Below are 121,320 nucleotides of genomic sequence, written 5' to 3'. Positions count from 1 at the left end.
CTGTGCGGGTGGATTTTCATTGTCACCGCCAAAACGGTGACATTTCTCCACCTTTTTATGGATTTCCCCCACTTTCTTTTCTCCCAGGTCTTTATCGTGAATGATGCAAGCCTTAAGGGAGGCCCGAGGGAAGGCCGTGGGTGAGGGCCCCTCGGTACCAGCCTGCTCTTTTCAGGAGAGTCCCGGGCTCCGTGCGGGGGCAGAAGACCCCCAGAAACCTCAGGGACATTTTTGTCTCAGAGCAGGGCCCGTTCTTCAAGGGGTTTTGAAGCCCTCGTTATCTTTAAAACCCAGGAGATGCCGCCGGCACCGCCTGTTTGCGGGGAGTTACCTGGTGTCACCATGGCTTCCAGCGGGTGGTCACAGCCCCCGGCAGCCCCAGGGCCGAGGCGCCCCAGCCCTGGGCCGGCACAAGCCCGCGGGCACTCGCCATCCATCGCTCCGTGGCGCGGGGAGGTGCCCGCAGGCAGGGGCCCGGCTTCTGGAAATGTGGAACACCTGCTGAGGCAGCCGCAGGGGATTCTCCGCAGGGGGCACCCTGCACCTGTAGAAATTTCACCTTCACCGGTGTAAAGCTTCAGAGATGCTTTTGTGTTGCTGGTATTTTAGAGATGAGCAAAATTAAAATACACGATGTGTGAAGATAGGGATATCTTTCGGGGGGCGATGAGAAGGATGGGATTTAGCATGGCCTGGATGTCTGGAGGCTTGGGCTGTTCTTTGGCAGGATGCAAAGGTGTGCGTTCTCTATGGAGGATGATGCATGGGTAGGATCAGCAGCACTTTTGTTAGACCAGAGATACCTGCTGCAATGTGTTTACTCCCTGCCTTTCCAGGTTAGTTCCTGTCCCCACATTCTTGTGGAATATGTCAATGCTGTTGCCTTCCAGCTTACCTAACCCCCCCTCCAGTGTCTCCAGGTCACCCCAGTGTACTTCATAGCTCCATTACTGTTTCTTGTTTGGGTTTTGCTTACCTATTTAACTAGAATCTCATGCCTCTGGATATCACATAGGACACTTATTAAAGTACTTTATTCTTCTGAAAGCACAGAGCATCACCTGTGCTGCAGGCTGGCATTCTTCAGATGGAAGCACTACAAGTCACTAGCTACAGTTTTTGATTTAATACAATGGGCAGGTCTCAGCAAGGATGCAAAAAGTATACAATTGGGAATTTTCATTCCAAGTTCTTGCCTTGGATCATCCACAAGCCATAAAATATATGGAGATTAACCCTACACTGCATCAGATGATGCATTTTGAGTGGATCGGGATTCTGCTGCTATTGTGAAAAGAATATCACCTTTATTCAAGAATATAAACTTTTGTTGGTGCAGGAAGGGAGAGGAAGATCATCAAGAGAAGAGAATACACATTCCAGGCTGCTGAACAACTGCACGCAAAGCTCACATACCAATTTAGGTGACCAACAGATAATGAGTTTCTTTTGATGGTTCAGCAAAACAGAGGCAGAATGGAAGTATGACAGTTTGTATCAACTTACCATCCAGGTATTTGGAGATCTTTCAGAAAAACACATTTCTAGGACTGTCTTTTACTCTACAGCTGTCTGTGCCAGTAGGCTGTGAACACACTTTTTTTGACATAAAAAGCTCCTTATGCTGGTACTACACTCTGAGCATCTGTACTGAACTCTAACAAATATTTTGGGGAAAAACCCCAAGAAAAGCATTTTCAGCAAAACTACTGGCACAGGAACAACAACAACAACAACAACAAAAAATCAAACTGTTATATATTAATTTAGATAATTCTACTAAATGCAACTTAAGGCTGAAGTTGTACTGAAGTTTTCCCATAGATTCCCAGGCAGCCTGCATTAGTTTTAGGAATGGATGGGAATTGCTCGTAAAAGGAATTACATAAGATGGCTCTTTGCAGTACCAGCGATCTGAGTTCAGTGACTCAGGGGATCCTTCTGGATTCAAAGTATCTCTGTGAAGACTGTAAGTTTGCTGGCAACAGCCAAACACAGTGACACTTCATTATTTTATCAGTGGCCTGCAGTGAGTGGTTCCATATTTTCTTGCCTGAGCCAGCAGCCTCCTCCTCTCAGTATGAGCCCATGCTTCTGTCAACCTTCCTTCCCAGCTCTGTTCCTGTTTCTGCTATCTTCATCTTCTGGGCAAATCCCATGGAAGAAACAGAGAAGGATCTTGTTTCTGTACTGGCTTCTCTTTCCCACTTCCTCATCTTTTTTACCAGAACAGGAAATGTTAACTTTATTTTACATATATTAACACCCCTGAGGAAGCTATACGTATAGGTGAAGGACAGGATATGGAGTAAGCTGACAGATGACTTCTGGAATCAACTCTGTGTCTGTGCTTGGGGAACATGATGCTGACAGATGCAGGAACTGGGAGTGGAACATCAAAAGGCTGCCTAGGTAAACAAGTGCACCAATTCCTTCAAAAGCCTTTAATTGACACAAGCACCATGAGAAAGTGGCTTGGGCAGACACATGTGCAGGTATCTGGGAGAAAACTAGCAGAAGAGCAGAGGTATGCAAATGATGGATTGCACATGCACAGGGCAGGGGGCACGTTCCTTTTGGTTGGAAAGAAAAGTAACATGAATTGCAGCTGGTATGCTGCAACTGTAGACATTTCTGAAGCCAAGTTTTGTTGAAGATGAGCACAGTCAGCCTTAGATGATCTTCTCTTATTAATGTCTGTGAAAGGAATTTTGCTCAGCCCAAGCTCTTTTCTTGTTTATAAAGTAGTGCAGTGACAGTGTTGCGAGAAGAGACCAGTGGAAATACTGGTTCACACTGGTCACGGGTCAGTCTGCATGGAGAAAGAGAATTCACTCTCCTGGATAGTATCAGCATGTGTAGTTGAGAAGAACCACTGCCCCCAGGACTGCTGACCAGAACGCTCAGCCTGGGAGACACTTGCTGACTTGAGTTTGAGAAAAGGGCAAGCAGTCATCGATTTCCGAGCTTACACCAGATTTAGCTGGCTTTTGTTGTGTGTGGCTGGTACTAGTTACCAGAGGATTTGTACTGTGTGTTGGAAGAAGAGCCAGCCCTAAAAGCTATTATAGACAACAGACACAGAAAAGATCCATTCCAGACTGCATCTCAGATGCCGAACAACTGGATGTGAAGCTGTCATATCCTTTTAGATGATCGACTGATAATGAGCTTCTTTTGATCTGCCTGGAGCACAGAGAATTACCTTCAGTGCCTGCCTCTGACTTGCAGGGGGAGGCTTGAATGCAGAGTTTAAGTTTCCAATTCACCAGGAGTTCAGGGGAAAACTGTTTCCATTATTAGAACATAATTTTAGCAAGAAATTAGAACTTTGCTGTTAAGCACGCCAATTTCTTTCTTAGTTCTTGAGCTATTTCTTAGTTTATAAAGTTTTATTGTCAAGTAGACAATGACAAGAGTGCACCATCTGCAATGGTAAAGCATATGCATAGGTCAAGCAGCTCCCCAAAACTCAGGCTAGTGAAAGACAAAGGCTCTGCTGCAGTTAGCAGCAGGGAATTGCTTTTGATTTGGATCTAACATGCTGTTTTTATACTGACTGGGAGGAGGGGATAAGGACATGCACAACAAAGTTATTGGAAAAAATATGTGGTCACCAGAACCACCTCAGAGTTACCTGCCTCAGGAAACACAAATAAACAGGTAACTGCAGTTAGGAGAAACAGACAGCTGTTTCTTTCCCCAGGAGCGAGATGAAAAGAGCAATGGGCAGCTCATGAGCTTGGAAGAATTTTTTGGAAGGTGGAACAAATGCCTAAGTCCATTTGCTGAGTAGACAACAAAAATTTTGCTGTTGATTTTGAGACAGAAAGAATAAAGCCATATAGACTGCTTTTTAAAAAAAGCCAACTTCAAAAATTCTCTTTATTAGCTCTGACCTAGGTTTGGAGAGTTTAACTGAGAGTTCTGGTGTTTTGGGATGTATGTTCATACGTAAGGAAGGCAGAGGGGCTGTATTTGCCTCCCATGTTCATATGGTGAGTTCTTAAATGATTGCAGAGAGGCAAAACTGATTCATGCAGTCTTCACTACCTGAAAGCACAGAGTCTGACTGGGGCCACATTTTGTTTATAAAGTAGTGCAGTGACAATGTTGCCAGAAGAGACCAGTGGAAATACCCAGGGCAGAGTAAGATTGACAAAAGTAGATGTTCTTATTCTTGCACCTTTCTACCCCCTCCCAAAGAAAGGAACCCCTTTCCTCCACTGAAACTGGTGGGCCCATGCTGAGATGGAAATATTTAATGAGAAAGATGGACTGAAGTCAGAACTCAGTTCAAACATATTCAAGTTCCTAGAAGCATTTAGGTCCAAAACATGGGTCCATTTCTGGGCTTCTGAGCCTTAGACACAGAAACTGGAATCCAGATCCTCATAGTGCCTTGCACACGTTAAGCCTCCCAGCACTGGTCCAGATAATAGTAAAGAGTCACCATCTGGCTGGATTTTACGGTTTGATGAAGTGCTCAGTTTTAAGGCAAGCACGTGTCTGGCACCTGGGGACTGTGGAGCCCTGATCCCAGTTCTGGCACAGTTTTTCTGTGGCCCTGGGCAAGTCACGTCCTCTTCAGAGGAGGGGATTCATCAAGTGCCCCATGGCCCTGCTGAAATGGCAAAGGGCTGTAAAACAATCCTCAGCTCCAATGGGAGGAGAGGCCAGCTGGAGGCACTCTCAGCAGTGCTAAGCCAGCTCCCTGCCACAGCTCCAGAGGTGCTTGTGCTGAGACAGGGCTGAGGAGGGCTCCTGTGGGAGGGCTGCAAGCCAGTGACTTTGTTTCAAGGCTTATGCTCCCACTCACTAGGGTCATCCTCATCCTCAAGAGCCTTGGGGCAAAGTACAGTAGAATTTTTATCCCTTCTAGTTTTGTTTTGCAGCTGTGTGACACCAGTTACTATCAGGCTTTACAGGTGGTCTGAGCAGGGCTTGCAAATTCATTGTCAGGTGCACAGCACTTTTCATTAGTTTGCCATTTGTTACCACAAACCAGTGAAATATTCTTCAGTCTTTATAGGATTTTAATTATGATGTACTCCCATTTTGCTATAAACCACAGATATTTTCTCTATTTACCATTAGAAAACATGAGAAGAGACATAGTAATTTCTCATCATCATGAGTCTATGTTTTTCATTGGTTTTCCTCCCAGTTTAAGCAAGAAATAAGGAGTCCAAAGAATTAAAAACCTCACTTTGCTGCACATTGAAGCTTCTTTGTAAGAAAAACTCTTAACGAGATATGGGCATTACAAACAAAACCAATTGTGCATAGTGGGAGCCCTTCCTTTACTTTCATCTTAAAATTATTACATCTCAGTATGCCTTTATTTCATAATATATCCTCTTTGAATGGTTTGAAAATAGGCCAGTCTGGTTTCATTTTCCTTTCAAGTTTGTTTTTCTTATTTCAATGTTTGGATATATTTACCTTAAGAAAAAAAAAATTAAATACCTGTAAGAGTTACATAAATGATTTGAAGTGAAGCTGTTTCTCTGAACTCTGAACTAGTGCCGTGTTGCTCTCAGCTCCAGAACTGGCCAGAAGCCCTGTGCTTTGCTCTCTACTCCATAGCATTCTGCAGCTCAGCCCTGGCTTCATTCTGTTTCTCACAACCAAATAGTGGGCCTGGACATGTACAGTATTCATTAGGATACATAGCATTTAACCCTTTATCTGCAAAGCAAGTGATAACTTATACTACATGGAGCTAGGTATCTTTTCCAACAGTAGCACACAGCTCTAGCTCATATCAGAGAATGTATTGCATCTGGTATGGGACTGATGCTCAAGACCTGGGCACTACATACAAGGAATAAAGAAGTTGCAATGGAATGGAAACCTTATGGTACTTTTCTAGCTACAGCTCTTAGAGCTAAAACCTTCAGATTTTGTCAGGTGCTGTTCAGAATAAGGTATCTAATTCAGTAGTTAGACAGTGATGGCAGGGTTGATCTGGGCAATACCAGCTCCAGCAGTGCAGCCATGAGCTGACATAAGACCTACTTTCTGAAGGCATCCACAGTATAAAAGGGGGGGAGGGGAGATTGTCTGGGAAGATAATTCAAACCGCTGCAAGGATGAGGCTCACCAGAGGAAAGTAATGTGACAGCTCTGGGGTTCTGTATTTTACCTCATCAGTCCATGCATTATAATTTTTTCCTGACTATAGTAGGATTCCTTCCATGAATTGCCACTTCGACCAACCATATTTCAGGAATCCATAGCCATTTGTTCTGTTTCTGCTGCTGGTTTTGTAATGCTTATTCCATTGCCAAGAGATTACTTGTAGGTGTCAATTATGATGGCTGCCTCCTACAGAGACATAAGAAGTAAACATCAGTTTCAACCCAGATCTGCACTCAAATAAGCCTCCAGTGTAGGCACAGGCTTAGGTCAGGCAGCAGTGATGTATAAACACAGCTGATGTAGGTATCACCAGAGTAGCTGATAGTGGGTGACACTCACTTACTGCGCGACATGTCCAATTTCTATACTTTACTGGATCTATCATTCTTATGGCTGGTCCTTTCTTCCTAAACCCCAGCTATTACAGGATATCCTTCACCCTCAAAAATCCATTCATCCCCATGCTTCCATCAGCTTGAGGTGAATGAGCTGCAAGGTTCCTCCTCAGGACTGCACACAGACCTTTTCTTTCAATGAGGTTACTCATGAGCACATTTTTTGTTCCTCCTCCATCTCTGCTCTAACTGCTTCAATTTCCACACGTGAAATATACACATTGCTTAGTCTTTCATGTCCTGCAACTCTGACCACCCAACCTAGGGAGAGGACTAGGGAGCAAGGACTCTTATCCTCAGCGTGTTTCTGTGGTGCCCCCCAGCAGCCGTAGCCTTAGAGGCTCACTCCCTCTGCTGGTGCTCCCGAGCCGCAGCTGGGCATCTCAGGCACCAAAGCAGAGGTTGTTCATTCAGTTGAGGCTTTTGGTTAACCTCTTCCTCCAGTGTGAAGGATGTCACTCTCTCATTCTCTTAAAACTCTTTTGTAAATAACCCTGAGGTGTTTGGATGCTGGAAGAGGTGCTTCAAGTGCTTTTCCAATCCAGCTTGTGCTGTGTTGACATCTGTGTTGTCACCAGTCCAATTGCAAGAAAAATAGGGGGGGGGGGAAAGAGAAGGAAAGTAGAATGTATTTCTTCAGGCTTGGTTTTTAAGCCCAAACACAAAAGTTTAAGTTTAGGCATTTAGTGGAAGGCTAAAAAGAAATCTGCTCAGGCTAAATACTCATCTAAGCTCAGAGCTAAGAGAACAGAAGCAACATTATTGCATGACCAGTGTCAGGATCAGCAGGATCATAAGGACCAGCACACAAAGTTCAGCCATATGAGGAGCCAAAGAGCATCTCAGGACTTCTACATCATAGGCAGTGTTCAGTATCCTTGCTGACCCAGAGTGCTGCTTTTCACTGAAGGAAGTCTGCATGTTGATGTCCTTTGCTTAAAAAGTTAACTGCATGCTTTTCTGAATAAGGGCTCGTCAGTTTAGAGTACTAAATGATTCTTAGTTCATCCGCTGTTTTAGTTTTAGGCCTTAGACCTCATGAAAACAATCCAGCTGTTCCCCTTCTAAATCCTTTCAGGTCATTCAAACCTGCTTCACTGTCAGAGAAGGATTTGTTCTTCATAGGTTCGGTTTTGTTTTGTTCTTAAAATGTTTTTGCTATGTTAATATTTTAAAAAGAGTTCTAGAGTCCTATGACAGCACACTAGGTAATGATCATTACCTAGTGTTTGCAGCCTGTCTTTTCAGGACTTTGAGCCAGTGTATTATCAGATCTGCTACCATCAGTAGGAATGGAATGGATATCTGTGTGCTGTATCATGCACTTGCTACATATGCAGTTACCTCCTCCCCTGAACTTCATGGAAACTGCATACATTTAGTTGACAACATACTACCTTGTACAAGCACACCACTGCTGGCACACAAATGCACCTGCATGTTGAAATCTCACTCAAAATGTCTGATCTCAAGCCCTTGAGAAAGTACTTCCATTTCTCTAACACTGACACTATTTTAGAAAATTTTAACACTTTAATGAACATGCTTTAGGAACAGAAAATGGTTTAGACATTTTAACACCTTACCATCCTTACACAACTGTCAACATATTCAGCCAGTATTATTTAAAACATTTATTACAATGGTTTGGAAAACATTTTTAACCTCTATGAATAAGATGTGTATTTAGCTCTGCTTATGACTAGCCCAGCAAAGACCTTTTCAAACACAAGCATGGGATTTTTTGAAGTGATCCAAGTGCTTTGCTGGACCATGGCCTTACTCCTCATTTCCCACATGTCCTGTTCATGACTAATCAAGGCTTCAGAACTGCTCCTGGTGTATTTCACCAACAGACTCATCCATGTCAGTTTAAACACAAGGAGGATATGTAAGAAAGATTTCCTACTGTCTTGCACCTCCCTTCATTCAGATTTTAGAGTTTATTCCTGTTGACCAAAAAAACTCCCAGTGAGATATGCTGGATTTTCATATAATTCCTTAAGGTACTTTTTTGGGGTCTTTTTCATCTTGTTCATTCATTGTACTTAGCAAGTTTTAGCCTAGGTATGATGTTCATGGACTGCAGCTCTTGGAATAAGAGTTTACAGGCATAAGGTATGCGCAGAGAAGACACATGACATGACGATTTGCAGTAGTGGCACCTAGGGAAACAAACAAAAATTAAGAGTTGGTCAATAACTTCTGCTGAAAAAACCCAATTGCCACTGTTGTTTTATCCATCTACATTTAAACACTCTCCACAGTCCTAGAAACACCAAGTGCTTGAGACACATTTTAGTGCTTAAGTCATAGCTTTAAAGTCCTTAAATAATCAATAGGAGCTTAATGTTAAACCTGCACTTTTCTAGGAGGGCAATCACTCAGTGCTCCGGACCTAACAGGACTGACTTCTGCTTCTTCAGCACTCACATAAATGTCAACAAATTCAGCACTGCACAGTGACAGAAAGGAGGTGAACAAAGCCAAGTGCTTCTGAAAAAATGGTTAACGGTCCAATTTCCATGCTACATGTATGTCACAAAAAGAAGAGTCAGGAAGAAAGGAGGTTTTTAATATGCAATTTCACCCTATAATGTCTCAAATCATTGCACTTTCCAGAAAAGAGACCCTTCTCATCTTAGATCTTTAAACTTTAGTCATCACAGAAACTCAGTAAAATTGCTTTAACACATACTCTTTGTGCTCTTTGCTCTAATGATCTTAAAATTCAGAGAGAAAGGGATTTTTTGCCAAATAGATATAACCGTGACTATATAAGGAATAAATAGGCTAGTCAGCCATCTTTACAGTATTTGGACTCAAATTCAGTGGTGGTAGAAAATATTTCCTATAAAAACCCATTTCCAACCTCCCTATTTCTTCATTCTCCTCTATATTAAATTTTCTGGTTTTGGACAGTTGAGAAAGCCACTCCTTTGGGAACAAAGAGTGACTCAGCACTTCCTAATGGTTTAACAAAGCTCCGTTTTTTTGTTCCTGTGTTTCAAATTTGTATTTCTGCCATAAAGTCATAACAGTCTGAAGATCCAATTAAGGAGGAATTAGCAAAACTTCTGCACGCTTCCATGGTACAGAATAAGGCTCACAGTCAATGCAGGTTTATAACTACTTCCCTAGTCCCTATTTATAGGGATAGGTACATTTTATGGTGGGAGGAAGTGACCTCAATGGGAGCTGTTCTCCAGCAATGGCAAGCAAGCAATTGCTTTCTATAGGAGAGATAGAATTCCTTGCAGGCCCTGGAAGCCTGATGAGACACAACTTCTCTGCTATAAGCACACGTCTGGCATCTGATTACACCTCCTAGAGACTGAGAAGCAGAGACTACTCACTGCACCCAGGCTCAAACCTACGCCATTCTGGGCCTGCTTTGTACTCGATGGGGACCACCCAGAAAGGCGCAGTAAGCACAAAACTCCGTCAAACAGAGATCACAGAAACAAGTACATTAAAGACCATTTAGTATTAGAATTGACACTAAACTGGTCAGAAAAAGGCAACTATACCATTCAAGGCTGGATCTGGACCAGAAATAAAATTTTTCTTCATGTCTGGTTTAAAATGCAAATACTTGAGAGATCAGAATAAATTATCATCAAAAAAGGACCAAATTTTGCTCATGGCATTCAGTGCAGTTCTGCTCCTAAGTACCTTTCCAACAGCTCAGTTGGAAAATCTGCATAAACCCATGTAAATCATAGTAAGTTTCAACCACATTTTTAACAAGGACAAATTCTATCACTGCCACAAGAGTCCTCCTCCCCTGTGAAAATACCAGTTCAGGCCCCAACACTGATCTGCTGTTACTATCTTGCAGAAAAACATACCCAGGGGCTAGTACTTATCTGAGAGGAAGGGCTCATCTTCCATAAGACAAGTGCCCTTAATGCCAGCCACAAACAATGTTTCTAAAAGGTTTCTTGCAGCAATGTCTTATTAATGCCTGAGTCACTGAAAAGGCCCATTTGGAAGTTTCTCATAATGACTTCGTCTCTACTGTGATGCTCATTATAGGGCCACTTACCTCAGATATTGGTAGACACAGCATAAAATTCAGCAGAAGCTCTCTTATTGATTACCCTCACACATCAGACAGCTTTTCACAGAATCAGATTGCAAGAATGTCTGGCTCTGTCTGAGACAGTAGCTTCTTTCACAATTATTTAAGGAGTTAGTTAACTTTGCTACGAACTTCAAAAAATTAATTGTATTAGCAACACCTTAAAAATAAAATGTATTACTTCTAAAGTTCAAATGCCTAATTTTCTTCAAGGTACTTCCACTTTCTGTGGACTGTGAAAATCTTCAAGGACTGCTCTAAAAGTCAAGGTCTTATTGAAAAAATAATTGAGCTACATCTGCATGTGAGATTTTTTTAAGGGCAATGCTTTACACAGTTAGAAGTGGTTGTTTCTTTGACTTATGGCATGTCCTTCCTTTTACATTACTTCGTACAATTATTTGCACTGCAGTAGTTTTGAGAGACCTGGGTCAGAAAAAAGGCCTCCCCTCTTACGTACACTGAACACACCCTCAAGAAAAATAGGACTTTCAAAAAGGGTTATGGCACAAGAGCCAGCAGGACCATGCCTAGCTGAAAATCACCAATTTTAGGATGCCCAGAGAAGGGCTCATCTCTCCTCTGGATTACATGTGTTTACCCACCTCTGTCTGAACATCTGCTTCCCCAGGAGCAGAGCAGCTGCTGCTGTGAGCAGACAAAGGTGGTGCTTGGTTTCTGGCCAGAAGCCACATGCTTCAGAAGAAAGGTCTGACCAAGGGCAGAAACAGTAGCTGTCACCTTTACACATCTACAAACTGAGAATACACCTTAATTTCCTACTTCATTACATCATAGAAAAATCACACTTGAGATACTGAAGTGAATTAAGTCCAATTTCCTTTTCCTCCCATTAAATTAATGCTGATAACCAAGACGTCTTAAGTTTCCAAGTGTGTTTTTTTGTTTTTTTTTTCTAAAAAATTATTAATTTCTTAGAAATTAATCTTTCTCCTCCTCCTTTTAGTTCTCTATCTTTTCCCAACATAAATATTAGAGTACCTTTTAACTTGAATGCGCACCATTTATTTTTTCTTCCCTTAGTCATGGGATTTCAGATCACCTGTTTTTGCAAACCTTGCAAGAACATTGTATCTCAAACTCCTATTGGTCTCACAAGTCTGTTTTCTGCTTGCCTAAAACAAAACCAGGTCAAAGCAAAACATCTCCCTCAGAGACCTCTAAGACTATAAAGAGAAGTTTGTCTATCTTCCAATAAGAGTGGGTATTTTCAGCATGCTACAAGACAACTTTAAATCTAACATCCCAAAATTGCTGGAGAGAAGAGACAGTTAAGCAAAACCCAGTTACACGTGGTGAGTTACACACAGCTTTTTCATTTAGTTTTATGCTTCCCCTACATTAAAAACCAGTTTGTTTTCAGGAGACCAGCTCAGTACTGTGTTAGGTCTCAGAGTAAACCAGCAAGACCATTAGCCAGTCTAGAGAGAAGTTTCCTAGAGACAAGGCATACAGGCAGAAGCTTACTGGATTTCCAAACAGGCTTTCCACAAGGCAGCTGCTTGTCTCTCAAGCTCCAACATGGGATCAGTGCACTTGCCTGATGCTTTGAGAAGGAACTCCTTGTTTCACAAGATTACAAAGCAAAAGGCATTTGGGAGGGGAACAGCCAAAGAAAACCAAATGCATGGGATTATGAACACTGTAGCTAGAGAACAAGAAAGCAGTAGATATTGCTTTCTTCTCCTATTCTTCTGTGCCCACTCTCACTTTTCAGCCTTGTGAGGTTCAACATGGCATTGCAGCAGGAAGATGTGTTAGTAGCCCAGCCAGTATCCTCATTTCTGCTGGCAGAACCATGAAGTACATTGACACTGCTCTCCTCCCTGTTTCAAAATACAGATGATATATGGGATTGGGTGCTTAGTAGTCCCTTGCAAGGGTGGGACAGAAGGTCAGCACTGGAATGGAAGGTCAGCAGACAGACTGAAGGGAACAGCCTAGCTGTGGAAGAGAACACCTGTGCCCCCACAACAGGAGAGATCCCTGGCCCATTGACCACACACTCAATTCAGTCCTAATTTCAATCAGACCACAATAAAGAACCATCCCCTGTCACCATTTTCCCAAATGCCAATTTTGAACTTTTTGATTAAAGTGCATGAGATTGTTAATTGGTGCCTGTGAGCTCTTGAAAACTGAGAAGCACTGCAATCAAGGGCAAGGTACTGTTACACAGAGGCACTTGACAACTTACCATCCAGAGTACCCTAGCAAGCCACACTGGCCACAAACATCCACTTCGAAGGCATCACTTGAAATCATCAGCCTCTCCAACAAAAGCATGCTGGCTCCATAACCTATCAAACAATCCCGTTCCATCTCTCCAAGACGTAAACCACCGTCACGGGATCGACCTTCAGTGGGTTGCCTTTGAAATAAATATTTGAGAAATGTAGTAAGTACTCCAAAACATACATTCTATGACTCTAGGCTGTCTTCAAACTGTTGGAACAACACAGGGTTGATGGACATTACAAACCAGAACTGCTGATCTCACAAATGTGTTGCTCCTGTACCTGCAATATGATGCAGTTCTCTAAGTGGCAACTGCAGCACCAGGCCACAGCTCTTTACCTCTCAGAATGCAGCTGAATAAGTGAAAACATAAAGATGTCTAAGAGTACCCAAGACAATCTGGACACAGATTCGGCATTTTTCTTGATGAGACATTATCGTTTGTAGCCAACAAAATGAAATGATTTTCAGCAGTTAATGAATCAATCATCAACCTAATGCTTCAGATGAACTACACCTAAAACTAATTTCTAAAATAAAGATGGTTCTGATCTGTGAGGGAACACCCAAATAAGTCAGCAAATGAGTAGTATATATATTGCTAACTCATTATTGAAATGCTATTTTTTTTTAAGTAACATTTATCCAGTTTATTTTTTTCATGTATGATGGTTAATAGACTGATTTTTGTGTTCTCTAGGTTGCTGTACACAAGTCAAACTTTTATTTATTGTCTGAGGAGACTTCCTGTCCTTATGGTGCTAGAGGAAAATTTTAATAAAGCAATCAAGTATACATTAAAGATTTTGAAGTAAAAAAATAAGGTACTGTATATAATCTAACATTAAGACTGCATAAGACAATCAAAACTTTTAACCTCTTGTTTGTCATTCTGCAGGTTCATAGTATGAGTTCTACTCTCATATACCAGTACAATGATGTAGTATGTAGGTTGCAAATATCAGAGCAAACTATGAAACAAAAACAATCCTGAATTCCTACAGCCCTAATATACTGTATGCACTTTAATGAGTATTTCCATCTTAGTATATTCCCTGAAACATGATGGCAAAGAGAAGGAATTTAAAAGAAGTTACTGAGCTTCACTGCTCCCTGAACCTCATGTTTATGTGCTGTTTCTGACACTTGTAGCAGTGTAATCCACATAAAATATACAATTACATATCTGGCCCATTACTTTTGGAGTATATTTTGTTTCTATTATTTCTAACAACTGAATTTTTTAAGCTTACTAAAGATAATAAAAATAAGATTTTGCCAACTTGCTGCAAATCACGGGAAAGATTTTATAAAAGCCTTCAACATCTAATAATCTTTTGTAACATGTAAAAACTAAGCCTAATTACCAGACCAAAATACCTTTTAAAGATGCAAGTTGTATTTGTTTTTAGGGGCAAGTAGTTTCTCTTACTCTGACCACAGTGGAACCTTAAAACGAATCTGCTTGTAATTCAAATTGTCCTTTTCATTCATATAACCTTCCATTTTTCCCACTGTTGGGAGAATGGATAGAAGTTGTTTACATCCTGATTAAACTCCCCCGGGGCCCCCTCCCCAGATGATGGCACCATCACTGTTCAGATGCTGTTTTAAAGGCTAACCCTGTGGTGAATGCATTTTCTCTTGTGAAGTGCCAAGAGGCAGACTTTAAAAGCAGTTTGGACCTCCAAAGAACCAGGTATTTGCTATGGTGTTAGAAGTGCCCGAGCTGTTTTTATGAACTGACTTCTGTAATATTATTTAATACACTAGTCTGCTTTCAGCAGTTTCACCTGGTGGTGTTGTTCAGGATAAAATAGTTTTAGAAATGTGAGCCCAAATAAAGTCTCACCCCAATTATGGCAAGATAAAACCTCTGGAAGTAGTATGGGGCCTCAACACCATGCCTAGATATGCCATAGGTCTTCCAACAGATCCAGGGTAAACATTTTCAAGGCAGATGAAATTCCATTAAAAAAATTACAAAAAGCTCCCTTAATAAAAAAACATCCAACTTGAACCTTTAGCTGTCAAATTTCACTCCCACTGTCTCTGACCTCATGGAAAGAAAACAAAACAAAATTCCACCTACCTAAAAAGTAGTCTTCTCTAAGGTACCAAAAATTTCAATATTGAGATTGAATATTGAACTTTGAAATGAGTCTATCTTCTGCTTCCTAAGATTATCAGATTATTCTTCCAGCTCACACAAGTTTTAAAATTCTTCACATAAAAAGTTGTTTAAAATGTTAAAACGGTACTTATAAAGCATCTGTGCTTCCCCTTTCCCACTATACACATGTACACTGCAGCTGTTGCCCTGGGTGACTAACTTCTTTCTTTATTCTAAATATAACATCAGAAAACAAAGCAGACTCTTGAAAACAAGATTGGGAATATCAAGAAGAAGAGATATTTTTAATATTAAGGAAATATGTAAGTTCCTAAAATCCTCAAATGCTAAATAAAATGCAGTGATGCTTTAAATAAAAAAAAGAAGTGATCTTCACTCAATACAACTGTTGCTTTTAGAACAAAAAAAGCATAAAACAATTAACTTCAGTGTTTTTAAGCACATTAAGAATTTATTGACATTAATTCTGCATTTTCTGCAAGAACAGTGGGTTCAGCTGAATGGTCTTCTACTTTGTTTCACTGGCCAGTGGGGGAAATAAGTCTGCCTTCATGGTCTCAGCAGATCTCCTTTGTGCCTGCTAGGGAGAACAAGTGACTAGTTTGAATGGAGTTGTTTGCTGAAACACTGATCTCCAAGAAGTGGAACATTACCTAAAAACCCTGCTTGAAGGAGGAGGGCATCCCATGCTTGCAGAGCCCCAGAGCACAGAGGGGAGCCCCGAGCGTTGTTTGTCCCACTGCTCCCCTGCAGCACAACAGGACCTGGCACATCTGACATGTCCAAAGACACAGAGGTGGCAGCTCTGACAATGTCCATCAAAACAACTCTGCATGCAGAAAGCTTACACTGCTCTCTTGTAAGAAAAATTAAAAGCAGGTTTTCTATTAAAAAGATTCAGCAGGACTGGGTATCTGAGCAACACCACATATAGAACTGTCTTATACATTGTCAACTACCCATGGCATTGAAATTAAGGATTGCATTTCACTTCCAGTACTAGTCCAGAGGGCAACATCCTGGTGGGTTTGACCATGGTTGACAAAGAGTGCTGCTTAGCAATTTTTCAAAGTCTTGTTTTAATCAGAACAATAGCTAGAATCAGTGATGATCAAGAAGCTCAAGTATTCTGCCTCATTCCAGATGGAAATACAGCTTTGCTCTGTCACTTAGGGTACATTTGATATATAAAAAAATGCATTTCAAGACAATGACAGCCAAACTCCACATTGGAAGCTGTTACAAGATTACTTTTAAAATCAAAAAAGAATGTTAGATGCAATCTACTCTCCAGGAAGTGCAATGGATGATAAAACAATAGCGAATACGAAAGCTGGCAATGCCGACTCTCTCAGCAGAGGCAATGGCAGTAACAAATGTGTAATTATTTCAGGAGAAAAAAGAAAATTCCTGAAAGACTAGTCAAGAGGCAGCATAGACTGAACATCCACTAGCTTTCCTGAAAGTCAAATAAGGAGCCCTAGTTAAATAGTATGATGCTACTGACTGAACAACGAATTTGCAGAAAGGAAATGATGGGGGAAATCACACAAACTTCATCTTTACATATAAACATTACATTGTCCTGGTACTAAGGTTTCACTTAAATTCAGTGTCTCTGAACAGCTGAGAAGTTGGGGAGGCAATACAAAGGCAGATCAAGGGATTTGGGTAAGCCAGGAGTTCCAGTAAATCCTGTGTACTGTTAGCTAAGACAGAGATTTCACTTTCATGTGAAGGACCAATATAATGCTTAACACACTGAAGAACAGAAAATAGGACAGACAGCCTATTATTTGGGAATATAATTTATGTTCATATAGGCAAGCAGCTGTGGTTGTGCTACACCTCCTTTTCTCAATGTGGTTGATGAAAAAGTTCAGACAAGAGTTACAAAATCTTTTCACTATTTCTTTCCCAGTTCAACCACTGGCATTTATTTCCATGGAAAGCACAAGTTTGTCCTATAGACAGTGTGAGGTTGGAAAGCAAAAAGGCATAGAAAATAAGCAATGAAAAGCCAAAGAGGAAGACACCTCTGTATCCAGTATAGCAGAGACCTGCCCCTCCTTTCTCTAACAGCACATCAATAGGTAGAAGCTGCACTTTACTAAGAGCTGTTGTGCAGCCAGGCAAAGCAAGAGTGGTGGATCCTCACATGATCAGGGACATAAAAATAAATGAAGAATTAAAGAATACAAATCATACTTGTTATAGGGAAGAGTAAGGCATAAACATGCCTGTGCTTACATCTTACAAACAATACAAAGATTGCTACAGTCAGAATCAGTACAAGTTTTGACTGGTCAAAAAAAAAAGGTGCCACCATGCAGGAGGTGAGGTATAAGGGTCGACATAATAGCCCAGAGAGACTGGCAAAAGACATTTGGAATAATCTTTTAAGATGAGCTGGAATTTAATTTTCTGGCAAGTTTCAGTAAATAATCGTATTGTGATGGAGAGAGGTGAACTAAATGATACCTTAGAAGCATCCCCAAAGCAAAGCCTGTGCCAGTAAACTCTTTCGTGAGCAAAGAATATCAGAAACTTTGAACATGAGTGCAAGGAGACACAGACCTTGGCTTTAAGGAGAAAAAGTAAGTAGCACCAGTAAAACCAGGAGGGTTCAATTTCCCCGAACGGTTTCTCAAAACTATGTTGAAATATTAGATCATACTTTAAAATGTCTTCCTTCTACTCATAACTGATTTTGTTAAAGAAAAATACCTACAATATGAGCTAAAATACCAAACAAACCTCTTAAAATACCTATGATATGAGCAATTTGACAGGAAGGGCCCACTGTGTGTACGGTCAATCAGAGATGATGTTTTTACCAGCTGCTAGCAGTAGTTTGAGAAGCAAACTCAAGTTCTGAACCACATAGAGCACACCTGAACCTTCAGAACAACCTCTTGCCACAGTCTACTGTCGAGAGTTTTTAGTCTGCAACAATGTAATAACAGTTCAGAGCATTTCATGCAAAGTACCACAAGGTAAAAAGGCTCAGTTTTATAGCAATCAGTCAGCTGGGCATACTTCTGCACATACACAAGAATTTTGTACTCAGCTTGTAATAATACCTGGTGAGCACTGCTCTGGGTCCTCGAGCTCTTGCATGCATTTTATCCAACACCATGTGCTTCAGTTTCTGGTAATACACGGGACCAAAATAGATATATGCTTCCAAAGGCTCCCTGAAAGAATAAAAAGCAAAGCAAAACTGACAACCACAGTTAGCACACATCTACCTTAAGAGAGGCAAGGGTGTCATGTACAGAAGAAATATGAAACAATTTGAAAATAATGAATCCTAGAAAAATGTGTTTGGGCTTTCTGGGCAACCAGTCTGAAACCTCTTTCAGGGAAATCTTCTGAACACAGAGGCAGTATACTGCCAACACCACATGCTGCTGTCTCCACTGCAGCAAGGAACAAGCTCCTGAACTCTGGTCTTATGTTGTGCAGACATGCTGCTACAGCTGCAGGTACCTGTGTCAGCTGTAACATGATAAGCCCCTCCTCTGCATCTATACAGGAGTGTTTCAACAGTGTCATCAATAGCCAGGAAGGACGGTAAATGTCTCAGACTCTGAAGAGTGACTTAGGGTATTTCTGTTTACATTCCTTCATAAAGGTAAGCATATATGTAAGCAAATACATCCAGCATAAATGCTCAAAACATCCTTTTTGTAGGAGCATTTTAAGAATTTGTATTTGCAAGAATCACTTAGCCCTGGCACACTGTGAGCCTGACAGTGTCCTCATCCACTTATTCTCCCTACACAACACCCTGAGGCACAACCCAAGGCCCAGATGGGTGAAAGCCCTCCTTAAGTGGCTGTGCATCAGCACAGCTGCCCTGGCAGCACTGCCCAGCAGCTGCATCCAAGGAACAAAGACTGCTGCCCTGGCTGGCCCTGGGGGCTCAGATGAGCTGGGTAAAGGGCTCTTGAGAACTGTATTTAGGCACTTTCATCAGCTTGAGAACATCTGCAAGCAGTACAGAGGGTGTTACTCCATTCTGTGAGCTGGAGAATGGCTAAAGATTTCTGTGTTTAAAACACCCCTAACTCTAAGAAGAGTGTAAGCACCTAAGGATCAGAAAGCAACCAGTGAAAAGCACTCAGTCATTTCCCAGCTACCTTCACCCAGCTACCACCTACAGCACTAAGAATGACCAGAGTTAACACTGACCGACTCAACATGGCCACAACTTGTTTGAGGGAAAAGAAAAAAAAAAGGTAAAATGCAATGTAAAAACAATCAGTAGACAACAGTATTATACCCTTTCAGAGTCATTACTGACATTATGCAGTGTTATTCCAAAAGTTGCTATTGAAGAAAATAATAAAACTTCATTAGACATTTGAAATCCACAAACTTTCACATTCTTATGAAATCTGCCTTCAAGTTTCATAACAAACAGATTAAGCCTCTGTAATTTGCTTGGAAAAAAGTATCAGTATCCTTAAACAAAGTCTCTAAATAGGGCCCTTCAAAGTTGAAGTTTGGGGACAGGGGATTTTTACAGCTAGATGATTTTATTCTCCCTAGGAAACACGATTAGTCAGATTTTTTTAAAAGCTACCATGATATACAAACAGGAAGTGTTTCAAGCACCAGGATACTTGATATACAATTTATGGAATATGGAGTGAATAAGGAAAATAAACTTGTATCTCTGAAACAAAAAGAGAAGCAACATATGGAATAAGTTGGTAGGAAAGGCAATTAAAATAAAAAGTATATTAAAAAAACTTGCAAGAGAGACCTAAACTTGCTTCTTGAGAAGAAGGGGACTGGAAGGATAATAAAAATAGCAGGAAGGTAGGATTAAGATACATTTTGGAAGGGCAGGCATGTGAAGCCATATGGCCTTTTCCTGTTCCTAAACTATCTTATGTTCTTTGAACTCTGTGTCTCAGAAGCCAGTCTGATCAACACAGCAGGAAGTTTGCAGATTAGAGTATTATGCCAGACTGAAACATTGTGTAATCGAAAGAAAAAAAAAAAGGAAAAAGGAAAAAAGAGCACACACAAAATATTCCCAAGAACAGATGCTTGCCTCCAAATCCATATTTAGAGTACTATTAAAGTCAACATGAAAATGCTTATCTGATTTCAAGCATATGCAAGACTTTCTGTTGACAGAAATATGAAATTTTTCCTGTCTCTCAACAAGAAAGCCTTGTTTTTAGCTTTTTTTTTTTTTTTTTTTTTGCCAGGCAGTAAAACTTGAGAAATTTTCACAAGGGCCATTCCCATTACAGCCACACATACACTAGCAATTTTTAAAATGTGGAACCACAAAATGTTTCTAAGAAAAAAAAAACCAAAATGCACACTACTCTTCAGCCTCTTTTCTCAATCTCACAGAGCAATTTTCAAACAAGAGAAAGTTCCTGAGCTCTGAGACATGAGAAGATTTTTCAGATGTGCCTCAACAGGATTTCCCCACTCTCCTGAAACACCTAAATCTAAAGAGCAGATTCTTACCCAGTGATCCCAGATGTTACATAGTCCTTCCCTAGGTAGTTATAACCATGGCGAATAAGATCTTCACACACATCCTTAACTTTACTGCCGCCAAAAGCTGTTCCATAGTGAAATCTGCCATCGAGCACCCCAGCCTTTCCAGCCAGGAGTTCAATCAACTTTCCTACCTGTCAAAGAAAAGCAGAGTTAGCAGCCTGGTCATTGGGACAAGCAAATTGCTGGATTGCTCACAGCACAAGTTAATCAGAGAAAGTGTCCCAGATGGCAGCCTGGGCTATTGCATGCAACAGGAGGAGTGGAAGCAGCCCAAGAGCCAGGAGTACTCCTGTGTGAAGGGGAAAACTGGACTCATCACAGGGTTTGGGAACACCCTTAAGGTACCAAGTCAGGCAGTTCCACTTCCAGTTATGTGAAAAATGGGCAGGATCCGTGTGGCCTTCTGCTGTAGGAAACAGCCATGGAGACTTGATTTGCTGCAGTGCAGCAGGGGGAATAGAAGGGAAGATGCTAACAAAGGAAGAAAGATCAGAGGCTGTATGAAGGAAGCACTGAGGTCCCACAAAAAGGCCAGGCAGCGAGGTGTTTAGCAGGCAGTGACTCTGCAGCACAGGTGCAAGACTCGCCTCAGTTCCAGGGAGGTGTGTATAATTTAAGAAGTTTTACACGTCTGGATCTCTAATTGAAGCTCCTCTCCAACCTTCACCTCACAGTCTGCCCCAGCCAGATTAGTAGGCACAGGCAATAGGGAAGGAAGAACAGGAAATTTTCAAACACAAAAGGCGCCAAGTGAAGTATTCAGTAGCATCTCTCTTAACTCGACACAGAACAAAATGGGAATGATGCACAAAGAGCCTGCAACTCTGCTCTTTTTACAGTAGGATGTTTCAAAACAGTGAAACAGAGGGCTGACTACTCAGAGCAGAGCAAGTGCTGGCATGATGACTGGAGAATATTCTCAGTGAAATCACACTTAAAGCTTTTTTGTCTTTAGTGGCCGATCCCCTTCTCTTTCCCTCTTGGGGGACAGTGTCGTGTGAATGGAGCAGCCCCACTCACTGTCATACGCGATGGGAAGCCATGAGGGTTCATTATGATATCTGGGCAGATCCCTGTATCACAAAACGGCATGTCTTCCTGAGGAACAATCAGTCCACACACCCCTGCAGAAGAGAAAACATTTCAATTCACAAAACAGCAAACCACCAGCAGGGCTGACGCTCATCACCAGATTTTCTTTAGTGTTTTCCTCCTCCTCTCTTTCTTATGGATCACTTTTTACGCAGACTCATTACCATGACCAGTACTCCCAACCTGCAGACTAGAAGAGAGCCCTAGTGACAGGACTGGCAAAATTAGCATACCCTTATATAATGCTCACAGTCATTTGTGAGTTAGCAAATTAGGGGAGAAAGCTTTGGATCCTATTTTCAGAAGCAACTAAAAGCTTCTGTCCAATCAGACTGGAATATCCCAAGAGAGACGCAGTTTTTAAAGCTGATGCTGTAATTTCATGAAAGAAAAAAAATCAGAAATTTGGCTCTTAGGTTATGCCTTTGGACATACAGAATAATTATTGATTTTAATTTTATTTATCATATGTATCTTTGCTAAATATTGTCAATAAAAACACATCAAATGGGACTTTGACAGAGATAAGTAGGGGAAAAATAAATAAAAAATAACAAAGATTTTTTTCAGGTAACATCTGTTTGCAGAGTAAAGACAGCTATCAATGAATTACAAAGTGCAATCCACTCCACAGGCTGCTTTTATTTTGTCAGTCCATGAACACAACCTGTCCCTTTAAAAGTTCTGGAAGCTTTTTTCAGTCTCTATCAGTATTGGATATAAAACAAAGAAAACCCTCCAAACTCTAAAAATATTGCAGAAAGAATAAACAGAAACATGAAAACTCATTTTAAATATCCATCATGCATCTCAAAATTTTCCTTCCAACCCTTATAACTTTCTATAGTGAATTTTGCAGTTCAACATACTGCAGCTATAAACCATCAAGAGAACTAACATTCAAATTCAGGTGTTAAAATGCAGCTGCTTAAGCCCATACTCCTTTGAACCAAAGCTACTGTTTCAGCTGGACAATTTCTTCCAGAAGCCTTTAGAGCTGAAAAAGTCTGCAAGCTATTTGAGACCAGCCTGCTGCAACTGTGGCAGAGCATGCTTTGGGAACAGTCCTGGAGTGGAGGGGGCTCCTGGAAGACAGAGAGTACTGGTTACATCCCTAAAAAGGCATCCTCCGACCAGCCAGTTCACAGGGGGATATCGGCGTCTGCTCAGGAGGGAGCTCCTCTTCCACTGTCCAAGCAAGACAGGGATAGGTGTATGGGACAGTAGTTAATAGAATGAGAATGGTAAGTATGGGGGAAGGGAGGAGAAAAAAAACCATCTGGGGCAAGGGTGTGTGCTGCTGTATTTAGCTTTTAAACCTATTGAAACTAATTTTCATTGTTCTACTGTGATAAATCAATAACATCCTTCCAGCTCTCCCTGCCAAGGAGCAATCTTTTGCTGAAAATAAAAAAAAACAACAACAAAACAAAACAAAACCCCTCAAACCAACCCACTATTTCTTCCTTGCACAGCTATTTTTTGCCTTAAATTTTATACATAAATACTCTGTTATATGTGTATTATAGTGCCTACATTCTGCCTTATTTGCATTAACATCTAAGAAAGCATTAGGTTGCATCTGGACTTCATGGCACCTGTAAGCCAAGAATTAAATCTCAGCTAACTTAAAATTACTTTAGGCTCTGAAAACCTTTTATATGCCAAGCTGGTTCCCATAGCAGACAGCCACTGTGTTGTTTGTTTTGTGTGAAAGTGAATGATAAAAGATCCATGAAATCGACACAGAAAGGCAGAACAGCAGAAAGAACTGAGGGCTCTCCATCATAGCGGCTTCTACCCTCCGCTGACTTGTGTAACAATAGGACCTACACACCCAACTGCAGATCTAACACAGCTGTGCATTTCATTAGATGAAGAGCACTAGTGACACAAGTAAATAATTAACTTATTCTGGTCCGCTGACTGTGGTTATGAGACCAGTCATAGCTGACAGATTTTAATACAAGTTAACACAAAGACAGCATAATGAGCTTAGAAGTTAAAAACAAAATATTTAGACAGAATCCAGAAATGTGACGCTTACTAGGCCATTTATAAAGTTTCTATTTTACAGAGGGAAAAAAAAGGGAAAAGGGAAAAAAGAAAAAAGGGAAAGCTATAAAGCCTCAGTTCTAAGCTTCTGTATTTTAATAAGTTGCTGAGCCTGTAGCAGATCTATAGCATGTCTGTGTGTATTTAGAGGACAGAGAAGCTTCTTCCTACCCTGTGTTTTAAGAAAGTTCATTCAACTGTTAAAAAAGCTGAAAGATACCTTTCCTATATACAATCCTACTTCTAAAAGTAAGTAACTGCAATCAATTCAAAATGTAAACTTGATTTTATTCTGCAATTGCTTGCTTTCAGAAGCTCTTTAGGAGAATAATGCTCGCAGGTCTGCACTTTAAGCTCCTCAGTTTACTACTCTTTTTTTTTTTTTTTTTTTTTTTTTTGGCGGCAGAGCAATACCAGGCAAGCAAACAGCTGCAAAAAAGTGACTAAGTGAATTAATCCATTTAAGTGGAATGACCACTTGCAACTGGCTTATAAAACAGTAAAGGAGAGGAATTTAAAACAGCCTCAAATTCCAAATTCTGTTCAAGTATGAACTGCATTTCACAACTGAGCTGCTCAACTACACCCCATACAATATTCATAAATAAGGCACACTCAAACTAGGAGGCTGTTTTGCTCTGTGGCTATTAAGAAATACTAGAGGTATTTCTTAACTGTCACTGATTTAGACATCACATGAAAATTGATCCTCAGCATTCATAGGGGACACATGGAATAATTTGGTTTCATTCACTTCCCTTCCTCTCACAATTTTTATATGCTGCAGCTGGAATTGAGTAATACAACTTGAGACTAAATTCTATATTGCAGTGGGACTGAATAGCTCTCACCTATACATTCTATATCTGTGTGTCTAATCTGGGACCAGAATCAAGTACTAACAACCAGAAAAGGCTGCAGACAAAACAAAAACCAAAATCTGTTATTTAATGTGGATTAACAAGATGGTTATGTGCTTGAACAAGAAAGCACCTAGCAACTTGCTACATCTAATTTCTTTTCATTTGAAAAGCAAATTAAATTCTAGAAAAGAAACTTCTGTGTATCTATTTTAGAATGTCCCCTTAGAAGGAAAATCAGTGAAAATGCTAAGAAATTCTTTTATAATATCAAAAAGGAAAAAAAACTGGATTAATAAGCATGGCAGCTTAATGCAAGGGTAACAGTTTAAATTAGAGTAACCTTAAATCAGACATCCACAGTGGTTTAACATGCAAGTATAAAACAGCCATGGGCAGTGTTTTTCAATGCTATTGTATGGCAGCCAATAAATGACAGTCCCCTGACTATGCACAATGGCCCCCAGCCCCACACACACTATCAGCATCAATGCTGACAGCATCTCAAACCCATGTACCTCCACAAGGCACTGACAGCATAAAGAGCCCCTCATCCCTGTACTTTTGTCTGAGTTTCTTTTCCTAATCAGGAGAAACTCAGGTTTCCAGAGCTGGTACCTTTCCTGTGGCTGCTTTTACAGTTTGCTGACAAACATGAGCACAGCCTGACTAAAAGCGCGGTTCGGTGCAGAGGGGGAAGGGGGCGGCTGGGAGGGGGCAGGGACAGAACGCAACACTATGGGAAAGTTTTTCACCAGGCTACGATAAGGTGCCTTCTATACACACACATGCCAAATGAAAAAAAAAAATCATCAAATAAGTCAAAACAACTAATATAGAAAACTAATTACCACCAGCAGGAGGGACATTAGAGAGCAAAGGAGATGACATGAATAGAAGCAGCAGCAATACCAGTTTCTATCAGCGAGATAAAAAGAAGCGTGTTACTAAACGTGCTTGTTTACTCGCTCTAATGATACGGTGGTAAAAGCGCTAAAACTGACTTGAAAGGCATCTATTTTAGCTTTGCCAGATTTGCCAGAATTTGGAAATACTCTTGAGAATCAAGACAACATCACATAATTAAGCAAAGTTGTAGCAGTAACATAGCACTGTGTGTTATGGACAAGTGACAGATTTGCAAAAATTAGTAAGGCTGAACAACAAATTCACAGCTGCTTCAAAACTCTCTAATTACATACTGTGTTGGCTAACTAAGCATAAAAGAAGTCTAGAAGAAAAAAGTGCTGCATCACATAACCTTTGTTCAATACTGAATCATTCACTGATCTATCATATCACTTGCTACATCCCATTTGACATAAGAGGTAAAGAACAGAATTAAAATTAACAGATAAATAATGCATAAGTAAACTTGATTAGTTTTCTTATTAAAAACATCACTCTAAATGAGAGGAGGTGCTAGAAGACAATACAATTTGTACACTGCTTTCCCATGGCTGCTGAATGGACTGATGTGATAAATTTGCATAGTCTGAAGCACACAAAGAGCTGATTAATTGAAACCCTTACAATGCTTCTGGAAGCAGCTATTGTAAAACAATAACCATAGGAACTTTACAAAATACACATGGCTGAATGAGTCAAGAGCTTAATAAAATGTGTGTTCAGGATACACTATTTGGAAACAGAATTAGAGATTTTTATTCTATGCCATAAAATGCTAAATCACGCTAATTTCAGGAGGTCAGTTGAGGATTTACTGAAAAGGTCAGAAGGTTACCTGTTTGCTGCTTGAGATAAAAAATGCTCTAATTTTCTTCTTAAGATAGCAAGCTAAACAGTGGTTTTGTTAAAAATACACAGAAAAAAACAGTCTGGGAAGTTTTAATGGCATTCTGACATTTTCTCAAATTCAACCCCTGAAGATAAAAACATGGTAAGAAATCCCTACCTTCCCTGATGCCTAATAACTACTAATCATCTGACATTCCTGCAGTTGATTAAGAGCAAATTCTTTTTAATGCCACTTGAACCATTTAATTACTATAAACCCAATGACATTCTATTAGAGATAAAGTACTCGTTCTGACTTATAACATGGGGGGAAATTACACAAGTAGCCATTTAAAATTAACGTTTTATTTTAAATGTTCTGCTTATCTGTACTGTACAAGTACCCATTAAAAGGAAAAAGATAAGTTGATCTCCACTATGAAGTTAGGAAAGCAGATGCTCAAACTATTAAAAATTTCAAAAAGTAAGCAAGGTGAGACCTTGCTAGATGAGTGGGATTGTCATGATGTTTATGTAGTTTATTATGCAGTGAATGGATTTTGTTGTGACACTAAAGAACATGGATCATTTAGGAAAACAAAGACCATCTTTCATGAATTTAAACTTGCTTCCTTGTCTTTAGAGTTGTTTAAGTGCAGATACTTCAGAAAGGTTTAATCCTTTATCTTAGATCTTCAGCTATTAAAAAGCTTCTGTTTGCCAGTTCAAACAATCTCTTGCTTAAATACAATTTTTCCACTCCTCAGGAATACTGTTCAGTATTGCTGCTTAGTTCTGTGATCTACAGGACCTTTGTTAGAGGTGTTAATCCTTTTTCACATGAGAGACTGAGAAATGTTCTTTCAGAGAAGTGTTATATTGCTTTTTTTCACATCAAAGGAGCCCAACTTTTTCCTCATTGTGACTTGTAGCAAAGCAAGAGGAAATCTGGAAATATAATAATTTACTTTGTATGGAACTCAGATGAAGCTTCTTTAGCTTAACAATCCTTTTGCCTTCTGTGCTTTGAAAAGTGACTTTGCTTGAAGAATACAAGATTAAAACAACAAAATAATTAACCAAAAGAAGTTTTTTTTATCCTTCTGGAAAATATATGATGCAACATAGTGAGAACAAAGTCCTGCAGTTCAGGATAAACATAAAACTACCAGAGAGGATTTATTTGTGAGACACTAGAAGCTTAAAAACTTTACAGACTACAGAGACAGTCCCAGTCCCAAAGATCTTACTGCAACATCCAGTTTGAAGATGAATATGAAAAAAAAGCAAAATATTTGCCTTTCAGAACACAACTTGGAGGCCTCATTTGTTTGGATTTTTTTTTTTTCCTTCTCCCTATATACTTCTTTCTGAGAAGCCTTGAAGCAACCTTTTACAGGCAGCTTGGAAGGAGTGTACTTAAAACACAGACTCACGTGAAAAGAACGTGTGGTGGACAGGCCAGAAGCGGTGACCTTTGCCAATACCATGTTGACATGTGAGAGGACACAAACAAGGCAACAAATACAGAGGCAGTGAAATAGATCTGTGCTATTATAGAGGCCTACAAAATCTACTTACATATTTAATGGAAGGCTTTTCTGTAACAAAAGGCTAAAGCTGGTTTGTGAGATTTAATCTGTTGTATCCCAGACACTTTTTAAATTCCTTTACTCTGCTTCCTTCTGCTCCAGTTACAAAGCAGAGCTTGGAAATACAAATCAATTTGGACTATAGGAAAAAGACCATCAAAAAGTTTGAGACACAGTTTGTGCAATCTCTTATTTTGCACATATTTAATTATTTAAAACCCACTACTACTACGATTCCATGAAATCAAATGTCATCTCCATGCATGCCTTCTAGAAAATAAATATATTCCACAAAAAAAGACTGACAATACAGACAGATACATGCTTTTTCTTCTTCTCACTGAACCAAGGTACTTGCTCATTTAAGATCATTATATGTTCGAATGGCTCTATGGCAGGCTTAAAGCTAGCAGTCACAAATTACACTTGCAATTGAAGTTGCAATTGCATACATTCAGACCAAGATAAGAGAATTAAAAATTCTGTCTCAATAGAAAAAGTTGAACTGTTAGTATTATGATTTCTGTTTCATGATTGTCTATATTTTTCTGATAAGACTGATCCTTCCCCAGTTTGATATCAGAGGATGATACTAGATGTTATGTTAAAAAGCTATCAAAGGAGAGGTTTTCCCTTTCCTTTTCATGCCTTTTTGCCAGTTCTACTATTGTCAGTATTGGCTTCTTCATTGTATTGTTAAACTGCAAAACAGTGAACTGTACTGTTCTTGTCAGTTATTTTTCTTAGTATCTATCAAATGTATCCTCTCCATATTCCTCCTTTCTCCTGTTTACTGTAACATCTTTTTCTATAATGCACTACAGGGCAGTGAACTTAGAGGTCTACTGCCAGGAAGCTATGAGTGAGCCTTAGTAAAATGTAGTAACTTGGAATATGATCACACTCCCCTGATCACAAGGGATTATTAGTACAGATTGATGTATGGAACAGCTACAGACACATGCCTGCAAACTCTGTAACACAACTGTTGCAATGTTCCCACTCATGTTTCCAAAACCAAGCTGAAAGTGATATTCTAAATAATTGATGGCTTTGGATTTTTATTAGTATTATTATTATTATAGTCCCAAGCACAGATAGAGGGTGATCAGCCGTTGTTAACCTGATGCAGTGCCAGGCGTAATTACGGGTGCCCTAAAAGTTTACTACAGCATTTAAGGATACTGCTTTTCAATACCATGGGATTTCCACAGGTGGTTGCTTGCTCTATGTTATGAGATGTCTTATGTGCATTTTGTCATATGGAAGGTCTTCAGCACCCTGAACCCATACTGCAACCTGCCTGACAGAATTCTGTTTCCTTCTGTCATTCTTCCTTTTGCACTCATGGTTCTACATTTGTGGAGCACTCTTTTTATTATTTTTTGGAGAGATATGAAAAAAAGTTCATTTACATTCTGTTCAACTATTCCAATTGGTGCACATTAATAGCCCAAACTAGGAGAAAAAACTAACCTACTTATTTTTTTCAAGTAAATCCCCATAAATATTTATCATGATTAATCAAGCAGCTTTAATATAATTTGGAAGCTTTTTTAAAAAAGTCTAATAAGAAAATTTGTCCTGCACAGTACTGATTGCATTATTATAAAATAACTTGCTGCTAAAATACTGCATACCACTTAAGAGAAGGGTTTAATTAGACAAAGCTGAAACTGTATCAAGAAATAGTCATTGCTCTAACAGTGCTCCTAAGTTTTTAAGCACTGTACAACTTCATTGTCTGTAAGACTGAAAAAATATTAGAGAGAGAATCTACACAAAATCTTCCTGAAGGAGGATCTTCCCTCAGAAAAGGAAGAATGGTGCAGTTGAACATTCCAATTACTCAACTCCTTCTGGTTGCCTCTGAAGCTCTTCCTCCCCTCACTTATCATAACTCTCCTATAAGGCTGCAGTGCAAGAACTAGACTCAGTTTTATAAGGAAAGTCTAGTACGTAATGCTGCTTCTTTACTTTTTTGAAACCTTCAACAGTACTGATTACCAAATCACTTGGAAACTCAGTGGGAATAGCTTTGTATTTTTAGATCAAAATCCATCTTGAAAATACAATCAGGAAAAACATTTCAATCCTTAGCAGAAGCAGAAGAGTTTAGAGAGTTTAGAGTTTATTAGCAGAAGAGTTTCTCTTCCTTAATAACAACAGAAACCATGGAAGTATTTCCTGAAAATACAGAGTAATTATAATAATAATAAATAAATAATAAATAAAATTTAAAAAAACAGTTCTGTGGGTGTGTGGAAAGACACAGTGGAATTACAGGTGATCTTTCAGAGAGCTGGATGTATTAAGAATGGCTGGTTGACTATTCTTATAGATAACACAAACTTGAGGCAGTATCTGGTAACAGCTGTCACTATGATCAACTACTGCCTTCTGCACCCATTTTACCTCTTCTGATCAACAGGTCTGCTGTAGGTAGATATCCTGATCCCCTAACCTGGACACCACAGCAATGTGAATTACAGTGGTTAGCTCTGCATCTCACGACAGGGATGCAGTATTTCACTTCAGTTATATCTGGCCAGGAGTTACTAGGACAGGACTGCAAGGGGTGTATGGGCTGCAATGGAAAGGATTTGGTAACATCAACATCTTTACCTTTCCATCACATCTGACAAGAGACCAAGCAATGTTCTCAAGCCAAAACAAGACCTAAAAACGTAACAAGATTACAAAACTCAGGTAATTGCATGGCACATACACTAACACAGAAGGTCATGCTTCAAATACTACAAATCTTGATTTTCCAAGTGTACAGAATGATGAGAACATATCAAAACCTGTCCCAAACTGACACCAATAGGAACAAAACATGCTTTTAAGTTGGTTACAGTCAGGCTGTTTTCAGTTACTTCTTTCTTAACACCCTTTGCATACTTTACAACTCTTTGAGATTCAGAGGATGATCTGATACTCATATTTTTTTATATTCAGGTCAAGGGAGTTCACTGCTGTTTTTCAGCAGATATAAAGGTAGGTCCGTGATTTTCATTTTCCAAGTAACATTAAAACTTGAGAACTACATGACAGCAAGCAGCTTCCAAGTGGGCACTCACTTTCAAGTTTTGGTCTGAAGATCCAGAGCTGCTCCAGATCATGTCCCAAGTGTATTTTTAAAAACATTTCCTTTCTTTCTGCTTTTTGCTGGGGCACCCCTCGTTATGTTCCTGATTTGCTTCCCTTTTACACCATGGCTCTGAGTTATCTACCTGCAGTCTTATCTTTAGAGCAGAATGCCTGCACAGACCTGCAAATTTCTCATTTCATCTCTCTTCTTTTCTGTTTGTTCAGAACCTCCCCAGTTTATGACAACCCACTGACAAATCTATCACCTAAATACAAATTGTGACTTAAAAAAAAACCCCAACCAAACCTCAAAGCCCCTGTACTTGTTTGAATTGGGGGAAACTAATGTATTTTTCAGATTCATAGATCAACAAAGAGTAGCTTTTGCTAATGCGTTTTTGTTTCAGAAACATCATTGCTAAATTAATCTTCTGAACTTAACAAAAAAAAAAAAAGGCATATGGCCTTCTACCACTGTATTCATGAAAATCTGAACCAATCAATGGAAACATACATTATGTATGTATAGTAGGCATATACAACAATAATTTATTTTTATTAAACGGGTCCTTTACCTTTCTGCCCATGACGACTGCTAAATTTATCTCCAATTTCTGGACGTCTGGTTTGCCTCAGTAACATTTTGATCAAGAAAGCATCCTCTGCATTTGATGAAATCATTACTTTTTCAATGTAAGAATCAGTGGCGCCTTTGTACCTAGTAAAAGAAGCCAAAACATTGGTTTTACTTCTATGAACAAAACACAAGTTACAGACAACTATTTGTGTCTTGGTAAGCTCCTGACCAAACTGTAATCTTTATGGAACTTACATATGAGGAGAAAGAATTTTATATATATATATATATATTTACATACAAGTTCCACAATACAGCATGTTTCTGGAAAAGAAAAGTTTTAAGAGTTGCAATAGAAACTAATAGAGAATTAAGCTGAACTTGTAAAGGACAAGGTATGGGGTTTTAGTCACATGGGTTCTTGACAGCAAAAGTTTCCTCACATATTACCAATTCGTTGATCTTCAATTAAACAACAGCCAAATACAGTTATATTTGAAGAAGAGAGTTTTCTAGAACTGAGTATATTTTTTCAGACAACTTTGCTTCATGTAATTTTTCCAGCTCTGAAATTATATTGCAACATACGTTACTGGCACATCTTTGTACTGTGGCTGCTGAGGCACACTGCTTCCTTCCAGAGGTGTCTGGGTCACAGTAGGCATAGATTTGTTCACAAGAACTTGCTTATTTTCTACTTTTTCACCTACAGAGAACAAGAAAAAAAAGCACCATGAAAATGTATCTGACTGTGTCAGAAATACATTTTAAGCTTTAAAAAAAAAAAGGTGGAAGACAAACTGGAAGGAACATGCCCAAGAAGTATGCTCTGCTGTTTTACTAAATATTGAATGGTAAGGGAATCACTAAACCAGTTTTCTTTGGTAAACCAAAGCAGAACTGTTGGCATGCTGGGTGCACTATGAGAACAGCTATTCAACATACCCTGGGTCAAAAGTCTGCACAAAAGCATCTGAAGTCATATGCTCTAAGTATGGAAAAAATTAACAGGGAATACTTTGTCATGATTGAACTGACAAATTTTAGAAATTCACACCTGAATTTGGGGCAGCCCATCATTCCACAATGAGCTGTGCAAAACTACTGTCAGTCTCCTTGTATTCTCATATTTCTATTGATACTGATGTCATATATAACTTCTCCCTGCTCCATTCCCTTATCCTCCCCTTTACATTGACAACCAGATCAGGAGGATGTCCAATGATACAACTGCACACCAAGTATCTACCTTCCACCTAAATTACACTGATCTTCAGCCTGTGTCTCTTCTGCCTACATGAACTATCTCAAATAGGTTTTTACCTACATGCTGAGAACAGTCTCAGTCCGGAGTCCAGCCCAGTCCTATCTATCCCTAATACTTCAGAAGATTCTTGCCTTTTTTTCCTTAATTAACTTTGAAGGCTCTATTGTGATGTGTTAAGGAGCAAAATTGACCCAATTGTGTACTATAATGGAATTAAGCTTAATGCCCTTTAAAACACCTTTCTTACTAGATCTTAGCAGGTCTATTAAGTCATTTTCTAACTAAAGGATGACAGTATGGGAGGGTTCTTCCTCAAATCTGTTATCATTGGAAAGTTATACACCTCTCTTTACATTCCTATTTATTTTTCTTATCTCTCTTCAAACATCTTTCTAAAGCGTTAAAACCATAAGGTTTTACTTCCTCAAATAACTGCACTAACTGACATCTTGTTAGGAGATTTTGACACATTAAATCAAAATAATAAGGGGCCTATCTCTATCCTTAAGAAAACAACAGCATATGACAGAGAAACAGAGAAAAACTACAGTATTAAAAGCCTGTCAGCTTGGGAACATAAGAATACAAATTCTAATCTTCAGTAGATTCACATTATTAAAATCTCACTCTTCTACTTAAATATAAAGCTACTTTTTTCATGTACAAAAGTCCCCCCAATGATCAGTAACATGCTGCTTTCAGGAAATAATTTTTTTTTAATTTCCCATCACAATACTGTTGTCTTCAAGACAAAAATAGTCCCAAGAAGCTAAGTATAACACAAGGTGCACAAGAAATACTGACAGAATATTAATTTCCACTTTGACTTTGAACATGCCCTGAGTGAACATGCAATTTGACCTACCTGGAGAGCAGATACCATCAGCATCTAAAATCTCATGGCGCCAGATGGGTTTACGGGTAGCTGCATCCAGCATCGGCCCCATTACTTTATCAAATGTCTGATTCGTGTATCGCTTCAGCGTACACTTGGCATTCTTGTACACAAGACACCTTCCAAAGCCTAGAATGAAATGCAAACTCATCTGCCTAGGAATTCAAAGATCCTTTATAACACATGACCAGGATAAAATCTGAGCTATGGAATATAAAATATTCTTTATTAGTTAGATTATTCATTGGCTTGAATATGCATAATGTTGTACACAGATACCTAGTGGTGCACAACTTAAACATCAGATCATGTACACTTTTTTTTTAGATGCTGGACTACAGTCCAATTCTGAACTGTGCTAATCTGCTTCTGTATCTCTGCACACATCATTTCTCTCGGAATCACTAAATCTCTTGAATAATTTTGGTGGTCTCCAAGATGTAACATAGGACTGTAATAGGGTGAGAGGAGCACTTCTTCCTTTCATGAGTTCTAAGAAACCTGAACTTTTACTCATGTTTGTGGCTGGCATAAGCTAGTCTCCCAGGAAAGTACTGAGTGATTAGTATAATCAACCCATTATTCTTTTTTTCCTCACCTGAAATTACATGTACTGCTATAAAATTAGTGGGTTTTAGATGAGAAAAGTAGCATCTGTGGAATTTCTCTCTAAGTACAGCAACTAACCATGATACTAAAGACTCTAATCACATTTAGAATCACAGAGAGCCAAGAACAAGGCTTGCTAATAATCCTGAGTTGTTTTAGCTCATTTGAAAGATGGTTGTGGCCACATACAGTACATCTATATCTTCAGATTATGTCAAGTAATTCCTGACATGCACCACAGCTCTCCCTGTAAATGTTACCAGTCTACCAGAAAAGAAAACATTCACTTTTAAATCATGCCTGTTGTTGTTTTAGAAAAGGAGGCATAAATTAAATGCAGCAGACATTAATGCCAAAGATACATGCCTAGGAATACTATTACTGCTGCCTAGCAACTAGGAGGAAGGGCGTTTGGGGAGGGGGGGGGAATAAAGTGATGGAAGAATCTGACTTTGGCCACCCAAAACTAAAACCAGCTTGATCACTGCACTATGCCTACTCTTCAAGGAATTTATGGAGAAAAGTGAGAGAAGAGAGACTAAGTTTTCAGGCAACTCCCCTCCAGCCTTCAGCAGCATTGACATGAAGTGCTGAAGAAATGTGGAGAGAGTGAGACAAGCTAGATCTACACAAGCATGGGTCTCTGTTAGTTAACCTTCCCTTTGGTACTTATGTACATTTACTTAAAATACACTGCACCACAGAGTTGGTATATTTTTTTAAGGAAGCAGGTCATTAATTTAGCTCTGGATAAACACTAAATTATTTTGCTTTAGACAACACTATTATTTTCTCTCAGAAAGTAGGCAATACTGCTACTGCTGCCTCAGAGCACCAAGCTCACAAAGACACAAACTGCCTCGGGTTCTATTCCTTTCCTAAATACCTTCATAAATCTAATTTCATCTACTGCTTTTGTTCCTGGTGGAAATAATGAGATGTCTTTGTTAGTAATGAACAAATGTTCAGGTAAACATCTAAAAAGCAAGCTGAGAAGAACAGATTGACTCATGCCTTATGTTTTCTCTAAGCTAAGTATTTACACCTTTTTTATTTGAGGTCAGAAATTAGCCATTTTTTCTTATAATACCTAAACTCAAAATTTTATATGCACGTTGGCATCTTCACCACACTATTGTATGCGTGGAGTTACAATCACTAATCATACAGAAAACCAACAAAAGCATTCAAAGCAGTTTGGGAATTCAATTTCTTAACTGAAGATCTAATGCTCATAACTGCAATAAAATTTACTACAGGATAACACTACGAGAAAACAAGTTTATTAGAATATATATTGGAACACACACTGGAGAAGTGGGAAAGAGTTGATGGATCTTACCTCTGTCCAAAGAGGCTTTATTTAAGACAAGAGCATCTTCAATATCATAGCCACTGTAGCTCATCACAGCAACTGTGGCATTCTGTCCAGCAGGGAGTTTCTCAAAATCTATCAGTTCTATTGTTTTTGTTTTTACCATTGGCTTTTGTGGATAGGCGAGGAGATACATCAGAGTATCTATCCTGTTTCTTTGATTGTATCCAATAGTACCTACATGTAAAAGAAAAAAAGAAAAGCAGTGAACATTAGTGAGTTTTCTAGGAATGTTTTGGCTAAAAACTTACCAAAATGCCAATTAGCTAAAATCACACAGAAATTCTTCAAGAAAAGAAGGGGAAAAATAATAATTCAAACCAAAAGAATTTTATATTATTAATATATAAGTAGTTTCTTAATTTAAGCTCCCAGAAAGAATTATTTATTTTCTCTCGAACAGAAAAAAACTAAGCATCAATAGAAAAAGAAGAACGACAGAAGAAATAAAAGCCACTTGAATAAATACAGATAAGATGATTTTCTAATTACAACACTGAATTGTGCAAGTATGAAGTGTTTGCTTTTATTGTTCTTATAGCCACTGGGTTTGAGTTTTTTAGTGGAGTTCAACTGGTGTTTCAGAGACCTGATCCAAAATTTCGTGACAACCAATAGAAAGACTATCACTGAGTTCAAGAGAAACTGTGGATCAAGCTCTTCATCTTCAACAACATATTTCCTTCCTTTTTTGGGCAATAATTAGTTCAACAGCAGCCCGTGTTAGAATGGGACAAAGCATAAATGAAGCATACTGCTAACCAAAAGTGATTTACTTTCTAGAATTAGAAGCACCACTGATAGATAGACTACAGTAGAAGTCCACTTCTGTATTTGTCTTTCTACATGAAATTAATTTTAAATTTACAGTTTGGAATTCAACCCTTTGTAAAGACCTCCCAGCTTGAGACTGAAATTTTTGGCCCTGTCCCATCAGAATGCCAAAGTGTCTTCTGAAATCTGAGGAAAAAATAATTAAGACCCAGCAGGGAAACATAAACCGTTGTGTAGCAGAACAAAAGTTAAGGCAATCATATATTATTGGAGTTTGCTGTACCAGGACTATGCTATGTCTCTAAGCAATTAAGAAATTACAGTCTGAAAAGTTAACATTTTAAAGTTTTAAGTGCTAAACATTCTGCAGTACTTTGCTCTTAGGATGTAAGTCTTTCAAAACCTTTCTATTTTGTCCTGCAGTTTCAGAGCCCGGCTGCATTCTTGGAAAGGTCAAAGCAGTCCGTGTACAAGGAAGATTTCACATGGCCAAGAAGCACATCTGAACACAAACCGGCTCACTGGGGAGGTCAGCTTCACATTTTACATGCATCTTACTTGCAACTCCCATTTACATGAAGTGTCTAGAAAACCAAACTCTAAAACGAGGCATTTCCAAAGACCTATCCTGTGCTTGGCACTACGCTTACTCTCCTAAACCACAACAGGTCTACTCTTCCCAAGGACAAGAAGAGAGAGATAGCTCAACAGCTACTGTCTGAAAATTAACTGTTACAGCTGGCCTGGACTTTCTCAGGTTCTAGAAAGTAGATTCAATGACACAGGCACAGAATTTTCAAATTACAAGAAAAATCTGGTAGAGTTGACAGGCTTGTCTCTTGCTTTAAAGCAGTTGTTTTTCTGTCTTTTCTTGTATAAGGAAACAAATAATCTTCAAACAGTATTTTTTGTCTCCAGTAAGACACAAGCTGGTAAGGCCTGGATTCCTCAAGACCTTTGCAGTCCCACCCTGCAAGGCCCCAGTATTTCTGAAATACCATGAGATTTCACTTAGACATTGTTCCCATTGTACTTTTGACTCAACTCCCCTGATTTCCCAGTATACAGATCAGAAAACATACTTCCAAATTACAAACTTAAGAGGTTTAGACCATTATTCCCCTTTGCATCTAGAATTTGGTAGAATTAGAATATGCTTTCAGGGTAGGTTGCAGTGAAGCTCAGCTTAAATGTTTCACAGATAGGTACATTTTCCTGATACTGAGAGAAATCTTTCCAAGAGAAAGTCATGTCAAACTCATCTTTCAAAGTGTTTGAATTTTTTTTCTCCTCTGATATGCTTATACACTACACTTGTTATGGTTTACTGGTTAAGGATGCTAAGATAAGATTGGTGGTCCAGACTTCAACCTATCTTTTACACTTTAAGGGTGTCCTTTACACCCCAGTAACAATCTGTGGAAGTCCCTACATATCAAAGATTTCAAATGACACTTTAACATATTTCAGGTAGCACAAATTATTTCTCTTCAGGTGTTTCATGTATTTCAAAACTGGCATTTTTATCAGTGGTTCAGATAAGCCTAACAAAACTGCTACTGTCTGGGAGCCAGAAGCAACTGATATTACTGAGATTCTGAGCCTCAATAATAAACTATATTCAGGCTACTCTTCAGGAGATGAATGCTGTATCAAACAGAAAACATATACATATATATATCAATGACAGATATCCTAGCAGGTTAGAGAATGATTCCAGAGTACAAATGAAATAAATTAGCCAAAAAACATGGCATATATCAGCAATATTATTCCTAATTGCTGGGATTTAATGGTTATACAAATAATCCTTTCTCTCAACTGGGCTAACAAACCACAGCCTGAAACCACAATCTGCTTATTTAAAATAAAGCAGCAGCTCTCTTCAGAGGACTGGGGTGCTGGGATGAGCCCTCTGTGTGGGTGCTGAAATGAAGGAAGTCACTAGCTTTATTTCTGCTCTCTCTCTGAAAGAACAGAGCCCTTGTTTGCTCCAGCCAAACAACCAAGCAAAAGTAAAGTATAATTAAGGTTCACCATAACAAACCCTGCTCACAATGACTCACATTTATAATTATCCCACCAGCAAGAACCAATTTTTTTCATTGGTAATTAGCCCTGGTTAAAGCAAAATACACAAGGTTGACCTGGATACAACAAAGATTATTTTCTTGCTTTTCTCAGTACTTGATATATTGTGAATGCACGTGTGCATTCTTTCCTTTTTTTTTCAATTTCCTGACAGTTTTTTTTTTCTTTTTAAGTGTCATTTGAATATCCTTAGTGTGAAATAATCACTACAAAAACACTTTCTACTGATATTTAGCATAAATGAGGCATTGCTATTCTAATGCTGAAAGTTTTGAGAACTCACCAGAACAAACAGCCAGCTAAAATAAGCATTAATCCAATTCTCTGGTGTATCACTTCCAACAACATTAAACTGTACAATCAAAAAATTAACAAGGGTACAGAAATCAATCTACTTGAGCCAAAAGGGCTATTACTGCCCACGTCAAGAAAACAATTGGTGTAATTCTGTATTTCCCCTGTTTTCACCATGGATTTTCTATGTTTCTGTCCTTTTATGTGAGCACAAAGCAAGAGAGGAAGAAGTACAGTTTTTAAACACTTCGATAAACCTTGCGGAGGGGACTCCAACTCCACTCAGACAGATTGTCACAGTACATGCATTAGGTGATCTGGATGTTAATTGTTAGAAATATTCTTTTCACAGTAGAAAGATTAAGGAGTGGGTTAAAAAGATTATGGGTAAAATGTGTGTTGGGGGGAGCTCATTTCTGAATCAGAACTTCTGTGCCTACTACCAAGGAGAGGAGAGGTGTCAAAATGAGGTCATGTCATAGAGCACAAACAATCCTCAAAGAGCAGTGGCAGAACAGAACTGCGGCCACAGTGCTCCTAGATCCAGCTGTGATGACCAGCAACAGTTGGTTTTGTTTTGAGGTTTGTTTAGACTCTGTGTTCCTATGCTAGCTGTACAAAATTTGGGAGGACTCTGGCTCTCGGTCCACCAAAGAACTTTGATAACTGTCAAAACCCCCCAGCACGGAGTTCCTATTTACATTCTCAACTCAATTTTAACACATTCAGCTGGCTACAGTACAAGGCAGAACAGTATATAAAGGGCTATGCTACTTCACAGAAGCAAAGCAGAAAGTACATTATACAGTAGCAGGCTTTTTTTGTAATATTAAAGTTTTTGCTTCATTATAAGCTTCTACGACAAAGCTCTCACCCACCTATATCTGTCCCCTCAAATATTTCCTTTTCTTTCAGAGGTTAGAGTAATAATCAACACCCAAATCCTCCTTTTCTTACTCAAGACTTGTGTTATGTCATATGGGTTGAAGCTGCAGGGCACAGTTGTGCTGTGAATGTACAGCTTGCTTTGTGTACCCACACCATCCCTTACACAGCAGTGAATGTGCAATATGGGGGATTACTGGCAGGGAAACTCTATTTTTTCATTCTTCAAATTAGGCTTTTAGACAGTCACAGATGTACAATGTGTAAAACTGATTAGGTTTTTATGTCTTAATGGAATTAAAAAGTCCAGTTTAGAACTATTTCTTAACTGTAGAAGCCTTTGATCCTCTGAAGCATTATTTTACCAACACATTAAATGCAAACAGTACAGACTCTTGTATTTTCATCTTAAGTATTTCTGAGATTTTAAGCTACAACTGTTAACCTTGCACCGAAATGTCAATATTCAACTGAGGTCTTTGCAGCTGCTGTTGTATTTACTACCTAACTTCCTCTCAGTCTTACAGTTTAACCTGCAACATATGGTAAATAATCTATACCAAAAGTGAGGGGTTTTATTTCAATTTAATTTTACTGAAATCCTGAAATCCAGTTTGGTCATTAAGTGCAGCTCTAGTCCTCCAACAAGATGACTCATCTAACCCTGAAAGGGAGATTTCAGGACATGTAGTGCTCTCCAGAATAAACATTACTATTTCAGGACCTAATACTTGTCAGGGACACTGTATTACAGACCTCATTCCAATATCTGATGTCCACTCTCCACTTACTTGTGCTTTCACACCTTTCCTTAGCTTGATGTTGCATAAAAAAGAGATTTCAAAAAGAAAAGACTGTCCAAAGCTGCTGGCACAGCCCTGTGATGTGATCAGAGGGGGTGGGTCAGTGTTGACAAGTACAAGGCTCTCCTTTCCCAGTTTGAACCCCGGGCTCCCTTCACTCCTCCAGGTTTTGACAGTCAAGGAGTGATACGGAGGACTTGGACATGAGACCTTCCCCATAGCAGTGTTGGATGAGGAGCTGCTCTGCAATTTCATTATGGAGAAAGAAAGCAATAAAGGTAGATGGTAACTTAAGGGTTGGGGTTTGGAGCTACACTACATCACATCTCTTCACAAAAATAAACAGAAAAAAGTATGTGCAATGTTTCAGGAATACCCTCTCGGTCTCATCTGATCAGTAAGGGTAGAGAAAAATCATCTCTGCCTCTACATATTGCCACTTATGGTGGCTTTTTAAAGCAGTTATTACAAAAAGCTTCCGCTGTTTGCAGGTACTTCAGACAGAGCAAAATAAAGCTCAAGTAATCTGCCAACTTTTAAAATTTACTTTTATCTAGCTGCTTATTCTTTGAGTCAGGTGTTTTGTCATAATAAACTGAAACAAAGGCTTTTTTTATTGCTCAAGATATTCAATGGCTTTTGTGTTCCTAGCATCAGCAGGAACGTCAGAGGATTGTATCCAAGGAGCTAAATGTGCAAGACCTAGGGTCAAAGCAGCTGAATACACCAACCTCAGAAAACACAGACAATGAATTGCAAATGACACTCAAAACAAAACGGGGAAAAAAACCTTCACACAGAAAACTACAAAAGAACTCCACAGATACTGAATTGGCTTTCTGTACACACTGATCCTGCTTAACTGTGTGTGGTAACTTACCAAGCCTTCTGAGACTAATAGTCATAAAATAGAGACTCAGGGGTGGGGAAAAGATAATGGGATGGGGGAGAACTGTAAGGAAAAAAGATTGCGTTGCTCCTCTTTCCACCCACCCACCTTTTTTTTTTTTTTTACATTTAAATAGAGAACATGCATCTTGCTATTTTCAGTTTTCATGTGCTCAACATGATGTTTCAGCATAAGGCAGTTACTTTGCTATTAGTTCTGCTGGAGAAGTCTCACAGAAGACATAGTGTTTAAGCTTTGAACACACAGCACAAAATACATGGTTTAGTAAACCTAACTGAAGTGGCAGTTCCTTCATGAAACAGAGTTGTGCTACTGTAGCTCCCAACTTGAAAGCAAGCCATCAATACAAGCCATGAAACCAGCCTGTAGAGCACCAGTCTGAATGCAGCTGCCTGAATTGATGTATGACTGCTCAGGCTCCTCTGCCTTGATCACAGGCCATAGACTTGGACACTGTAATGCTGATTTCACTGAGTATTAAAGAAAGGATTAGAACTTAACTGCTGTTGATTACCTCCAGCAGCAAATTTACAAAACGTTTGGGTTTTAATGACCAGATATGACACTGTCAAATTAAATAATAGGTAATCAGAAAATTAATTTTGTTTCAGTGCTCGCCCTCTTCATCCAAAACAGCAAAAGCAAAAATATCTAAACTAAGGCTGTGGAAAGTGTTCAAATTATTAAGAACTCTTTCACAGTCTTCTTATTCTCTGATGTCAATGTTAACTATTGATATATTTATTTTTAGGACACTTACTTAACCAGTCAAAGAAATGCTCCTCAGTCTGTGCTCTGTCTCTCTTTGTGAGAACAATTTTTAACTCTTTTTTGTCTGGAAACCCACAGCACATTGCAGCATAAAGAGAAGAAAACCCCACTCTGCCAATCCTGCTGATATGCCGAAAACTTGAAGGTCATGATAATTTCCAATAAAACACAATAGAAAATGCAAAAGTGTCCCAGTTTATTAAAATTTTCTTTTAAGTGTTAAGAATTGCAGATATAGTCTTCATTAAGTAAAACTAACTGATACTTTTCTCACATTAATCTTTCCAAGTTTCAGAGGTAAACTTTTTTTTCTCAAAGCTAAAGAGGTGCTCTTTTACTTTTCCCAGCAAAGCTTTTATATGAATCAGGAAAAAAAGAATTTTTGTTTGTCACTTTTGCTACATAGCTTCAAAAATACATAACACTTCAAAGACGAATAAAAAGTGAAGTCTTACCCATGGCTTGTTTCCCCATGGCACACTGGTAAGTGTTTCTTGGGGACTGGTTGTGGTGAGGATATGGAATCAGCCCAGCACAGACACCCAGAAGTGTGAAAGGCTCAATCTCCAAATGGGTTGTATCTCTTAAAAGAAAGATTGCCAATTATGGCAGGCTTGTTAACAAACAACTTCAGTAGAATTCATTTAATTTAGCAGTATCTCATAACACTTCATATTCAATTCTGTTCAGGAGAATGTAAGTCAGTAGGACCTCAAAACACAGATTCACTACAGGATTTTTATTTTTATTACAAAAACCCAACAACTTATTTTGGTTATAAGTGTTTCCACATGAAAAGAAATGAAGGAGAAATAAATCAAGGTTTATGAAATTCCATAACGGAGGAAAAGCCTCCAGATAATGACAACCTGAGGGAGCTCAGTAAAACAATAAAACATCACTTTATACAGTAAGACCCAAAATGCCTTAAGGAATGTCTTCTCATGTAATGAGAGTGAGCCCTCCGCATCAAATTACTAATCTCAGAGATCCAGAAAACCACTGGGGAGATGGAAGAAGGAAGGGCACAACAGATTCAGGTATTAAAAAAACTGTTTTAGTTTTCCAAGGTCAGCTATATCAGTTAAGGAGAAAACATCTGTCTCCAAACCAGACTCACTGCCATAGGTACATGATATAATACAACACTATTTGAAAAGCTCTGCAAATATTTTGGAAGTGATTATGTTGTAAAAAGACAGTACTGATGAGAAGTAAAAAGACAGAGAAAAGGAGTAAAGACAGAGAGACAATTTCTTCTATCTGGCATGAGCTTCAGAAGAGAAAGTCCATGCTCAGCAAAGACAAATCATAGCATGCATTGGGATGCAAGTGGAGAGACTAGTAACTAAGAATGAAGTGTACAATAAAGTTTAGCTGGAGCAGATATGAATTTAAATCTAGATATGTAATTAGGATGTGAGGAATTACAAAATACAGATGATTATAACTAAACCTATTCAAAGCCTATCTTTCATATCCTGGATCTATTAGAGACCTTGGGTTTATGCATACATTGCTTCTCCCAGACATCTAAACCCAATGCATTCTCAAAATATCATCTTTAATGTTTGACTTCTCTTGGAAGTCTTTTGGAAGACTTTAATTATTTAAATAAACTAATTTGATTACTTAACTTCAGGATCTTGCCAAGGAAGTGACAGAGAAGTCTTTATTATAGCAACACTCAAAAGACAGCCAAGCACTGTAAGCTAAAAAAGGCTAAGGAATTATGCACAAGCACATAGAGACTGAAGACAAGTGCAGTAGTAACTTTATAGATAAACAATATATGTACTACTGGAAGAATAATGAAATCTGAAAGCTGAAAAAAATAGACCTGGAAATCCTGAGGATTAAGCCAATGAAACTACCTATCAGTCCTAGAAATCTTTATAAATCACAAATACACCTGAACAACCTAAAAATCACCTGCTGGCCAGAGAACAGCCACTGTTTTTTCTCCACTTGATAAAAAGTAGCTATGTTATCTAAAGCCTATCATAAGAAAATACTAATGGAAGAATCCAAACTGCAGTCAAGTAATTGCAAAATGGTTTCAAGAGCCAGAAGAAAACTGGAAGCAGAGACTGCTTCCCCATTCAGCAGAACTTCACAGAACTGGTGACGCTTTTCAAACAATAAAACCAGAAGCTTGACACTTACTGATAGTGAAGTTTGCAAATTTCTCCAGAGGATACAAGTGCATGGAAATAGATACACATTTGCATATAGGGTATTCAACAGATGTCTTCTTCCAGTGAGGTCAATCCTATTTCAACCAAAGATAATCCTACTACCTTATGAAGTATTCCAGAGAGCTAATGGGAGACATTCAAACTTTACAGGGCAGTCCAATCTCTGCAGGTCAAAAAGGCCACTGCCAGAACCAGGCCCAAGAAAGGAAAGGCAACCTCATAAGTTCAAAAAGCAGAGTTACAAATGCGTAAGGAAGAAATGGAATGCATTAGAGTCAAATACTCCAACGAAAACCCCTCTAATTGGATTGGAAAGATAAAGAGAGGACACTGTAGCTAAAAGAAGCCTATATTACAAAAGCAGGAATGCTACTAGGATACTTCAGATAGTGGGTTGTATCAATGGCATTACCAGAACAAACCGTACCAACATAGTCACACCATTTAAAATGCAGGATGGTCATCTGGGGAAAGGGGGAACTCAACTCAGCTATTCAGGATGTAGGAAGTATCATTACCAAACACAAGGAGCAATGTGCTCATATGATGCAAGCTCAGATAGTTATGGCACAGTTAGCCACTGTTAGCATTGAAGCCAAACTCAAAACAATTGATGGACAATACAAGAATCTTCTGAGCTTCCTGGGATTTGCTGAGGAGTCCTTTCCTCACACTGGTCCACTGGAAGTTCACTTTCTCCTCCACTTTTAGACTAAACAATGATTTCATGTGATACATTCCCATTAACCTTTCTGAATCAGTTGTCCCGTAACTTAAATTTTCAGCTCTGGTGCTTTGTGGAAGTTATTTAATTTTGGCAAAAATGACAGCAACTGTGTGCATTCTTCTTTGCTCATGTATATAGAACTCAGTCAAGAGCATGAAAGAGTAATCTCTTAAAGTGATAAAGTCTTCAAAAGCCTGGGTAGGAGCAAGGCAATTAAATTAGCAGAGTTAATGCACTACATTTAGCAAAGGTTAAAGATAATTGAAGAGCTCACCCAGCTCCACTGAAATCAATGGTGTATTTCTATTAGCTTGCAGGAGTACTTGACCAGGACAGATTATTTAGAAAAAGAATTTTCTGCATAAATCTACTCATCAAACATTCACAGAGATAATGTCTAGCACTTCATATTCAAGCTTCAGTTTACAGGATATTGTCAGAGAAACATTAAGAACCAGTTAAAACCATTAAAAAGATAGGAGGACTTAAAAATTTAAAAGAATCCTTCCTTTAATGTGAGCTCTTTAATCACAGCCGGAAGACAAGAGTAAAAAAAATTGCAGGAGGTGCTTCAAATATGTGGAAAACATAACAGATCTGGAAATCTCTCTGAATTAAAATCACATATCAAAACTGGTTCTAAGATGTGTGGTAAAGAATACACAGAATGATGCTGACATTTTTATTGGGGCCTGTTGTACATCCAAAAGTCAAAGGGAAGGTCTCATTCCAGCATTTCACTTAATGTAAGGTGGGTGTCTAGGGTCCCTTTATGGCCAGAAAAGAAATTTCCAAACAATCATGATATGCTAAGATAATCAAATAACATGTGGAACCATTTGCCTTCTGGATACCTATTGGATAAGATTATTTATGATGAGCAGCCCAATGAGCAGAACAAAGAGCCACATCCAGAGAAAGAAAGGATATACCTTCAAGATTTTAATATTTTGAGAGGTAGTAGCAGAAACAGCTCTCTCAAAATCTGAACCACTTTTTGTAACTTCCCATGGATAATTTAGGATGCGTGCAGACAGATTTCTCTCTTTAGCTTTCACCTGGAGTAGTTTCAACCATTATCAAGGGAGCAGTGTGTACATGTGAAAACAGTAACATTATTTATATGTCTGCATTTCAGAGAGTTACCCTATAAAAGTTTTTCCCGTACCAGTTACTGAATGCATACATACTTATTGATTGTATTTTCATACAGGGCAATGTTACAGTCATTTTCTTCATTCACATCCAAATATTCGACGAGGCCTTCATGCAAGAAGTCTTCAAAATTCCTATAGATAAATTAAAAATTACACTGGAAGTACTGACCGTATATTTCTGCAAATTTAAAATACTTAGTACATATATTAAAGGAGTGTAATATGTAAAGCTAAACGAGATAATACTTCTACATGTAGAGTTCTGTGCATATTACATATTGAAGAAAAATGTGTTTTTTTTAATTATTCCTGTGGCCCATTCACTGCATCACAGTCTGAGAGATGAATGCTACTTACTTGAACAACTACATAAAATCTTCCTATATGTACTTATCATCACTGTATATACAGGCAAATATAAGGATAGTCACGTTCATTTTTTTGATTTGTGGAATTTAATTAGACCTAAATTTAAATGCCTTTGTATTAGTGTGTTTTTTTTAAAAAAATACATTAAGTAAGAATTTGCAAGGACTTTCAAAAACTCTGAATGTGCCCAGTTTAGGGTGGTTATGTTGGATACTCCTGTGAGGTGTTTGATTTTTCAATCAGGAGGATGATTGAAAGGTTTGAGGCAGTTCCACTTGCAGAAAGATGAGGCTGTAAGATGTATTTATTCTGTATACTCACCAAATCTCACAGCAGTTACAAAGTAAGAAAGTAAGAACACCAGCCCTAATTTGACTTTAAACAGAAAACCTCCAGTACAAAGATTATGAACTTATACAGGAGAGCAGACTTCTCTAACTAGCTAACCCCAGGACTGAAATACTGACTGACTGAAGTATCTCCACACAGTATTTACTTGGTGAAGATCAATATGGTCTACTTGAATTGTGTACCTGTAGCCCTGAGCCAGTTCTTCCATATGCTTGTTTGTAACTGCAGGTTTTTGCTTCTTGACAATTATGTAAGGCCTGAAATAAAATTAAAAAAAAAAAAAAAAAAAAAGATAGTCATAGCAAATACTTAGGCAGGTAACTTAATTTATTCTTACACTAAGAACTCTGCCTATGCAAAACCTATTCTATAAACTGTTCTTAAAATTTATTGGCCTTTAACTGATAAAACCACATAAATAAAATCCGTAACTATTCAGATCTTAGTTTGATATAACTTAAAATGTGTAATAGAGAAATCAAGACTTAAATTTTGAGGTGAAAGCCATTTTTTCCCCTTTAAATTATTCAACTAAAATTTTGTAAGTTTTACCTACAGATTTTGATGATGGCTTTAAAAGATTTGAGATTTCCCAAACTACAAAGCTAAGAACAGCATTTAGTACTGTGGTTTTTACAGAACACTAAGTTCACAGTTTGTGCTCAAGTGTCCACATGTAAGGCTGCATTTTGCAATTGCCTACATGCTGTCAAGTACAGGCATTTACTGTGGGTAATCTCTGATGAATCCATAAATTTCAGTAGCACATGGATCTCTGAAGGCTTTCCTACCACACAAAAACACTGACACAAAGGATGGCATGCAAGAAGGCAATGTCAAGGGCTGTTGCTATTTGGACAAGTTGCTTTGATAAAGAGCAGCAAATAGCTACAAGATACTTGTGGAGTCCCCTCTGAAGTCTAAATAACTGTTAGAAGACTAATAAGCACTTTTAAATGGTTAATAGGGATATCTGAACAATTACAGGGTGAGGGGTGCCACAAAGCAAACTTGGTAAAGCCTTGCAAATCCACATGATTTCCCTTGCTTTTATTTTAAAAATGGTCAGCTTTACTGCCATCTCCCAAATGACACATATTAGCCCTGACTGGAAAACTGATTTCTCTGCCACTGAATATGGCCCTACTCAGGATCTCCTGACCAGGTACGATTATTGACGGTTTGTGCATTTACTATTTTGGAGCCTCTGACATGCCTCAAACTGCATTCAACATGCTCTGAGATTGAATTAATGAACAAAGTAGTATGCCACCAGTAGTTGTGACTGCTGCTTTGTTGAAGTGAGCACAGAATATGCACACAGACAGTCAATGCTAAAATACGTATATATTCATTAACCCATTCTGTCTCTTCCAACCTCTGCCTATTTTGAATGAGGGCTTATTTAAGGAGAAAAGAGATGCTCAAGTCTTACTGAATTTGCTTAAATCTGTTCCTGTGAAAGTCTTAGCCCAGTGCATAGAAATTTATAGCCAGTTCAGTAGTGAGGTAATTCTGATGAGAAGTTTACCTGCACAATCTTCCTCCATCAGAGGAAATGTAGACACATCTGTCAGACAGATTTGTAGAGATGGAAACAAATTCATTGATATAACCTGCTCGACGCAAGATCCGAAAGGTGTTGACTAATTTCTGGTGATCACGTATGACACCTAGGATGTTACCTGGTCAGAGAGAGAATAAATACCTGATGGATCCTTTGCACATCCAAAAATATTTACAAATTCTGATCATGTGTGGCATGCACAGAATTACTTCTGCTTCTTGTAAATAATGAGTTGCAGTAAAATCCCCCTTCTCTAACAGGAATAGGAACCAGCTCTTTTTTCCTCTCAATTCAAAATTGTCAGAATTTCACAAGTCATCTACCTGCATGCTTCCAAACAGCCTGAGAAACCAAATGGTGTGGCTCTTCCAGCTTTCTCCTAGTATGTTTTTGCTCAGGTGCCCATTAATCAGTTGGTACACAAGATAACAACTCTCAAGCCTGCAATTTCATCTGTACTGAAACGGATTCAAGGTTTCCAAGAACAGACCAAGGAATGGCCCTGCTGCCTTGTCAGAAATTTTGAAGTCCTGATATTTTGATGTATTTGATCACTCACACCAGCACTAGAATTTCTCTTTCAGGTACTTAGCTCAACTCAGCTATCTTAGCAGGGCACTTCAGCTCATACTTGTATATTCTGATGCACGATGAGCAAACAAGAGAGTAAAATTCATTTAAAGAGTCACTTGACCAAAGTAATCTTATAATATAAAATAAACACCTATGCTCACATTTTAAAAACTTTAAAGGAGAAGACAAAGGATGATAGCTTAGGGAGTTTACAACACAATAGAAGGGTCTTTACAGCTTTAAGAATTTGTACTTAACAGAGTATCTACTTTCTTAAGTCATAAGTTTAAATCAGGATCAAGTCAGCTATCCACAAGTTCAAATTTTTTATGGAACGCCAAATCAGTAGATTGAACAGTAACTTGGCTTGTCCCACTTAGTACTAGTTCATCTACATCTGGGAACAGACTATCTTGTTCTGTACTCCAAACTGTGCTTGTCAAGGAAGAGTCTAATATTTTGTCTCTGCACTCCCCTTTGGACCACAAGACAGAAGAGAGTGCATGTGGTTTCACTGAACCTTATCTTTAACACACTGCTAGAGAAAAGCAGAGCAAAAGAACATAGTTTGGTCAAGTATTGCTTTTATGTTACCAGGAAAAGGCAGGGTTGAAGAACAACCACTGTTTAATTCAAGGGTAAATGGAGAACTTACTCATGGTGACAAACATTACACACTTGTCCTTGGAAGTGGATGCTACTGATAAAAAGGCTATTTTGAAATCACAGCTACAGTTTTTAAATGTCAGTATTTTGAAATCTGATGCCTTAGTACCTGTTGGTTTAGAAATGCTAGAAGATCAGTTGTAAAAGAAATATGAATGTGCAGATGCAAAGCACATGTACCAAAACATCCCTTTAACAAGACAGGCCTGTTTTCCATGGTCTAATTTTTCTCATCACACACAAAGCAGGATGCCCCTTCAAAAGTATGTTTAAAGAGAACAGCATTGCTAAAATTCAAAAATAATATTCTGATCTTTCCTTTCTGTTTCTAAAGGCTCTTTAAAATGCACGAATATATATAAAACATATAAAGATTACAGAAAACTAAATGCTTTCTGTAAAGGAAGATCTGAATTTGTGAACTTATTACAATATTACATATTACAAATTCAAGTTATTTTCTTCTAAAAGTACTTTATGAATGTACCCTCCTTTGGCCAATATCTAAAAAACAAACAAACAAACCCCTAGTTAAATGTCCATATTTTTGTGCCTATTTATGCAAGTGGGCTTAAAAACAGGGCTGAAATTTGAGAAAGCTTCTATTTCCCAGCTACACACATCTGCAGTCAGAGTTCTGAAGACACAACTTCATGAAACTAAGTGCCATCATCTGGCCCATCTACTTTGTCCAACACTATCAAAATATTTACAGAGGAAATTATTTGCACGTGGAAAGCAGCATCTGATGTTGACTGTGATCCAAGAACTAGTGGAGGGTTTCTGAAGCCTAACTCTCCATCAGCAACAAATCAAAGTCAAGACTGGTGAAAAGTAATATACCATTAAGAAAAACCAGGAACACGTTTGGGTATGAAAGTTCTTCACCACAGAGTAAGTTGACATCTTCAACTCCAAGATTACTGGCTAATTTAATAATTGGGCCATCTTCCATATCCGTAGTAATGTGAGTCATGAGGGCAAGGTTTTTGACCAAACCACAGGCCTAGGAAAAAACAAAATCAAAACCCACTAATTTTATCCCTTCTCTTTCTATGTTTAATACCATACCTGCATTCTTCTCCCCAAACTGTATTTATGATTGACAAAAACAAAAAGATGACAAAGTGAAAGAAATTAAATTAATTACCCTGAAATTATGGAGGGAAAAAAAGGTAGAATTTTCTACATCACATTGAAATGTAATATTTTAGCATTTACAAGCTAATAAAAAATATAGGCACTAAAATAGATTTTAAGTTCACCACCCTATGTTTCTCTCCTCAGCTACTCAGCAGCATAATGGAAATACAGGATCAGTCCATTAATCAATTTTCCACGTATCCTGTATGTTCTAGCACAAACATTAACATCTTTAAATGAAAAAGTATCTTATACAGTGTAGCTTTATTTCAGCTGCCTAGTAAGACTAGCTTATATTGACTTATTCAGAAAGTTCAGAGTTCCTCCCCCCAGAGTATCTTCTATTCGGAGAAAAAAAAAAAAGAAAGAAAAGGAAAGCCAAACAAAATAAGACTGTCAGAATCAATTCCTTGATTGAAATATGTACAAAGATGGTTTTCTTCCTCAAGTTGACTGCTAAAGAAATACTGGTACATGTTTCCAGAAACACTGCAGGTTGATGTTGCAACTTGAAAACAGAATGTTTATTACAGAACAAAGGGAGAGGGGTTTAGGACTCCTCTCTTTCTGCTCTCACCAAAAGAGAACAAGTAGTTCCACTGGAAAAATGGAACCTGTTCATGTCGTTCTCATGTAGCCAAATGATTTCAGAACTGTTTCCAGACAGTCTATGCAGGAGAAAAAAAGGCAATATAGTAAGGAGGACCAGGATGTAAACAGGTAGGATGTAAGAAGTCACACAAGTTGTGTTACCAGGCTGAGGGTAATTTCTCTCTGCAGATACTTCTTCATCAGAATTATTCCTCTGATGGAGGACCACCTACTTCAAATTAAACAGTGTCTCCATTTGTCAGGACAAGAAACACAGAAAGCAAGATAGAAATTCCTCACCTCTCCTTCAGGAGTGTCAGAAGGGCAGAGCATCCCCCACTGAGATGGCTGTAGTGATCGAGGACCACTCACTTTCCTTGTCTTTTCAAACTGAGAAGAGATCCTGGTCATCATTCCCAGAGCAGATATGTAAGACAAGCGGGACAAGACTTGTGTCACGCCTTGGCGGTCCATCTTGAATCTCTTTAGAGACCAATTTCCCTGTAGAATAAAATTAATGTTAAAAAAAAAATTGTGCAGTTTGTCCTTGTCTTGACTTTTTCCAGAGCGTAGACAGAATGATATCTGAGGAGCTTTGCAACACAAATGCTGCCCGTTTACATTAATCAAATTTCTAACTACCTATCTACCTACAAACTCCTAGTTATAGCATATCTGTATTAGGTGTTAAAGAGAAGTTGAAACAAAAGGATTGCTCTTTCAGATGAGAGGATACTTTTGCTATTACATATTCCATCACACAAAGTCTTTTTCATCTGTCCATCATAGGTAAATTAATACTCAAATTTAGCTAAATTAAATTATTTTGGTTTTGTTTTATAAATTTGTTTTTTTTAGTATTTAAGAAAGGAAAAAAGGTCTTTGGAGTGATATAACACTTTTACAATAGATCCCACAAGCCTTCAGTTTTGCCTTTTTCATGATTTGTTACTTCTGTAGGAAACACAGACATTTATTTATGCTGGAGAAGTCTGACATCAAAGCCCTCTGTACTTTTTTGAAGCCTTTTGTTTTTGGAATCCAGAGGAAAAAGACTCACTGATGTGTCTTCCCAGAGAAGAGAGTCTGTGTGTGTGTGTGTATGTGTGTGTGTGTGCGTGAGGAGCAGGTCCTCCCAACTTCTGTTTGGATTACACCAAATATGAAATGTAAGATACATGAACATCTCAGAGGTTTTGTGTTTCAGGACTGTCACAGGCACACTCACTTGTGGTTTTAATCACAACAACAGAGGAGTTCAGAGCATGTTCTAGGACACAAATATGCTTCCATGCAAGATGTAATAAACTCTACTGCAATCTTGAAATTTGGTGTTAAAAGTTTTGCCTTTGTGACATTTATTCCATATCCAGTTCTCATCAGCACTGAGTCAGTAGATACAGCAAGTTTCTGTCTGAAATACTATTTACTTCAGGCACCATGTTACTGTTCAGTCCAAAGATAACATTTTCCCAAGGACTGCCTTCTGCTAATTCTTGAACCCTTTTTGTCAAACTCAGTTCACCAATATTAACAAATAACATGAAGTTTCTTGCTGTACTACACCAAAACCCTTTTAGAGGGTGATTTGCTTGGCTTTTTTATTTCCACTTTTAACAGCACAATCCCATTCAGTGATCAACAGAAGAAAACACCATCCATATGAATGCTTTTGTTATTTTGATAATCTCCAGTCTTCTACCGGAGACCATCAAATAGTCTCAAATTTGTAAAAGCAAGTGGGAAGACATCATGCCCAATGGCAAGTCAGTCAAATGAAACCTGTTCATTTGTTCTGCATCTTTGGGAACGGTTCACTCACTGACCATTTCGTTCTGTAAAGACTGAGAGTTATGGGAGTGTAAGTGGAAGAATACAATAAATCAGCAGTTTTTCTTCACACTAGAAAGTATTGCATCTGTAGGCTAAATAAGTATGTGGTTTCTCCTTTGCTGCCCAGAAGAGTCTAAAATCAAAAAGACTGGGGAAAAGGCAAGTAAAAATGCTGCCTGAAGACATTAACCAAAATATTCTTTGGGCTTTGGAAGGGACAGAGTGGATCCTTCAAAAGTTGTCCACAAAAAAGAAAATCAAAAGAGGCCAGGGAAGTTGTGAGACCACCCCTGTTGAGAATGTCCTGTTGAGAACTCTTATGAATGGGAAGTTGCCCCCTCAGTGGCATCAGGTGATTCTTCAGATGCTGAGATGTCCATCAGGCTTGTGGCACTACTGCCTGCCCTACCTTCTCTTCTGGGGTTTTCCAGGGTAAGGAGAGGACCTGTAGCAAACATCACCGAGCACCACTGTACAGCTGATGCAGTAGGGCTATGAATTCTTTTGCATGCTACTGGTGTAATTATAAATCTGCTCAGTTATTTCATGCTCTTTGAGACTATCATTGAAGCATTCTGGTGAGATTGGAGATTGTAATTTCCAAGAATCATTTTTATGGTATTTGCTTAATCTCTTGAATGGTGTGCACTGGGCATTGTTCCTGAGAAATTATTTTTCAATGCTTAAGAGCAGATGGTGTTTAACTGCTTATGTGGCAGTAAAAAAAAAGTCCAAAGACACAGGAAGAACAAGACTTTACTCAATATGGACTGAATACTTGGAGATTTATCTCTGTCAGTCCAAATGGAAAAACTGGCACAAGCTAGAAGAAAGCACTAGCATTTAGAGAAACAAATCTGTCAATTGTTTTGGTTATGTGCACTGTGGAGATTTAACTACATTTGGGGCACTCATAAAATTAAACAGTGATAAGCTTTAACACTGGGATTTGTAAGTTACAGACTGTTGGTGGTTTTGGATGGAATATGTGGAATTAATTTGTTTACAAGAACCAAAGAAAAACCTCAGTTTCATACTAGGCAGAAAAGCCCTCTCAAGAGCACCAAAGATTAAAAATTAGGTTCCACAATTTTTACCAGCTTCTAAAATACTTAAGACTAATCTAATTTCTTTTAAAAATCATGCATTTCAGTCTTTTACAAGCTACTAGCTGGATTTCAGGAGCAATTGCACAAATTGCTCTTGCAGATATCTGAGATGAAAGACAAAGTTAGTAGCTATTATTGTTCTTGTCCACTGGCATGAAGGAAAGGATCTGTTCCAGCAGAGGACAGAAACAGGCTAAAATCCAAGGCAAATATTTAAAGGATAATTATCAGGGTTTTTTAATATTATGCATGCAGCAGATTTCCCTGTTAAATAGATCAGTACCATTAGCAGAGAAGTACAAACTTCTATGCTGCAAATTTGTTCACTTCATCAACTTCAAAATAAAAAGGCACTGCCCTCAAAGACCTCAAAATTGAGGTTGAGGGGATTTTTTTCCTCCTGCTCATGATGTTTTCCTGCTGTTTTTCAAAAATCTTTTGTACAAATGATGTAACCTGACCCCAGCTAAATCCAGATAATAAAAAACTACATAGTCAAGTAGAATCTAGAAGACAGTCAAGCTGGATAAATACAACCATGACCACTATTATAAATTTGCCTGCTTCTACCATTCCTTCTCAAAAAGTGAAACATCCATTTGAAATAAAAAATGCTTGATGATTACTGATTCTTCAGTGAATTCCAAACGCCCTGCCCCTGACAGAGTTTTCCAAATTTAATCTATAAAAATCATTAAATAGATCTGCTTTTCAAACCAAAACCAGAAGATTCATCAAAAATAAATGTACACATTTCCATCATTCATTATGGTGGAAAAGCTTTGCATCCTAGAATGAGAACAGAAGTACTTACTGTGGATATGGCATTAACCATGCCATTGGAGATCTGGTCCTGCCGCATGTGCTTCACAACATCAAACTGAGCTGCACGCTGCTTGGGGATCACCTGGTCAGCAATCTTTTTCAGCTCAGAATTAAATTTTTTGAACAAATCTTCAAACAGAAGAGAAAGAAGCTGGAAATACAAAATGGTAAAGGGAAAAATTATATATACTTCTTCAAGTCTAGGAAATGAGGAAAGAGACTACTTGTCAGTTAAAATGTAACTTTTCTGTTTCACAAATGATAGTTTTACCACAAGTTTTTGCCTTGTTACAGTATTAGAGAACTTTTAACAGAAATTAACTAGAATGGTCTAAGTTCATGCACTTATCCCCTTTTGCTTTGCTTTAATCTTTCCCTCACAATATTTTAGCACAGCCATACTTCTCTATGCTATCCTGCTACATTACTGTCCTAGGTTGACTATATGATGCTTTTATCCCCAGTCGTCTTGTTCTGTTTATGCTGAAAAATGAGTTTTGCACCTTTAGGACTTCTTCCAGAGAGTGAAGCAGGGAGAGAAGAAGCGTGCAGTTTGTTTTCAGACACTGCACTCACTCCTCCACATTCCTGTTCCTGGACTGTGTTGTCTGCGGATGGACAGACAGCAGGACAGAGCTCTCCTTTGCTTTTAGTTAGTTTAGCTAGCTGAGGCACTGGAGGGACTGACAAGAGCCTGAGTGAGCTCAGCTGCAGCCTGGGGAGGGGACTTTCTCAGTCTGTCATCTCTTTTGGAGTAGCAAGGGGTTTTATTGTTTAATATTGTTTAGGTTTTATTGTTTAATAAACAGGTTTTTCCCACTTTTCTCTAAGGAGGTATTTTCTCCCGGGCCGGTTGGGAGGAGGGGCCGATTGAATCTGCTTACCTAGAGAAGCCCCTTTGGGGGGGTCTCTCCAAAATTTGCCCTGAACCAGGACAAATACAATCCAGCTGATTTACTTCCTCCCTAAACTTAGAAACTCTTTTAAAGGTTTAATACCCTAAATGTACAACCCTGAATTACACACAGAATTTGGAGGCAAGACTCGTTTTTACTCTAATACATATCTCAGGTTTCATGGGCAGCTTCCTTACTCATACAGACTTTTATCCTGCTACTTTCTGCCAATCACATTCTGTGGAAAACTAATTACACCTACGGAGAGTTCACCTGTGGATGTTCAACATCTGTCATTGTTTTATAGAACTGCTACTATCTGGGAAGTGCAATACTCTTCACATGTCCCTCTTAAAAAAGACAAATCAACAACCCAAAAAGTCTACAGTTTAGGCAGTAAAGATACATATCTCAGCTGTATAGGAAAAAAACCCCAAACAATCAACCTAAAATGAACCCAGCAACAGAACCTTTCAAAAGTGTGGCATTTTAACACAATTATTTCCTGTATATTAATTACTTCTTAAACTAGCCATAAAAGGAAAAGGCTACCAAAGTTGTGATGTGACTTTTTTTGCTCTCCAATCTGCTTTGTTTCTGCAGTTTTCTCAGCCTCTCCTTGCAACAGCAATAGTTTTCCAAAATATTTAAATCTGCACCTCATGATACATTTTAAGTGCTTACAACAATTAGCTTTGCAAGCAAGCAGTGTAAACTCTAAAGCCTGGCATTCCTGTCCTGGGACCTGAGTCCACAACAGCTCCAAGTGTCAGAAGAACCAAAAATACAACTGCTCTCAGTGCCAGGAATGGTAGTTCACAGTGTACAAAGCACCCAGTGTAGAACAAGCTATGTGTTCATCCATCACAAGCTAGGACATTCTGGAGTAATTTGTACCATACAATTTTTGTATATGCAGAATTAAACTGTATTTTACCTGTCTCCATGAGACATAGTCCCCACCTCCCCTTACTTTCTGGAAACAAGAAAGTAAACCACACTCACTCTTCTCTCCCAAAGATGGGCCACTAGCTTTCATTTCCTTTCCTCTACCTACATGCTCCAGCTAGGCTGACCAAAGCATTTGGCAAATGACACTGTAAAGCTGGTGACAACACGCACAGCACGTTTAACCCTGTGACAAAAGTGGAATCCTATTGCCACTCTGGACAGACAGGTTGTTTAGACCTGACCTTGGAATGAGAGGAAGGTGCTGTAGAGCGTCTTTTCCTTCCTGAAGTTTGTAATACCATTAACAGCTGCAAAATATTACTCTCTCACCCCTGTCACAAGAAATCCAGTCACCTGCAACTCCCCTGTGATATCACAGTTAATTTAAATTAGATTTCCACCAGAAATAAAAGCTTTCATGAAGCATTGTATTAGGAAGGATAATACACTGGAGTTATCAAAAACAAGATTATGAGGGAAGAGTTTCAGAAGTAGGGAAAAAGTAAGAGGAGGAAAGGTGTCATTTTAAGATGGCTGATAGTCTTTTAAACTCTTGAAATTAACTACAGTAAACATTTGATCTAAACTGGTTTAAGCAGGATTGAAACATTTAACTAAACACTTGAAAAAATTACTCAGAATATGTTTTCATATTTGATTTCTTGATCAAAAAACTGCAAGAATCTTGTCATTCCATATGTCATGGGGATTATAAAGCCACACCACCCTTCCTCTTCTATAACTAATAAAGTCAGTTACACCCCAAGTACACCAACTTTTTACTACTTGCCAGTCTGGAAAGCCTCATACTTTGCTAATTTCACTCACAGACTCTCTAAGAGCTCTGACTATCTGGCAAAGAAGAATTTCACAATAGCCACATTATTTAGGCCAAGAGCAAGAGATTAAAGAAAAAGGATGGAATGCCACTGATAATATTCAATGGATTTCATAGTTAGTCCAGGGCCTTTCAGCCTTCAGAAAGGAGCACTAAAGAGCAAATTATATGTAAGAAAAAAAAATACCAGCAGCTCACCAATTGATTTTCATTGAAAATCCTAAGAAAAATTAATAAAGAAGTTAAGCTGCTGAAATACAGTTTCAGCAATTAGCTTAATGTCAGAGAATTCTAATTAGGCGTCTTGAGATTGCTATTTAGCGTTTAAGCCTTTAGAGTGCCAAATTCTCCCTTTCACACAAACTGGTTGCAAAATTAAAGACATTAGGCAGCCTTAATTATATTATCAGAACAGCTGGGATTAGGCAATCTCTGAAGTCAAGGCAGGATTCTTTTGTCACAGGGTAGAAATCCCTTGCTTTCCAGGGTGCCGGATTTTGGTGCTGTTCCATATCTCACACATACAAAGCAAGCTGCATTAGAAACAAAAAAAAAAAAAGGACAAAGAACAGAGTAATGCTTAGCAAATAATGAACACATTAAGGGAAGAGAAAAGGTAGGTGAAAAGATTAAGCCTGAAATCGGTAGGCTTTGCTAACACCTCAGCTGGCACCTGGCCTACCGAGCCTCTAGTGGCAGACAGACTAAGAGAAAGCTCTGTAAACCAGCTTGGCTAGTGGATACAACTCTGTTATCTAAAGCTAAAGCACATTTCGTACTCTCTTGTCCCATGGGGTGTGAAATTAGCAGCTATTGTTTTCACGCATTTTTATAAACACAATGCCATTTATGTCTTTACACTGTTTAGACCGCTGTGTTTCTCTCCTCGCATGGGAATCTCTTCTTTTTTTATAATTTATTCAGATTTTTAATCAACAGGATTTTTATTCCAGGAACATGCTGGCATAAAAAAAAAAATAACAAAACCAAAACAAACCACCAACAGCCATTTTATCCACACAAACTTTGGCGAAACACAAACACCTAGAAACTGTCAAAACTCGACTCTATTTAGTCTGCAATCTCACAAAATTAGTATTTCACCAAAAAAATAGCAGAGGGAAATTAAACCACTCAGCTTGAAATGAGCATTTAAAATATCACAAGAGAGAAAGAACTATTCTTAATCAAGTGTTAACACCCTCCCCACCCCCCAACAGGTCTTCTTGATATAGAGAAAAATATGCATTGGCTTTGTAGTGATGATGTGACATTTAAAACCTTTTCCCACATAATTTAAAACAACTTTGGTTGTTAACATCTGTGTGAGCAGAGGCCTTTTTCTTACAGCTTGTAGAAAATTCTTTACCTGCTCTACTTTCCGCTTCTAGAAGTATTAGGAAAAAACAAACTACTCCTTTGATCGAGTTAAATAAGAACAATCTGATGACAAAGCAACAACTAATTTACTGATTACAATCGTACTGAACTACAGTGGTTACAGCAGAAACCCAAGAAACACATCACAGCTTAAAATATTTATTGCACTGAAATGCTGCACTAATGGCCATTTACTACTCCTTACACTTTAGAAACATATTCTGCCTCAGCACTGATGCAAAAATTTGATGAACAGTTAAGACAATAATTTCAAGAAAGAATTTTCTTATCCGAAAAAGTTAAGTTTTTTATATTGCATTTGTGCTTTGAATGTGTTCAAGAGTGCCATCTTAATTTCTTCAGAAAACTAGGAAGCAAAGCGTGTGGTTTTTTAGTCTAAAATAATTGTACTCTGTGTGTTTGCATATGGGCATAGAGGGCAGGGCAGGGTGGAAAGGAGGAGTAGGAGACAATACGCAAGCACAAATCTTAAAAAGTGTAATAAAATGAGAATTTCCACTGGATAGGAACAAAAATGAACAAATATTGTTATGTGTGCAGAAACAGAAATCCCAATACAAACACCATGAGCAGCAGAGATGCACAGATGCAGTTTCTGCAATCCAGAAATAAGTGCATTTTGTGTACTTATCTGAATTTCTGATGCATGATCAATAACCACAGGTGATACCAACTACTAAAACACCAGCTTGCATCAGTACTTTGCACTGAAAAGCAAAGAAGTCCAATCCTAATATAAACTGTTTAAGCAAATATGCACACATGGCAAGGAAAAATCCATGACACATTAGCTAAGCATTAGTTCCTTTACCTGACAGGCAAATTCCTCTAGCATTAGGAAAATGCAGTTTAGCCAACAGCTGTGAACTGACATCCTCTCTGCAAAAAGATGATGCCAGACACCTCAAACCATTCCCTCCTTTGCAGCCCTTGGATACTGCTTCTGCCTCCAGTGCAAAAATTCTTCAAGCAGAGAACTCCACAAATCCACTTCCATTAGCTGCACAAGTTAACTTTGAATATTTTGTTAATTCATGCCACCCTAGAGGCCAGAGAGGCAGATGACAACAAATGAGCAATTTATGGGCACCAAATTACAGGAGGCCTGAGTGGCTGTTCTCTGAGCTGGTACACAAGCTGGGTTCTCCACAATGGGACAGCCTGGACATGACATGTAGGCACCTCCTTTGTCCCAGTTTATTCCCTTACCCAGCTGCTTAGAGGGGAAGACTAGGGAATGGCTCTTACTGCTCCCTTCTTGACACTAGCAGTGTTATGCCAAAACTAGGACTGATGCTCTATTTGCACTGCTCTGTCCTTTCATCTGGTATAAAGAGGCAATACAAAAGTGAAGATACGATGTATTAGTCTCAATCATGAAAGCAGATCTATGAGTCAACACAGAAAAGCCAACAAAAATAAAATGAGATGGAAAACGCTTCAACTGAGAAGACAGGGATACTCTTTATTCCTTATTCTGCATCTTTTAAGAGGAGACAGTAACAAAACCCTGAAACACTTGGCTCTGAAGTAAAAACTCACCTGCCCTGCCAGCTCCAAACGTTTATTTCCATAATAGTCTCTGTCATCTACTTTATTTTCTCCTTGAGCCAAAATTACTCTGCGTACCATCACTGCTGTATATATGCACTTGGCACGAAAATTGAATTCCTTCACCTGAAAAAAATCCAAAAAAACTAAACAAAACAAAAACATATCAACACTTCAGGATCAGCTCCTTCGTTCTTACTCAGACAAATGCATCCATTTAAATCACTGGTAATCCGGGCTGACTGAGTTACAAAAGGGATTTCAGCGCTTTACTTTCTTTAAAAATGCAAAAAATAAATGTTAGTGATTTTGAAACAGATAGCAAATGAAAGTAAATCAGAATAAAGATATAGGTCATGAAAGATGAAAGTCCTGAATTCACACCCGATACTGGTCTGGCAATGTAGAAAAAAGTGCATAGTTTGATTAGTTCAATAGTACAGGATTTCACAAAGATTTCTTTTGACTCAATCCAAGTCTTCCCCTTTATTTTGAGGATGATTTACTTTATCTCAGTTACAAAGCCATCAAAGACATTTTTCCCTGCCAACAAAGCTCGCACCATAAATAACCATACAAGCTTACTCCTGTTTAAAAAACTCCCAGAATGTTACATACGAGCACATGGGTCAGAATGGTTGATGCCAGCAGCTCTCGGGCTTCTTCCATCTTTGTTTTCTTTGGGCCTCCCCACATCCTTTGCCTTCGTACTTTGTTTCCAATGTACTTCAAGGCCTGTGAAGTGAGGAATTAACCTGAGTTAATATCAGAACTGCAACATATATAAATACACACACACGTCAAGTTATGTGTGTATTCCTCAACCAGTGCACTCTCACCACCAATGGATAATACAAACATCAACATCAAACAAACTGCAAAATAACAAAGATGTAAGTGATACTAATTTACAACCAAAACTCAACTAACAAAAAAATTCCTGAAAATTGACACAATTGACTATGCATGCAATGTGTTTGTCACAGGTTGGTAACATCTGGAATGGAAAGTGGAAATTCATGATTACTATGATACTAAAAGAAAGGATATGGCAGAGATGTAGAAACAAAAGATTCTATAAATTCCAAAGATATCCAGTTTATTTAATTAGACTTTTCACCTTCAGTTCTTTTGTTTACTTGCTAAATTTCATTCAGATATTAAACCATTGAACCTCACTCTTTAATATCCCCAAAAGCTACTGTATGGATTCCATGTCTGTCTCCAGGAGTGCCTTACAGTGAATTCTTACTCTCCTACCAGCTGTCAATCAATCTGCAGAATTCCTAGTTAGATGAGTCAAGAAGCTATCCAAGCCCACACAGGAAGTTTCTGCCTGGAAGTCATGAAGCTATGTGAAAGAGTCACCCTCTCCACTAAATGACAGATTATTCTTTCCACCTGTTACACTCTTCCACAAAGAGCCATCTCTCTATTAACTTCATTTGACATTTCTGGCACAGAATAACTTCTGTATTTCTGTTTTTCTAACAGAAAATGGTCTGTTTTTCTAACTTTCTGAATACTTCACATTCCTCTGTGTTGCTCCAGCTCACTTACTCATCTGACTCTGAATTAGGAGCTCTTCAAGCTAACTGGAACCCTCAAAAGCCCCCAAAGATAAAAACCAGAAAGATGTTCACTTCAAAACATTAAAACATCACACGTGGAATGGTTTGACAAAGTTTACAATGAAATAGCAGAAATAAGATTAATCTCTAAAAGCTTCTTCTAGCAGATCAATATATATACCCATTTGCTCCCAGCAAAATGGCCCATGTTCTGGCTAACTAAAAAAGGTGCATGAGCTAAGAGAATTTTGCTGAGCCTTTAGCAGGACAGAGGGTAGCTGCTACGTAGGCTTCATACAGGAGACTAAAACAGAAGAACATCTACTCTTGATTAAATGGTCATAGTCACATCAACAGGGCTTCAGCAAAATGGGGCATGCAATTCCCTTTTAAAAAATGTCTTCAACAAACCCTCCTGATTTTATGGACATTGCTACTTTTTTTTTACAGGGTTGTGCTATTAAAACACAACCTTGGGCTTCTGAAAACAAAGCATTGTTTGACTTCGATTTTTTTCTTCTCCAATTAGGTTATGAGAGCCAAGTCTCACGTTTGGCAAGTCCTGACCCTTTAAAAAGCCTTGGCTTGAAAGAAACCCCCAAAACAAATCTTAAAACAGAAAGTCTATGTCCATTGCTGACACAGCAACGTGGTCAATATCCACTGTCTTGATTTTTATGGTCTCTGGCCATGTGAAAGGACACACCTGCATCTGTGTAAAAATCTGAGCTTTTTGGCATTCTTCCAGACTAGGAGCAAATGCAGCCATCACATGTTCCTCAGTGCCAATCATCTGTACAATCTCCTGGTCACTCTCAACACCCATGGCCTAGGAAAAGAAGAAAAGGCAGAAATAACACAGGCTTTATGTTAACTCACTGACATTTGCTTATGCTAATTTGGTATTGTTTGTCTGTATTACTACTAAGCAAGAGCTAGTTCTTCTCTAAGAATCTGTGCCATCTGGCACTGGCAGCACATATTCCAGCTATGGAAGAACGTTAAATGGAAATCTTGATAAGCAGCAGGAACACACACACTTTTTGGAGAGCCTATTTGGGGTTTTCTTTCTTTTCTTCACTGACAGGAGTTAAATTCTGTTGTTTTTTTCTTAAGGAAAAAAAATACTGAGCAAAAACAAACCTAAGTATTTAACAATGAAAGCCAAGTCAGAATCTACAATAAAGAAAGGAAGGCAAAATTTCTTAAAGGAGTACTCACAGTCTCTTACCACAAGCAATTTTGCAAACTCCACTGACTGTGATGTAGCTCATCATATTCGAGAAATGGTTACACTTTACCCCCTTTGCAGCTCTCTGCATTTAGAAGATGACTTCACTACACAATTCCACTTGAAAGACGTTCTATTATTTCACTGGTCCATGGACACCTTGTTAGACTTTATACCGTGGAAGAAGCTTAATAAACTAAGAAAGCGCTTAACAGGTTTAGAAAAATCTCTCTATCAGTAAGTGTTTCAAGGTGGCAGCCAGCAGTGAAGGATTTTGTGGATTCCAGATGGTGCTAAAGCTTCCCCCCTTCACACATTTGCCTGGAGCTCAGCCATATCAAGAAATGGAATAATCTCACTAAACCTCTTCTGGCTGAGTTATAATATGTTTCTCAGAACTTTGTGAGGAAGTTACGTTCGCATTCACATTATTCTCCAAAGTGCCTGCCACAAAGACCATTGTAAATAACGGCCTATGTAGACTCTAGTATTCTGGTTCTCATTAAAAACTGGCAGTACCCCAAAACCTCACATTTTCCTCAAAAATGCAGAAATACCTTCCCTTCTTATTGCCTTCCTGGAGTGTCACTTTGCTTAACACCTAGCTAACACTGTTCCCTTGCAAAACTGTTGCACTAATTGTGAAGTATTCAGCATTTTTTCTTTAATTTCCCTCTTTTTGAACAAAGAAGTGGTTGAAGTTCCTTTAAATTCAATCACTGTCTTTTCACCTTGTGGTTTATTAGAAATTAAAAGTGCTGCAGAAGTATCACACACCCAGAACAGTGTGAGGACTCTCCTCTTTTAATGCAAAGCCCAGATCACAATTCCACGATCTCAGACAGACTTGAGTGCCAACTCAAGATACAGTTACTTCACCAGGTATGAGTGTTTCATCTTAGTTTGATCCCATTAAGTAGTTACCCCTCTGATCTCAAGGCTGTTTTCAGAACCAGAAGTTGGCTGTGTGATATTACTGTGGTTGAGATCTCTGTTTTTCAAGTATTATTACACTTCCTCACCCTTTTAAATAAGGTCACATAGTAGTTAAAAAAATCTCAGCAGAGAAGTTAACAAAATTCCCTCCTTGCCAGACTCAAAAGATAAGTCTACAAAAGCACGAAAGCTTCACAACAGTAAGGTTCCATGTGTCTAGAATTTAACAGCTAACCAGTGAACTAGTTTAGGAACAACAACTAGATTAATACAATTATTGCACTTAGTCTAGAAGTTTTTAGAAGAACAAAATTTTTGTGCCATTCTAGGGACGTATAATACAAATACATTTATCTAAAGCACACCAACTGCAAGCTGGTATCATCCTATTTCTGTCCATCAGGTTAATTCTAGGATGGCAACCAAATCTTAAGTGTCATATAAAATCTGGGGGGGAAAAAGTAAATCTGAATTGTTATTATGTTTTTTCATCCATTAAAAACTGAAAGCCATAGTAAATTAAAGAGGGTTGATCACTTCTTCTGTCTTGATGAATTCTCTGATCAAGTGTCACAGCAAAAGGATGAGAGTAAGACAGATCTTCATGCCTGCATAGATTTTCTAGCTGGAGTTTGTAGCAGCAAAATCATCTGAGAATTCTAAATTTCTGAGGGGAAAGGCTAGGATCTGTCAGCAAACAACATATGTCGCGTTGCTAAATATGTGCAAATTGAATGGAACGAATTTATGAGTAATGACTAAAACTCAGGCAAATGACTGAAAAAGATGTGCTAATACAACAGCCTAAAAATAAACCTGTTTATTCTCCTTTATACTTTCAACCATCCTGAGCAGAGTTGTATACACAAAACCACCTACATGCAATACTGAAAGGACAAGCAGCAGGCCCATGCTGCCATCAGACAGATTTGTAATCTTAACACTTTGGTTTTCAGTAAATTTGGCCCTGATCTTGCCCATCCAAGAAAAACCAAACAAACAACTAAAAAACCAAACCAATACAGGAGAAGTACTCCAGAATTAGCCTGTAACATCATGAGGTCAGTAACAAAATATTCCTTGGTTGTTGCTTGTGTTACAGAAACATAGAGGACATGCAATATAAGAATGGGCCCTACGCTTAAAACACTCGCAGTCCTGGGACAAAGCTGAGGGAAAGGGAATTAACATAGAAGCAAAGCAGTAGACAAGATGTCTTGTTTCTTTTTGATTGGAAGGCAATGTCACAAAGGGATAATTTTACAGGGGAGGAGGGAAGGAGACGTTGTAAAAGCATAATTTAACAGTGGCAGTGAAACGATGAGGAAGGAGACAGGAGCAGGCTGCTGAAGACCACAGCTGAAGGCTAGCAGTCAACATACATAAAACAGACAAGGCAAAGCAAGCATTCAGGATATTCAGATCATTCTGAGTTCAAGTGGAAGAAAGTGATCTAAGTGGGCTCAACTCCTTCCTAGGACTGGGGAGCTTCCCTCTGCCCAAATGTGTGTGTGTCCACCTTTGTGTGTGCACACACACAGGTACCTATGAGAGTGTGAGCCCAGCTCTTCCTCCCCCAGCTCATGTCTTAATGATGATGTCTAGGCGTTTCCATGGCACTTCCCTAGAATGTAGTTCTGCAGTCCATCAGGTTAACTTACAGCACAGAGACAGGCAGATGACTGGATTAAAAAGATGTCAGGGAAGTTCAAGATTGACATCACAGACAGAATTGGTCTGGAGCTTTCATAATTCAAAAGATACGAGCTATGAAACAACAGCCATGGGAACCCATAATCCTGCAGATCCAGTCACACCACCACCCAGCTGTTCCTCTACAGCTGCACCTTATAACAGCTCCAAGGCTAAAGCAGGTTTGTAAAAATGAAACTCAACGTGCTGTTCAAATATTTTGCCACAGGTCCTAGAGCGGTTTCTTACAGCTCCCACATAAACTAAAGATACTTCATCCAGTGATTCAGGTCATAAAATTCAAGTTTTAAGTCCCTGTAGGTTATTTATAATCCTCTTCCTTCCCTAACCAGTTTGGATACAGCACGCAACCTTCACTTACTTCAGCTGCCAGGGTTCACTCAAACCTACCAAATCAAGACCACAAACTCAAAAGAAAAATAGCCCTTACCTTTGAGCAGCTCTAACTCCCTTCAGTGTAGGGAACTTCCAAAAGCAGCAGCACCATCTTACCTCCAACTTGAATGATTTTCAGGATAGAAACACCCTTTCATACCACACAAATATTCCACATCTCCTCCAATGCTCACTGCTACGTGGAACTGTCCAAGTCCCCCAGGTAAAGCATGTGTACCTCCTAGCCCGACATATTCAAAAGAGCACTGTGCACAGTTCACACAGCCCTATGAGATGTGGACAACTGACAAAGCTAAAACAAAGGTGTCTTGGGGTTGCAAAACAGCTCAAGATACCCTAAATACCCCTGTGGTCGCATATGTATATTAACTAATGAAGAAGCGTCACAAAGTAAGCAGGAAGCAAATTAGCTGTGTTTATTTCCCATTACAAGGCAGCTAACAGAACTTTAAAAACTGCAACAGACACATACTTAAGGGGCAAAATTGTCTGCTTTATGCCACTACTTCAAAATTAAAGTTGCATTTCCACATACAGGGACTGCACAAATGCTTCTGTCACATATAAGAAGTTTAGGGAAAACTGTTTAAGCTAACACAGCTACAAAGCTCTAACTCCCACACATCTAAAGAGCAGATACCCCAAGTCTCCCCTAGAATAGTGCCAGGTACATGCCTTTTGTAGCCTATGAAATTTCAGTTAGTTGCGGTCAATGTGCTAAATTTCACAAAACCACAACTTACATGTGTTTGGCACAACTGGCTGTAAAACGTCTGAACACGCCCATCCCCAAGATCCTTACAGGTCTGGATGGCAGGAAAAAAAAAAGCAACAGGACAAGGTCATTCTGGCTTGCACTTACAGAGGAGGAATTGAATACAGATGCCTCCTTTAGGGTGACCCCACACAATCCAGTCCCTATCTATCCAGATCAACGGACCTTTAGATCTACTCTATTTCACAGCTCCCCACAGCCCAAGTGCCTCATTCCTCACTAAAAGCCCCTCATTCCTCACTAAAAGCAAGGTTGAGAACACTGTGTTCAGGTCTTCCCCTAGCATGCAGCTCTGTCCATGACTTTAAACCTGAAACACAAGGATGACCTTAGATTCTAGTCTAGGAAGCTCTAAGAATTTTAGGCCTCAGTTCTGTCAGTTGGTAGTGGTTGTAATGTTTTCTATTTCCCAGTCCTTGCTTTTGACAAAGATGTCTAGAGGATATACTAGTACACCTCCACCTTGCAGTAGCTTTAAATCAACATTTGATTATAGATCTGGAATACTTGCTTTCTCTTCTGATTTTCTGCACCTGATCTACTTCTTAAGTCACATACAGAACGTCAGATCAATTAAAGCTATAGGGACTAGAAAGACAATCAAGAATTGCTCAGTCTCTCAGATAGTCCCTGACAAACTGTCCCCTCTAGCTGGCCAATGCACTGAATGGCAACCAATTACTATTTGTTTTCTTAGTCAAAACACAGAGGTCTGTAGAACTTGGCTGATTTGGGAAGAAACGCAGAGCAATAGATTTTTGCCACTGCTTTCTCATTTCAGTTTTTAATTAGAAATTAAACATGTAGCTGTTTCAGTACAAGTTAAGGATTCAAAGGCAGTCAGAACTTCAGACCTTAGATTGTCTATATGGCTTAATTTTGTCCCTTGCAGATGTGGATCTCTACATCACAAGCGGAACAGCTACTAGTAACAAGAAAGACACATGCTTCATGCCCAAGGTTTGGGTGTTGGCATAAAGGAATTATTCTCCTTGCTTTTCCAACAAATATCCAGTGTATAATACTGCCATGTGAGAGAGCAGAAGTCAGACAGGCATCCCTAAGTTTGGGATTCTCTAGGCTGAGGGCTATTGCGTTTGTAATCTTGCTTATAACAGTTAAATAAAATGAAGCAATAGCACATTACAGCAATGCCCAAGAAAGGAAAATTGGAAACTGGTGACTGCTTTCATTTCCAGCTGGAGACTCACCAGAAATAGACAGAAGATCCCTGAATTTCATGTCATTAAAGGAGGGGTAAAAAAGATGACCACTCATGAGAATTGCTGGAATGGAACATTCAGAATAGTTAAAATGGGTGTAGCTAATTGGATACTGTATTTAAATCAATATAAATAACTGAAAAGCAGTACAGCCAAGAACTTATAACAACTGTAACCCCTTATTCAATTAATAAATGAAAAATTAAGGAATATTATCTAAAATATAAAAGATCCTTATGAAGAGGGGGATAATTACGGCAAGCATCGTCAGAAGGTAATAAAATAGTCAGTACAATTTTGCTTAGATAAACAAGCCAATAACCATCTCCTCAGACAACAACCCAGAGCAGTTACTCTATGTGAGGTCTGTACCAGCACAGGGTGACAAAATGTAATAGAAATCTATAAGGTAAGGTGGAATCAGCAGTTTGGAATTGGAGTAGATGGATTAAGAGCCACATTAACACTTTCCTGCAACACAAGAATTGTGAACTTAATTCTGGTACTTTTATGTACATTTCTGTCCATAAATACCTTCTCAAACTCCTTTAATCCCGGTCACTAAAACCAGATGATCTCCTCTCTTATTTGAAGAGATTTGCTTAATCAGAGGTAACAGCCATTTACTTCTCAAGTCTAAACCCAATGATTAAACTATTTGCTACTACCAAGGCACACCAAGCGCTGTGGTAATTCAGACAAACCAGTAAATAAAAACTGCACTGCAGGCACGACCAGCTCGGATGCTGCAACCTCATGCTGCCCCCTCCTGGCACATCATTTCCTGTGACCACCTCTCCGAACCTTCTGGGCTGTAACCCACTACAGAGAACACAAAAGGAGAGTTTTGCCTAGATCCCTCCAGCCACAGACTTTTTTGTGCTTTCAAGGACGCAGCCCAATTTCCTCCTGCACACGCAACATACCAGGCTGTAAGCCCACAGGCAGCAGCAAAGTAGGACAGGACAGGAAGGAGCTCCAGCTGTTGGCAGGACAGCTCTCAGCCAAAGGCCTGCCCATGCCCTACTGCCTTCTCCAGCAGCTGGACAGACCACGTCCACCCACCACCTCTCCTGGCCATAATCCATGCATTTGATTCCACAGACAGAAAACCAGAAACAACTACCCTTAGCACAACTTGCAACACTGCTCATAACCAGAATGCTTCTCACCTGTAGCAACAGAGGCACCTCACAAGGCAGAGTAAGGGGGTGGCAGGTATTTGTCTTGGCTCAGCAATGTTCTCCTTGCAATAAAATACAGCACTTCTTCTTCTTTTTGCTGTACAATAAAGATTACTTCCCAGGAGGAAAAAACATGCAGTTTCTAAGCCCTGCCAAGTCCTTCTGTACATATTAACCTGAGACCTGCTGTCAATCTTCATTCTTGAGCTACAGCACAGCATTTTTCCCCTTTTCTTTTTTTTTTTTTTTTCCCAAACAAACAACTGTGTTACCTTAAATATGATAGCAATCGGAATATCTTCTGACAGAGTGTTGTGCCTCAGGTAAAATCTTCCTTGTTTCACAACCATATTTGTTCTGCTCTTCTTCTCATGAGTGGAACTGAAGTTAAAATAAAAATAATACTATGTCAAACAGAGCGTTTGCACTGACTCCTAAAATCTTTTGTACAGAACTTAGCAAGCTTGAACAATCTTTCAGATGAATTAATCCCACTTTTTCCTCTTTTAAAAATTACATCAAATCAGTCAGGAATCAGCCTGTAACTTCAAGGGTATTATCACCTGTGCTGGGGACAATTTGGAATGTTTGACTTAAACAAGTAGAAGTCTGTACTTCGCAAAATGATCTTTACATGCTTTGCAAATCAGTTTTGATATAACCAGCAAGGTCAAACTGAACAAGTACTGCAGCAACAGTGGTAATGATGTAACAGCACTTGGTGCCCCATTAACCTCATCCAGACTTACTGAGAGACAGCAGAGTATCTGGGAGAGGTGGGAGGCCTCTGGAGTAGAAAAAACAGCTCTCACAACTGATTAGTGACAAGCACAATAGAATAGACCAGAATGCAGCTTAAAAAAGAAAAAACAATGAACCAAAGGCCAAATAAAATAGAAACAAAACTTGATCAAGGAGGAAAGGCCAAATTTAGACTACTTTGCCATTTTCAGTAATTTGTGTTGTACAAAAATATTTGTTTCCTCCTCAGCTGCCATTGCATTTAGAAGTTTTTATGCCAATTTTATGTAGAGAGGCAGACCAAAGGTTACATCCAATTTCCACTGCAGTAACTTCATGTTACTTGCTGCAAACTGAGACCAAACACCATCAATTACAAAGTGCGCTTTGCTACAGTAAAAATTAGAACTTGCTTTTCCTAATCTGAGATGAATCCTGAAACACATGAACAACTCTCATTGATTTTTGTAGGAATACTATACTGTTTAGGGGCTGAAGTTGTAGCATACAAAATGACAGTAGCAAGACAGGAGCATTGAATATCTACAGCTTTTTTCTGGTTCAACTATACTATGAAGAAACCTCCACAGTTATTTCAACTACAACAATGAAGTTCCAAATCTTTAGGTTTATCTCCTTTATGTAATGGTAGGAATTCACCATACCTGGTAACAGAAGCGCCAACTGTGCCTTTTCTATCAGCTTCAACAATGATTCTGTTTTTGGATAACTGCTCTTGAATAAGAATGACTTTCTCTACACCTTTAACAATGAAATAGCCACCTAGTTAACAGAAAAAAATATTTTGCATGTCAGTACCCTTGCACCTTACTTGGCTCCTCCAATATGACTTTAAACATAAATTATTAGAAAGTAAACCATAAGTACAAAATGGGAGAGTAAATTCTCCTTTAAAAGAATGAGTAATGAACAAACTTGACAGATAAAAACCAAAGAAGTTGTTTGGTTTTTAACCAAACCCTCCAACTCCTCTCTAGATAACAAATAATACTATGTAACACTTTATTCTTGCTTTAAAAAAAGGCAATGACAAAGGAGAGTTTCCACTCTGGAGGACATCATACTCCTCTCTTTCCTAATCTGTTTAATTTTCAATGAATGAATTCCATCTTTTTCCTCCCATAGCACATCACTGCAGAACACTATACACAAAATTCAAAATAAAATACTCAAAATTTTGAGTGTTGCTTTTTGGTGTTGAAAACTTTGTCTGCAAATACCAACTATTCATGTTCTCAACCAAAACCCTGACAATTTATTTTAGTCGCAAGCAGACACTTAAGTTTCCACAAAGACTTCATGATGGCAGGAAACATACCACAGGGGTATTTCTTTGCTGAAAAAGATTTAAAACTCAAAGCAGAGATAGGGAAAAAAAAGAACATGAGTGAAAATGTACCTGGATCTAATGGACATTCATTTAGTTTGGCAAATTCTGCTGGAGTTTTCCCAGTAAGTACACAATTGGAGCTACGCAGCATTATAGGCATTCTGCAAGAAAACCAGTTACAATTTTACTTCAGACTCAGACAGAAAAATATGAATAGTCAAATTCATAACAAAAACCAGGCTGAACAAACTGGAGCTACACATTTAAGGTGATCAGAACTCATCCATGCTGTAACCAACAGGTCTTCATTTAAGCCCACCTTTTTTCATTGAACATGTAATTGAAAGGAGACCTGAAACTGGACACCTGCAAGTAGAAAACACAGACTTCCTATTTAATTGTTATGCAGCTACTCAGGCATTGTGACAAGCAGGGTCACGGAGGCAAATGACAATTAGTGCAAAGACTCCTGGCTCCCAAAACAGTCTGCAGAGAAGAACACACCACTGCAGATCCACTGTTACCAGTTTTTATAAGATAAATTTAGGTCATATCTAATTTCCCACACAGGAATGACACCTTCTGGCTGCAGAGAGATAGTGCCTCTAATTCATAAGCATGAAATTTCCCCAGTAGTAACTCTGATCTCCCTGGTGTCCTGGCAGTGAAGCCTGCAAGCAAGCATTTTATGAAGCAACATGTGGTGGAGAGAGATTCCAAGAAATTTTAAGAAATTCAGTGCTTAGGGAAGTAAATAAAAGAGAAACTAAAGATTCACAGACTGCATATAAGGCAAAACCTCTTCACCATGAGGGCAGTCAAACCAGTGCAAAAGCTGCACAGGGAAGCTGGGCAGTCTGCATTCATGAAGGTCTTCAGGACCTGACAGGATGAAGTACTGACAAAAATTATTCATGAGTTCTACCACACAAATATTTTCAACCTCTGAAATTTTTCATTTAAATTTACTTCAATAAAAAGCAAGATTCGGCTATGCTTTTTGTATTCAAATATCATAAATTATTTTAAATCTTTGCTGTTTTCATATTCTTATATCTTAAAAGTAAACTGATGAACTCAAATTCTGTACTTCTGCAGAGGAAAAAAAGGAGATCTTGTCACTATATTTCACTGAGAAAGTGCCTCCTAGAGATCAGAAGCTTCATATGACAAGCAAAATCTATCACACACAATTTAAGCTTAATGCATTGGCTTAAGAAACAGGAGAATATATCATTTATATCAGAAACAGGAAGCAGTTGGCATAAGGTAAAATGGAATACTTAAATGCCATTACTGAAAACTCCAGTGAAACATCTGTCCCAGTCCAAACTGCATGTCAAACAAGAGCACTGGCCAAAGGAAATAAGTATAATCCTAGGGACAGATGAACAAAATTATTTCCCATGGAAATAATGACTAGATATTAACAGTTTTTAACAGCAAAAAACTTTTTTTGCATGTATGCCCTTAAAGCCAGTCTAGTAACATAACTTAAGCAATTTTAAATGAAAGCTTAACTTGTGCAGCAGAACTAATGCTTGCTTTACTGGTTTTATCATCCACCTTCCACAGATGCTAGTCTACATACTATGGTTGAAAGACTGAGTAATTTGGCTACAAAGAAAACATGTTTCATTTCATTTTACAATAATGCAGCTTGCAGCTCCAGGCATGCATTTTCATCTGTGGTTTTATATCAACAGAATTAGAGACAAGATTCATCCTTATATCCATCCTTCTCTGGAAGAAGACATTATCAGAAGCTTTTGCAAAACAAGATCTTGGACCCAAAAAATCCTGTATAGGTGTTTATGGAGATTTGCCTGCTCACTGTTTCTTTTAACAAGGAAGCAAGGTTGGCCTACATCTGTTTTGCAGTAAAAACACTTCCCAGCACGGCATCAAATGAAAACTGATAGCAGCAGCTCAGTACACGGTGTCTCACCTGCCAATGGGTAACGCATTGCGGATGATCCTCTGGCTGCCTCGGGTGTATTCAATATCCACGGTAATCGGTGCGGAATAGGTCATGTCCCTCAGGCGGCACTGAAAGGACAAAAGCCACGAAACAGGTCAGGTGCTGACTTCAAGCTCAAGAATCTCTTAAACCAGCCTGTATTTGCTCTGTCCTGTAAATCCTCACAAAGAAATCAAGCAAAACAAAGTTTCAGAGAGATCTTCATCATACCTGAAGAATATTTGACAAACTCTCCATTTTGTTTTTGTTTAAAACAAAATCCAAGAAAATCCAAATACAATTGCTCTGATTTTCAAAAGCAGCTCCGTGCCTTCAGAAAACAGCACTGCACAGCTTAACTTCTAAACTCTCTAATTAAACCAACAGGTCTAATTAAACAAACAGGTCTAATCAGCAGAGCTGGCACAAAGACCACAGTGTGTCTGAGCAGTGCTCAGCTCAGAGACATTTCTATATGCGGATTCCCAACAGCTGAAGACTTGTGCTGCCATATAAAGTCTGACAAAATGGAAAGGCACAAGATTGAGAGAGACACAATTACCTTATTACCAGAATGAGCAAACCTCACCGTATGGTACCGTTTCTAATGATGACTTACAGAAGGCTCACTACAGAATCACTTCCTGCAAAGATTCCCAGAATTTGCAGGAATCTGCAAATTCCCTGGAGACCAAGAGAAGTAGAATAAACATATCTAGGGCATTAGATACCTCAAGGCTCAATCATTTCTAATTCAATCTTTCTGGTCTGCTCTCCCCAGCCTCACCCTAAGACGTTGCCAGCCCTTAAGGTATTGTGTGTCTTCATGCAAGACAGGCCTTACTGCATCTGCTGAACACAACAGAGCAACTCACAGCAGGTCATTCGTGACCTCACTGAGTATGCTTTACCTTTCAGCTCCAGGATTACAGGTTTAGCAGTAGTCAGACTTGAACATTTATACTTCTGCAGTCTTTCAGTGTATTGATTATGTACTAATAAAAGGCAATTAAGATCATGCTGTTTATTGAAGATGCAGCTCTATGGAAAAATACGTCTCAAGAATCATCACAAACTGGATGCTTCTCCTCTCCACACTACACAGTAAACCTCTTCTCCAGTAATAAAATACTAATATATCCCAGCAGCTTTCAAGCCATGCCTTGCAGGAAACTAGGTGCCATTCTACTCCCGGCAACTACATCCAATTAAAAAGTAACTGAGAACACTTCCATATTCTAATTACTTTAAATTCATCTGTATGAATAGTTCATGAAACTCCCATAAAGACTGGGGGAAAAAGAAAGTTAGACAGCCTCTTTAGTACTGCTTGGGGGAAAAATGCCTTGGGATTCTCTGTGTGTGCTTTTTTAACACAGGACACATATAAAATACAAATTACAGTGTAATATTCCAGCATGTGTATTTTTGCATCACCTTCCTGAAGGTAATGTCTTACTATAGACACCTGAAAGTAAAAGACAAGTGTGACTTGGTATACACTCAGACCCTCATGAAAATCTAATGATTTTAGGTGGTTTGGGGAAGGAATTTTATGAGCTTTCAACAGAGAAATACAACAGCAGAGTCCTAACTGTCTAATTTTTTTTTTTTAGGCACCCAGGCTTGACCTGAGCAGCACCCTATTTAAGAAAACAACTGTGGCCTCCATTTCTGTACAGCACACTGAAAATAAAGAGAAATTAAGCACTAGCATTAAGCATCAATGAGAATACATGAGATACAAGAGTATCTCGTTCTAAACTCAAGGTCAGTATGCTCTATAAACATTCATTTTGCCTTCTGTATGTACAGTCACTTTAGCTATACAGTAAGCAAGCATTATTAATACCTAAATTCTTGAATATGAGTTGTTTGCTGTGGGATCTCAGCACATCGTTCCCGATGTCCAGAGATGCCAGGAGAACCCTTGGGGGTCTCGAAAATCCTGGAATGTTGCCAAGAGTGTTTGGTGGCTTGATTTTGATCCATCCACAGAAGTAACAAGAGTTTGAGGACAAGAGAATCACTTTAGAGTAAAAGGTGTAAAAGAGACACATTTAGAGGGTGAGATATAGACTTTAAGGTTTTTGGTACAGGGGGGTTATGGAGACAAGATGGAGGGGTCAGGGCGTGTCTTGTCCTTCTTCTTTCTTCTTCTTGTCCTCCATCTCCTGTGATGATGTTGGCACTTAGAGATTGGTTTATGGTGAAGGTGCACTTGCTAACATGGGTGAAAAGCATTGGGAAATAAAGGTAAATATTGTGTACGTAGATTTTAGTATAAAAAGACATGACCGCCCCGTGGGTGGTCAGAGAGTGCCTGTGACTGCTTGCAGATCAGACCTCTGTTGGGCAGACAGAAAAATTTTGTAGATAAGAAATAATAAACAACCTGAAGACCGAAAAGCTGAAGAGTCCAGACTCGTCCTTTGCATCGCGTGCCACCCAAGAACCACTCTACCCGTGTCGGGGCAGAGACAGACAGCCGGACCCGACAGTTTGCCACAAACAATTTTTTGCATGCAATTTCATTCATATGGAAGAAAGGTTTCCTATTGCATTTTTTGCATGTTCACATGTACTGACTGAACATTAGCTACACATTTGTGAGATACATCAACTATCATGTATTACACCTGGCTGAGTTATTGGCTTTATTTCAAAGCTTTCCATCAAACCAAATGAGATTTGAGTCAGGTCACTGGAAACAGAAAGGGGCTATGCCCAAGTGGCACAGCTGATTCTTACAGAATTTCTCCTAAGCACAGAATGTATTTCATTATAGTCTAGATTGGATGACAAAAAAGACATTTCAAGTATTAAGTTGATACAGCAAGGAAAAAATCTGATACATGAACTCAGTTATGAGGTTGACAATAGGCTGCATGCAGGTAAATAAATAAGTGCAAGTTCCAACCTCAGTTCCCCCTCCAGAGGCCAAAAAGAAGAGGTCACTACCTCTGTGGCAGTGGTATAAATCTCAAAGCCCAGTAACAGGAGAGAAATAGTGTGTTCCTGAGCACTTTGAAGGGAACTGGATGGCTCTAGAGACATGAAAGCAATCCTAAAAAGTTCATAGCTTATGTTAGCTTATGGCTTTTTCAGAAGCTATCTTATATCCTGTTGGTCAAAGCCAAGAGAGTTTCTGATTTCAGTCACAGCAGCATGTCCTCCAACACACATCTTTATTCCAGAAGTACACAATCCATTTGTTAACCTACATGCCTACAGCACTGCAATGAAATTAAATATACTCCCCAGAAGGATAATGTTCTTCTGCAGCTTCTTGTAATTTCAACAATTTCCATCTGTTTCTGCTTAAAAGTTCTACGTTTGCTTTCTGAATCAGACTTTAAAAATAAATCAGATACAAGTTCCCAAAGACTGGAAGGGAAACAGAGACTGAAGTGACCTACGGTGCAGAGAGTAGCAAGGCTAATATTAAAAAGATGTAAATAAGAATATCAAACAACCCTACATTATGGCATGAGGACTTCAGCTCTGTCATGAGGAGAGACACAAGTTGAAGCAAGAGAACTACTTTTCACTACTTTCATGGAAACCCACTCAAATTCAGCTAACACAAAACACTGAATACAGCAGAAAAACCTCAACAATTTAAAATAAAATTAAAAAGCTTTATTCTATGATGTTCAAGTCTCTGGAGCTGCTTTTTATAGTGATGGTGGAATGCAATGCACTACCAAATGTAACATGCACATACTCAAAATTACATGCAGCTATTATCCAAGACATTTCCAAGATAAAAAAACTCAACAAGATAGATGCAAACATTAATACCTCATGAGGTGATACAGGTCGTGTCACATTGAAGCTTTCTTCCACATCTGGAGTACCCACATAGATATTGAGGTATCTGTAATACAGTTTCAAAATAAGCAATGAGGAAAACATTTTTCAGGCAACCTAAAGGAAGCAAAATTTTACATACACTGAAAAATGAAATTACTTGATGAACACAAATTGATTAATAACGAGCAATGGTTCTTCCCAAAGTAACTCATTGTATTTGAGCTGTGGTCAAATAATAAAAATTTAGCCTGCATGTGCAATAAACCTTTAAATCTTCCCATCTTTCATTGCATAAAGTAAGAGATAAGTCATGGAAAAAATCCTCTTGATTTATACCAACACAAGTGCTTATAAACACTTTATTGGTGATAACAAACCCATGAGCTAGTACTCATGCTGCTACTGATATGGAAATCATCTCATGCTTACTTCAGGTACCACATTGGGTCGGCATCACTTGTCACTTTTTCATTGGCCTTCATGATTTTCTTTATCTGGAGGAGAAAAAGAACAAAATGGAACCATGGCCTTTTCTGAGTACTAAGAGCCACTCTCCCCCCATCCCAGGAAAGCCTACCTCGACATTGATGAAATAGTTGAATGAGTCTATGTGCTGCTTCACCAGTCCTTTCACCTGAAAAATAATGCACACAGCAAATAAAATCAGCTTCAGTAACATTAATCACAGAAGCCAGAAATTAAGATACAAGCATTTATAACTGGTTTTAGATATTAGATAACTCTGCTAAATTCTTTCAGCTGACAAACTTCTGGGAAGGGGCTGGTTGCTCACTCTGGTTCTACACTACATTTCAAAGCTTACACTGGATCAGTCATATAAAGAGCACGGATAGGGTCTCTGAGAGCCAGTAAAACAGGAAAAAAATCTGGAAACATTACATATATACAGTATAGATTGAGAATATGCATACCGATATGCAAACCTCTAGGAGGATGTCTCCACAAAATAATCTGTAAATTAATCAAGAAAACAATCTATGGAACATGTCTATTGATAACTGCAAGGAACTAAAACAAAAGGCAAAATCCACAGGAAAGTGAGGAAAAGTATTCTGGTAAACAGTAAAAGCCAGAAGAAGGTAATGTAAAGTTAGAAAGGAGATGAAATATTCACACCATGAAATGAGTATGTAGCACTAACCTTTAGAAATGCTGGAAGAAGTCTCCATTTTTCCTGAAAAGAAAAAACAGTTTGAAACATCTTTCCAGGGAGTAGCCAAACGTCTAACATGCTGAGCCTTTCTGTCTGCATGCTTTATTGTTATTGTTGTTTTTTGACAGTAACATTATTTAAAATGTGATCCATTTAGAAAAGAAAACAAAACAACTGTCTAAAGCCCACAGAGATGGATAAAAACTACCTGGATCATCTCAGTAAACCATACATGCAGCATTTTCTCAGGATGCAATGGCACACTGCCTCTTTCCTAAGAGCAGCTTATGTGAAAATGTATTTTTCTGAGAAAATTCTTTAACACCATGTCCTCATTTAAGATCAACTAACATTTTTTTGGCTTTGTTCTGTTAACACTGTAAATTATATTCCTAGAAAGGGAAGATTTCCTACAACTTTTTCTTTAAAAAACACATGTAAGAACCTGGGAGCAGCACTTGTTCTCTGTAACACTTATCAGGACTCTAAATCCTACAAAGATTTAGCAAAAGTACTGACAAAGTATATCAAGATTCCAACAAACTTTCCCCGATTTCTAATCTCTGATAAGCACAGGGAACATCTCCTTATGTCAGCCCCACTTCCTCCGACCATGGCAGTGCAAAAACTTACAAATATCTTTGGTTGGAGACAAAACCCTTTTATTTAGGAGGAGTGCTTCCAGCCCTCATATGCTTCTCTATCTACTACCATTTAAAAATACTAGAAAATTAAATGATCAAAAAACCCTGTAGAAAGTCGTTAGCCTTCTTCTATCCACAGAAATACTGATGGTGCTCTTGGCTTTCAGCCTCCACTGCTGCTGTTTGTTAATTTACTAATCTTACTTGTGATCCCAATTCAACATCTAATAGTGGCAAAGCTAATGAAGTAAAAAGAAACACATGCAGTATGGTGCGGCTTTTAATATTGGTCCTTCGTGGTTCATGTGCAGTAGCGATTACAGTCTGCAAAGCTGAAGAGTGGTTGATTTCAGGTTTTTAGGATTTAAATGTTATGTCTAAAAAAAAGGGGTTTAATCTGTTAAATAGTAATGCAATTAAACTGATGACCTATGGATGAAGCTAATGATTTTAATCTTAAGTAAATACTTCAAGGCCAGGCTGGAAGGGGCACGGGGCAGCCTGGTGCATTGGGAGGTGGCCGTGCCATGGCAAGGGGATGGAAGGACACGAGCTGTGAGGTCCCTTCCACCCCAGATCGCTCTGCGACTCTGCGCGCAGGACACAGGCGGGGCAGACACTAGGGACGGCACATCAGGAGGCCGAGCCCGGCTTCATGAGGGGCTGCCTAGGGGCCGCTCGGACCAGACAACCCCCCACCACACACACCCACCCCACACGCACAAACACACACCGAGCGGCGCAGCACGGGCAGGGGGTACTCCACGTGTGCGCCTGCAGAAGACTCCTTCCACCCCACCCCAGCTCAGCTCTGCCCGGCCACACTTCGGGAGAGCCCGAGGCGCGCCCGGCCGCTTGCCGCTTGCCCCTTGCCCCGCTGACCTCCACCGTGTTGACCGGGGCCGCCGCCTGCTCCGGGGTAAGCGCGCCGAGCCCCAGCGCCTCCATCGCCACCCGCGCACTGTGGCGCTGCAGCACAGCGCTTCCCCCCGCGCTCCAGCGCGGCGTCCGAAGGTTCCGGCCCCGCGCAGCCCGGGCGCCAGGACCCGGCAGCCCCCGCTTCCCTCTGCCCTGCGGCCCGCCCCGCCGGGGTACTGGGGAACAGGCAGCGCCCGGGGGTCCCCCTTGAATCCCCGAGCCGGTCACCGCTCCCCCGCCGGCGCAGCCGGGGCCGGAAGGCGGCAGGGACACGGATCAGTTGGGCTTTAAACGGGTTTCCTGCAGTTTTTAGTACGTAAAGCAACACGGGAACCAGCTTTTAGCGTTGTTACTGTTATTATTATTATTGTTGTTGTTGTTGTTGTTATTATTGAATGCTGTAGCTGAATCACCTACAAATTTATTTGTTCTCCTTTACAAGGGTCTGTGGTACAGAGACACCAAAATCGTAGTCAGATGGGGAGCTACTCATCTGCCCCAGTTCAAGATTAAACGAGAAGCACGAGTGATCTCCGTAGCTTCCTGTGGCAGTAAGGTTTTGAGATATATATATGTATATATATGTAAATATAATAATTGGTAAGTTCTAAAAGAGTGTGAAAACAGCACATACAGACGTCTCCTCTGGCACAGGTTCCACATGAGTAACATTCACGAGGTTGGGTCTGGGCTCCACCCATCCTCGACACTAAGGCCCTTACCCTAAAGAGGAGTAACATTTAAGACTCCTTCCATTTGGTTTCCTGCCTGAAGCCCACAGTCAATGGAGAATTTGTTTAATACGCGGCAATCCATGTTTAATCCGTGCAAGGCCTCTATCAGGCACAGGGGGAAGCTTGGAACAGCTTCTCAGAGAAGCCACCCCTGCCTTCCACTCCCCCTGCAACTCTGCCATACAAACCCAATACATCCTTCATCCAAGTAGTCAGATTTAAGCAGGCAACTGTTTTGAATATTATTTGTACAGCTGGATTAAAGTCACTACTCTACACTGGAGCTGCTTCTGAGAAGTACCAGAAAAACAGTCACAACAGAATATTAGTGGAGTAATTTATCTTTGGCATTTAACAATCTGTTGCATTTAATAACATTTGTGTAAAAGACTTTTCACCACTGATGTTATCACAAACAAAATTTAATGCATACAAACCCTCAAATACTTGGTTTTAAACAAAGCTGCTACAGAATGGCATCTTATTTTACAAGGACAACTTCTGAGTCAAGTGCATTTCAGCCACAGTAGCATAAACAGCATGCAACACATGACATTAAACAGATGCAATGTCCCTGTTTGAAACATTAAATTAAAACACATTAAACAATCACTTGAAACACAGGCCATGCTATAAAATGCCCTTTGCAAGTCACCTTAACCCCCACCCCCCCCCCCAAATAAATGCTATGCTTTGAGTATTTACTGGTAAAAACTAGTATGACAGTTTTCCCAGCTCATTAAAGAGCTGAAGTTCGATATCTATTTGTACAATAGAATGGATATAAAATATTACAATTAAAATTTCATAATCATATTAGCAATCACCTTCAAATGTTCATAAAATCCACTTTTGGCTGAAGCTCAAAAGCATGTAGGTATTTCTAAAATTGTAGCAAATCACTAAGATTCATTCCCTCTAGCTGTTTTTTAAATTCATTCTTATCTTAATGATTTTGGATTGCCTACCAAAATTTCATATTCATCTGAGCAAGCCTGGCACAGTTATGATAGTCTAAGAGTTCCTTTCTCCTAGGTTTTCCAGGAAACAGTTCCCTTTAAAACATGTATTCATCTTTATTTTGTGCAATGTTTTCACAGAGGATAGAAGAGAAGTGCACTAGAGAAATTTCTCTAAAAAGGCATTTTGAAGAAAGTTTTCCTTAACATTTACATGTGACCAAAGTCCTTGGACACTGAAGAACAACTGAATAGAAGTAATTTCCTTTGCTATAAAGGGTACACATTCCTGTAGAAATGGACTACAAAACCACAGTGCTAATAATGCCCAGGTTTTTTTTTTAGAGCTTTATGATAGGTACAGTAATGTACATAAACAATTTGTGTGACACATTATGCTTTTACAAGTTATTTTTGTCTCTTCATAAAAAATAGACTGTAATATAAAATATTAAAAACAAGCTCTAACTTGTACCACACCAAGGTTTTCTATATATGACATCTTAAAAGGAGTAGTATATGGTAATATATTAAAATATCATTTTCAAGTAAATTATTCAATTTCATAGACAAGAACAAGTCTATAATATGTATTCCAGCACTATCTAATCCCAGTAATCTGAAATATGCAAGATAAAGCCTGTGTAAACTTAAAGTAGTTCACTTCCACATTTCTCTCTTTCAATCCTATTCATTTTCTGTATGCAAGATTCCCAATGCCTTAAATATAAGTATTCTTAAATCTAAGTATTGGGGCCCAGTCCAAAGAAATTAGAGGAAAACAGGAGCATTTCTCACACACTCCATAAAAAAGTGAATATAATAATATTTTCAAAATTTACTAATTAATCAGGTTCTTGCTTTCAGATCTAAGAATATCTTGTGAAAAATTTACATTCTATTGGATAAGGGCATGAAAGGAGCAGTTCTTCTGTGGTACACTGTGAGGTCAGGGTTAAGTGCTTTTGGGAACAAAGGTTAGAAAGACCTAACATAAAAATACTTAATACTCATCCATTACAATCAAAGATCAATACATACACATCTTAAAAGTTCTGTATGACCTCCATCAAATAAACAAAATGCTTATAAACACATTTATATACAGAAATTTACTCCACCCTCAACATCATGTTTCTCAGGTGTTTATCGTTAATCTCAGAGTTGAGAAGTTCTGAATCATTCATAATTGAAGTTGTGAACGCTGCTTCTGTAACTGCTATCCTGCAAACAGCTTGTAACACTGGCATTCTTTAATGTAACAGAGGCAAAGTTCTGGGTCCAGTAATTGCAGGAGTACCTGAACTTGGCCTGGTATGAATCTGGGTTTGGTTACTAAAGCAGTTATGCTATACTTACTTCTTCAAAGTATTCTCAGAAACATAATTGTTGTCTGAGATGTTACTCTACAAAAATACAATGTAAGCATAGTACATTTTATCTACAGTTGTTTTCTCATTTCCTAATATGCATTGCTATATGTAAATAGATTTGAGTTGAAAAATAACATTGTTTTGATGGTGGCAAAACAGTAAGTACATTGCCAGCTCTTTCCCACTGCCAAGTCATAATAAATGCTTGCTATGGAAATTAATAATTCACTGGCTATTACAATCCATTAAACAAATATTTTTCTATTAAAATATATATATGACCTTGACATTAATTTCTTTACAGTGAATTTCGGAAACTATCTGTATACATTTTACAAGATCTTTCCCCATCAACAGTCACTGGAGTAGGCTGTTCTTAGAGATGTGACTTCCCACTGTCTTGGAAGATTAAAAAAAAGGGTACATTTTTTAATTGCTAGATGTTTCTGCTTCTGTTTCCTCCATTGCTGCCTCTGGAAAAAGCAGTTTTCTAAGTATGTTTGCATAGAATGGTCCATACACTTTTTTATTGAAATTTACAATGCTTGCATACTGAGATCCCAGAAACTCTATCTCTGTCTGAATCACAGAAAGGCCTCCTGGCATAGTAGGCATACACTTCTGAAAACTCGGAAGAGCAAGCAAGCTTCTCATGAAGAGCTGGATTCGTTTGTCTGAAATGGAATATAAAGTACACTCAGAACAAATGTAAACCCAAGATGATGCCACAGTCACTTTGTAAGTACCCTGCACATCAGCACAGCAAAAAATCCAACATGTAAGCAACAACTCCTTCCCAATATTGTTTTGGTGTGGGAAACAATACTGTAAGTTTCTTAAACAATATGTTTAAACCCAGAATGGACAGAAAGACTGAACACTCATTTTATCTAAATTCTTCTCCAAAATATTAGGCTGCTTAGGCTTCTCTCTACATGCACTTTTACAATTATTTCCAGCTGTGACTAACCATGCTCTGCAGCATACCCAGAACACCATTTCCAAGTAAGCAACATATCCTTGGTCTTAGTTGAGCCAGTATTTTACTGCAGTAAGAAAATACTTTTAGAAGATAATGAGACAGCTGATTAAGCTGGTTGCCAGTAAGTTTATAAACAGACACATATAATACGACAATTAGGTAGTCTCTTACTAACCAATCAAGGAACAGACAGGATTATTCTTCTCAACAACATGAGCGATTTGACCCATTAAATTACTCTGCATTTCTTCATTAAGAGTTGGAAGACCTCTTTCACTTAGAGACTTGTTCACTATGCTGCAAATCTGGACACCAATAGCATTCAGAGCCTCCTTCAAGTCAAAACTTCTGGAAGAAAGAGAAAAGCATTAAATTCTGAAGTTTCTGTAGCATAGGTCCTAAAGTGCCCTCACTTGTCTTCTTTCCCTTTTATTTTCAACCTGGTCTCTGCAATGAGAATTTTGAAAAGTTTTCATCTTTTGCTGCAGATTTATGTAAATCTACATATACAGGAAAATTCCTATGTGGAAGATAAAATAGGGACCTAGCTGTGATCCAAATGGGAAAAGTAATTTCATGTGTGCAGCAGTGACACCAGTTCACTTTATCCTTGTGCCTAGGTGTTTTTCTGGGCCACATGCATAGCATTCCATGAGAAAAAACAGAGTGGAAAACTCTTTTAAAAGACAGTCACATACATCAGACTTGCCTGTAGCACAAGAAGCCAAAGAAATAGGGAGCCAAATAACTTGAACTACATACAACAAGTTTGAAGCAACTCCCAAGAGGATTTAGTGAATGTACTGCCACAGTATCCCCAGTATTAGGAGTGTGTGAATGAACTTTACTACTAGGTTCCAAAATTTGTACACTAACATCATGACTAAGATTTCATTAAAATCTACCTTTGAAAACACTTGTCTAACATATAGTGGCCTTGTATCATAAAGGGAATATATAAATTATTTGAATTCGGTATCTTCCTATTAATAACAAGCACCAGCTATGACACTAGAATTGTTTCCAATTATTTACCATCAAAAAAAGAGTAAAAAAAGGCCTTACTTCTTATTCATGCCTTCAAGAAGAGGAAGGGAGATCCTTTTCAGCTGATCAGTGAAATCAGGCACATCTACAATTGCTGCACCCACCATGTTGTTTGTTATGAGAGAAACACAAGCTATGACTTTTAATTGATTGAGCTTTTCTCTCAACTCCTGAAGACGAACTTCATCTGTTATTAGAGTCTAGAATTGAAACAATAATACTAATTTAGGAATAAGGAGAAGATCTAGGAAAGAGATCTAGGATGTAGTCATGAAGCACTACTATTTTTAATCACAAATACACAAACCCAGAGGAGACAGCAACTGAAATACCCTAAATATGTAGTGTAGTATAGTATAAAGTGGCATTTTGTACAAGTACCAGAAGTAAACCTGTGGCAGGAAGAAAAGTAATGAGGAAACTGAGGACATTGCACCTTATTCCTCATCACTGCTGACAAATCTGTAACCAACAATTCAGCCCACAACATGGAATGCTCAGAGGATCCGGAAAACATTGTAACAACCAAGTTACAGACAGAAGTCTTCCGGATTTGGGTGTCTTTTGAAAAAATGCCAGCATTTGTAACTGATGGATAATAATGAACAACTGTGCTTGACAACCACCAATTCAACCACCTGAGCTGGTTCTGCAAGTGACACATAAGCTGCTCCAGGCAAAAAGCCAGCTGATCATACCAAGAGCGTAAGTAATCCCCACAGCAAGATGTAGCTGGAGTTCATTTTAGGTTACAAAGAGTTCATCCTGAGCAGCACAGGGGCATTAACATCCAACAGCAGTTAGTAGCAATTTCATAGTATGGCAAGCTAGATCTACCAGAGGACATCTGTATGTAGATCTTACTCAAAACTGCTCACAGAAAGGTAAGGAAGTGGTTTCACTTCTGTCTACTGACTGAGAACACCAAGAGCATCCCCATGTATTTAACAAGTTCTCTGCCAGGCCATCCTACGTGTAGCTAAGGCCCTCTCTGGAAATGCAAATGTTAGCCTTGACTGCTGACAAATTTCCCACTGGCTTTATGGAAAGTTGCAGAGGTCAGTAATCAGGAATTGGAGGGGAAAACTGAACACTGAGTCTTGAAGCAATAGTTTACACTGAAAGGAAAAATACCTACTTTAGAGAAGCAAGTTTTTTACTGATTCTGTTTTGAAGAGCAATCCTACCAATTCCTGCTGCTGTTAGGAAAACGGAGTGCTACAATCAGTTCTTTTAAAAACAGAGAAAGCAAAGTACTGTAAATACAAGGCCCAGCCTTTGACCACAGCCAAGACTGCTCTTAGGGTGGAGCTGGTGAGCTATGATTGGAAAGAGGGAGAACAACCTTTACCTTGTTCTCTTCTGGTTGTTGACTTGCCCATCTCAAATTTCAGAATCTGGACTAGAATATAATCTCCTAATTTCAGATTTACTGTGCAGAAATTTAAGGAGTGCAAAAGAGTATTCACTTACTGTCTTCCATAGCAGGTTTATTGTATCACACTAATGATTTCATATAGCTGGTAATCTGAAGACACCAAAATATATTTCTTACCTCTGGAATTGTTTTGCAATAATCCCACTGTAACAGTTTCAAGTAGCCATTGTTTAGCACCAGTGTAGGACTAATAATTGGTTTTGAACTACTATCAGCACCAGGGCATGATGAAGACTCATCAGAAATAGATGACAATTCATCCTCTATTGATTCCTTTATCCATTCTGTTGTGAGATTCAGGGCACCTAAGCATTGTAAATAGCACAGATTTACTGCATGCCTTCATCAAAATAAGCACTACCTTGAGGAAAAAAAAAGATTTGTATAGAGAAGAGAATTCAACTTCTGAAGACTTAAACATAGTGGGCAGCTGAGTCATCACAAATGGTAATTCTCTCCCTTTCTTCCACTGATCATCTTCCACTGGTCACCTTTAATTCTACCTGGTTTGTAGAAACCCAGCCACAAATTGGTAAGACTTCAGACAAGATTTTTAGGTAATAGAAGTCTCAAAGTTTGAGAGTCCTTCCCAAAGGATTGCTTTCCCTTTTTCAGAGAAACCACTAATCAGATAGGATGTAAGACTAAAAGGTACAGGTGAAGGAAGATTAAAACGTTTGATTTGTTCTGGTAGAGTTCTTCTCAGGCTGCATAAATGAACACTGCAGGCCCTATCAGTGGCTCAGAGCTCTCATTTTAGAAGCCCCTGCTCCAGATGTTAGCATGTTTACTTATTCTTCTTGGAGGATGTATTTCTGAACACTGTTTAACCAAATCACACAAAACTGTGTGATCACACAAAAATCACACAAAAATAGTGAATCAAGTTGACTTTGCATCATCTAAGAAATTATTTTCAGAGTCTGCTTTTGTTTATTAAAAAATAGATCTTAGCCCTTCCAGCTTTCAGGTGCACTAACTCGTTTTACATGCTTACTTCACACTAACAACTGAACAGTTGCACACAAAAGAGAAAAGGCTCATCTTATGGACTCTTGCTTCTGCATCCAGACAGCAAGAGTCACCACTTGTTTGTTTTTCAGACACCATCCAATTCAGCAAATATAAGTTTGTCTGAAAGTGCCTCAGATTACAGACAGATAAACTTGATGGCAAGTTAAGCAACCATCCAGTGATAACTTGCTCGTTAAAAAATTTTTCCATTACTTATATACACAAAAGAAATTGAAGTTTTCATCTAAGTTAACTGCAACTTGTAGAGTTTTCACAGCATGTATTTAAATAGGCTTCTTTTCAAAGAAAAGTTTAAATTTAATATAGCGTGGTACATACTTGGTGTTTCTTCAAGAATTTCCTGGAATTTTGTTCTTTCATAGTCCACCAAGTTATGCCAGAGGTATGGTCTAAGGCTTTTAATTGTGTAATTTGCCATATCCACTTTCATCAGGTCCAAAACACGGAATATTTGTCTGAAAAGAAGAATTTAAAATTTCACAGTTTAATTTAATCTATTGATTTTCATCAGCACATGTGAAGCACATGTACATTATCACTTTAATTTCAATTCTGGAGAAGTGAAGGCCTTCACTGGCACTTCAGAGTAACAGATAACAGTAACCTATCATCTGGAATTCTTGAAGATAAGGCTTGGCCTAAGTTAAAAAGAACAGAACTGATGTAGCATCACTAAATGCTACAGCCCTGTAATTTTTTCAAAAACTACATGAATTGGTATATTTCAGCCAAAATTAACAGATTTTAACTTTTTGGTCACTGACTGCATTAAGAGAAACAATCCTTCTGACGCAATTGTTTTGATCCCCATATACATACATAGTAGAACAACTACCATTTAGTCTTAATATTTCAGCGTACCTCAGGAGCACTGTTTTCTGCCCTGTTATGCAAATGTTTTACCCAAGTTCAAGTGATAAGATCTTAACTAAAGAGCCTGTAAATCCAAAGTTTGGCCTTCCAGAAGAAGCATGCAATTAACTCTTCAAGAAGAAACAGTACAAGTATGCTGTTTACATTTTGTAAGAATGAACAAGACAGAAAAAGAGTTTCTGAAACAGAGATTATTGCAAGAGTTGTTGGTTTAGATATTCAGAGCTGCCTAGTTTCATCTAGGTATCCTACTCATTTCATTACAAAGTGAGATACACAATCTGTTTAGCGTGTCAGAGCTCTTCCTCTTTAATGCTTCAGAAGTTCTCCTATAAGTTTAAGAACAGGTGTTATGCAAACTGACACAACTTTAGACTTCCTTAACCCAGCCCCCCACCTTCCACTGTCTACTACCCTTTCAGAGAGGCGTTTTTTTCTCCAAAAACCACACTCAAATACCAACCTCAGTAACTCTACAATATTGTCAGTTGCTTTTAACTGTTTTATGTCATTGTCTCTTATTGGAGCACATAACTTTCCCATAGTGTTGATGACATAGTTAGCTAGTCCAGGAATATCAACAGCATTATGTTCTGCCTGCTGTCTTATAAGATCCATGTCAAGAACTTCACAAATTTGATTGTGAATCCTGTTTGCTCCAGGAGTCAGGAAAGAAAGAAGAATCTAAATTAGAGGGAGCAAAAAAGAAAAAGCTTATCAATAAAGACCAAACCACTTAGTAAGCACACTTGAGTGAAATTTTAATATTCATGTCAGGTGTTTATAGCTGACAGATTATAACCAGACATTTTAAGACTGAACATTATCAAAGGTTGTGGGGATAAAAGAACTGCTTGGAAAAAACAAACCAGTACAGTTCTGCAAAAATGCTCAAACCAATAAAACAAAAAGCAAGTCAACAACTAGACCTGTTCAAAAGCTGGGAGGCTACCTTGTAAAACAAACATTTACTAACTTAAAGTTCTGAATGACTTAGTATTGTGCCAGGATTGAAGGTTTGTATGCTCACCTGTGCGATAATCAAACAATGAAGTTTAAGTGGGCAGGTCCAATCATGTTTATACTGTTGTTCATGCCCTAAGCTCACAGTATGGTTCTGGAAACATGGCTAGTAGAGATGTGAAGCTTTGGGAGAAGAGATGACTTTCAACTGATCACTGTGCAGTGAAAACTGACTGAACATGCCACTGTTTGTTTGCGGCCATGTTCCTGGTTAATATAAATATACTACAAATAGACATCTATTTTCAGTTCTGAATAATCATGGCTTTATATTATAAAAGGAAAATCTGAAGGTGTTGACTCAGCTAAGTTAAGCAGACCCTTTGGTGAACTAAGGGACTCTTAAAGCTAAGCTGACAAATCAATACAGAGAAAGAAGAACATTACCTCCTTAATTTCCTCAAAGAGCTTGATAGCATGTTTGTATTCTGGAGGATCTTCATTCAGTTCAGATTCCAAATGATCCCAAAATGCCTTGTGTACAATTTGTTTCACTGTGCCTGCAAAGCTGTGGAGAAAGTCAATTAGATACAGAGAAGACTCACAACTAGCTTCCATCCTTGTAACTGTTCCAGATGAGACTGATCAATTGTTGGGAAACACACCTCCCCAAATACTATGCCCTGCAATAACATCTTTCTTGGGTGATAGATCAGCAGGTCCCAAAACACAGTTGAGATTGCTCCATTCATTTCTCCTCTCTTTCCAATACCAGCGCTACTTTTTGCAAAATTCAAGCTCTTACCTGTTTTGTGGGTAGTCTTCGTGTTTTATGCAAAAATTTGCATTTACAGCAATTTCATGAGCTAGAGTCCAGTTTGACAGATTTCTTGTAGCTGCCATCAGTTCATCAAATGTGATAACCTTGGGAGGGCTAGCTGCTGGAACAAACAAGATCATTCAAGCTAAATATCTATAGCTGATAAGTGCAATTGAATATACTAAAACCTAGAAATTTTACTACTTGCTAGTTGGACTCCAGTACTCTAGAAGAAGCGACCCAAGATTACCAAGTCTTTATATCTTCCTGAAACACTAACTCAGGAAACTCCCAGTTTATCAGGGGTGTGTGTGTTTGTGGGGAAATACCACACAAGCCTCAAAATATTTTGAGGAGCATTTTCATATTTCCGCATCTGAACTAAGATTTTTTTTTTCCTTTAAAATGGGATCTTGCATTTCACAGATTTCCTACTAACTGTTCTGTCAAAGCCACCCAACCAAAAGCATGGGCAGTAAGAGATACTAGATGTCCACTATAATTCCAAGCACAATGGCTATATTGCCTGTTGAAGAGGTTCCTCAGTTACTGACTCACAAACCCCCCAACTTAAAATCAGTAGATCTTCAGTCTGCTGTGGAATTAAGTTATACTCATTTTTTTAGGAGCTAGCAGCAATGACAAAACAAACTCTACACTGGAAAACAAGAGCAAATTCCCAAAGTTTCTAAATCTTTAAATTCTATAATTTAATGTAGTATTCGGAAGGCTGGTAACAAAGAAAGACAAAGAGCCAGCTGCCAAATGCAGCTCCACTAATAAGCTTGTTTTAATATAAGACTTAATTTACATAGATGTAAGAAGTAAGCATGGTCTGCAAATGCTTACAGATACAGAGAAACCACATTATAACCAAGGTTTTATTTACCATTACTCAAATTATCCTCCTTGTGCAAATGTGTGTTTTCTGTTTGATTCTAGTATTTATGAAAGAAAAATGTGAATTCAAGATAATTACATGTAACTTGGTATGATATTACAAATCTGTAAGTTACAGAAATAATTTTTAAGTGCAGGGATCAAACAGAAGAAACCCATCCTTTGCACAAAAGCATATCTGGTTGAGTGGGAGGCTGCTACCAATGTCAAGGTTAGGAAGACCATGGTGACACACTTTTCTTACACTTTCTGAAGGGAAGGAGTGCACAGGGAGACCCCCGTGGATACAGCTGCTGCTGGTGTTCCACACACAGGAGATTCACTGCTTCACAGCAAAGAGAAAGCCATGCCTCTCTGTTAATACTCTTAAACAGATTCAGAATCCCAGGTTCTACCCATGACAGCAAAGAGAAACAAGGTAAGTTAGCCTTATTGGTCCATGCACAATGCAGGTGAGGCTGAAATAGGCTTACACAGTGGGGAGCTGGGTTTGCTTGAAGAATCACTGTTAAAGCTCTGCCTGGAATATTCTGTGTCACTGGAAGAAACTGTGCTTTCTGAGAGCCGTGAAGAATCTGAGTCACTGTTCTGGTCATCATTGAGAGGCATTCTGAATCCCTTTACCTTGTTTACACAGTAAACAAGACCTAGAAAGACAAACACAATTCCCATAAAACCAGCACTTACTTTTGTTTGTTTCTCAAAAGTCAGCTACTGATCATTATATTGTGAATGAAGATCAAGTAGTTGCCTTTCCTAAACAGGAAAAGCAAAGGAAAGGATTTGGCTTGACAAAAATGGCAGAATCATATAGTTATCAACAAACTATACCTTTTCTGTAAGAAAGCTTTGTACCTTCAGCTGTTTCATACCTTAATGAATCTGTGGGAGACAGTCCCTAAATTGATCATATTTAAAAAAATGTAAGACTACCCACAGGAACACCTGAAGCTACTTGTTGCAAGAATTTTGGTAGTTTTCAACGTCCATAAAGGCATTTCGTGATGTCACCATCCTCTACCTGACCTCACGAAGAAGTGGTGTTTAGCAATGAGTTTCTTTCCACAAACAGACTGCACCGAGTGTAACAACTGTGAAGCAAACACAAAAGTTGCAGGCAGAGAACAGGCAAGTAATTCAGAATATTACATTTCTGACAGGGTGTAGCTGAAAGTCTGGCCTTTAGGTGGGTCTGTGCTCAGAATCAGATCAACAATGGCACAGACCCAAAAACCAATCCTCCTAGGGGTGAAGGCGGGTGGATAGGTTTTCTGGTTTAAGTCAAATGGCAATTCTGAGCCTCTAACAGTCTATTTAGCAGAGACAACAATATCCACTGACAAGTGTTGTGCTTCATATTGCTTCTGTCTATGTAAAGAAACTGCCTCCCTGGCCGATAATCTGCAATTGCAGAAAATGTGGACAGCTGCACAGTGTGATACAGATGATTAACAACTGCATGACAGGAAGTGAAAAATATGTTCATAATAGTATTAAAATGAGAATCTGGAAGTCAGCTGTAATTACGACCAAAGGAATTTGGCCCAGATACCAAAAGTAGCACTCCATCTCCGATTATGACCATGAAGCATTCTGTAGTGGACTTCATGAAGTGACATAGGCAGCAATGATTTCCATCAGCAAATTTAATAGATAACTTCATTTATTATTAAATCACATCAACTTCAGTAGGCAGGGAATTCCACACTTTGCAACTGCTGAATTTGGAAAAAAAGACACTTTTAGCAATAAAAGGATGATCTTTGTCTGTACTTATGTGAATCAACATATTGTGGTGTCCTGGGACAGACAAAAGGTAGTGAAAATTAAGATTTCTTTATTTCTGGCACCTAGCTACAGCTTAAAGCATTTGACTGTTTGGGTACCAACTCATCCTGAATAGGCCTTTATAATTTGATGAGCTACTACACTGATGAGCACCCCCCTGTTAATTGAAATGATTAACATTTCTTAAGTGTGTGTTTACTCTTCCTCTTCTCCCAAGAGGAAACACTCTTGGATGCACTTGAGCACCTTATTTATGTCATACTTTACACTGGGTTTTTTTTCTGAAAAGAATCGCTCCCATTAGCAGCTAAGAACACAGCTAACAGTTTATCACAGTACTGGAGGAGCCAGTGAAAGACACTTGACTAGAACTCAGAGGTCATGCATTCAGAACTTGCAACATTACCAGTGATGCTAAGCATCATAACTCTTATTAGAACAGCAATTTTATAATTTCTACCAAGCAAATATTTAAAACAGTATTGGCTAAACAAGACAGAGTTGAAGGGAACCTAAAAAACGCTACACACAGACATTTTGGCTTGGAAATTGTATTTAAGTTACAATTAGAAATGGGTCACTAGTTAATGCTAGAGAAGAAACAAAATATTTCTTCAATTAAAATCTGTGTTACAGATCTAAAAGTTAGTGAAGATCAGAAACTAGTTGCGACAAACTAGTTATAGAAGATACTTGAGGTTCTTCATGTTGAACTGCTCACTTAAATACAGTAACACTGTTAAAAGTGTGTGAAGTTTTTATTACCCTCCAACTAATTTTTTTAAATCAATATAAGAACACTGTATTTCCAGGCTTTAATCTTGTATATCACCCCTTTATTTCCATACAAATAACTAACCTCCAAAAGATTAATGTTGCAGGATGTGGTCCATCAAAAGATTTGATTAATGTTGTTCGCAGTGTAGTGGCCCAAAGTCTTGCAAATCGCTTGCAGAGTGTGAGCAATTCACGATGTGTCTACTGCTTCAGTTCAGGTGTTAAGAACATGGAAGAAGGTAAATGACCATTAAAACCCCAAATACTCTCACACAATTTACACATCATCATTTCATGAATTTCCTCTTACCTCTAGGTATGGCAATGTTAATAAACATTTAGCTTTGCAAGGTTCTTCTGACAGAAGTACTAAACCAGCCATGAAGGCAAGTCAGCACTGCCATTTTCCACCCCACCTTGATTTCTAAGAAGATGAAGTGGTTAAGGTAGAATTAGATGTCCATATACATTAAGTCCTTAAGCACTAGTCCCAGCAAAGGATCAATGCACACAGTTGCATTTCAAAGATCCACATGCATTTTGATGTATCAAGACCATACCCGCTCCCACAATATATGCACATATACAGACAGCAGAGCTGTCAGTAGGGTGCTTCAGAAGGCTTAAGTAAGAAGTTTCAACACTGCAACAGGAGGTGACACACAAAAAACCACTGCAATCTTTTGCCACACTAAATACATTTCTTGGTAGAATGCTTCAAGCACAATAGGAAGTAAGAGTGGGTGTAGTCTGCAGATTCAGAACATTATTGTTAAATTCTACATTTAAAAGATAAACACATGAAACTGAATGTACATGAATATACAAGCAGAACCTGCATGGGCCATCTAAAACACTTAGGCAAAAATACAGTCATTGAGCATATGAAAGGTAAGCACAAACCAAAAATGGCCTTTCTAATTAGTTACAACAATAGACAACTGAGTTACTCAGTCTTTGCTTTATAGCATACACTGGAAGAGCTGATTTTCCTTATGTTTTTGTAGATAGCACAGAAGTTCTCATTAATAACTAATGGCCAAGTTCATTTAGAACTTTAAATTAGTATATAACAGTCACATAAAAATATGTCAAAAAGCCCTTCAGCCTTGCAAGATCTCTTTGTAACTCACCATCTTGGATAAACAATACCATCTTGGGTTTTTTAAAATTTGCTTATAAAGTATTACATATTAGGCTGTTGTTTTAATACACATATTAATATCCCAACTGTTCTATCAAAGGGATCAGCCTGAGGTTACAACCTGCTTTATTCTGCTACATTAAAGACTACCCACATTTATATTTATATTAGGTTGGACACCATCACAGTGGGCTTCATCACACCATTTGCTTTCTTTCAATCAGTACCATACTGTAGGGTTTTTTAAGGATAAACTCTTTGGAAGACCAAGCTAAAAGTATCTTCTACAGGTACCAACCCCAAGATTACAACTAATTTAACAATGAAGAAATTTTCACATTTCTGCTATTTAGACAGGTGAGGATTACTCTTTTTAGTAAAAAGAAAATTAATACAAAACTGCAGATGCTTAAAGGCATTTTGTTCTTAACTGGCTACTGCATCACCCAGCTAGATTCTTCATTTAGAACTTATCAAGACTGCAAGATCAGGTTAGTTTTAGAAGACACAAACACACTTTTTATTTCTGTAGCTTTGCTTTAGAAGTTATTTTATGAAGCACCTGGGGGAAGGAGGGAGGAAGATAGTTTCACAGTTGGGTATTTTCTTCAGATACCATCTTCAAGCAAAGGTTTTCCACAGCCCTGCTTTGTTCAAAGGAAGTGTGCATGGACACAGAGACTTATGAGTGCTCTGTCCAGTTTTACCACTATGAAAGTCTTAACTCTGTTTATTCTGCTGGGTTCACATTCTTACTATCTTCAAGCTGGCACCGACTGAATCTCATTTGGTCTAGAGTTTCCCTTTCACTAACTCTACCTCTGTCAGCACTCACCACAGAAGAACAGAAAAGAACCTTTGTTAGAAGTTACTTGCATTTCCTCGCGCCTCATTTTTCACAGTTTATAGCAGCCTTTCTCCCCTTTAGCTTTCTAGTTTCACAGCTCTTGGGAGAGATACTTCTCTCCGTGAAGGCTTAAAAAACTGTACTGGCGAGAGTAAGCTGCGTCCGAGTGCCCCGAGGGTTGCCCGCGGGAGTGACCTCCGCCCGGACAGGTCGGCGATGGGACCTGCTGCCCTCCCCCGCGGGGGCAGAGACACCGAGAGGAGCCGGCGGCTCCTCCTCTTCCTCCATCTGTTTCGCTGCCTGTCTCCTCCCCCGGCCCCATGTTTTTAACACTTAGCAAAGGCAGGAGTTTGGCACCCTCCGACCAAAAGACCAAAACAAACAGCGTTTCCAAGGACAGGTCCGGGGGGAGGGAGTCCGGGGGAGAAGCAAGGAGAGAACACTCCCTGTCAGCCCCAGAGAAGGCGAGCCCGGGCACCCACCCCTAAGCGCCCCAGTCCCCATGCCCCGGGGAGGTGTCGGGGTGCCCCTGCCCTGCTCACCAGGGCTGCACGGGGGGACCCTGCGGCTGCGCCCGTCGGGGCGTATCGTCCCGGCGGACACTAAGGGATGGCGAAAGCCCAGGAGACACGGGGCAAGGAGAGAACTACGGACCCAGCGCAGGAACTGCGAAACCCACCTGCTGCAGCGGGTTCCCCACCGGGGCAGTAGAGCGACGGGCCAGTCCACTACCTCCCTGCCACCCACACCGCACAGGAGGGTAGCAGCCCCGAGCCAGCACTGTCCCGGACTCACCCCGCGACTCATCGCCCAGCGTGCCCGGACACCCCGCCGCCTGTCAGCTCCCCGGCCGGCCGGAGCAGCCCTACCCTGCTGTCCCCAGCCGGTCACTCACCGCTGCCCCTCGCCGTCCACACAACGCTCGCCAGGGCCGCGCACAACTCCCCCCTTCAGATTTAAAGACCCAGCCTGGACTATTACTGTCTTCCTCGGGCATGTCTATCTCTGACGGTGGAAGCGGGGAGGTGCGTCATCTTTTCCTGCCAGCGGCGAGTTATCCACGGCGCTTGGGCCAGCCTCCGCTTATGCCAGTAGAAACTAACCGTATCTCCTCATTCTGCCTGCGACCGGGCACTAAGCTTGGGGAAATATGCGGCGACACGGGAAGATACTTCGACGGACTCCCCCGCGCTGGCAGTGGGCCGTGCCGGCATGCGGGGGATGGGCCGGGTGGTGTTTACGGAAGGGCCCCGTCCGTCCGGGTAGGCGCCGCCCCGGCCCCGCCCCCGCCGAGCCCGGGCGTGCGGGGGAAAGGGGCTATGCTCCGCAGGGAACGGGTCCAGGTCGCGTGTGCCTGCCTTTGTGCACTGCGCTGCAAAGGGAGCTATAACTACGTCCTGCCCTCGTTTCCTTACCCTATCGATGGGGGAGCAGTGTGGCGCCCCTCCACGCGCCATCTTGGCTCCCCACTGCCACCCCCGCCACCGCGGCTTCAGAGGAGCCACTCGGCCCCGTGCTGAGTTTAGTCACCCGTCTCGCTCACGGCTGTGGTGTCCGGAGGCTTGCTGAGCGCCCACGGAGGAACGTAGCACGGGGCAGTGCAGCACTATCATTATAAATGCTTTGCTTATTGCTGTATTGACCTCGTGCACTGGTAGCTTCACGCACCCACTGTCAGGGTCATCACCTCTTCCTGTCATAGAAGCTACGTGCCACCACTGCCTCACCCACCAGGAAGCACGGAGGGCAAAACACCGGCAGTCATCTCTGAGGCAAGAGCTCACTAACGCACTAGCCTTGCCCATCATGAAGACGGAGCTCCCCTTCCTGCAGGTAACCTTCAGCACACATGGTGAACTACACAGAACAAACACATATTGTACTCAGGTAGACCAAAGCCCACTGTAGGTCCCAGTAACCTCTGCTATAATATCAAGGGCTTGAAGCAGGGAACAGTGTTTGGCTACGCAAGTGCCAAGTGCCTGGCTGGAGAGGGAGCACTTGCTTGCAGTGATGCAGAGCACCTGTCAGCCTGGCCTTCAGAGACATTAAATGGGATCAAGTCCAACAGCCTAATCAGGTAGCTTCTATAAAGAAGACAATGTTTTAAATAACTGCATTTGCACTACTTTGCCCCACTTTGGGTGTGTTACATGGCAATGACAGTCTGAAAGAGGTTCAAAAGGGCTTTGTAAAAGACTGATAATATACAGATGGGCTACTTTGTACAGAATTGTTATGACTTCCAAGGATGTAATTTATTATTATTTTTTTACATCAATTTTTGCTTAGAGACCCTCTGAAATATGGGGAAAACACAAGTTTTTTTCTGTTATGGCTGCTGACATCTTTTATTTATTAACCAGCTAAAACTGCACAAAGAGTACTTGCAAAAACACCAGGGACAGTGATTCCAGTGATTCAGGGTCTGTTTTGCTTCTCTGTGGACTGGATTTGTGGAAACCTGTGTTGCTCAGTGGCCTAGCTTGCACAGGGAGGGAAAGGGGTCAGCCTCACCAAGTGAAGTAGCTTCTAAATACTGATATGAAAGAAAGCGTCAGGGGGAAAAGTAGCTCAGCCTAAAAGTATGTCCATCTCAATCATGAAGTAAGAGATGGGATTCCAGAAAGGAATGGCTTTAAAACAAATTTTTTTTCAGCTATAGCAGTGTCATTCTCTCACAAGCCCACCAGCTCTTTTGGAGCCCATTCTTAAGTGCATATTTTGCTCTATCTATCTATCTATCTGTCTGTCTGTCTGTCTATCCATCTACCATATCAGAGATGTACATCGGTCATATATAGCTGAGGCACCAAGATTCTGGTCCAAAAGCCAAGAATAAGTTAGACACTGCAGTACTCAGCACTTCCCCTTCTTTTTGGTTTCAATTCTTTCCTGATCCAGAGGCACTGAAGCTATAGGCCACTATATGGATCTTGAAGTAGATTACCTACTGGAGAGATTTTCTCCACAGAGAAATGATACTTTTTTCTCACTTTCTGGTGTCCTCAATGTCAGCCAGAAAAATAATTTTACAGCCTTTAAATTTCTTCTGCTCAATTAACAAGATCAATGTCCTTGTGTCTTATATAGCACATGCATGTATGTCCTGGATTTGGCTGGGATAGAGTTAATTTTCTTCCTAGTAGCTGGCAAGGGGCTGTGTTTTGGATTTGTTTTGAAAACTGTGTTGATAACACATGGATGCTTTAGTTACTGGCGAGCAGTGCTTACACTGAGTCAAAGCCTTTTCTGCGTCTCACCTCACCTCAGCAGCCATGAGGAAGGTGCGCAAGAAGTTGGGAGAGGACACAGCCAGGACATATGACCCCACTGATCCAAGGGATATTCCATACCATAAGGCATCATGGTCAGCAATAAGAGAAGGTTGGTGCACAGCTTGAGGACTGGCTGGCCATCAGTCAGTTGCTGGTGAGAACTTGTTTTCATTTGCTTCACTTGTCTTTCTTGGCTTTTGTTTACCCTGTTGTTATTTTCATTTTGATTACAATTTGATATTATTTTAATTTTTTTAAATTATTAAACTTACTTTATCTCAACCCACAAGTTGTCTCACTTTTACCCTTCTGATTCTCCCTCTCATCCCACTGGGGACATGTGCGGTGAGAGAGAGTAACTGTGGTGCTTATTTCCTGGATGTTAAACTATACAAAGGTACACATTTGGAATTTTGACTAGTGTCTCAAGTTGACTTTAACTCTTGGTCTTTCACTACAGAAACACTATTAATTGAAATTAAGGACTAGTTTGTGCTCACTCTTTGCAGCAAGTTGGCTGAAACCTTCCTTACTGTTACCAGTAAAACTGTCACAGACAGTAAAGCCTATAATCAATGCTCTGCTTTATCCAGAAAACAGCAAGGCAGCTACTGAGTGGATAAGATGTGCAGCTGCATTTGGCCCTGTGGGTCAGAAATGTCCCAGTATGTGGCTAACTCATGGTTAGTGTGGGAGGAGAGGGAAAGGGCAAGGAATGCTATAGTTTATGCCAGGGCTTACGACAACTAAGTTAAGAACATAACTTAAAGTCACGAGACATTTTTCCCTAATTCAAATAACTGAGCCAGGCAGATTTGCTTTAGTGCTAACAGATGGATGTTAAAACTCTGGGTTGACTGAGATCGTCAGGCCCAGATTTGATAATAGGCTCAACATCAAGACAGAAAGAATACAAGGCAGGTGTAAGGATGTTTTCTCAGCTTGTTCTTCTGTGGAGTTTTCCTGTATTCCAAGGAGAAATAAGTCTTGTGAGAGGCAAATAGGGTTGCTACTTCTCCCCACTGAAGTATTTGTCTTCAAAGGCAAAGCAGAATATTGACATTTCTGAGAGAAAATGGTACATCAGTAGCTTCCCCAAACACACCAGTCTGCGGTGTCTAGCAACTTTACCAACTCGGCAAATTCCTAATGCATACTCCCCTCAGCACTAGTAATTGGTCTTTCTGTACAAAGGAAATAAGAGTTTGACCCACAGTGTCAAATACAACAAAAAGTTATTTGTAGAATGGTACTCTTGGTCAGAAATAGTTTGCATTGGTTCCATGGTGAGAAAAATCTTTAGGTAGTACATTGCTAACGCTTTCCTTGACACTACCAAGCAAGAGAAGCGGAAATAGTGACAGTTGCCTATGCTACCTTACTCCCTGAAACAGATTTACATCCCTTGATACTTAACATTGATGATCCTCTTGATTATTCTCTTTGGCGAAGTCCATATGGCTCAGTTCTTATAGTAAACTCTGAACTAAATGGCTTCAGAGCTAAAATCCTGGGTCTTAGGGTACTGCTACAAATCCTAGCTTTTCTGGGCCTTTACTAAATAGAAACCTGATATCCCCTTCTCATAAAGTGTGAGAGAGCTAAGGCTGTGGCTAGATGTTCACGGTGGAAATTGCTGTTGTAGCTTTCCCAGGGTGCTTTGTTTGCTGCTGAAGATTTCTACTCTCATTGTATTGAGGAAGACAGATTATTCCGAGGGTTCCTCACCTGCCACTTCTGATATATATTTAAGACAACCTCCTGACCCCATGGAAGCTCTCTGTTACTTGCTAGGGCCAGGGCAGTAACTTCTGTTGTGGTGCTCATAACTTGCAGTCACACCAACATCCTCTCAGGTCTGTGCATTTGACAGAATTGTGATAACAAAATGCCTGAGGCAATTCACTAAAAATTCTCCTCTTATCACCCATTCTAGTAGTTACTAGAACATCATCTATAGACTAAACAGTTCAGTTCATCCTAAGCCTTGGCAGAGGTGGAGCTGTATTTGGCAGATTGACATCAGGGGCTGTGATCCAGATGACTGTACAATCCACTGTTTCTAACTAATACTCAACATAAAATTTATTTTTTATGTATATATTTATATATATGTAAAGGAAGAATATACTGTAATCAAAGGAAAGACCAAGAAAAGAAAACTACTTCGAAGACAAAATTTGATTTAATTTCTTGCTGTAATCAAATAGAGAAACAGATACATTCAGTGCCGCAAGCTCCAGCTGGAGCCCGTGGCACAGGGAAAGCCTGCTCAGCATTTCCTTAACTGTCCTGTGCCGGGACTCGCTCCGTGGGGAGGATGAAGGCAGCAGGCTCGTGTTGGCGTGGGGAGGCAAAGAAGCATGCTCGGAGCGGAAAAGCTCTGCGGGCAGACTCGGTGCTGAGCTCTCGGTCTGTCCATCTCGGACAAAGCCGTCCGTGACCTGAGAGGGGCTTATCTGGGGCCTGGAGCACTCCTGCCAGCCAGGGCAGCAGCTGTTGGGTCCCTCGGGACCAGCCCGATGTCAAGGCGAAGCTCTACAGGCACTAGAAACGGGTTGGGGAGAGGGGTTGCAGATGGAGAAAATAACTTTCTTTCCACACCTTTTCTCCCAGTCATTCCGGAGCTTGCTGCGGGTATTCCAGCCAAAATCACAAGCAATCAAAGCAGAAGTTGCATGAGGCAGAATTTCGCTGCGTTCTACCAAAACTACGAGGGGGGCCAAAAACTGGCAGAAGGACCGGTCTGGGTTGGGGGACGCCCGGCGCGGGGGGCTACCGGGGTGGAAAGCGGGTCGGGAGGCCTGTCATCGCGAGGCTGGGCCGGGGCTTCCTCTCCGCCCCGCCCGCCGCTTCCCGGTCCCATTGCTCCCCCGGGGATGGGGCTGGGCCCTGTACGCCACGTCTGCCTCCCGGCAGGGACGAAGCCCATCCCCGTGTGCGTGGCGGCTCCCCGGGGCGGGGCGGGGAGCCTGGCGCGGCCCGGGCCGGCGCCTCCGCCTTCCCTCCATCCTCCCTCCCTCTCTCCCTCGCCCACTCCCGCTCCTCCTGCTCTGCGTACGACGGCGGCGGCGTTCCGCTATGTCGGCCGCCAAGCACCGGGGCTCTAAGGGGGGCAGCCCGCCCGCCGCCAACGAGAAGAGCGTGCAGCTCGGCGGCGGCGAGGAGCCGCCAGCGAAGAAGCCGGCGGCGGCGGGGCACGGCCGGGGCGGCAGGGCTGGCGGGGGGGGCCGCTCTGGTGCCGGCCCCCGCCGCGGCTGGGCGATGCTGCTGGGCGCCGCGGTGGTGCTGGGCGCCGCGCTGCCCGCCGGCTGGTACGTGCTGCAACTGCAGGAGGAGGTCGGGCGGAGCGCCCGGGAGGTTGAGGCCTCCGGCCGGCAGCGGCAGGAGCTGGCCGCCACCCTGGACACCGTGGTGCAGAAGGTAGCGGGGCGCCGGGCACCGCCGGGGGCGGGCGGGCTGGGCACCGCCGAGCGCTCGGTGCTGCTCGGCGGGGCGGGAAGCAGCAGCCGCCCGTGCAGGGGGACGGGCGCCAGGATTCGCCCCTTAAATAAGGAGCTGGGTAGCTGTCGGGTGGCCTGTCTTGCGGGGAAGCGAACGTGTCCCGTTGCCTTCCCCTCCTCTTCCGTGCTCCCTCAAAGATGCTTTCATGGCATTAGAGGGGCAGATGGAGTCAGGGCCGCGGTATTCCCCGTGCCTGCAAACGTGGCCCCGGAGCAGCGAGAAATCCCTGCCAGGCAGCGTAGAGCTGGGCGGGACGGGACCCCGCGGCGGTGGCCCCAGTCCCCAGCTCGCCTTTCCAGGGCCTGTGCCTGAAGCCATTTTATGGAATGCAGCCCGCACGCTGCATTAGGTGTTGACAGCGGTGCGGACCCGCCGTTCCGAAGGAGCCTGCTGCCCGTAATTCTGTATCTTGGATGCCCGCAAATCACTTAACCTAGCGGGGCGAACGAACTGCTCGTCGCTGCCTGTCGAGTAGGCAGATGTGCACGCCGAGGGACACTGGGTGGCAGCGCGGGCAGGATCCTGCCTCAGCGTCCCCACACTCTAGAAAACAAAACCCATGTGAGCTTCACCGAACAACAGAGGCTGTGCCAGAAACAGTGCTGCAGTACCCTGCCTCCCACGTTCCTGCCGCAGTCTCTGGTCAAGGGAGTGAGACTCGCAGTGGCAGTCCAGGACCATGGAAAAGCTGTGAAGTTGCTGGCACAGAATGTGGCTCAAGTGAAGTGAAAAAAATTTCCCTAATTTTTTTCACTCAGGCCCATATTAGCCTTCCAGCTATAGCTTCACAAATAGCGCTGTCCACTTGGATACTTCCTAGGGTGCCTATACCCTTTAAAAATGGCATCTGTGATTGCATATCATCAACATACAATTAAATTTGTTTCCCAGGAGTAGGTTAAGTGGTTGGAAGACAGTATGTAAAGTTATGACTGAGTCAGATCAAGGAAAAGGAAATTCTTGTCTCAGCTTGACTGCTTTCTGCATGGCAGACCATTCAGATTCCCTATATTCCTTGCAAGCTTGGGCCTGGGCTGGCAAAGGAGGGACAGGCACTGACAGAGATCCTCTGGCTGTTCAGTGCTTCCAGAAACACAGTGGCCTTCACATGTGGAGATTATATCATCAGTCTTGGAGTTTCCTGTCCCATACAACGAGAAGGAAAAGGAAAACTCATGTCAGCAGGAGAGAAGAGTTGTAAACTTCAAGGCTATAGGGCTGCATCTGAAGCTAGTTTTAAATCTGGGGGGCTTGACTCACTGATGACAGGACAATGATTTGAACTAGCAAAGGTTGTTGCTTTTTACTGGTTTTTAAGCCATTTTTGTAGACTGTAAGAAAGAAGAAATTGAAATGGCAAGATGGTAAAACTATAATACTTGAGTGTAGAACATAGATGTACATGCAGTGTATAAGTCCTTCTAATCAAAGGAATATGGACAATTTGCTGTCTCCCATCTCCATGTCATTGCAGAAAAGCATAAGTATGTGTCACATATTCTAGGAGATGAACATATAACAGAAGTTTATAAATAGTTGGTTTCAAAGACAACTGAAACTTACTTGCCTTTGTACAGCAGATGGCTGTTAAAGGTGGTAGAAAGAGATTACAGGGTTTCGATGTAACCCATGGAAGTTTTGGTTGCTGTGGTTTGGTGACACAGGAATTTGCTGTATTTCACTGCTTCACAAAGGTGTAGGATCCTGTGTTGTACTTGCAGAGTTCCAAAGCTGTGTAGCTTTGCCCTTCATCTGACTGCAGAGCTTCTGTCAGGAGTAAGCATTATATAAACTCATCTGCTTCGAGGATTTATCGCCGGCCGGGGATATATGTACAAACGGGACAGGACTGCTGTGGAACGTGCCTGTTTTATTTTTCAGCATCAGTCTCATTACATGGTTATGACAATGGGAAGATGCCATCAGCTCACATCCCAGGCAGCAGACCAAGAACTTAATGTTACAACTTACTTTATAAGTTTTTTGACCAATCACACAAAGCAAAAGCATATTGACAGTAGTTCTATCCAATCACTATAAGCACACATGCCTTTGGTTAAAACAATGCCTGCTTATTTAGAATACAATACCTACTTGTAAGCCTTAAAAGACAATGCACGGAGCTCCATTATTAAGCTTCAAACTTCCTAATATCTTGCTAGATAAACTTTTCTGTAGCTTAGAGAGTTATTCTAGACAAGCGTTAATACACAGGAGTAAGCATTATATAAACTCATCTGCATCGAGGAGAAAGGAAATGATGTGGAAGTTTAGTCTTTAACATAGCACCATTCTCAGAGAGGCCAAGGTCATTTGGTAAACACCAAACACAGGCTAGTATGACCAGTTAGAGAAAACAGTAGTCATTGACTGAAGATACATTTTTATGTACTATTTGTGATGTTAAATCTTTCAAAGGTTATGGCTTCAAATCTTAACAGCCGTGTACGCCAAAAACCAAACTCACATGAAGGTTCACACACTGACCAACTGCTTTGAAGCTGTGAATTTCTACCCCTCTTGTGCAAGGGTATTGAGCCCTGGTGGCTCTCGGTTAGGACAAATCTGATTAGAAGCTGGTATATTTTGAAGACCCCAGTCCATATTATTATACCAGAGCTCTCTGTTCTTAAGTGGCTGGCCCAGATGGCGAATAGCTTCAACTTACCCCATGAACATTGCCTGAATGCAGTGGAGGAGCAGGTATAAAGTACTTCACTGTGTGAGGTGGGTTCCATCTCTGTCAGTCATAGAGTAGCAGAGACCCAGCCCTCTGGAGAGTTCTGGCTATTTCTGATTTCTTAGACTAAAAAGACAGTTACTTGCAAATATGAATTTGGTGATTTGGTCGAAATGTGTCACTGTAATAGGAGGGGGAGGAGAACTTTCCTGTGTTACCGTGTTAGATTTCTGACCTCCATTTATAGTGATACAGAAAAAGCTCTCTCCTCCCTATGGAAATAATCAGAATGAATGACAGCTAAGACGAATGAAAATGAGGTTGGTAAGTCAGTCAAATGACTGGTGCTCAGCTGCAGTGTGTATGGCAGTATTACTTTTTCCACCCCTTCCCCTTAGCTCAGTTCTAATTTCTTATGGAAGCACTAGAGAATACAGGTGTATTCCCCTACATGGAATGTAGGGGCATTAGAAACCCTTTTACTGAAGAGGGAGAAAAGAAGTCATCTTAGTGGGTATTGTTCAAACAGCAGGGATCTGTGAAAGCAAAGGCAAGTCTCATGGCCAAACTCTACAATCCTTGCACAGTATAGACTTTCATGAAAACTAAGGAGGATTTGGCCAGGGATTTGCAAAAATACATAGAAATAACTTAATTTCTAATGAGGCTATCTGTTAGGTCTTTAGAAAATAACATCTAGGTTCTGAGTCAGGGAACTGCTGGAGCCTGCTTCACTTGAAAAAAAAAGGCAGCTCTGTGTATTTCTTTCTAAAACCACATAAAATATACTTCTTTTTATTTATAGAATAAAACTGCCCCTCCAGCTGTGTATCTAATCAGTAAACATGGCAGCCCATGTGGCATGGCTGATTAATATACCCCTCAGACACAGGGAGTAGGGTAAGGCAGGGCAACATGCATTACTCAGCACTTGCCATCCTGCCAAAGCCTTGAGGTATTTTCTGTGTGATGGATTCCTCTTGCAGCCAGTAGGAGTTCTTACATTGCTTTACTAAGTTTAAGAAAGTACAGCCCACACGTGCACAAAAAGATTTCTCCACAGTCTTAAGACTGATGCTCTGCCTTGGCCTCAAAATCAAATAACATGTACTTCCCTGGCCTGGATCTTACCTTTAAATGTGAGAGTAAACAAATGTGGCAGCCACTCGCCCCTTGACCTTTTCCCTCTGGATGCTACTAAAACCAGCTGTAAAGGTAGTTTTTGTAATTGGGAAGTTTAATAGTGTACCTGATATAGTGGTAGGAACTTTCTGTTAACCTGAGCTTGATGCAAGGCAGGCTCTTGGCAGCTGCTCTGCTTTTGTTCTTTGTGTGTATATACATGATCCCTGCTCACTGCAATTGTGTGGGTGTATGCAGGAGTGGGAAAAACAAGCTGCTAACTATTTAGAACATTAAAGACTTCCTAATTTTTTTTCTAATCTGAAAAAATGGTCAACAAAAAAATCTCTTGTGTTTCCGTCGGTGTCTAGGAGCAGCAAAATGTCATTACTTCTTCCATTCCTTGGCCCATCCCAGCTCCCCTCTCCCTCTAATTTTTCCTCGTCTACTGCAAAACTTCTTTTTCATGATCAGGAATCGTTCTTTGGTATTCATGCCTGATAAAATATAATTCCAGCATTTCTGTATTGAGAAGCTGTTGCCAGTTATTCTTTTGGTTTGGGGTCCCCCCCCTTCTTTTTTTAAAGACTTGCGGTCTTTAGAACCAGGAATCCTATATGGGAGGGATGGTTCAGGGGTCTGCATGGAGACTCTGGAGACCTGGGTTCCTTTTTCACTGCCACATATTTCCTGGGTCATGAGTGGCAGGTCATTGAGGCCAAGGACCCTTAACAGATGGTGTATGTACAACAGAGCTGTAAGGCTGAAGATGCTGGTTTTTTTGTGCCTCCCATATCTGTATGCCATGGGGTGACTTGAGGTATGGGGCATGAAGGATTGCAATGCAATAATTTCGTCTAGTAACAAGGACTATAAGGATTTTGGACAAAAAGGGTGAAATTACTGGTATTAACCATGTATATTTCTGGCCTAGGTACGTTCTCTTCAAACCACATTTGGAGAATTTGAATCCATGATGAAAATTGTTCAGCAGAAGCAGGAGGTGAGCGAGAAGGCTGTTAAACAAGGGGAGAGTGAAATAAACCGGATCAGTGAAGTGCTTCAGAAGCTACAGAATGAAATTTTGAAAGACTTGTCTGATGGCATTCACATGGTGAAGGATGCAAGGGAACGAGACTTCACATCTCTGGAAAACACAGTGGAAGAGAGACTAACAGAGCTGACCAAGTCTATAAATGATAACATTGCTGTATTCACTGAAGTCCAGCAACGGAGCCAAGATGAAATCAACAATATGAAAGCAAAGGTTGGTTCACTAGAACAGGCAGATGTGTATAAACATGAAATTAAGGTGCTAAAAGATGCTTTTGATGAGATGCAAGCATCCATGAAAATGAAAGAAAAGGACATAGAGACCTTGAAGAGTACAATGGACTCCATGGAGTCTGATGTGTACACTGAAGTGAAAGAGTTAGTCAACCTCAAACAACAACATGAGAAGTTCAAAGAGGCTGCAGACACTGAACACCTTTCATTAAAAGCTTTACAAGAGAAAGTTCTGAGAGCTGAGGATTCTATTAGGCAGCTCCCTAGTGACATTAAAAGACTTAATGAAGATTTACTACAAGTTAAAGCCAACCTCAACAAATGGGAAGATAATGAACTCTTCAGAAAAGCATTAGAAACTTTTGGGAAGAACAGTGAAGGACTGGAGTCTCGATTGAGGCACATAGAAGACAGCCTAGAGTCTCTAGCATCTGTTGCTGCTCAAAACAGTGAAAAGTTGGAATCTTTCCTTTCTAAGGAGGCAGAGTATGAGAATAAGCTCAGTACCCTAGAACAAAGCATTACCACTCTTCAGGGACTCTCAAATACAGATGTAACTTCAGTCACAGATGTTCTGAAAAATCTTGGTGAGGCACAGACTTCACTGTACAACGACATGGAAAACTTAAAGAGAAGCATCAGTGACTTGCCATCCTCTGGTGCTCTCCAGGATGTCCAGAAGCAAATTAGTACTTTGTTGGATCAAGGAAATCTTCAGGCAGGTCAAATACATTCTCAAGGTTACCTTGAAAAGTTTTCTTCTATGGAAGGCTCTGTAGATGAACTGAGATCTTCTGTTAGCCAGGTCGATTCTGATTTGAAAATGCTAAGAACTGCAGTGGATAGTTTAGTCGCCTATTCAGTGAAAATTGAAAATAATGAGAACAGCTTGGAGTCTGTGAAGAGCTCAGTAGATGACCTGAGGAATGATCTGGAAAGGTTGTTTGTGAAAGTAGAAAAAATACATGAAAATATTTAGGCAGTGGTGCTCCTTGGGCAAATAATGGGTTGAGGAGAATAGCTTTTGTATGCCCTGTTTTTTACTCTTTTAAAAATAAATTTGATACCTCCAAAGAGAATAAGAATACTTTAATAATAGAGACAGTTATGCTTATTTCCTTCATTTCTTTTCCATGTAGTGTTTTTGGAATTTTTGTTGTTTTTTTCTTTCCCCTAAATTTTGTTTTAAGAAAATACAAATTTAGTTGGGGGTTGAGTTTCTTAAGGGCTGATCTTCTCTATGAAGTTGTACCACTGTTAAGTGTAGTGGTGTAACTACAGCCTCGTTAGCATGGGCACATATTTAATGGCATGAAGGTATTTCACACTGACACTAGATATCCCACACAGAAGGGATACAGCTGTCCTGGTACCCAAAACATACTGCTGCACTCACGGAGGATTTTACTGGTATGTTTTGGTTCAAGAAACAAAACTACACGCTATCTTAAACTGTTCACTGTGGTGAACTTAAGAGTGGACCAGGTGTGCAGCATCTCATCTGTTCCTGCAGTTTGGGACTCAGACATGTGGTCAGTTCACCAAGGGTCAGCTGAGCTGTAGTGTATTTCTGTGAGACCTTAGTCTGTACCAAGGAACTAACAAGGTCTGAGATAAGTGGCACTGCCTGGGGCTAAGGCCTAGGAGATTCATTCTTTGTGATCACAGGCTTAATTGCCAGCATCTTCAGCTGCTGGTGCAGAAGATCAGTGCTTAGAAGGGACATCTGAAGGATGGGATTAATTTCAAGAGGGTACAGTAATATTTTTGTCATATTTTTAGACTGTTTACATGATTAGGGTGTCTTCCTTGGAAAGATCTAATTTGGTCTTTGATAAGGGAGTTTCTATAAAAATCATCACAAATTTGAGGGAAGAGGAGAACCAAAATTGCACCTGTTGTGTTCCATATATAACAAGCATGCTAACAACAGCAATAATACACTCCAAAACACACAAGCACAAGAGGGAAAATCACCATGAAATCAGCAGAATTGCTTCTATGGAATATACATTTCCAGGTTTTCACACAGCTGACAGTGACCTGAACTCGTGTTATGTATTCAGGACTTGGTGCCTGATTCTTGTTACTATTTTTGTCACAAGGTGTCTGGCTGAGGCATTGGTAGCAAAGGATCCTTCTAAGAGACCTGGTCTAGGAGAGTGAGGAAAAAGTGTCATAATTCTATAGATGATCTTTTAAAAAAAGTTTTCTTGTGGAGCTTCTTTGGTTTTCTCTCTTTTTGGAAAGGATTTCTAATATCCCTCCTTTTCAAGTTTACTTTTGAACTTTATCCAAATAATTGGTAAAGAAGTCTGCCATGTAGTTACCTTGGAAATAGGCCATGGGCATCATGCTCAACTCAGCTTGGACCAGACAGATCCTCGACTGTGTTAGATGAAAAAATCCTTGAAATAGCATCTCCCAGAAGTGGGAACAGCACAGGTGAAAAGGAGTCTCCTAGGTAAATAGGATACTGAACCATATCCAGTGTTGTTCCCACTGTAAACAGGAAAGAATTGCTGTCAGAGAAAGAGGGAGCCATGGCATTAAGGTAACTGTTGTCACTGTTGGAACTGCACTGTTCTTTGTTGACTTCTCAAGTTCTTGAACAATGTTGTTTAGGTTACTGTGAAATGAACTGTATGGCTTATTTTCAGTATTTTTAATACATAATAAACATTTGGAATATTCTTTGCATCTTTTTTTGATTGCTGCTTGCTTATTGTTTTGTTTCCCAGCATGCTTTCAGTGGGGTAGAAGGAAGGGCTTGGGGAAGCACCAGATGTGGTGCAGCCCTGTACTTGTTCTCAGCTTCCACAGGGAAATGTTGAGGCACTTTTGCTTGCTGTGGTTAAAAACCAGCTCTTGGAAGCAGGGTTTGAGTCACATCAAGGTGTTGCTGCTGACAAGCAGACTCAGGAGCCCAAGAAGGTGATCATAAAGTGTGAAATACCTAATCTGTGCCTTGAATGAGTTCTGTGCCAGACACTGCCAGCAAGGCGTCTCTAGGACTTCCTCAATGCCCAAAGATTGTAGGACGGAAATAATGTTCAGAAAGAACCTGTGTGATATTTCCACAGTGGCTGCTCCTTTTGCTTAGCTCGGAATGCTTGATTGTAAGGCCCATCAACTGATACCATTCTCATGAGGGATATCTGCCTTTCAAAAGTTTGGGAAAGGGTAATTTCAGGAGTCTAGGCATCATGATACTCCGGCAATTCTTGAGGCCAAAGTCACAGAAATAGGTAATAAGTCTTTAATTAAACTATGTGTGCTTGACAAAGCAGGTGAGCACCCAAGCCCTTCTATCTGAAGATATTTGAGATAACCCCAAGTCGGCGGCAAGCTGGCTGACAGCATGCAGTGACTGTATAGTAGCTGCATGATGTTGGAACTTAGGCTGCTAAAGCCAGCAGTGCAGCTAGGCTGTATTTGCTCTCAAAGATTAAACAAAGAATTGCTAATTACACTTCTAGTACTGAATTTTTATGGCAAGCTATTGAAATGATTTATCTCACTAAATGAGAATAATAATTCTCTGTAAATAATAAAATGAAGGCAGGCACAGAGACAAGGATCCCTTGGCAGACTGGTGGCTCAACTTTTATGTCTGGTTTGACATTTTCATCCAATACAAACATTTCCTAATTTCCTTATAAATGCTCATAGACCACATACAGACCTAATTCTGCTCTTTACTGTCATTCTTCAACTTTGTAATAAAGCAGTAAAGAAGGTCTTAAGCAAGACAGACTCTGTTGTCAGTGTTCCTTATACTACTGGGATTTCATCAGTAACATGCTGTTATAGTAACAAATTTCAACATAATTTGTCTTACCGGATTGATGGTGTATTGATCGAGCCTGTTCATTGCCTTAATTTTTGGCTCTCATAAATGAAGAAACCATTACACTGAGGCATTGTGGACTTGATCACTCTTGAAAGGGCTTGCCCAAATAGCTACGCTGGGAAATGTGATGGAGCTAAATCTGCAGGGACTTCTTCCGGTGGGAATTCAACCACTGCCTTGAGCTAAATTACTGAGAAGGACATCTGGTGGTCTAAATGCGTGCATTGGAAGTTTCATTAAAGCATGGATTAGTGATTTAGTGGTTTTACTACCTTTTTTGACATAGCTTAGCTGGTACAGTAAACAAAGCTGCAGAGAGGTGAAATAACTTCGGGAAAAAAAAGTCTGTCTGAGATGTACAAACACCCCAGCAGCCAAAAAACATCCAGTGTGGGCCTTCTGCTTGGCTGGGCACTGCCAAGGGTGCTCTGTGTCCAGTTTGGAGCATTGCAGGACAGGAGTGGCTGGGCTGGAGCGACTGCCCTAGAGTACAATGGCGATGAGAGGAACCGAGATGTTGCAGGAGAAGAGCTGGAACAGGCAGGGCTGTTTAGAGATCGGCAAGCGGAGGGGAAGGAAGTATGGAAAGGGAAGGAAGGATGGAATGGGAAGGAAGAACGAAGGGAAGAACGAGCCCTCTCCGCTCCCCGAGGCTCAGGGCGCGGAACTGGGCCGTGGCGCCGGGCGCCCCCTGGTGGTGGCAGCGCGGCAGCGACGCGGGCCGGGCTCTGCGCCAGCCCGTCCGTCCGTGCTGCTGGAATTCCCTCCGAGGGCCGGAGTTGGGAACATGTCCGGCCTGGCGCATCCAGCTGGCAAAGGACAGGCTCCAGGTGCCCCCCGCCTCCTCTCCCCAGGTCCCGCCGCTACACCGGCCCGTGTGCCCTGTTTAATGCTCTCCTGCGCTACCACCGCCCCAAAAAATCCTTCATCCACCGCGGGGCTCATTCTAAAAGCAACTGCCACTTACTCTGTCCAGTTTTGCCATTTTGCTAATAACTGGTCCCTGGCGCATTTGTCGTGTCATCACCCGCTTGGGTTATAGATGTTTAGGGAGAGGGAAGCTGCGGCTCTTTTGGATTTAATATCATCTCTCTGTGATACTTAGCAGTGTGAGATGCTACACTGTTGGTCCTCTGAGTACTCGCACATTACTGCTACCCTGGCCTTCCTGGGTATGCATTTTAGTCATTGTCATCCTCCACCAGCCAAGGCAGATATTCACCTATGTCAGACATGCTGGTTCAGAATATTTACACTCAGGACTTTCTGAACACCTAATTGTAAATCTTGGCATGAGGTCAAACAGCAAAAAAAATTATTCCTTTGCCAAGAACCCACTTAGTCTAGGGATGCTCAAAGGGCAATTCTTCTTTGGACACCAAAACAAAAAGTGCATTTTGTCCTTGCTCACATAGGAAAACTTCTCCAGAGTCTCTTGTATACAATCCATTGCAAGTTCCCAATATAATGTAATTTCTCCTGAGTTTGTGCTTGTTCATGCCGTCAGAAAGTGAAAGAACTTGGAAAACTCTTTATGTGAGCAGAGCTCGATAATTCCTGCATTTATAATGCAAATACTAAACCCTGGAGGTATTCAGAGATAATACAGCATTGTAGTTGTAGCTTGCTAGATCTCAGACAAAGAGAGATCCCTGAACTCTGCTTTTTTTTTGCTTATGGAGCAGGTGTTCCCTTGGCTGCCACAGATTTGCAAGTAGTACATCTCAAAATATTTTCCAAGATGATGCTACTAGATGCTGTGCTTAGCACCATGGGGACAAGTCTTTTCTCAAGTGATTCCTATTTCACTGTGAGAGGAAAAAAGCCAAAGAAGCAATTTCTTATTTTACTGCATATCCTGTTTGGAAAAAAAAAAGTTTTGAGGAAACACTAATTACACAATTAACTCCCATGTCTCACCCTGGTGTTCATCTGCTATTCTAGAGGAAGAAGCTAGTTCAAATAAGGGTGGCTTTGTTCCACTCAGAAAGACTTTGCTTTGGCACTCTCTAGATGTAAATATGTCAAATTCCAGTGGATAATCCTTTCCTGTCAGTAATGCTTAGGTTGGGGTTGGGATAGAATCTTAGAGTTATGAGTAAGGATGGAAAACATAACAAGTGGAGAAAAAATCAGAATACCTTGAAACTTTTGAATTTTTTTTTTACTGCTCTGACTTTCAAAGTTCTGACATTTTTTTCTTTTTCCCTTGTTTCTCCCTTTTCACCAAATTTCTCACAACTGTATATACATAGCAGGGGGATACAGAATATTATGCTTAGCTTTTACTTGATTTACAGTAAAAATCTGAAGTCACAAGCAAAACCATGCCTTACTATGAGAGCCACTGAAGAGCTACTTGTTTAGAGAGAGCACTGCAAGAGATGTGATCTCAACATAGGAATTTATAACCTTGTCCGTTGCAGGTAAAACAAAAACTTTGCAATTCCCAGAGTGTGTTTGAATAGTTCACACTTTGCTGTCACTCAGGCCAAAAAAACCTTGCTGACAAGTAGTTCCCTGCCCTGGAAACTCAAAATGCTTTTGCAAGGAGTGAGATCCAACCTGCAAGGTGGTGTTGCTGTGAGCCAGAGACCTGGGAAGGGCAGCAGACTACCTCTAGTCTGCTCAGCTTGGGAAGCTTTTCTTGGACAACCTCTGCTGAGTGTGCAAAGTCTGTAAATTGAAAGAGTGTGGTCAAAAGAAAATTTCCACCCAGATAGGAAACTTACACAGAGTGACAAGGGTCTTAATCCAGATCCCACTCAAGTCAGTAGCTACTGAGTAGCTACTCAGTCAAAGCTACATTCCCCTTTTCTTTCCTGGTACAAAATTTAGGCCAAAGCACTTCACACAAAGCCACAGAGAAAATGTGTAATATACCTAACAATGGTTTCCAACACCTCAAGTTCAAATAATCCTCTCCTTTCCTATGAGTGCATCAGAGTTGCTTATCAGAATACCTAACAGCTAACAAATCTTCCCATCCTGAGTGAGGCTCACCTTTTTCAAGATCCCTTCTCAGGGTCTGGACACAGCAGCATGAGAACATTATCAGGGGAGGTAGTACTGGCTTATGTGGTTTATGGATTAAACAAATGTGGTCTGTGGTGTTGGGGAAGCAGGCTGGGCCTCAGGGCATGTTTATTAGTTATTTCTGTTCAAAACATTAATAATGTAGATAGCCCAATGCTCACCATTAGGCTCTTCAGTGAGGGACAGCTTTCTCCATGCTGTTGTTTCCAGCTGCCTAGAATTTTAGACAGAGCAGCTACCTGGTACATATTCAGCTGATGCCTTCAGAGATGCCATCACAGCCCTCAGAGCTAGAAACAAAAGGGACATTGATTGATCTGAACGTGTGCCCTGAGTGAATGAAGCTGTTGTTATTCCTACATCATGCATATAACACCAGTGCCCAGAGGTTCAAACAGGTGCTGGACAAGGAGATTTATTTAGGCACCTGTGCACTGGAATGCTCTGAGCACCAAACCACTCTCCCAAGGGCATTTATCCTAGGGTTAAATGTGGGCTTCAAGTACCCCATTCTGATAATTTTTGCCTCGTCCCCATATCAGATTTCTAACATCATACATTCATGGTGATGGTATTGGAGATGGTATTGGTCTTAGCACATACATTGAGGATTCCACATTCTCAAGGTGGTTTCTTGGTTCTAATGTGTTTAGCATTTAAAAATCAGATATACACAAAAAAGAATAGCTTTTCCATTCAGAAAGGAGATATTTGTATTGCTAATAATAAGCTTTTGTGACCTTGAGATTGATAGAAGGATAATTAAGGTTTGCCAGAGTCTGAATCCTTACATATAATTAACTGAGGTGATAATAACCTCTTAGAGCCATGCAAAATACCTCTGTAGTTGAATGCATTCAGTGATCAAAGTGAATTACAGCATCCTAAAAGAATGTCATGGCCTCTCAGTGATTGCAGTTTGGAGATACTACTGGAAAAAGCCCTGTACCCCCTAAGTCACTGTGGTTTTAAAGCCACAGCATCTGTAAAGATAGCAGGGTGACTCCTCCTGGCCTCCTTTGGGTTCAGAAGAATGTCCTTTGATTAAGTCAGGCTGGGAGACATTGTAGACCTTTCAGAGTATATTACCACACAAGCACATTTGGGTTATCCAGTAACAACATGGGGTAAAACTAAGCTGTGGAGCTGTAGGAAGTAAGGGTGCAGGCTACAGTTGTCCTCTGTGTCACTGCTCCTTCCATTCACTGTGCAGTCAGACCCCAGACCCTTTCCCAAAGGAGCTGAGCAACCAAAGAACAGAGTGGGACAGAGAGGCACAGAGAGAAGGCGTGCTAAAGCAGTGAGCAACACAGCAGAGACAGCCACCAGTCCACAGGGCTGATGGCAACCACGGCACCTGTGACATTTTTATAGTGTTAACTCTCAGGTGTTTCTGCATACTCTCCTGCCTCTTGTAGAATCACATGTTTCAAGGGACATGATCCAAGGCCTATGGACATAGATAGATCCTTCTCTGTTGACTTCCATGGTCATTGGAGTGTACTGTGTGTGGCGCATGGAGAGGGGAAGGTGAAGAAGTACCAAATAGAACAGATACCTGCTGCTTTCCAGCCTCCAGCCCCATTTTATATTTTCCAGTGTTTGGGGAGCTTTATTAGTTTATGAATCTTCCCAAGGCAAAAAATCTCCTCTTTCTTCTCTCAATTCTTTTAGTATGGGTAAGGAATACTTATAATGAAGTTGGCAATAGACAGTGATGTTATTTAGTGGTGTTAAATATAGCCCTTAAAAATAGTTTTTTGTTCAAGGAGTAAGATCAAGGACTTTAAGCATTGCAACTAAGTGCTCCAGAAGTGCTGGTAGCTCCATAAATGCAAGACAGGAATCACATGTTTGAACTGCCTAAAATTTGTGTGTTTTCATGAAGTCCACATGAACCACCAAGGTAGGGTGAGGAGTTGCATTCTCATGTGGTTCAGGGGATTACTACTGACCTATAATCTTGCTGTTGTAATGGATAATCTGCAAGTACTTTTAGCAGAGAATTGTGTGTCTCATATGACATCTTTGGGACCTGCCCCTTGGAGCACAAATGCTGGCTTACGAGCCAGGTCTGCCCCAAACCTCAAACAGTTGGAGTAAAGGCTGAATCTATCCAAGAGCCCTACTATTTTATACTTTGTTCAGATCCTGATTTCCTTTCACTTGCCTTCACAAAGCTCTTCAGTTTCCTCAGATTTAATGTTTCACATTTTTTAGAACTGGTATAATTTACTACTTTACCAATAAAATTAATTCAGCAACAGAGCTTCTGTTTCAAATGGTTGCACAGAGCTAAATCCCTGTTTGTGAAAGTATTTGAACTATAAAAAGAAGCACATCTATTAAAAAGAGTTTTTGAAGTGCTGTTTATTGTTCCTTTCAATTTTTTTCATGTCACCTAAACAAAAAGTTCTCCTCCTCCTGAAGAGCAATGAAATAAATCTAAGTTCTTACAGACTTCACAGCACAACCCACGTTCAGGACTGGGGTTTTTTTTCCCAATGCTTTCTTGCATTGGCAAAAGAGAATTGAGAAAAGATGTACCGTAGTGAGTGAAGTTCAGTGTTTGCATTTTTGCCTGAACTATTTAGAGGCAGCCCTGATTTCAACATTTCCTGGACAGAATTTGGAGATAAATTTGTATTGGGATGATGGCTGAGTCTAGAGATCAGCACTTGATTCCTGCAAAAAGGAACCAAGAGCACAACATGGAAATGTCCATTACCAGGTGAATCCTGCTCACCTCAGTACTCCTGCCTGCCAAAGGGAAGAGAGTTTTGGAGGGTGCAGCCACACTGTATGTTGAGTGTGAGCCCAAACTTCCTTTATACCTAAAGCATTTGGGCAAAAGCTTTGGGCATGGGGTTAACTACAGATTTGGGCAGAGGAACCCAGAGGAGCCTCTTTCTTTCCCTCTCTCCCAGCCTGCATTCCAGAAAGCAGAAGCAGGGAATTACTATGGGTTTATACAGGCAAAGAGAGGCTTGAGGACTCAGACTAGCAGCTAAATCTCCCAGCAGGAAGTCAAAACTCCTAGCCAAAGTGCTGACTCCCAATTCAAAGTGCTTAGGTCCCTCCGAAGTTTGTACTGAGTAAAGATAATCACATCCGGAAGTGCTTTGCTAATACCACAGGGACGGGCTTGACACAGGGACCAGGTCTGAGAGAGGAGTTCTTCACTACAAATGAAAAAATCTAGTCACTGGGTGATTTATTAGTCTCTCTTCAATGATACTTTTTTTTAAGAGGGCTTCAGTTACCCTCTGCTGACTGGAATTTTTCATTTATGTTGGAGAAGTATTGCTCCTTGACTTGAAAAATTATTTCCAGTGAGCAATAAATGCTGTGGGCCTCATCCTGTGGCTTTGGGCATGACAGCTCACCACCGGTCACTTTGCCATGGGATCCTTGCCATTCTTTCTCTGTTTTCTTTTTCTTGCCTTATGCTTTACACATGTTGTAATTAACTCTTTCCTCTTGCCTTACACATGTTTGTAAGTAACTCTTTCTCTTTTTTTTATTTTTTTTTAATTTTTTTTTCTTAAGTTGCCTTGTTACATCGCCTTCTGTTCCAGGCTGTCAGCTATGGGTTTCCCTGTATTTAAATCCCAGACATTCCTCATCAATGTGCTTGCTGAAATACTTTTACCACTGGAAGAAATCCTTTTCTCACATTGTTTCCAGTACATGTGGTAGAGTGAGTCCTTGCAGTCAAAGAAAATTTCCTTCAGGGAAAGATCCTAAGTGCAGTGAAAGGCTCAAGACCACCAATTAACCTGCTTTCAAAAATAACAGCAACACTTTAGGTAGTTTAGCTAAGTTCTCCTAGTACATTGTAGCTAATTCTTCTTGTACATTTTGATCTTATTTGCACATTTCTGACAACGAAACCCCTGTCCGGCTGTATTTTTGAGTCTTCTGTGCAGTTATCAAGGAAAAGGTTGGGTGTTTTGGCAGATCTCTAATGTAGGTTCTATCACTAAGTTTATTTAAAATGTTTTCTTTAATATGAGACCTGCACTTGTGGAGAATCTTAATATTGCTCTGCCTTATAATAACCCTTGGTAGGGCTCTGTGGGGTCTGTTTGTTCTTGCCCAGCCTTCTCTAGCTCCTTTTTGCATTTGGCAAAAACAAATACATATTTCAAGGCAGTTCAACTCCACTTATTCCTTTCAAAGTTGAAATGAAACCATTTGAAAGTAGGGTGTTTACTTATCAAAGCAACTCTTGCATACTTACAAACAAGCAGAAAACAGCACATTGTAACGATGCTTGTTATTGTGTCAGGATGTTAAATGTCTGTGAGCTGCGTGGGACACCTTCCCCGGGCACTTGGAGACAGCAGGGTGCAGAGCTTCACCACTGCCTGCTCACCCCCCTGCACTGCCTTTGCAGCAGATGGCAAAGGAAAACTGTGGCATCCTTAGGACAAGGTGTGTTGCTGAAGTCCCTAGTTCTGCAGCTTATTTTGTTGAGATCAGAGCCCTTTCTCATCACTCTGACAGTATAAATGGACTTTGAAGGTAAAAAAAATCCATAATAAGTCAACAACTATTGCTGAAGATGTTGGGTAGAACAGATCTGGCAGTGCCTGTCTTTGAGCTAGACATGTTGATTAACTGCCTTTTGCTTCCTAAATGCCATAGCGTTCTCTAAGTGGGGCAGAATTTCCTGTTTGCTGTCCTAGCAATACATAGGGAAGCCAGTTCTGTTCAACCAAGCTTTCTGTATAAACATGTACAAGTCTTCCCAAGTCCAGTTACCTTTCTAGCTGATTTGTCTATACACATTTGGACAGATCTTCAACAATTTGATAACATCTTGTTACAGTGCCTAAAATTCTCCTAATTTTTCCTTATATCCCCTTATATCCTTATATAGGAAAATGAGAGTTGTTCCAGGGGATCCTTCCACATCATCCAGCTCAGCTACTGCAATAGCAAGGAGCAGAACTCACTCCTGTGGGAGTCACCTTGTCTCTTGCTTCATGCAAGATTTAGGCTGCAGCTTTCTGCTGAGCGTTCTTCAAAGGTGGCCAGGAAGAGCAAGGTTGCCAAACCTCACTGTAACCTTAATGGGATTCAGACACCCAATTCCTCACAGCAGCTGTGAAATCCCACTCTCAGCTCCATATCTTGTTCTTTGCATAATGTTCACACCCCCATGCTGCAGCCTGGCTAGTCAGTCCCAAGGCAGCACCTTGTCTTTGGTTGTCTTAAAGGGTTGCAATTTCGGTTGATGTGCCCAAAGGAAACACAGGAAACACATCAGATTAAAGAAGGAAATAAAGAGAAAATCAGATAATAACACTCATCCTCATTACCCTGAAAGAAATGACACTGGAGAACAGAAGGAAATGAGATGTAGAGAACAGAAGGAGCAGCCACCAACTAAATAGGTCAAGTTGCCAGCATGAGGCTATTTAGACAGATAGCAGGAATGGTGATCAGATATGCAAAGCTTTTGAGATGTAGATTTAAATTCCCCTGGTCAATGGCTCCAGAATTCTCTCTATAGCAGGGCAGATTTTTTTCCACAGTAATCTGCTTTCTCCTCCAGGTTTCACTGAACATAAACTTTTCATGAGTGCCCTTAACATGAAGCACAGAAGTCTTCAAACTAACACCTGTTGCATCTATTTTTATAAGCTGTGAGACTGATCAATATAAATATATATATATTTCACTCAATATAAATTTTAAAGGTTGTTGCAAGCTGGTGAGAATTCACTTTGAAATTTCTTATTTTATTAACTTTCCCAACAGCTTTAAGCATTTTTTCAGTATAATTTCATGGTTAATAAATTATCATTATTTTGAATTGTCTGAAAATCATGAATCAATTTAGTCACAAAGCAGATCTGTTTGATTAAATGTTCTTGTTCCTTACTGCCTCAGTCTTGCAATTTTCCCCATTTGCTTCCTTTATTTCTTTGCCTCTCCTCACATCACCCTGTTGTACTGCCTTTAATATAAAAGATGGCCTTCAGTCTCATGAAGGGGATTCAAGAATAAAACATATTTAGTAACCACAAAGGTTTTCTATTACCATTATGTTACTTTTCCTTTCAGAACTTGGGACTATATAGGCGATATGTGCCACCTGCTGCTGTTCCTGTTTGGCATAAACATCTTTTGTTTTTTTTGCTCCTTCTAACTTGGTGCCACATTCTGCTTGTGCCCTTGTATATCCAAAATAACTCCCTGGGCACTAATGGTACAATTCCATGTTCTCTCTAGGGTAAGTGAGAATAGGAGCTGGCCTTT

The 121,320-nt window shown here is 40.0% G+C and overlaps 4 protein-coding genes across 17 annotated transcripts; 2 read left to right on the top strand and 2 right to left on the bottom strand.

The window, feature by feature from the left end:
- Positions 1–8,052: 8,052 nt before the first annotated feature.
- POLR3B (RNA polymerase III subunit B) lies at positions 8,053–80,693 on the bottom strand. Of its 2 annotated transcripts, none has more exons than XM_054632119.2 (28): positions 80,575–80,693; positions 79,037–79,069; positions 78,452–78,508; positions 78,304–78,368; positions 77,863–77,938; positions 74,047–74,147; positions 72,168–72,259; positions 71,413–71,530; positions 70,279–70,387; positions 63,255–63,377; positions 61,596–61,712; positions 60,969–61,103; positions 55,330–55,491; positions 51,874–52,074; positions 50,683–50,845; positions 48,565–48,718; positions 47,216–47,290; positions 46,347–46,445; positions 42,687–42,814; positions 35,671–35,880; positions 33,690–33,848; positions 32,146–32,263; positions 31,556–31,698; positions 21,572–21,675; positions 20,516–20,682; positions 18,100–18,213; positions 12,842–13,015; positions 8,053–8,704 (listed from the first exon to the last, which is right to left on the bottom strand). In XM_054632119.2, the coding sequence occupies exons 1-28, from the start codon at positions 80,638–80,640 to the stop codon at positions 8,575–8,577; spliced, it is 3,393 nt and encodes a 1,130-aa protein (XP_054488094.2). In that variant the 5' UTR covers positions 80,641–80,693; the 3' UTR covers positions 8,053–8,574. The 2 variants fall into 2 exon arrangements, with proteins under 2 accessions (XP_054488094.2, XP_077034589.1); XM_077178474.1 differs by lacking the exon at positions 80,575–80,693 and adding an exon at positions 80,426–80,468.
- A 1,057-nt stretch (positions 80,694–81,750) lies between these two features.
- TCP11L2 (t-complex 11 like 2) lies at positions 81,751–97,325 on the bottom strand. Of its 13 annotated transcripts, none has more exons than XM_054631887.2 (12): positions 97,186–97,325; positions 94,382–94,503; positions 92,208–92,381; positions 91,979–92,059; positions 90,820–90,955; positions 90,462–90,582; positions 89,515–89,735; positions 88,497–88,633; positions 87,261–87,448; positions 85,724–85,905; positions 84,834–85,006; positions 81,751–84,350 (listed from the first exon to the last, which is right to left on the bottom strand). In XM_054631887.2, the coding sequence occupies exons 3-12, from the start codon at positions 92,341–92,343 to the stop codon at positions 84,106–84,108; spliced, it is 1,620 nt and encodes a 539-aa protein (XP_054487862.1). In that variant the 5' UTR covers positions 92,344–92,381; positions 94,382–94,503; positions 97,186–97,325; the 3' UTR covers positions 81,751–84,105. The 13 variants fall into 13 exon arrangements, with proteins under 13 accessions (XP_054487862.1, XP_077034586.1, XP_077034585.1 ...); XM_077178471.1 differs by having other exon boundaries at positions 84,834–85,003; XM_077178470.1 differs by having other exon boundaries at positions 90,820–90,952.
- LOC143694105 (uncharacterized) lies at positions 97,065–99,857 on the top strand. The gene is made up of 2 exons (XM_077178473.1): positions 97,065–98,123; positions 99,564–99,857. Exon 1 carries the CDS (start codon positions 97,286–97,288, stop codon positions 97,808–97,810), a length of 525 nt encoding a protein of 174 aa, XP_077034588.1. The 5' UTR covers positions 97,065–97,285; the 3' UTR covers positions 97,811–98,123; positions 99,564–99,857.
- A 2,655-nt stretch (positions 99,858–102,512) lies between these two features.
- CKAP4 (cytoskeleton associated protein 4) lies at positions 102,513–110,861 on the top strand. The gene is made up of 2 exons (XM_054632170.2): positions 102,513–102,991; positions 107,809–110,861. Exons 1-2 carry the CDS (start codon positions 102,650–102,652, stop codon positions 109,138–109,140), a joined length of 1,674 nt encoding a protein of 557 aa, XP_054488145.2. The 5' UTR covers positions 102,513–102,649; the 3' UTR covers positions 109,141–110,861.
- The last annotated feature ends 10,459 nt before the right edge of the window (positions 110,862–121,320 follow it).

This window comes from Agelaius phoeniceus, chromosome 5 (assembly GCF_051311805.1).
Source record: "Agelaius phoeniceus isolate bAgePho1 chromosome 5, bAgePho1.hap1, whole genome shotgun sequence".
Classification (NCBI taxonomy): Eukaryota; Metazoa; Chordata; class Aves; order Passeriformes; family Icteridae; genus Agelaius; species Agelaius phoeniceus.
Note: the sequence above shows the minus strand (reverse complement) of the source record. Positions and strands in the feature narration are given on the sequence as shown.

What these genes read in the sequence shown, in the direction of transcription:
- POLR3B (XM_054632119.2), bottom strand. Translation starts at nt 80,640, where the DNA reads ATGGAGGCGCTGGGGCTCGGCGCGCTTACCCCGGAGCAGGCGGCGGCC. An exon ending in AGATTTTTACACAGATGCAG is followed by an intron (nt 61,713 to 63,254) that starts GTGTGTCCTTTC and finishes CTCACTTCACAG; the next exon opens with GCCTTGAAGTACATTGGAAA. An exon ending in CATGGGGAAACAAGCCATGG is followed by an intron (nt 35,881 to 42,686) that starts GTAAGACTTCAC and finishes TTTTACATGTAG; the next exon opens with GTACTATTGGATACAATCAA.
- TCP11L2 (XM_054631880.2), bottom strand. Translation starts at nt 92,333, where the DNA reads ATGATGACCAGAACAGTGACTCAGATTCTTCACGGCTCTCAGAAAGCA. An exon ending in TCTTTGAGGAAATTAAGGAG is followed by an intron (nt 89,736 to 90,461) that starts GTAATGTTCTTC and finishes CCTCTAATTTAG; the next exon opens with ATTCTTCTTTCTTTCCTGAC. An exon ending in CTTGAAGGCATGAATAAGAA is followed by an intron (nt 85,007 to 85,723) that starts GTAAGGCCTTTT and finishes TCTTTCTTCCAG; the next exon opens with AAGTTTTGACTTGAAGGAGG.
- LOC143694105 (XM_077178473.1), top strand. Translation starts at nt 97,286, where the DNA reads ATGTCTATCTCTGACGGTGGAAGCGGGGAGGTGCGTCATCTTTTCCTG.
- CKAP4 (XM_054632170.2), top strand. Translation starts at nt 102,650, where the DNA reads ATGTCGGCCGCCAAGCACCGGGGCTCTAAGGGGGGCAGCCCGCCCGCC. An exon ending in TGGACACCGTGGTGCAGAAG is followed by an intron (nt 102,992 to 107,808) that starts GTAGCGGGGCGC and finishes TTTCTGGCCTAG; the next exon opens with GTACGTTCTCTTCAAACCAC.